We start from the raw sequence: 130,583 nt of genomic DNA, 5'->3' as shown, positions 1-130,583 counted from the left end.
CTCCGAGGAGCTGGGCTTGGCGTGGAGCGGAGCCACGTGGGAGGATTGCTCCTGCTCCTGGGCGCCTGCTTGCCGGACTGTAGCCTGGCGGAGAGGCTCCGTGCAGGGCGGGGTGCCTGACGACGACCTAGGCGCGGAGGAGCCTGGGGTCCCGTAGAAGGGACTGGAGGCTGGGGGAGGGGTTGGTCGTGAACCTGAATCATCTCTTCAGGGGCTGGGGGTGGGGAGAGTCTGCGGGGGAGTTCCACGGAGCGCTGGGGGTTGAGATAGACTGATTCGGGACACCGGAGAGGAGAGGGAAGAGGTCCTGGGGCAGGGGTGCTGGGGGCACACGTGGTGTGTGTGTGTGTGTGTGTGTGTGTGTGTGTGTCGGGGAGAGTGTGCGCGAGAGCACATGAACATGAACATGAATATGAATGAGTGGTCCCGGCTGGAGGGTTTGGGGCAGCTGCCCGCCATGGAATTGGGGCCGGGATTCAGAGCTGCCAGTTTGGGTAACTTTATCCCAAAGCACCTGTCTCAGAGAGAGCCCCGGGACTGGTTGGTATAAGGCCCCTGTGCGCCAGCCCCGTGTCCACCCATGTGCGTAGGGAGTGCACGTGCAGGTGCGTGTGGGGAGTTCTGTGGAGGTGTCTGTCCGCGGTCAGAGGGCTGCCAGGTAGCAGGCAGTGACATGTGTGTCTCCAAGCCAGAGAGGTGAGGTGTGGGTTTGCGCCAGGCTATGTGAGGCTGTGTGTCAGTGTGTGCATGTGTGGGATGCACTGTGACACGTGAGGTGTAGAGGGGCCTGTCGAATTCTGGGTCCCGGGTTGTTGCTCGTGCAGCAAATTGTCAGGGTGTGTGAACATTCTGGTGCGACTGCGAGAATTTTTCTGTACATGTCTGAGTGCAGGTTGTTGTGTGCAGGGTGTGTGTATGTGCATGAGTGCACACACTACTCTGAGTTTGCATGTTGGCATGCATGTTAACCTTATGCCATGTCCTGCAAAGCAGTGACTCAATATAGAGCATATTGTTTGATTCCATGTCCATGCCTGTGTGTGCATGTATGTGAGTGTGTGAGTTTTCGTGTTGATCTATGTGTGTGTGTTAGCGTATTTTTATGGAGCCGTGTGATCATGGTGCTCGTTGTAGGAGTGTATATATTGGTGCCTGTGAGGCTGGTGTCCCAGTGTGTGTGTCTTTGTGTGAGTATTCATTTAAGTGTGCGTGGGTAACTGTTTCCTTCCCCCGGTGGTGATTGAGGACGTAACAGGGACCCTGTGGCCTACTGAGGCAGGCAGGGGTGTCTGAATGTGTGAGCACCTCTGTGAGCCCAGGACAATTCATTCTACACCCTATGGGGAAATTTGGAAGAGAAATAGGAAATAATGGCTCTGCCCTCTGGGGCCTCCTAAGCTTGAGCCATAAAATAACTTGATAATAATTAAGCAGTAAGATCAAACCAAGGTAACAGGTGGGGGTGGAAGTGCCAACATCATCAGCAAAGGCCCTGGGTTGGGGTAGGGCATGCGTCAGGAGCAGTGAGGAGGCTAGAAGGGAAGGCATCCTGGAGGACTTTGAACTCCAGGCCTCTTGGGCTTTATCCCGAAGACCCTGGAGAGTCCAAGAAGGTTTTAAGCCATGGAGGGACATAATCAGTTTTGGGTTTTAGAAAGCTGCCTCAGTGTCGTTGTCAAGGTTGCACTGGACAAGAGAGATGGGAACATGGAGCCGCGCCAATGTGGACATCAGTGAAGTCTGGGGCAATGTGGGATGTTCAGGAGGGGAAAGCTTTTGGAAGACTAAAACAGCAAGGTAGTGGGAGAGACCCCTGTAGGGTTTCTAGCTGGGGTGCATGGGATGGAAGATTATAGAGCCACCTCTTCCCAGACTGGGACTGTGGTTTTGTCACCCTCCTCTGGCTGCAAGACTGGAGCAGAAGCGCCTCATCAGTCTCCTCCTTCAGACCCTGCACATACCTCTTGGTCGTCTGAACTGGGTTGGCTCAGTGAGGGTTAATTGCTTATGTGTTCCTTTGCACCCCCCAGTTCCACCTGCCCACCAAGCAGCTCTTGCCACTCTTCCTGCTTCCCACTCCAGCCTCCTGTCCCCAGGGACTGCTGATGGCTTGGCTGGGATCTAGCCAAATGGGGGAGGCAGAGCTCCCGGTATTCCCCCCCTTCAGTGTTAATGGACTGGGAGTCTCACTCTCAGCCATGCTGCTGTCAGGCCACAGGGACTGTTAGGTATGGGACCTGTCAGCCATACTTCCACTTTTTGGGTTCACAGTCTACCTACTCAGCATGCTTCCACTCATCCACCCACCCATCCATCCATCCATCCACCCAACGAGACACTCCCCAGTGCCTTCTTCTTGTCCCCTGGATTGGCCACTGGGGACACAGCGAGACCTTGCTCTCGGGAGTGCCAAAACTGATAAGAGAGATAGAAGTAGAAATTTCTAAGCCTGTAGTGTGAATAGTGCTGGCTGAGGGAAGCCCCAGGAACTGTGGGGAACTGGTCTAAGCTAGGGCTTCACAGGAAGAGACCTTTGAGCTGGATCTGGAAGGATGGATAGGAATTACGCAGGCAGGGAAGAGCAGAGGGAACAGCATGTAAATGTGGGCAAATGTGAGAATGCAGCATGTTCAAGGGACAGACAGAGTTTGCATTGGCTGGAGTGAGAAGATAATTGAAAAAAGAGCGAGAGGGCAGCAGGCGCCAGATTCTATAGGGTCTCAAATGCCAGGCGTCGGGGCTTTTCTTTATATGAGTAAGGATCTGGGAAAGGCTGCTTTTTAAAATAGGAATACTCCCTAGGAAAGTCTCCTTGGGTCCCCTTCCCTCTGACCCCATGTCCTCCCCTCAAATCTCTCTCCTTGATGGTACAGGATCAACAATGCTGTCCAGACTGCTTTCTCCTGTGATGAGCCTTGTGTGGGTTCCTTACCCCATCCGCCAAGGAGTTTCATAAAGGCAGGAGCCAATTCCTTGTGCTTCTGACCCCCACTCACAGCACAGGGCCTGTCACTGAGGTTCAGGCAGCCTCTGAGCAGGAGAGGGCAAGAGCGGCATCTGCTCCACCTTCTGAGAGTTGCTTCACTCTTCTCTGCAGCTTGCCTGCTGATCTCTCCAGCCCCTGCTTCCATACCCCCAGGGACACGAAGCTCATCCCTTCCCTCTTGGGCAGACCTTCTCTTGCAGTAATTCTGTTTGCCCTGGGTTCCTTTATAGGGCCCAGCTTCTCCAGGATGCCCAGTCTGACCTTGTATCCTTTCTCCATACTACAAGACTGTGCTTCCTCCTAAGCAGGACCAGGCTGGGGCATAACAGCTCAGGAGAGATGTGAACACATCCTCGATAGAAAACCTCTATTCCAACTACACATGGTAAAATAGACAGGCTGTCTTGACCTGTCTCCAAAAGTAGTGGTGAGTGAAGTCATCCAGTGGTGAGTGAAGTCATTCATTCATTCATTCATTCAGCAGCCATTTACTGTGTTGCTGCCCAACCAAACATGGCAGGCTTGACGGGAGATGGACAGAGCCAGCGATCACATGGAGGACAGCGCGTGGTCTTCCTGGCCTCTGCCTGTAGCAGGGGAAGGCATTTAAGAAGTGAGGCCATTGGGCCTGGCCTTACAAGGAAGCATCCCTTCTTCAGGCAGAATTGAGGGACAGATCCAGGAAGAAGCAATATCATGTGCAAAGGCCTTGAAGCAAGAGCAAGCATGGTTTTGCTTACATGAGGACTGCAGGAATTTAAATTGGCCTGTGCATGACGTGCAAGGGCTGGGGAAAGACAGGGCAGAAATGAAGCAGGAGAGGAGGGAGGGATTGAGGTTAGACTATAGGAAGCACTTTCTGTCACCAAAGTATCCAAGTCGATATGAGGTATCACTGAAAATTGACAACATTTTATTCTCTCCCACTGCCCCCAACAAGGGGGCCTGAAAATAGGGAGACCCTGAAAAGGGGGGAGGCAGTGGCTGAAGAATGTTGGCCCCTTCCAGAAAATAGCATGCAAATGAATGCAAAGTAATATGCAAATAAGCTGGCTGGGGCTTGACAGTTTTGGCTGGGAGGATGAGACATCACCTCAGTTCATGTCGGCTCCCCACCCTCTCTGCCCCAACTGCACCCCCTCTAATAGTCTTGTCTGCTGCCCTGAGTGCCTCAGCTTGTCTGAGCCACAAGATTGTGACCTCCAGGGCGGGGGCCATGGACTCCCTGTCAGCACCCCCATCCTCTCAGGAAGTGGGTATATTTAGTAACAGGGATGTTTTCAACACATTTATCTCCCATTGTTCCGCTGCCCGCTCCCTGGGAAAGGCCAGGTCCCCAGTGACGTGACCCACTTCTTGAAGTACCTGAAATCACCCTTCTCACTGCCCTCCCTAAAAAATAGGAGGCAACTGGGGCTCGGTGCAGCAGAAGGGATTTAAGTCAGTCATCTGGGAGGACTCCCCAGTAGTCGAATTGCTAAATATATGGACTCTTGAAGTTTCTCGGTTCTTACTCTGTGGATGGCTACCTTGGATTCAGGGGAGGCTCTGAAAAATAGAGAAGGTTACAGACAAGCGTAGATTCAAATTTTAGTCCCCTGCTCTGTAGCCATGTGGTCCTGGGACAGTTGCTTAACTTCTCTGAACCCCATGTGAATAGTGGAGTGAGAATAATAAGTTTTTCCTGGCAGACTGACTATGAAGAATCTGCATGCAGCAGGTGCTCATAAAGGTTAGTTGCTGCCATTACGAACCACCCACACTCACCTACGCTTTTAGAAAGATTCAGTGGGGGCCTGGAGGGGGAGAGCCCAGAGCTAGGAGCCCAGAAACTGTCTTTGTGTGGGAGAGACAAGGTCTGAAATGCAGCCTGGGTGGTGGGAATGGTGAGAAGTGTGGACACTCTGTGGGAGGGGTTGGGAGACCCTCAAAGACATGTGATCAACTCTCTGGGCTGCTCCTGTCAGTTCTGAGGCTGATCCCAAGAGAATACAATGGAGGCAAGGACTTGATAAGGAAGGGGTTAAACCTGTGGCTATGCCCAAGGCTGTCTGTGAGTTATTCTGGGAGTTGTAGTCTAGGATGAATTTGCAGTAAGTCACTTTGTACTGTCTCCTTGGGTCCAAATTCACTCACTGTTGCTGAAGCTTTCTAGGAGCAAACTCTGGTGGGTGCTAGGGCCGGGGTGGGGACGGAGCAGGGCGGGGGCCACAGGTGATCCCTTCCCTCAGGGATCCCCTACCCTGCTGTCCACTGGGGATGAGTATTGATGGGGGGGATAAAAGGATTGAGCCATAATGATGACTCTTCACACATCCACACAGAAATTACAGCTTCCGGAGCATTGTTTTTACATCTATGATCTCATTTAATCCTCTCTACAAACCCAAGAGACTGCTGTTTTCTGGATGAAGAAACAGAAGATTCAGAGGGGAAATAAGTTACCCAGAGGTATTCAGCCAATTGGTTTTGGAGTCAGGCCGGCCTGCTCCCAAAGCTCCTATTTTTTCCAGAGATTATTGTTCCAGATGACAAAGGCCAGGGCTTGAAGGACAGAAAAGATTTAGATAATTAAACTTGGGGGTGAGACATCTCATCAGGAGAGCTGAGCAAAGATAGGGCTCCATGGACAGAAGGCAAAGATAGGCTCCTTGGGATATGAGGTTTGAAGGTGGACAAGGCAGGCTCCAAAGGCCTGATTGTGGGCTGAGTTTGGGATTCTTGCCGTGGCCCACCAGGATCTACCCGAAGTTTTTGAGCAGGAGCGGGATTTGATTAGGCTTGGGCTTTGGGATGATTGATTTTACAGTCTGGGCTGAATGAATTGGAGCAGAGAAACTGGAAATAGCCAGAGGTTCTGAACCTCCTTCTTGGTGCTCTCTGCACTTTGCTTCTCTCCTTCCGCCACATTCTTCTCAACTTAGTTTCCTCCCTTTCCTCTTCCTCTTCTTTCTCTCCCCTTTAGCCTACTCCCCTCCACCCCAGACTGGAGAATGTGTAGCATAGAGCTATGCTGCAATGCCACATGTCTCCAGTAGGAGTTGCTGTCACGTATGGTGCATTCCAGCCTGGATTTTCCTCTTTTGAAGGGTTAGAGAGAAAGAAGAGGCTGGACAAGGAAGAGAGATTACGGGTAGGGAGAGGGAAACCCATTGTTCTCCACCTCTGCTGGGCCAGGGTTGAGAGTCCTGCAAAGTGAGGAAGGAATGCTGAGGAGAGGCAGGGCCTCACAGAGCAGGAACAGATCCACTAGAGGGATTAAGCCAGGGGACAAGAACTTTTCTTCTCACAGTCTGAGACAAGCTTAGATTTGGAAATTGATTTAAAATAACACTGCATTTGGGGTCTGTGTTCCTATTACATGGTGATTTTCACGATACTGAGATGGGGGAGTGAGGTTGGTTGGTTTGTGTTTCTTCGTGTCTGAGTGTGTGTGTGTGTGTGTGTGTGTGTGTGTGTGTGTGAATGAGAGCTTCCAGTTGTGCATACATATATATGGGTCTGAGACTGTGAGAGTGTGTGGATCATCATTTGTATAAGTGTGGACTTTCGTATGTGTGAACATGGAGGTGTCTTTATGTCTGATTTTTGGTAAATGGTACATGCATGAGAGTGTGGCATGTGTCTGACATCTCCCTGTATATATAGGTTCTAGTAGAACTGTGTGTGTGTGAGTGTTCAAGTGTGAGGGCATGGATGAGTGAGTGTGTGAAAGCACATACACCTGCTCTTACTGACCCAGCAAGGTCACATCCAGTACTTCCTGGCTCCCACCTGCCTGAAAGTAGAAAGCAATGTGTGGACTTGGGCTTGAGGGGCTGTCATATGTGGGGCTGGCTTCCTCAGAGGACTCTTGGGCCCTTCATAGTCAGTAAGGACCTTAGAGGAACAGTGTCTTTGTGTTGCGGCTCAGGTTGGGCCAGCTAGGGCCTAGGGCTATCAGATAGAGTTGTCCAACATGGCTAAGAGGTGTCCAGGTGTCATTCTGTCTGGGAACTCTTAATGGCCACACCTGCAGCTCACTGGAGAGTTGCTGGCACTCAGCCTGTCTCCCTATATACCTGCATATCCTGAAGCCCAGAGAGGTGTGGTGGTAAACTCAAGGTCACGCAGCAGAATCTAGGGGGAGACAGCAGGGCCTGGGTCCGAGAGGGATGTGTCTGGCCCGGAAGTTCTCCCTCCCTCCAGCCTCCAGCTCCAACCAGGTGGGGAGCTCAGAGTAGAGATCCAGAGTCTGTGGCTGAGGCTACCTCCTGCCCCTGGGCATTTCCACTTCCCCCAGACCTCAGATGCTGCCTTTGAAGTTTCTGCCAGAGCCTTCGCCTGCTGTGAGTCTTCTCCCAGGAACTTGTGAAGTCTGTTATTCTGTGGCGCATGGAGGCTCCATGGTGAGGAGCCCAGCGCCAGGGTGGGACCAGGGGGGAGACCTCCTCTGGACGCCTCAATTTCCTCATCTTTGAACCTGATGCTTTTTTTAGGTTTCTACTGTTCTAACATTCAAGATTTTCCCTGTAATCTCTCCCTGGGTTCTTAGTTCTGAGACAGCGCCTGGCTTGTGAAGAGTCCCAGAGATCAGGCAGTTCCACAGGGAAGGGGCTGCTCTGGGAGACAGGCAGGAGCTTCCTGTCCTGGGGGCAGGGCGGGGTGAGAAGGGCTGAGAAGCCTGGTCCGGGAGGCTGTGGAAGAAACTCGAGCTAGCAGGGAAGTTGGTTTCATGCTCTGCTGTTCCTTCAAACTGTAGCTGCCATGGAGGGGCAAGATGGTGAGGACAAGCTCTAACCATCTCAGCCCTCGAGCGTTGGCCCCAGTGCCCCTGGTGGCCTGGGCAGTGGGAAGGTGTGAGGTTAAACTGCCCAGCTGGAAGCTGGGGAGCTGCAGAAACATAGTCTTCCTGGAGGTTTGGGATTAGCGGCAGGGGGTTGACTGTGAGGACTCCCTGGTGGAAACAGGGTACAACTGGTATATGATGGGGGAATTTCGCTGGCTGCAGAGGTTAGGGAGCAGACAGGCAGACAGTTTCTTTGTGCTGAGTTGTGAGGAGCTCCGGGGGTAGGAAGCGCATGGCTGGGGATGCAGGTGTTGGCCGTGGGTGGAGGACCTTGATGCTGGGAACTGGGTGGGATTTGGGGTAGAAGAGAGACAGGCAAGCCTGCTTCAGAGTTCTTCGAACTCCAAGTGGGGTGGGACTTGTTGCCGAGGTGGAGAGAATTCATGTTTACAGAGCACACTTAATATTAAAAAACTTCTGTTGTAATCACCTAAACAATCCTTCAAGAGCTAGCCCTGTTTGGTAGAGGGGAAGCAGAGGACACGCACATATGGTTTAACTGAAGGCAGTTTGATAAAGCAACTGTTATGGTGGATTAAGGGCACCAAAGTCGTGTCGGGGCACACAGGACCAGCCTCTAAAGGCCTGAGGGGCGAGGAGAGTGCTGAGAGCTCTGCTTTCCTGCCCTCGTTGGCAAAACCTGACTGGGAGCCTGGGTAAAGCAGCAGTAGAAGGCAGCCCCTGGGCACAGAGCACGGCAGCGTGGCCATCTGAAGAGACCAGTGGATGAGGGGACACCCGGAGGTGGTGCCGATTTGCCCAAAGTCACACAGCTGGCTGATATCAGAGTTGGAGCCAGAACCATGATCAGCCTCTGAACACCCACTTATCACATTCAGTGAGCCCTGGGGGGTACCCAGGCCTCAGCAGTGCCTCCTGAGTGCACCCACACACCAGTCATCGCTACTGGGCCGAGCTACTTCCTGCCATGAAAGACTGGCTCCTCCCTGGGCAGCACTGGAGCTGCTGAAGAATGTTATCCTTGGGGTTCAGCTTGGCCTGGGGCCTGTGAGCTGCCTTCTCAGAACCCCGCCCTCTCAGGTGATGCCCCCATGCATCCTGCCCCCTGCTTGTCCCCGATAGAGCTGGACAGGGCAGCCCTGCCCTCCTCCTTGTTAGACAGGCACACCCAGACGTGGGCCATGAGCTGTGTGGGGGTGCGTGCAGGGGAGGAGGGAAGTCCTGGCTGAGATCGGGAACACTCCCTGAAGAAGTGATGCTGGTTCTTAGTCTTAAAAAAGTGAACTGGTCGGACCTCCCCTGGTGGTGCAGCGGTTGAGCGCTGGGCTGCGAGACTGCCTGCAGCCTCTGCAGCACGGGTTCGTTCCCCGCCGCAGGCGAGGGTCCCACAAAAAAAAAGTTAATTGGGGGGACCTCCCTGGCGGCGCAAGGGGTTAAGCACTGCACTATGGGGCAATCCGCAGCCTCTGCAGCACGAGTTCGATCCCAGGCTGGCCAGGGAGCTACCCACATGGCGCAGCAGACCTCTCCTGTCGCTCCTACTACTCCCCTCAGCAGTGTATTTCAGTCAGTCTGCCTGTTCTGCTCCCCACACTGTCTCTGGTGAGTCCTCTCACCCCCCCCTCCACATCTCTGGCCTGTACCCCAGCTCTTGTATGCATAAATACATAAATCTTTAAAAAAAAAAAGTGACGGGGCTATTGCAGAAAGGGTATTCACCACAGACATCTCAGCAGAGCAAAGGTGTGAAGAACAGCAGGGGTCAAGGGTGGAAGGACCAGGGTCTCTGGGCTGGAGGAAGTACCGGAGGTGAAAGGAAGGAGTGGAGGCCCCGGTCACACAGGGACATGGAAGAAGGTTTAAGCAGGGGTCGGTCATGATTAGCTTTGGATTTAAGACGTTTCAAGTGAAGGGTGAATTAGAGGGGCCGGTGGGGGGCTGCTGTGGAGACCAGGTGAGGGGCACTATGAACGCATGTGAGTTGTGAAGACAGGTCACCCATCAGAGCTGTGGCCCTAGTTCCCCAGTGTCCACCTGCCAGTGCAGGACTCCATGGGCCCCGCTCTCTGCCTTATCCTGCCAAGGCTTCCACACCCACCCATGGGTCCCATAAGCCACCCCCTCAAACCATGGCCCCCAAAGATCAAAGCTGTGTCATTGCCACCTCATCTCTTGATAGCACTTATGACCTTTCCACTGCCGAGTCTATTAAAAACCCTCCCTCTTGGGACCTTCATTCTGGAGTTTGATTTCAATCTTACTTGCTCTCCAGAGTCTGGGCCTTGGGCTTCCCCCGGAGATGAGTCAGTGAGATGGTCCCCTCCTGGTGATGGGGTCTAGGGGCCTTGGCCCAGTCAGCTCATCCGAGTGCACTGCGTGCGTTGGGGACCCAATTTCAGCCTCCCCCGGGCCTCAGGCCACTGACTCATTATCAGTGTTAATTAGCATCTCCAGTGCACCCTTCCACCCCAGTAAGTGCTCGACAACCATTAGGTGCTATTGTGCACAACTGGATTTCGCCTCTAGCACCCTCCCCCGACCCCACCCTGAGCTTCTGCTCTACCCCCAGCTGCCTGAGCTAAGGGACCGAGTATCCCGGCCACAGTCATCCAGCTCCAGGGATGGAAAACAAACACAAAAACCCAGAGAGAAAAACTCAATGGACCCAAAGCTCAACATGAAGCAGCAGAACACGGAATACAGACACGGTGGGGTGAGGGGCGGAGGGGGGATTCCCACCCTCCCCCCATCAACACGGACATCACTGTGCTCTGAGAAACAGACACAGGATTGAATCTAAAAAGTGACCTAGAAATAAAGAAATAAAATGAAGCATAACAGCTGTGCGCACAGTCCAGGTGTACCCCAGATGTGCAGCGCAGACTGGGATTAAGCACACACATGTCAAACACCCCCAGAAACACCCCCAGCACAGACTCCTCGCCATCAGATAGGCAGACTGAGGTATCTTTGCATCGCCCCCTGTGTGGCGTTCCTCATTCTGGGGGTCACACGGGGTGTTCTCTTTACTGGGAACACCTTGTAGGTCTGCCCCTCCCTTCACCTGGCTGGTGCCTCTAATTCCTCTGGTCCTTTCTGGCCTCCCGGCCTTGCAGCGCTCCTGGCCGGGCGGCACCTTGGGCTATTTTCCATCCACTCTGACGAGTTCGGGGAGGAAGGCTTTTGCCTGCGCCTGGTGGGGTGGTGACTGTGGATGTGAGTGGGCGATTAGGGCTGAGACACAGGACAGAGACAAATTTTGGAGGAAGTGAGTCAGGAAGAGCAGCGAGGAGCCCTGGGTGCTCCAGGCCTGAGCGGGCGTCTAACCCACAGGCTGGCAGAGCCAAATGCCCTCCGCCTCGTTTTTTTTCAGACTCTGCCTGACTTCTTTTGTGTTTCTTCCAGGCTGGCTGCCTGACCCAGTTCCCTCCTTCCTGAAGCCAGCCCTGCCTCTTGCCACCTCTGAGCTCACACGTTCTCACTTGCCCTCTTCGCTTGGGTGCACCCCGCCTTTACTTCTAAGGCTGTCCTTATTCAAGGCTCACCCCTCGGGCCTGCCTCCCTAACTCATGCTGTTTGGTGTGGCCAAGGAGGCGCTGGAGGTGAGTGAGGATGACCACAAGCCTTCCGAAGGGTCTCCTGATTCAAATCTCCGGCCCTCCGCTTAGCATCAACACCTGGGCCAGTTCTCCCACTTTGGGGCCTTCATCTATGAAAAGGGACAATGGAGTCACCTCACTAGAGCCGTTGTGAGGATTAAATGAAACAAGGTGTGTAATGCACCTGGTGCAGAGCTCACCCCCTCTGTGTGTGGGGGGGTGGGGTGGGGTGATGAGATAGAGGGTGTGCAAGTGCACCCAGGAGGTTCCACGCATGTCCCCCTCGTTGGAACTGAAGGAAGCAAACGTCTCCTGTGTGAGCACCTACTATGTGCCCTGAATAGCTGGTTCTTTGCAGCTCCTCTCCTCAGTTTCTGATGGTTGCCAGTTCTGCACAGCTGTCAGGCGATGGGGGCACAGAAGGTGGGGGCGTGACTTCTTTATAAAAATTTATTTTTATGTTTTTACATCTGCTTTGTTGAGGTATCATTTACAATAAAATCACCAATTTAAAGTGTGTCATTCAATGAGTTTTGGAAAATATATACAGTCACGTGACCACTGTTTCAATAAAGAAAAGAAGATTTTTACCATCCTCCTGACAAATTCTCTTATCTCCTTTGCAGTGATAGCTGCAAGAGGGGGTGACTTCTTACAGGGTCATGAAAGGTGATGGATTTTCCTTGGGCTGACAACCTGGGCACATGGAATGGGGCACCTCTGACTTACTGGGGATGCCCAGGAACTGGGTCTTGTTCCTGGGAATTGGCAGAGGCAGTGAGGCCAGAGAGGGGAATTGGTGCTCGGGCCACGGTCTCTGATGTTAGGCCCCGGGGCTGAGGGCCAGGTGAGCTGGGAGTGATGGCCTTAGGAATCCACAGAACAGGCCACAGAAGGGCGCGCTGGCATTTCCACACAGCTGCCTCTCCTAGGATCAGGTTTGCCCTGTGCGGTGCTGGAAATGGCCACATGCTGGTCCTTCAGGAGCAGAGTCCTGTCCAACATGACTCCAGTTCTCTGCCTTCCCTCTCCAGGGGCCATAAACCCCTCTGTAGATTAGCAATTCCCTGAAAAGAAGGGGGGTACTTTTGTTCCCCAGTTCTAGAACCAAATATTAAAGCAATTATGTAACTAGCAATAAATTACTTAAAGTAGTGACTCACTCAGCTTAATTAGAGCGCGAGCAGGGAGGGATTAAGGTATTTTTAGAGCACACACCTCACTCCCTCCTGTGGAGGGAGAACTCTGTGCAAGGTGGGGGTGGAGAAAGGGCTGGGAGCTCATGGAAACACCCCAGGTGTCTGCAAGGAGATGAAAGCTGATCTTGCGCCCCACTGAGGTCCCAACGAAGAGAAGCCAACTCAGAGCTGCAGCAGGAGGGATTCAGATCAGACTCAAGGAACACGTTCCAGTGGCGCTTACTGGAGAACTGCAACAGTAAACTAGATTATGAACCTTTGAGGACAGGACTAGGATTGTTACCCTCCCCAGCCCCCCAGAAATGGACCAAGAATGAGACTTGGGATCACATACATCTATTTGAATCCTGATTTTACTGGTTACTAGCTGTGTGTCCTTGGGAAGGTTCCTTTATCACCCCAAGTTTAAGTTTCCACCACTGTGCAGTGGGTGTAATAAATCTTATAGATTGTAAGGACCGAGAGGTTTAATGTGAGTAAAACAAGCCCCAGGGCTGACTTTACTGGAGCGAGTCTCCAACAGGAGAAGAATTAGGTATGTTTTGTTTACTATTATACCCCAAGCTCCAGTCACAGGGCCGCAGAGAGATGCTTGTTGACCGGATGCATGTTGGTTTCAATCCCATTCTCTGGCTCCAAATGTGTTCCTTATGTTGAGCTTCGGTGAATGAAGGGACTCGGGGAAGGGAGGGCAGGGGTGCTCGAGCCTTTCTCCCCCCAGAGTGAGAGCAGGTAACATCCAACAGATAAAAATGTTCCTCAAGGGAAAGGGCTGGGAGGGTTCAGGACTATGGACAGTTCCAGGCGCAGTTACCGGGCGTCTCTCCAGTCTCTGGGAGGGCTGGGGCCTGTGTGCTGTCTACTCCCTGCCTGGGGAGGCCCGGGCCCTCACCCACCGTCACCAGGAGCCTAGACTGGGGGGAATGAGTGTGGGGTGGAATGTGGGGATGGGGTTGGCAGGGAGGGTTTAGGCAGAGAGAACATTCATCTCGGCGCCTGTAAAACAGTCATTATTTTAACGCTGTAGGTTTTCTGGGAGGATTAAATGAGCCTATGAGCTCACCTCCTCCCTCCCGCTTCCCTCTACCCCTTCTCGGCCTTTTTGACTTTAAGAGGGACGTCCCCTTGCCCTGCTGCGGAGGGCAGATCCCGCCCATCTGCTCGCGGAGACTGAGGGGGGCTTCTCATCACAGCCTTCACTGACCCCCACCTCTGTACTCGCACTGAGCTGGACACACGGTAGGTGCACAGGGCAGACTGGGGGAGGTCTGTGCTTCTCCTTCCTCCCAGGACATTTGGGAGGATAAGCGGGGGGGGGGGGGGGGGGGGGGGGGGGGGGGGGGGGGGGGGGACATAGCAGGATTTGGGTGGAGTTTAATCAATGAGCCTCCCCCAGGCCCAGAGCCCCAAGACTCCTGCTCCCAGTGGCCACTCTGATCAGCAGCTTTCTTCGCACCTCCCTGACCTCCCAGGGCTCGGGCGATGAATTAGTGATGACAGCCTCGCAGCATTGCTATGACGACCAGGCGATGCTCTTAGCCTCTAGTCAGGGTGCAGCCGCAGAGGTCAGAGACCCCTCTGGTTCCGGGCCGCGTGGTGGTGTATGTGGCGAGGACCAAAGGGAGTTGGTGGGGGGAGAGCTGTGAGGGGGTGAGGCGGGAACTAGTCCACTCCTTTCCTCCTTTGCTTCCTTCCATTTCCTTGAAACCATCTCTGCTTTGGGTCTGAGCACCCACCTCTTCCCTCCACTGTGGGGATTAGACCCTGCCTGGCCTTCGGTGTGGGGAGCTGAGAGTGGGTCGGGAGCACAGACACAGCCTGGTGAGGGCCCCAGAGAAGGTGTGCAGGAGCCGCTGGTGGCTCTGCTAGAGGGTCTGACTTACCTGCCAGAGACTGTGCGGGCAGCACAGTGGGTGGGTGGTGCCTCCAGCCTAATGAAAGAGGAGGAGGTTTTGCAGTGGAGAGGCAGAGGTCCAGAGGTGGGTCACAAGGAGGGATGGGGAGTGAGAAAATTCCAGCGCAGCTAAGGTGTAGGATGTGGAGCAGGGAACACAGGGACAGTCAGGAAGGACGGGAAGGGAGTGCACGTAGCTTATTCCACAGGGAAAGAGGAGGCCCTGAAGATTTCTGTTGTTGTTTGTCTGCATTTAGAGATGGGAAAAGTGAGGCCCAGGGAAGCAAAGTGACTTGATCAGGCTCACTGAGGTCATCAGAGACAGCCAAAGGGTAGAGGTCTTGCTAGAGTCCCACTAGACCCCAGCCAGGACTTCTTGCCCCATGCTTATTGGCCAGAAATCTTCCAGGTAACCAACACCTCCAAACGGAGGGGAGGGCCCATGGGTGATGTTGCCCTGAGTGTGAATGTAAGCACGGGCATGTCTGTGCTTATGGCCCTCCCCGCCTCTGCCTGATGAACTGGCTGGTCGTGGGGGAGGGTACCTAGGGGGTGGCCTGGGGAGTCAGAGGCCTGGCTAAGGTCAGCAGGGGATTCAGATCAGAAGTGGATTCAAACTGGGGTCTTCAGGCTCCCAGGCCACTGTGCCACATCCCTAATTCTGCGCCCTCGGGGGTCCTTGGCGGAGCTGGGCATCAGGGGGTAAGGACATCTCTGAGCCCCGTATTCTTCCTAGAGCTCTTCCTGGTGCCGGGGGCTTCTATTGGGCCTGCTGTGACTGGAGCTTATCAGGGCAGAGAGAGACAATTAGCCCCATCGTCCTGATGAAGAAGCTGAAATTCCAGTGACTCATTCACACTCAGTTACTAGATGAGTCAGTGGCGGGGCTGGGCCTGGCTGCCAGGCCCTTAGCTGGTCTATGCTTCCCCACCTTGTACTAGCCCCTTGCCGCTCTCCTCACCCCACTGTGCAGCATCGCTGGGCTTGCAGGCTTTGATGGATGGTCCCTCAGCTCAGCTTCCACCCCATTCCTTTCCGGATGCTGAGTCGTTAGCCTTCTGCTCGCCATTCCTGCCTGGTGGCCACCTCGTCATCCATCTCTCCACACAGCCTCACCCAGCACAGGTGGTTCTTCTTGGGGGAGAGGGGGCGGGGAATAGCAGGTCCCTCTTCTCAGAGGTAGAGCTGAGAGTGTGGCTATAGCCCCCACTCTAGAGGAGTCAAGGGCTAGGGAGCAGGGTACACTGCATTGTGAGGGACCCCCCCCATGGGTACCTGAGGTGCACACATATACACACACTTACACACATCACACACACACTCAGAGCAACAGCAATACAAGGTTGCATGTACCAATAAAGAGTGTATGTCCAGCATAGCGCCGGAGCTCATTATCCCATCGCTCAGACACTACTGATGGGCTACTGGACACACAGGAAAGAGGCTCAGAGAGTTCTGGGGACTTACACAAGCTCCCATGGCCAGGAAAGGGAGGAGCTGGGATTTGAACCCAGGTCTGCATGACTCATATCTTGGAGTTTTAAGTCCTCTGCTTCATGTTCTCTTATGTGTGCACACACATGTGCATGCATGTGCATGCATCAACATGAACCTTCAACTTGGCCTTTGAAACACCCACCTACCTGGACCAGATTCCTAAGAAATTGGAAGAGTGTTGGGCTAAGGAAGCGATGAGGGGTCCCTGACCGTGGTTACCAGGCTGCCCCCAGATTTTTATCCAGGAAGTGACACTGATCAGCTGGGGGCCTGCATGGAGGAGGCAGCCTCCAGGCAGTAGAGAGAGGTGGCTGGGAGGCAGTTAATCAATCGATCATCCCTTCAGTCCTGCCTTCCAGGAACTGGGACCCAAGGGAGTGTGGGTCGATTTTCTGGGCTGTGGCTCAGGCTCAGCAAGCCATGCATGTGTGGAGGGGGGCTGGTGTGCATTCAGTCTGCCACCCCCTGCCTGCTCTTCTCTTCCATCCTCTTTCCCTCTGCTGTTGACCCTATCCCATCCTCCTGATCCCCACACTTCCTCTACCAGGGGCAATAAGAATCAAACTCCTGTTCCTAGGCACCTATGTGTGCCTACAGATATGAGGTCTCCCTGGTTGCTCCCAGAGCCAATGGGGTGGTTACTGTGAGGACTACCCTGAAGGGATGCTGGGCACCAGGAGCTGTGCAGATAAGGGAGAGTCCAGCCCTCAGAGACCCGAAGGACGATAAGAGACAATGGATGTAAAGTGCTTTGCACCACCAGGAACACATAGTAGGTGCTTAATTAGTCTTTGTTTTGTTCCTCCTTCAGGAGGCTGGAGAGAGTGAAGCTGATGGGGTGGATGAGGTGCCTCTGAGGGCATTTGCACTCCTAGAGACGGCTGTCAGGTGCCCCTGACAGTGTTAACGATCCCAGGAACAGGTAGTGCTGAGAGAAAGAGACTAGCACCTGGCATTCTAGCCAAGCTCAGTCATCCATTCTGACATGGGGTCGTGGGGTGCTGGGAAGAGTGGTAACCAGAGCAACATTTGGAACCCTCCCTCCTTAATCCTCCCTCCGGGAAGGACCCTTGAGCAGGCCTGGATTACCCCCTTCTGGGTTGGCTGCTTCCACTCTAGCAGCAGGGCCTCTGCTAGCTTGCATCGGCCCCAGGAGACTTGGGTTCAAGTCCTGGTCTAGGCAACTGCTGACTCTTGGTGGTTAAGACACCTCACTTTCCCTCAGGGAGCCTCAGTCTTCTCTCCTGTACCATGTTATGGAGAGGATTAAATGAAATATTGCCTGTCAAGTGCCTGCCACCTCCCTGCCCCAAGGGGCCAGGCCACTGTGGGTTTTGCAGAGCCTGCCTTCACATGCAAGGGAAATTGGGGGGCTGTTTCTTGACCAGATGCTGTCTGCTTCATCTCTGGGTCCCTGGTGCCCCGGCACAGGACGTGTTGAGGAAGAAAGAAGTAAAGGGGGGCCTCATTTTAAGCCCCATCACCTTGTCACTCTAGTAGGGGACAAGCCTGCCTCTCTGTACTTAATGGCGCATCCCTGGGTAGCCATGGGGTGTCTGGCTCTGACTCTGGGGTAAGTGTTGGGAGGGAGCACTGGACGGGGATTCCCATCCTGCTGCTTTAGATACTAGCTCATTGCATTATGTGGACAGAACCGGTCCTTGGAGGGCAACAGAGACACGGGACCTCCCACCACTCTCTTTTCTGTGCCTAGAGGATTCTCTGGTGCTGGTGCTGCCCACACCACAGATGGGCAGCCCTGGAAGCCAAGGCTGAGCACTAGGGCCGCTCAGAACTCCTGTGGCCTCAGTGCCTTTGCCAGCACCCCCTCACCCTTGCTTCTGTTCTCCCCTCTTCACACCCTCTTCTTCCCTGGCAGGTGGGCACGTCTAGGGCTCAGTCCCGCCCTGGTCTAGGTAGGTGGTTTCTTCCACCCTGACCGTTCTTACCTTCCTCCACCTTCCTCCCTCCCTCCCTCTCTCTCTCTCTCTGTCTTTCACTGTCTCTGGACTCCTTATTCTGTCTCTGCAAGTCTCCTTCTGCCCTGGCCTCTGTCTCTCAGAGCCTGCCTGGTCCTGCCCTCTTGGCTTCCTTCCCCTGCTTGCCCGCCAGCCAGGGCAGCAGGTCTGGCTCTCCAGCCTGGAGAAGCAAGAGTCCACCCTCCCTCTCTTGCTGGCTGCCTTGGAAGCCACTCTGCCTTAAGTGTTGCTAGGCCCGTGGCTGGGCGCACCTGGCTTCCATGGCAACGGGTGCTTAGAAACAGACGCCACACATCCCAGTTCCCGCATGAGTCTTCGTAGAGCTGCTGCCTTTCCCCTTCCGATCAATCAGAACAGGGCGCGGGGCTGGCACTAGGCTGGGGAGGTGAGAGAAGGGGCGAGAGGAGAGGGGACCACAGTCTCTGCCTTCTGGAGCTTGAGGGCCACTGGGGTTGAGGTGCTCCAGTGTGGCCCGGAAGCCAGGAGGGGTCAGGAGGGAGTGCACGGCACGGTTTGCAAAGGGCTGGGTTTGGATTGCTGCTCTAACAGTTCTAGCTTTGGGAATTTAGACAAATGACTTTATGTCCTGGGGCCTCAGTTTTATCAACTGTAAAATCGAGCTAATAACATGAAGATCAGATGAAAAACTCAGCTGTGGGTGGACAGGCACTTAGAAGGAAATCACTGATGTCATTCCCTTCCCTTCCCCTTTGATGTTATGGAAGATTAATTAGCAGAGAGGAGGGGACAGTAGCTCAGGCTCCGGGACTGGTATAAGGAAAAAGGTGGAGACTGGAAGGCATGTGCAGGGGGCTTTGACTGGGGGCCTGTCCCTTAGCTGCATTCACAGGCACTCAAGGCCACAGACCATCGACTCTGATGGGCGTGAAGACGCTGGTGCTGGAGTCCTGACGCCACAGCAGCTCGGGTTGTTAAAAAAAATAAGAGTGTACACTCTGGGGCTCTTAATGTCCTCAGGACTCCAGGCTCTAGCATTCTTAGAATGTAAGAAGCAGACTCTTCAAATAATGGGACATATATAGCAAGAGACTCTGAAGTTCTTAGAACACAAAGCTCTGGGAATTCTTAGAACCTTGACGTTACAGCCGGGGCCTCCCCGTGTGACGTTGCTGAGTTGGCAGGGAGTCTGCAGAGCATGGGGCCTTGGTTCTTGTTGCTTACACTTTCTTGCCTTGGTATCCCTCGTGGGTTCAGCTCCGAGCAGCTCGTCTGTGTGTGTGTGTGCATGCATGCATACACACATGCGTTGATACAGATATGTGTGTATGTGTGTTCATGTGTGTTCGTGTGTGTGTGTAGCTTCAGTCAGTGACGAAAGTAAACTGTGGCATCTCTGGAGCAAAAACAGCCCAAGAGTGGCTGGCAGAGGAAAGATGGGCAGTTTGTTGGCTGCAGCAGACTGGACTGCCACCTTCATCCCCCCAGCCTGGCACCAGGGGTCAGGAGGAAGCATCTCCATGTAGCCCTCCGAGGATATTCCCTCAATTCCTTCAGAATGAAGGGTGAGAAGCATCACTGAGGGATGGATTCGGGATAGGCAGGCAATGAGAGGAAAGGAAGAGCGGACTCAATGAGGCGATGGGGTTCAGTGAGGGGATGGGGTTCAGTGAGGGCTGGGGCTCAGCAGAGGCTGCTGAAGTGTGTGGCAGCATTGCACCTTCTCTGTACTGCCTAGGGATCCTGAGCTTGGTGACTGATTGGGGGAAGCTGCGCACAATCCAGTGCTTGTCTTTGGGCAGACTGAGAGATAAAGAGCTCCTTTTCCTACTATTTTTTTTTTGCATAGAAGATCTGGGGTACAGGCCAGAAGTGTGGGGGTGAGAGGATTCACCAGAGACACACCGGGGAGCAGAACAGGCAGACTGACTGAAATACACTGCTGAGGGGAGCAGGAGAGGTCTGCTGCGCCATGCGGGTAGCTCCCTGGCCAGCTGAGGATCGAACTCAGGCCATAGCGGTGACAGCGTTGAGGCTTAACCCCACCAGGGAAGACCTCTTTTTCCTACTTCTACCCAAAGCTGGAAGGGTTGGTAGCGCTCCTGAGAAAGCTGGGTCTGCCTCTCCTCTTGCCCTTCTTCCTGGTTTCCATGGGAATACTGGCTCAGGGTGATCTGGACTTGGCAGGGTCAGGTGGAGCCATCCCACGCAAGGAGGGCTTGACTTCAAAGAAAGTGAGATCCCTGTCCCTGGGGGTGCAAACAGGGACTGGATCTAGTGCCTTCAGAAAGGAACTTAGATGGCAGAAAGAGATTGAGAGGCCTCTTCCCTGAGAAAGGTGGGCTTAGGGTGATTGCCCAGGTGGCCCACCTTCCAGATACCCCTGGTCCTCATTGAAGAGGTCTCCATGCCTGGGCGCTGCCAAATCTGCCCCCACTCCTGCTCTCTGCTCTGGGTCCTGTGCTGGACATGGACACAGAGTAGAATCAGCCCCAGTCTCCTGGAGGGCAGCCTCTCCCTGATGGGGGAGGCACACAGGGGAACAAATACAATCCCCTTCAGCTCCACATAAGGGGCAGACCAGGCTGGAAGAAGGTTGTATCATTGATTCCCGTAGTCAATAGATGTCTTTGAGAGCAGTTCCTATGGGTCAAGCTTTGTTCTAGGTCCTGGGGTCTAACAGAAAGAGTCCTGTCCCTTAGAGCTGACCCACAGCAGAGCAGGCAGGCCGAGCACCTGGCCACGCGCAGAGGATCCAGAAGATGTGCTTCTTCTGAGATGGGTGGGTGTGAGGAGTGTGACTAGAAGGCAGAGTGTGGGCATAGCAGAGAGGAAGTTTTTCTTGGAGTTAAGGGCCATGAAGGCCAGAATCAGGCCTTTAATTTTACCCTGTGGGCAATGGAGAGTCATGTGTGCAGGTGAGGCAGGGTCAGACCTGGATGAAGAAAGGATTATTCCAGCAGGTATGGGTTTTGGGGGAAGGAGGCAACATGGTGCCAAAAGAGACACTGAGGCAGGTGTGCTCATTTGCCTTGCTGTGCATGTTTGCATAGGGGTGTGTGTCTGTGTGCAGGAAAGAAGGGAGTATGTGTGTGTAAGGACTGAGTGTGTGCAGGGTGTGTATGGCCTGGGGCAGCCTTGTGTGGAGGTAAGGATCCTGGGGTTTGTGGGTGATAAGGAGCCGAGCTATTTGTGGCAGAGATGAGCAGAGGGTCCAGGGGCTGGGAACATGGGACCCTCTGCCACTGCATTATTGGGGCCAAAAAGATAGGTTCTGGGAAAATCAGTTTTTCTCACTTTCTTTCCCTCAAGAAGTGAGGCACGAATTGGAGCCAGATGAGCAGGGTTTGAATTTTGACCACTACTTACTAGCTCTGTGACTATAGGCAAGTTGCTTAGTCTTGCTGAGCTTCAGTTTTCCTTATCTGTAAAATGTAGCTATTAAAGACCCTACCTTATACTGTGGTTGAGAAGATGAAATATGAGGCACAAGGTAAGTGCTCAGTAAATGTCAGACACAGAACCCTAGGCCCAGATGTACCCATGCCCTCTTAGGGGGCAGCCCCAGTCTTTGTTTCTGTGGGACTGAGGTCTGTCAGGGATGAGATGCACGTAATGCCGGTTCTCTAACCTTGTAACTAATTAGAATCACCTAGGTCATTTAAAAATATATGGGATGTGGGGGTCCCTGATACCAGCAGTTTTAGATGCTCCCTAGGTTATTTTTTAAAAAGATTTATTTATTTATGCATATAAGAGCTGGGATACAGGCCAGAGGTGTGGAGGAGGGTGGTGAGAGGATTCATCAGAGACTGAATGGGGGAATAGAACAGGCAGATTGACTGAAATACACTGCTGAGGGGAGCGCCGGGCAGCTGTGCCATGTGGGTAGATCCCTGGTCACTCTTGCTACAGTGGCTGCTGATAGCTTCATAGGTTGCATCTTAACCCCTTGTGCCACCAGGGAGGCCCTCCCTAGGTGATTCTAATGAGAGCCAGGGTGAGAACCCATCATAGAATCACAGGATGGGGAACTGGGGGTAGGGGCCTGTGGAGAGTGGGAGCCTTAGTCTTAAAGCAAGGATTACTTCCTGGTAAGAGCTGGGGTAATCTGCCCCCTCACTTTGTTTGCCTCTTCTGGGAGGGGACTGGTTAGAGAATTTAAAAGATTATATGAAGGGGTATTTCTGCACCCTACCAGGCTCCCCAAATAATAAGTTTACTGATTGAATCTAGTGAGGAGATTGAGGTCCAGAGACATGCAGTGGCCTGGCCAGAATCACACAGCAAATCTATGAGAGAGTTAGGACTCAGCCCTCTGGGGAATGCTTGAATCTGAAGGATTGACACAGTGAATTTCTCTGCATGGAGGGTGACACAGCCTGGGGCCTTGCCATTGAGATGCAGAATGAGAGACTTGAAGGAAAATTTAAGAAATAACTTCTGAGAGTTGAGTGCTCTCAGAGGTGGTCTGCCTAGAGTTGGGGGCCCAAGAGATGGCAGCTGTGCCAGGCCAGGGATGGCTCTTGACTGAAGGTAAAGATTGAGTATCTCTGCTCTGTGGCTGTAACAGATCCCCTGGGTATCTGTGTCCTACCCCCAGATCCCTCCCAGGCTGTCCAGAGTCTGGAACTGAGCTGGTGACAGGTGCTCAGGATTTACCAAGAGCCTTGTGCTCTGGCTTCAGACTTCTTACAATAGTCCTTACCTTGGTAACCCCCTTTTACAGAGCCAGAAACTAAGAACCTTCACCTATCTTAGCCCCTATTAATTTTTCCTACAGCATTAATAAGTAGGACAAATTGCTTCTAGTCTGAAAATGCAGTAAAACACATTGATTTGGCCAGGATCACTTGTGACAGACAAGCTCTCCCAAGCCCACCTTCCCCAAGCCCATCTGAAATGACTCACTGGAAAGATAAAAGTAGGGGGGCCCAGAGGACAAAGCAGCCTTCAGGGAAGGACTCCTGGAGGAGGTGGGTCTGCGACTGCCCTCTGAATGATAATCTGGCTGGCAGGATCAGGAAGGCATTGGGGGTGGGGAGGTGTGGGTAAGGCCTGAAGTGCAGATGAGTCAGTCTCTCTGTCCCTGTTTCTCCTGGTAGAGCAGGAAGTATAAATTGAAGGAGTGACAGCAAGGAGGTCAAAGCTGGCAAAACTAGCGGGCGTTAAGCTGGTTAAACTAGAGGGCCTGGCATGTCAGGCGGAGGGTTTGGGCTTCATGGTGCTGGTAGCAGGGAGTCACCCATGGTGTGTGAGCAGGGTAAAAGCACGTCCAAAGCTGTGGAGGGAGGAATCCTGGCATGGAAGGCTTCCGAGTTGGTGGCATCACCAGGCCTTGCCCAGCCTATGTACCAGGTGCCTGGACTGTGTCCAGGACTGGGCTCAGTGATTCAATGTTGAGGAAAGCAGTCCCCAGGAAGAAAGGGCCGGGATGAATCAGCCCAATGAGGTGGGGAGGTTGGGAGGCTGGGGGTTCACTGAGTCACTCTCCAAGAGGTTGGGGGGTGGACAGAGAGAAGAGCCCACAGTATGGTGGGAAGGATTCAGGTCAGACCACAGCAAGGGATCTCAAGAGACTCTGGCTGCCCTTCTACCATAATAGGGTTTGCTTTTCCTGGCAGTTCTGTGCAGGAGAAGGGAAAACTGAGGTCCAGAAACCGGAAAGAGGGTCCCGCCAAGGTCAAGGAGCAAATCGCTGGGAAAGACCTGGCCAGATCCAAGCGCATCCTCCAGTCCAGACACGGCCCACCCAGCCCCAGCCGAGGCCAGGAGTGGGTCTGTCGGGCAGGGAGCTTCTCCCAGCGACACCCCCTGCTCCCCTCCCTCCAAGGCCTGGCGGAGGCAGGTGGGGCCGAGTGCGCGGCGTGCTGGGACGGCAGGGGGCGCAGGAGCGTCGCGGCTGCCGCAGGAACCCCAGCTCTGCGGAGAGCTGCGCTCGGCGCGCGCGGGTGCTTTGGTGAAACTGTGGTCTGCGCCCCGGGGACTGCTCAGCGCCCGCGCCCGGTGCCGGGGGCCAACGCCCCGACCCCACTCCGCCTGGGGCGCCCTCCGCGTGTGGGCGCGAGTGTCTGTGCGCGCACGTGTCTCCCTCGCAGATTTGCCACATTTCCCTGGGCCTCCGGTGTCGCGGCGACCTCTAAAATTTCCCCGATTTCCCTCGCTCCCCCCCTTTTTTCCTGGAGGAGTAAGTTCGGGGCTCCTCGTATCATTTCGGTAGCCCCTTTCCCCTGCGGCCCGCTCTCCCTCGCCCTCCCCTGCGCTGGCTCCTGCCTCGGGCTCTGGCCCGGCCCAGGACCCCCTAATCGGTGCAGGGGGACGGATCAGACCCGAGAGGGGGTCTCTTGGCGACCCCTGCGAGGTAGCGAAGGGAGTGATGAAGGGGCAAAAGGGCGTGCAGGCTGAGAGCGGGCTCCCCGGCAGGGGACCCTGGTAGCGGACAGCTGGGCGAATCTGAGAGCGGATAAGGGGGGTGAGAGCTGGGGGGCGGGGGGAGGTCTGGCGGGGCCCGAAGATCCGACGGGGCGAGAGGGGCTGTCGGCGGCGGGGTGGGCGGGGCCTGGGCGGGCGAGGGGCGGGGCCGTGGCTGGGTGGGCGGGGCCTGGCGGGCGAGGGGCGGGGCCGGGGCGGGGCCGGGGCGGGCCCTCGCGCGGACCCGGCGAGGCTGTCGCGGACGCGCTGACCGAGCTCAGCGGCCGGGCCGGCGGGCGGGCGGCTGCGAGCATGGTCCTGGTGCTGCACCACATCCTCATCGCTGTTGTCCAATTCCTCAGGCGGGGCCAGCAGGTCTTCCTCAAGCCGGACGAGCCGCCGCCGCCGCAGCCATGCGCCGACAACCTGCAGGTAGGGGGGCCCCCCCGAACTGGGCACGAGGAGAACCGGGTGTCAGGCAAGCACCCAGCCGGGTCCCCTCCGGAGCGTTCAGTGGCCGGCTCCAAGAGCCCTCCCGCCTCGGAGCCATCCTCAGGGTGGGGACACCCCTCCCCAGCTCTGAATCCCACTCCTGTGCTGGGGTTGCAGCCCTCACCGAGCCCTTAAATGCCCTTAAAAGCCCAGGTCCCAACCTCACCCCAGGCTCCAGCCCGCTGTCGGATGGATCCAGGACTGCACCCCCAACACTGAACTCCCAATCCACATTGGGACCCCTCTCCTCAACAACAGTTCGCTCCAGCCTGGGGCCAGTGCCTCCCAGATTAGTGAAAGACCCTGGTCCAAGCTCCTGAACACCATGTATATACATATGAGGCCAGACACACCCTGAACACCTGATCCCCTAACCCCCCCCATCAGTCAGGGCCCCACCTCAGATCAGGGGACTTCCCTTAAGCTCCTGAACCTCTATTCCACAGCCTCAACTGCACCCCACTCAGATTCCCACAGAAACATCTGAACTGTAGTTCTCACCTGGGACTTCACCCCCAGGTCCAAAGGCCTGTTTCCATCATGGTTTCTCTCTCATTCTCTTCAGGACCCCTCCAGCCCTGTTCCTCCCTCCCCTCCCTTCCTCCTGTGTAGAAGGCCCCCTCATCTTTTTTGGTTGGTCTTACCCTCTCCAATCGTTTCTCTCCGGATGTGGTGGTCCCACTTGATTCTCTGGTTTCGCTGAGTCTTTCTAGGCTTCCTCTCTGCCCATTTCTCTCGTTTGGTCTCCTCTGCCCACTTCTTTCCATCTATTTGTCACTCCCCTCAATTCCTCTAGGTCTCTGTCTTTAATCTAGCGACTTTCCCTGGGGGCTTCCTTTCCCCATATATCTATACTCTGCTTTGGGGTGAGGAGGGGCAGACTGGGGCCAGGCCAGTGTCCCCAGGACCTTTGCCCTCCCCGTGATGTCAGGCATGGCATGGTGTGGGCGCTGATGGAAGGGGTTAAACATGGAGTTTGCAACCCTTGGGCGGTGCCCAGGGATGTCGGGCGGGTGGGAATCTGGCACAGTGGGATACTGGGGTTCATAATTTATAACCCCCTCTATCCTTGCTGTCCTGGCCTTGACTGGGGGTGCCTGGGGCTTGGGGTGGAGAAGGGGAAGAGTAACTGCAATCTGGTGCCAGTTACCTGTGGTGGAGATGTCCAGGGCTGGGTGAGTCTGGGGTGCATGTGCTTGTGCAGGATGGGCTCGGTTGGGTATGCCTTGTGTCTGGTCATATGTGTTGTCATGTAGTGTTGTATGTGTCATCACACGTGGGATTATTTGGGAGGAACTTGTGGGGCTTATGATGAGGATTGTGAGTGTATGGTGTTGCATCCTGTGTGGGACTAGGGAAGCTGTGGTGTGGGCATGGAGGAGCAGCTGTATGCATGATGGTTGTGTGTGCATGTGATTGTGTGTCAGTCATTCTGGAGTTGCTGGAGGGGCAGCCTGCATGGGGGATAGTGTGTGTAGTTGTATACATTATTGGCTGTCATGTTAGCAGGAAAAGCTATGTAGGGGGCCTGATGACAGGTTTCTTTGGGCATCTTGGAGAGGAGAAAGAGAAAGCTGTGTGTATCTGAGTGTTTACAGCCCTGGTGACTGACTTCGAGTACATTCTGGGCTTGCCTGGGAAATATTTTAGGACCTGTGTGTTGGTGTTTGAGTGTCGTATGTGTGTGTGTGTGCCTGTGTGTGTGTGTGTGTGTGTGTGTGTGTAGGAGGCGGTGTGCAGGCAGGCTTGTCTATGCTCAGGGACTGTGTGTGCCCACAAACGTGTGACATTTTGGTGTGACATTCAGTGTGCGTATTATCTATGCAGGGTATGTCTGCATGTGTCTGTGTCTGGGCGGTGTGTGTGTTGAATGTAATTGGATATGTGTGTCTGTGGCTGGGGGTGAGAGTGTGGGGTGTGTGGGGTGCCTGGTGGGAGGCTGAGTGTGAGTTTAGTGTGAAGTGTGGGTGTGTGAGCTGTGTGACTTTTCAGTGTGACATGTAGATTATGTGATCCTTTCTCCCTGTGAGTTGTTTATGTGTGTGGTGAGGAGTGAGGGGTCTGGTGAGTTAGGGGTACACATGTGGGATGAGTCTGTGTGGAAGCCTGGGGAATGTGCTGCAGGGGAAGGGAGTGTGCACATGAAGTATATGGGGTCAAGAATGAGCTATGTAATGTTTGGGGTGTGCAGAACACAGCAGGTGTCCCATAAATGCTTGTGGAGTGACATGTGCTGGGAGTGCTTGGCTGGTGTCCTGTCCTTGTTTCCCTCCCAAATGAGGTCCCTAGAGATGTCCAGTGACGTTCTTGCATGCCCCCCCAAGCCAGGCTGCCTCTACCCTTTGCCCTTCGTCCCCCTTGCGCTGACCAAGGCCTTTGTCTTGCGTTTCCGGCTGAGCAGGCGCTGGGCAGGCGGGCGGCGGTGATGGCGCAGTCCAGGAATCTTTGTTCTTTTCTCCTTCTCTGGTCTCGTGTTTGGGGGCTGGGGCTTGCAGGGGGCGGGGAGAGGATGCACGTGTCCCCAGGTCACTGTGTTTATTATCCCCTCACAGTGCTCACAGAGAAGTGAGGTCCAGGAGCTGGCAGTGAGGTCTGGGTGGTGTCCTCCTTGGGACACCACCTGGGGAGCCTCCTTGACGCGGGCGCAGCTTGGGCGCGTTTGCCAACCATGAGGTCTTCGTCCCGTGGGCGCCCGGCACCCTTCCTGACTCAGATCGGCTCAGGGGTGCCGAGCAGCCAAGTGCCCCCTTCTGCATGCAGGCCTGTCCCCCTCCCAACCCACCTCCACTTTTGTTGACCCCCATATCTGATGGAGAGTCACTGAGGCCCTTTCCTAAAAAATAGGCCTGGCCACATTTGGGGAACTCTCTAGGGAAAACTTTGGGAAAGCTTAGAGGGCAACCTCCTGATAGGTAACAAGAGCACGACAGGCCAGAACGGCTTAATGCTGGAAGCACGGAGACTATCAGCTTCAGTCAGGGAAAGTGTTGCTTCAGCGTCACATACCAGAAGGGTCTCTGAGGTGAGTGGACTTGAACTGGGCCCAGAAGGGGGCATTGGGTAGGCAGAGAAAGACGGCCTGCCGCTGAGGAAGATTCTGGCCCAGTTGAAAAATGGGATCTTGAAGGTAGCTGAGCTTTGCCAAGCAATAATATCTGGCTTCGGATGGCCATCCTGGGCCACAAGCCTTCTCACACTTCCCACCCCACCAGAATCAGTGTCACTGTCATCATCGTCATCATCATCACCCTTTAGTTAGCTCTTTGCAAATTCCAAGCTCCTTTCACCAATGTCTCATTAAGCAGATTAACTAATTCAATAGTCTAGGCGCGTTTAGCGAGCACCTGCCATGCACCAGGCAGCCAGAGTTTGAAGTGTGGGAGTATAGCAGTGACCAAATAGGCCTCAAGGGGCTTCCGCCTTCTGTGCCTTCCTGGCCCAGACACACTGTTGGCCCCTAGACCCTGGGCAGACGGGCTTCCCTTCTGTATTCCCCCAGCCTGCCGTGCACCTGGTTTATGAAGCTCCAGGTACGCAGCTTGTGCTGGTGGGGTTGGCTCCCGCCAGAATGCTAGCTCTTCGGAGACTGGACTGGGCTCCTCTCTCCCTGCTGGGGTGTTCTCAGCTGGGCCAGCATAGTCCAGATGCTCATATCGGACATCCATTGTCTACAACCCTGTGGGAGGTCGGCAGACCAGCTACCATCTAGGGAAACTGAGGCCCAGGATGGGAAAGGGATTTAAGGTAGAGTCTTCCTTAGACCTTCTTTTCACCAGCATTACCAGAGACCAAGAGAGGTCAAGCAATCTGTCCAGGTCTCGCAGCAAGGTGGCAGGACTGCTTCCAGGACACACTCTCTGGCCGCCAGGCTGGGCTCAGGCCCGAGCCCCATGCCGCTCCCTGGCTGGCCTCCATGATGCCTGTGGCGGGTAAAGGATTATTAATGACCCCCCTGGCAAGGAGACAGGAAACGTTTCCCAGCCACAGCTGGGGGCCTGCTCCCTGCCATACCCACCCTGGCCACGGTGTCAACACCAAGAGGATCTCCTTTCTGCCTTGGCCTTCTTAGCTCCTGCTACCCGTCTGCCTCCTGCTTCCCAATTCTCTCGGGGTAGAGGGACAAAACTTCCTCTTCCACATCTCTGTCTCTCACTGCTTTCTTCAGCCTGATTTCTCTCCATCTTCTTTCCTGCCCCAAACCAACTGGAAGTAGTGCCTCATCTAGGAAGTCTTTCCTGAATGCACTGCCAGCCCCTCCAGTAGGCTTATTTGGGTCTCTGAATCTCCCCCATTGGTCCCATTATGACGGTTTGCTCTGATGGCCCTAAGGCGCTCTGGGGACTTCCTGTGGCCTGTCCTTAATTGCTGTCCCAGGACTGACACATGGAAGATCCTCCCAGATGCCTCCTCCAGAAAGTCCCCAGTACCACACAGGGACTCTCACCTCCTCCAGGAATGGCATCCCAGCCCTGCTTTTCCATGCCACACATGGTGTACTGCCAGGCCTTTATAGGTGGGCATCTAGTATGTGCCCAACAGAGAGGTAGGTAGAGGTGACCATGAGGTGGGCTTTAACTTTCTGCCATAAATTCTACCTGTGGCAGGTAGACAGACCTCGGTACCAAACTGGCAGGTGAAGGGGTAGGAGAGGGCCACAGACAAAGGTTGGTGCTGGCAGTGTGTGATGAAGGCAATTATGGAGAGAAACTCAGGGGCCATGGTGAGGTAGGGCAGAGGCCCCTAATTCAGCCCAGAGTGGGAGGGAAGGAGAGTGGGGGAGATTCCAGGAGGGTTCAGAGATAAACCAGGAGAAAGCTCTAAACAGAGGAGGGAATGGTGAAAGTGCAGGTCTGCTGGTGACAGACAGAGGGAGGAAGTACGTAGCTCTGCGTCCACGCAACTGGATCCCAGATTCCAGGGTAGTTGGGTCAGTAGGACCTGGAGGTGGAGATGAAGCAAGAGACAAGCCTGGTAAGGCTGGTAGGGGCCAAACGGAGCAGGACTTACAAATCATGTCTTGACTATTTTCCAGAGGTGAGCTGGCACTAGGGGGAGGGTGAAAGCAAAGCAGGACTGCTCAGAACTGTGTCTCAAGCCCTCTGAACCACAGGGTGGAGAGGGCATAGGAGGGCAAAGGGAGGGTGGGCTGACAGGAAACACTGCGAATGGAAGGGAGGGGACTGAGGGGCAAGGGATGGAGGGGGAGCCAGCCAGTTGTAGACGTAAAGGGAGAGGGAAAATGCCATTTCGGTGTCTGGGTCGGCATGTGAGCGTTTGAGGGCAGAAGCCTGGGTCCGTGTCAGGCCCTTCAGAACTGAAATATCTCAGAATGGTCTTCCAAGGAGGTTACAAGCCTTGAGGTTCAACAGAGACCAGGAGCCCCAGACCCCACTGGGGCTGCTGCATCCTCATCTGCAGTATGGGGACTCGGGTTCTGCTCTGGGCAGTGCGTTCAAAATTCAACAATGAAAACAATCTGTAAAATGTAATATTTAATAAAATCCAAATTCAAAAATGTATGAGTACACCCCAGAATGAATTGAATTATAAATTCATGGAAATGCTAAATATTCATGATGGTCCCAATGTCAATTAGAAGCCTCCATCGCTTCCCTCCACTTTGGATCCAGCTTCCCCAAAGCTGCGGCCTCTACTTGAGTTAGAACCCCAGAGGCTCCAGCACCTTCAGCTTTCAGGGGCATCTCATCTGGGGAGCCTGACTCTGGCTGGTGGCTTCAGATGTCAGACCTTTTCCTGTCCAAATCCTGAGGGAGCTGGCCCCACGCATTCCCTGCCCCCATCTATGGTTGCCATTACTGGGGGGGTCTATGAACAGACCTAGGGGAGGAAATTGCTGAGAGATGAGGTACCCATCATAGGGATGAAGGAGGCCAGGAAGCAGAAGGTGTGGGGAGCAAAGTGGAAAGAGCACTATTACCCCAACATAAGTACCAGTATTGCAGAATGTGAAGTTGCTCCATTTCCGGAACACAGGATTGCAGAGGGCCCATCTTGCAATCTAGGGTCAGGCATGGCTTGGTCCTGCTCTCAGACAATCTCACACAAGGCCATTTTCTGGGCTACATTTTCTTACCTGTAAAAGGGGGAAGTTGGAATCTTATCTCCAAGGGGTAGATGAGCGCTAGCTCTCGGGGTTTGTTCCTGAGTATCTGGAATTGTCTGAAATAGTTTATGGGGTTCTAACCTTCCACAGCACAACTCCCTGTGTGGATGTGTGGTTGTGATTCCGGCATTCTGTGACTTTAAGATGCTGAGACTCCAGGAGCTGAAGACATGGACATTCTGTGAATCCAGGATTCTAGGATTTGATGAGTTGATGATTCAATGATTCTAAATGGGGCTGCTGGGAAGAGCTGCAACCACCTGCCTTGTTAATGTCAGTGTTCAGTTATTAAAAACATAACAAGAAGCAATGGAGATAGATAGCTCGGGATGCAGGCCCCACCCCATGTGGTGGGGAGGAGGGGCTGGGCTGGCGTTGGAGGGGAATAGAGTGGTCGCATGGACTGTCTCTCTCGCCACAGCAGAACTGGTGCGTGTGCAAGTGTCAGATCTGCCAGTCTCTAAGCTTACGGGGTATGGGGTCATTTCCTCCATCCCCCTGCCTCCATTCCTCTACCATTTCAGATTAAGGCACAGGGAGGAGTGCCCTTTCCTCCCAGCCCCTAAAGTCTCTGGGCCTAAGTGGAGGAAGGAGAGGCCTGTTCACCCTCCTACCCCGGCAGCCCTGGCCTGAGGGGGAAAACAGGACATAAACACTTCCTGGACATGGACACGGAAACACACGAACCCCTGGCTGTGAGGGCCCAAAATACAAAGGACATCTGGCTAGGGCAGGAGCCAGGAGGATGGTGTGGGCATTGGGTAGTGTCCCTGTTACAGGACAGAGAGTAGGGCACCCCAGAGCCCCCCAAGCCTGTCCGTTCTAAATAGGTTCTGCCATCTGCTGGATCAAGACAAAACATACTGTAATGTGTAAGACCTTTCATGGAAAGGAAATTTAATACCATTAAATGTGTGCAATACAGAAAAGGGAAAGAATAAAGTTTCCAAATCAGCACCCAAAGTTACCTTTCCCCTCATGGGTAAATGTCCAGCCAAACAGGCTTGGCCCAAAGCAGGGCCTCTGAGGCCCACAAGCCTGCCACAAGTCTAAAGCACCTTCCTGCAGGGACCCATGTAAAAGGGTTAGAAACAAAAGGGTTAGAAACAGCCAGACAAGTCTGGAAGGAAAAGAGCAAAAGCAAAATCAAGATCAACGCTGCCATATTGACCTCCCCCGGGTCTCTCACTCACGTCTGTTTCATCCAGTCCAAGACCTAAAAGCAAGTGCAACTTCTTCACATGCCTCCCTGCTCCATGTGCCTCCTCCAGGTCTCCTTCTCGCTCTCCATCCTGCTTCCTCCCTTCTTGCAGTCTCCTCTCTAGCTGCTGCTTCTCTCTGCTCAGCTCTACCCTCCCTTGGGTAGAGCAGGGAACCTGGACCTCCCCTTTTCCTGGGGACCACCCTCTTACATCCCATCAATACCCCTTACGTGCAGGCCCAGGGGGAGGACTGCAGGTGCCCTGGGAGGCTGGCTGTGAAGGGCCTAAAGAAGGGAGGTCCCAGGCCAGGGGCCCTAGAGAGCCCATGACTGATGGGTGCTCCCAGAGGCAGGACCCACGGCCCAGCCGGACACAAGGCCAGACTGTCTTTCTAGAGGCTTGCTGCCTCTTGGGTTGTACCCAGGCCAGATGTGGGGGGGGGTGGGGGTGGAAATCCCAGGTCAGAGAGGGAGCATCCAGCCCTGTAAAGAGCCTCTTCTGCCTGGATCCCTCACAGCCTGTACTGCTGCACGAGTCCCGGCCTGGGGAGGGGGAGGGGAGGTGTCCACAGACCAGGTGATGGAGGCTAGGAGCCTGATTCCCAGTTCTGGGTGTTCCTATTACCTGAAGCTCCCCCATTTCTCTTGGGCCACCTGGAGGGCAGGTCTTAGGTTGGGAAGGCAGAGCCCTGGTCTGTCCCTTTTCCATTTTTCTCCTTCCACAGACTGGAAGGCTGGTGGGGTGCCCACTGCTGAGCCCCATCATTCACAATGCTCCATTGTCTTCCACATCCTGTCTTAGCTCTGAGGATGGAGTCCCCAGCAGGGAACCCCTCCCCAGCAGCCCAGCCCGCAGTGTGCCTCCTCAGGATTCTCCTCTCTCTTCACTGGCCAGTCTCTTCTTTCTGCTCTTATATCCCTCCCTCTTAATCTCCTTCCCCTCAGCCCCTCTCCTTAGCCTTGTGAGCCTCCAACCCTGGCAGTCTTTGTGAGTCTTTCTCAAAAAATGGTTCGACTAGGAAGGGCGCTGGGAAATCCAACCCCTTTATTCTTCAGAAAGGCAAAATAGCTCAGAGAGGGAAAGGTGTTGTCTAAGGTTGCACAGCAGGTGGGGGCAGAGCCTGGGTCATGGGAGCACACTTAGGGTTTGAGAACTGCCAGTGTGATGCCCAAACCCAGTGCCGAGCGCAGAGAAACCCAGCAGGCTTCTCTCCTGAGCCCAGCACTCTCTATTCCTCTTTCTTGCCCAGACTCCTCTCTTCTCTGTCATTGTGTCTGCTGCTTGGCTGACCCCTATCTCAGGCAGACCCGATCCTTGGGACACAGACCAGGGCTCAGGACTGTGACTGGGATGGGCACCCATGCCCACATGGACACAGACATGGGCGAGGACACACACAAGTACTTACAAGTCCCAGGTGAAAACCTGTCTCGCCATGGAGACTGCGCTGGAACAGAGAGGTGCCAGTGCCCCTTCCAGGAAGCCCAGGGCCTCTCTGCTCACTGTCTCTGTCCCACCAGCCCTTTTGTGATAGCTGAGTTTTATGAGCCTAGTTTCCCCCTCTGGAACCCCAAGAGCATAGCGGAGTCTCCCCCTAGTCCCGGAGTACCACTGTCAGTGTTCCTTCCTCAGTCTCCAGGAGGGACTCACAGCTTCCTATGACTGGGTGGGGAAGTCCTGCGGTCCCAGGGGACTGTGGGACAATAGGGAGGCGATAATACATGAGACATTTCGTCTTCCCCGGCAGGCTCCACCCTACTCTGACCTCCTGACCCTGTCCTGGAGGCCCATTAAGACTGGGGTCTCAGTCTGACCCCCATGCCTGCGCCCTCTCAGAACCTGAGACACCCACTCTAGTTCTCTAACTGGAAGCTGTGAGGGTGTCAGCATCACATAAACAGGGTGGTAGAGATTCCTGGGGTCTCAGGGATAAGCGAGCTGTACTGACTTTGGGGGGGCCAGGAGGGCAGTTAACACCAGGCTGGGGTGGGATTACTGAGGAGCTGGGAATCCCTAGCCGAGCCTCCTCACTCTCCCCTTGAAGTCGTGAAGTCAGTGCTGGGGAACCTCTCCAGGGAGCAGTAGAGAGGCTGGAGGGACAATTGGAGAGTCAAGTGTAACTAGCTAGCTCGGCCTTTGGCCTTCAAGGGGAAGGGGAAGCACTGCCTCAGGCAATGAAGTGGGTGGCCCTTCAGAGACTGGGGTGGAAAAGACTCCGGCCTGTGGACAAAAGGGAAGGGCCCTGGGGTCAGGTACTTATCTCTACCTTCGTCATTTCCTGTGCAGGACTTGGCCAGGTCAGTGGGGTCATGGCACAGAGGGAAGGAACAGGCCGGAGCCAATGTACACCAGGCCTTACAGTAGACTCAGGCACGCGGGCCACCTCGTCACGCCCTGGACTGCAATCAGTCCCCCACAGTCACCCTGGGAGATGATCACATCCAGACCATTGTGCCCCGTACAGGCCCAGTCATCCCAGGCAACACTCAGGCGCAGCTGCAGGAAGACCGCACAGGACACACGGGGACACATGGGACAACCAGACACCCTGCCACAGCCACACCACAAGCATTCACACGCCAGGTGCAGCTACTGTCACCCCTGGAGAGCCACAGATTCCAGCAGTCACGGGCAGGCGGCCAGGGCCTGGGTGCAAAGAGGGGGCACGAGGCAGGGAACCCAGCAGTGTCTCCCCCATGCCAGACTGCTCTCCCCCTGGCTCTCTGAGTGCCTGAGGCTGTTTATTTCCTAGCAGGGATGGGTGTCTCTCCCCCTCCCCCTCCCGGTCCCCACCACACGCTTCCGAAGCTGCCAAATCAAATCAGCCAGCCCCTGCGCCCGCGCCAGGCTGGCATGGCGGCCAGCAGCTGACGGGAACGGAGCCAGGCTCAGAATATCCCACCGCCTGTGCCTGTCCGATGCCCGGGTGCGCTTGTTGGGTGGGGGTGGGGAGGAGTGGCCAGCCCCTGGGCAGTGCTTCTCAGAGATGATGGGGTTTCTGGACGCCACCTGGGTGGTAGGCTCCCAGAGAAAAAGTGATGGGTCCGTGATGCACCTGCCAGCATCTGAGGAGCTGTGGATGTGGTGCTGATGGGACTCAAGTTGGGGGGTCCAATCAGTCCAGATGACTAGACAAGCTGGATTGGGGGCTCACACAGGGGATCATGTTTACAGAACCTGGCTGGGAACACAGCCTCGTGATTGTGAGAGCTGGCCATTACAAGCCCGTTTTAAAGGTGGGGAAACTGAGATTTAGGAGAGGATAGTGACATTCCCTAGAGAGAAGCCGAAGTGGAAGACGAGGCCTCAGAAGGAGTAAAAATGTGGTCATTTCCACTTCTTAGGAGCTCTAATCTGAGTGTGGCTCTGAGTTGAGGGGCAGGAACACACCAGAGCCAGAGGTACCCGTGGGAAACAAGGAGCAGAAAGGGAGTGTCAGGAGAGAGCAGGGTGCAATCAGGCCAGGCTTCCTGGAGGAGGCCCCCCCTGGGAGACAGCAGGACGGGGACTGCCGGGGCAGAGGTGAAGGCAGATTGGGAAGAAGGGGAGAAGGCCTGGCAGGCCTCAGCTCCTGGCCTTCTTGTCTCTACAGCTGGCCCGGACCTCTTTGCGAGAGAGCCAGTGCACCCAGGGAGTAGAGACGCCGGACTGGAGGTGAGAGCTCAGTGGAGGGAGGAGTGGGTGGGCTTGGGTGTGGGGGCACAGGCTGGGGGGTCAGTCTGGGCATTGCCCCCCACCCCTGGGAGGACTGGGAGGCTGGAGCCGAATCCCAACCCCACCCCTTTCCACCTTAGGGCCTCCCCACACCAAGACCATTCCCACCGACCCTTGTCTGTTCTTGGTAGCGGGGTTCCCTCTGACTGAGGATTCATCCTCCTCCCAAGTCATCTGGGCATCATTTCCGATGCCTCCCTCATCCTGCCCACCCTCGCCCAACAATTCCGTTTTGGTTTTCTGCCCTTAGTATTTCCTCAGTTCCTTCCCTTCTCTCCATTCCCGCGGCCGGCCTGAGTCTCTGACTGGTCCTCTTTCCCCGGGATGCTCACTGGCTGTTGCTTTCCATGGCCCCATCCTCCACGCAGTGGCCAGAGGCCCTTTCTAACATACACTTGCTAGAACTGGTCAATTTTCTGCTCAAAAATTCTCTGTGCTTCCCATGGCCCTACGCCCTCTGCAGTCCCAGCCAGGAAGGCCACAGACTCCTCTTCATCCATTTCTGCCCCCTAGAAGTGCTCTTGCTGGCCTCTTCCCCCCTCAGCTACCCAAACCCTTCTGGGCTCAGCTCTAGCCTCCCTCCTCTGGGAAGCCCTCCCTGCCCTCACACGCCCTCCTCTGAGCTCTCCTGCCCTGGCGCTCAGATGCCGGGGACTTGCTGCTGGCTGTGCCGAGTGCCCTCTTTTCTCCATTATGTGGTCTGTGTCTGTCTGGCTTGTCTTCACCTCTAAACTGCAGCTCATGAGCCCTAGTTGTGTGCCAGGTGCAGGGTTCAGTGAGGGCACTGCCTTTGATATCTGAGGTGTCATCCCTCGGCCCTGACATGCATTTGGGGTGCCTCATAGGAATCTTCAGCGCTCAGATGGGCCTTGAGCAATATGAAATGCGGTGAAAGTTGTGTGTGTGTGAGAAACGGGATTGAGTGGTGAGACCAGCATGCGCCCACTCGCAAGCCCAGGGCCTGGATCCATCCCTCCTCTGTGCCAGAGCTTTAGCCAAGCTTCCCTATTTAATCCTACAACCTCCTTGTGAAGCAGTGCTGGTATTCTTCTCCCTTTACATTTGGGGAAACCGAGGCCCAGTGGGTTCACACAGTGAATGAATGAGGGGGCAGAGCCAAGAATGACACCCAGATGAGCCTCCTTCTGTCCCTGCCCTCTGGTAAGATGGGGAAGAAGATACCAACATGGCCTGGTGCTCAGCATGGGCTCAACTGCCCCGATGTGGGGCTCGACCCTGGAGAATGTCCCTGCTCCTGGTTGCTGGAGAAAGAGGGAGAGGGGAGGGCCCAGGAATTCATTATTAATTTATTGATTGCCATGGCATTCCCCAGGGGCGGGGCTCCCCCCAGAGCCAGGACAGATGGTGTTCCTGGGAGCCAGCAGCGTCTCAGCAGCCACTGCCACCCGCTCGGGAAGACTGGATCTGTCATCCTCCCGGGAAGTCATGGGGGAGAGGGCTTTGGAGAAACTGAGCCCTCCTGGGTGGTGGAAGCTGGGCCCAGAGGGAAGGAGCTAGGCCCCAGGCTCCCTGTTTGCACTTGTGTGAACACCCCACTTCGCCTGGGAGGGGGCCCTGCCTCTCCTCCTGAGCCCTGCTGAGCCTCACTCCCGCTGTCAGGCTTCCCTGGATGCTCCTCATTTTCCCCCTTTGCTTGTCTTCTCTCTCCCCTCGCCTTTGTCTGGGTAATGCTCCCCACTCAGGCTGAGGATTTTGGGCCACAAGTCACCAGCTTTCAGCGCTATGCTGCTCGGTGACCCCACGCCCGCATCTAGGAGTCTACCTGGCCTCTAGGCAGAGCTCTATTTTAGGGTCCTGTGACACCCCATCCTGAGTACCTGGGCACACACTCAGTCCTGCTGGGGAGATACAGGTTGCCCCCTTGGCAGCAATTCCCCAACATAGGAAGATAGGACTAAAGAAGATCGGAACCCTGGAGTGTTGCTCAGGCTATAGGAAGAGCCGGAGGGAAAGAGGGAAGAGGGAGCCTGGTGCTGAGCCCCCCTTTCAGGGAAGACGAGTTGGCCTCATCTGGTGAACAGACGGTTCAGCTGGGTGGGCATGCGTTCAAGTCCCAGCACCACCGCTTCCTAGGTGTGTGACCTTGGGCCAGTCCCCACCAGCCTGCACATCAGTTTCCTCCCCTGTCAGAGCAGATCTGAAGCTCCTTCACTGTTGGACCCGACTGCTGCTGTTGGACACAGCGCGGCAGAGCCGTGGGGGAGGTTACACAGGCAGCGTGTGTGAGACGTCTGGCTCTGGCCTGGCAGGTGTCGGGGGAGCTGGTGCCCTCCCGCTTCCCTCCAGGGTGAGGTGCTTGAAGCCAGGACTCGGCTGTGCTCCCAAGGGGCAGGTTGCCTGGCCAGGGTAAACGGAGGTCTGTGGGCACCGAACACTGGCAGAGGCAGGACGAGAGCCAAGAGAGCAGGGCTGCCGGGCCCATTCCCAGCTCTGGGCATCTGTCATACACCCTCTTGGGGTGGCGCCCTGGTCCCTGTGCCAGCCTGCTGGCTTGGGGGAGGGGCCCTTCAGGCTCAGCCTGGAATCTTTTTTCAGGGTCAGAGCCATTACTCTCTGGATGTGAAGTCAGTGAGCTGAGCGCACTGGATCCAGGCACTCTTTGTGCTGGTGTAGGCCCAGATGGGGGTAGGGCATGGGGAAATGAGAGGTGGGAACCCAAGGTGGTGCAGGGCTGGGGGAGAAGCAGACATGGCCAAGGGCACAGGTATCCCCAGGTAGACACCCACCTGTGCTGCCCACACTGGCTCCTCTATTGCTGCCCATGGGATAAAGACTATGCTCCTTGGCATGGCCTTGCGAGTCCTACCCACTGGGCCCCTCATTCCACCTCCTGCCCCCGGCCTGGCAATCCTCACTCCCCAGGATACCAGCTCTTCCCAGCCTTCCTGACTTTGCTCTCACTGACTCCTCTCTGGAGTGCCTTCTCTTTTTCCTCTGCCTACCCCTCTCCACACCCCAGATTAGATATCATCTCCCCTGTGAAGTCTCCTCAGGCTGCTCCTTCCACCCCATGTCAAGTCAGTCTCTCTCCTTTTCCTGGGCAGCCGTAGCCCCCAAACTTCTCTTAGCTTACAGTCTGGTAACTTGCTATTCTCTGTGATTCTTCACCCTTCCTCTTGTAGTTGTAAACAGCTGGGGTGCGGAGACCAAGGCTGTGTGTCCTTTGTCTCTCCTGGACCCGCATGAGGTTGGCATAGGACTAGTACATAGTAGGTGCTTGTCAAACACATCCTGATATAATGAGAGTAAGTATGAGGGGGTTGGAATAGTTCCAAGAAGAGGCCAATTGCTGGATTAGAGGCTGTCGTGGAGGCTTCCTGGAGGAGGTTGCCTTGGAACTTTGAAGGATGAGGAGGGTCAAGGCCACTGACTGATGAGGTCAGAGATCAGTAGATAGTCCATAAGATGCCTGTAGTTGATTATGGATAAAACCACTTGAGAACAACTAGCATGGAGCAGGGACCGAGCAGATGGAGGAGCCTGGAACAAGGACCGCAGCCCAGAGTGGGTGGCAGAAGGCTGGCTCTGTGCTGATCACCCAGCGCCAAAAACCTCTCTGTCCCTGGGCCCTGGGCTGAGGAAGACTTGTTCTCAGAGTCTGAGGTCACCAATGGGAAATAAGAGGGTCTAGTGTGGTGGGATAGAGCAGGACGGGGCAGGAGTGAGGGTGGTCCAGGAAGTAGGATTGCCATGAGGGGATTGAGCAAGCCCCGCATCTGAAGGGAGCAGCTTGCACAGGGCATGCTCAGCTCTCCTAGGAGAAGACCCAGCATAAACCAGTCAAGTCAAGGTTACTGAACAAGGAGCGCTGGGGTGAGGCTGGCAGGGCTGCTGCAGGCAACACTGTGTTTAAACTTCTTCGGTGAGTGCTGCTACTTAGCAGATGTGCCAATCTCCTCCCGGTTTCTGCACATCAGGAGCAAGTGGCCTTGATGATGCCCTGGATGCCCCGTAGCCCAGAGGAACTGCTGCCAACAACTTGACCATGGCATCTGGCATCTGTGGGGGCCCTGAGGCCTTGCCATCTGTCTGTGCCCACCTGTCGGGTCACACAAGCCTGGGGTGTGCAGGGACTGGGACCAGGGAGAAGGTCTCAGCTGCCACCCCAGGCTTTCTCTCCCCCTGTCTGTCCATCCATACTGTCTGACAGAAGACAAGGCAGAGACAGGCAGACACAGATTCTGCCAAGAAGAGGCACAGGGGGCTGATACCTAGAGAAGACAGAAGTTGAAAACATGTCTCTGGCTTGTGGGTAGGGCCAGACCAGGGGGTCCAGCCTCCCCGAGTGTTTGGAAAGGAGGCGCAGAGAGAGGCAGGACCGGTGGAGGTGCACAGCAGATCCTGAGGCAACATTGGCTTAGATGATGTTCCTGGGAGGAGGCTCCTTGGCTGGCCCCTCCCCCACGGCCCTGCCTGGCCCTTGGCTGTAAACACAGAGAGAACAAGTTCCGTTTCCCGGGAAATATTTATCTCGGGCGTGTTGGGAGCGTGTGCTGGCCTCCGCGTGTCCTTCCTGCGGGCTGCCAGGGGCAGGAGGTGAGGGGACTTGGCAGCTGTTGGGGGCAATCTGTGGGGTCCCAAGTAGGGCCAGGAAGGGAGCGCCCTGAGGCCCCTGTTTGGAGCCAGAATCTAAGTGCTGGAATAGAGGAAGGGAGAGAGTAGCTAGGAGAAAAATCTGTTTTTCTTTCTACCACACAATATGACGTCTCCCTTGCTCATGCCCCTGTGTTCATCCCTGTCAGCCTGTCTCTTCCTGGTTCCTGTCTCCCAGCTTATGTTCCTATCTGGTGCCCCTCCCAGGGATACCTTGTCTTTCTCTTCCTCTGTATTTCCCAGTTCTCACTTGACTCCTTGGGGCCAGCCTGGTCTGGTCTCAAGCTGTGCAGGCAGTGTAGACACTTCTTCCAGGCTACCCAGGCCCTCTCCTGGAAAGCACAGGCCTGGGCCCCAGGGAGCAGGGCAGGGCCCCGCAGGCCCCTCCTCTGCTCTTCCTCCCAATGGAGCAGCACAGGCCCTGGCGCAGGGGGATTCAGGCCTATTGAATGGGGGGAAATCCCACAGGCTCAACCAGAATAAGGAGGGGCAGAGGAGCCCGGGGTTCCTGCCGGCTGACTCTTGGGCTTTGGGCTGTGTGTCTCAGGCCGGGCCAGGTCCGTCTGGGGCCCTGACAACAGGAAATCCTTGAAGGAACAAGCAGTGGCTGAGGACTCTGAGCACAACAACAGGAAACAGCCTTGACATGGGGCAGCAACTCTGGTGACTGTGCCCAGTGAGGTGGGGGTGGGGAGGGGCTTGAGCGACCAAGGTGATGCTAAGGGGCCACCTGGACAGTGGGGCAGCGTGTGTTCTGCTGAGTGTGTGACACTGTGCGTGTGATGTTATATGGTATCAGCATGTGACCTCAATCGGGGGCTACTGCGTGGAGAGTGGGTGAGTGAATGGGTGTGCCCCCGGGGTGCTGTGTGCTGTTGAATGTGATGCTAAGTGGTACTAAGTGTGTGACATGGAGGGCATGACATTATGAGGATCAAATATGTGAACATAAGCAGATGATACTGTGCACTAACAGGTGTGTCCCAAGTTTGTGGCTTCAGCGCCGACACTGAATTGTGAAACCGAGTGTGTGCCCCAAGGTATACAATCTAGTGAGGTGTGCAGCCAAGGGTGTCACACAGAGTGGCACACAGATTGTGATGCTGAGTGACCCAACCTGGCATTGAATCTGGGGTGCTATTTTGGTTGTGACAGTGTGGCATGTGAGCACATGACACTGTCTGACGGCCTCATGGGAAGACCCCACTGGGCTCAGGCAGCTAAGTGGCATGGTCCAATTTGTTTTCGAAAGATTGTTCTGGCTGCAGAGTGTATGTGGGGTGAAGTGGAGGCGCCAGGAGGATTCAGGCAGACAGGCTAGAGGCTACTGCAGTCACCCAGGCAGAGGGAGGTGATGCCTGGGCTAAGGGGATGGCAAATGGACAAATTTGGAGATAGTTGGGAGGTAGAAATGACAGAACTTGCTGACAAATGAGAGGAAAAGAGGGATAACCCAGATTCTTGGAGAACCAAGTGATGGGTGCTGGAACTTACTGAGGACGAAGACTGGAGCAAGGGCAGGATTAGTGGGACAGGAGAGGGCAGGGAGACAGAAATTGAGTCTTGTTTTGGACATAAGTCAAGGATCCAGGTGAAGATGCCCAGAGGGCCGTGGAGGCCGGGCTAGGAGTATACTAGGAGTTGTATGGGTGCTTCATTAAATCTAGCTGGGGTGACTGGGCGAGAACACAGCAAGAGAAGAGGTGAAGACTGAGAACTGAGCCCCAAACCCTGCACATTCGGTCCTCTGGAGGTCAGAGAGGTGGGAGGAGCAGCAAAGAGACAGAGGAGGAGCGGCCAGGGAGGGGAGGAGACCAGGAGAGTGATATTGGGAGCCAGGGGCGTCAGGAAGGAGACTGTGCTGGATGGGCCCCAGGGACCAGTCAGCCAGACAAGAACCATGCCGTAACCAGTGGGGCCAGAACCCACCTGACCTGGACGGTGGTGAGTGGGATGTGAAGACAGAGTGTAGTCAGCCCTTTGGAGATGTTTACGTGTGAAGGGATGCAGAGAATTCTGTAGTCACTGGAAAGAGGTGTGAGGTCAAGGGAGATTAAATTTTTTTTATTATGGAATAGGGAATATTTTAAACACACCTACGGATAGAGAGTTACCAAGTTTTGGCCATGTTTAGTTCTGCTGTCTCCTTTTATACCCTCCTTTTTCATTTTTTGTCCTTCAAGTAGTTTGTTTTTATTTAAAAATTTTTCAGTTTTATTGAAAATTAATTGACATATCACTGTATACATTTAAAGCACATCTAGCCTGATGGCTTGATTTATGTAATTGCAAAATAATCACCACAGCTAACATCCATCTCCTCACAGAGGTGCAATAAAAATAAATGAAAGAAGAGAAAGGGGGGGAAATCTTAACAACTTTCCTGTGTGCCTGTAGCAATGTTAGCTACAGTCATCGTGCTATGCTTTATATCCCTAGCACTTATTTATTCCTTTGGACCACCTTCCTCTAATCCCCACTCCCCACCCTCTGCCTCTAGTAACCACAAGTCTGATTTTTTTTCTATAAGTTTTTTTTTAGATTTTCCATACAGCATTTTTCTCTTACTATCTTACTTACTTCACTTAGCATGACACCTTCAAGGTCCATCCATGTTGTCATAAATGGTAGGATTTCCTTTTTTATGGCCGAATAATGCTCCAGTGTATGGAATATACATATATATGTGTACACACACACACACACATACATACATATATATGATCAGTTTTAGAAGTGTGTTTTCTTACTTCTATAAAAAATGCCATTGAAATCTTGGTAGGGGTTGCAGTGACTCTATATATGATTTTTGGTAGTATACTTTAACAACATTAATTCTTCCAATTCATAAACATTGGACACCTTTCCATTTATTTATGGCTTTTTTAAATTTTTTTCATCATGGCTTATAATTTTCAGCATACAAATCTTTCACCATTTTAATTAATTTTTCTCCTAAGTTTTTAATACTATTATAAATGCAATTGATTTCTCTGTTTCATTTTCAGAATGTTATTAGTGTACAGCAATACTACAGATTTTTTGTTTGTTAGTTTATCTTGCAACCTTGCTGAATTCATTGATTATATCTAACAGCTTTTTGGTTGAGTCGTTAGAATTTTCTGAATATAAAATCATGTCGTATTCAAATAAAAACAAATTTACTTCTTCTTTTTATATTATGACAGCTTTTATTTCTTTTCCTGACCTTGTTGCTCTAGTTAGGACTCCAGGAATGTGTTGAATAGGAGTTGTGAGAGTGGTCACACTTGTCTTGTTCCTGATCTTAGAGGAAAAGCTTTCAAACATTACCATTGAGTATGATGTTAGCTGTAGACTTAATTCTATATGGCCTTTATTATGTTGAGATACATTCCTTCTATGCCTTGTTTGTTAAGAGTCTAAATTGATGTTGAATTTTGTCAAGTGCTTTTCCTGTTTCTATTGAGATGATCATATGATTCTTTTCTTTCGCTTGATTAATGTGCTACATCACGGTGATTGGTTTGCATCTGTTCACCCATCCTTGTATCCTAGGGATAAATCCCACTCGATCATGGTTGAATCATCTCATTCTTTTATTGTTGAGAATTTTTTCATTCATATTCACCAGGAATGTTAGTCTGTAGTTTTCATTTCTGGCAGTATCCTTTTCTGGTTTTCGTGTTAGGATAAAGCCAGCCTTATAAAATGAGTTTGGGAGTGTTCCCTCTTCTTCATACTTTTGGGAAGCATTTGAGAAGGATTCGTATTAATTCAACTAAGTGTTTGGTAAAATTCACCAGTGAAGCCATCTGGTTCTGGACTTTACTTCATTGGGAGATTTTTTTATTATAGAGTCAATTTTCTTACTAGTAATTGGTCTATTCACATTTTTTATTTCCTCCTAATTTAGTTTTGGTGATTGTTTCAAAGAATTTTTATTTATTTATTTATTTAATTGAACTAACATTGCATTTTAACATTATGTAAGTTTTAGGTATGCATCATTAAGAATGTAAGAATTTTTCTATTTGTTTGTGTGTTGTCTAGGTTGTTGGTGTGTATTTGTTTGTAGTATCCTCTTATGATGCTTTGAGTTTCTGTGCTAACATTTGCAATGTCTCCTTTTTCATTTGTAATTTTGTCGATTTGGATCCTTTCTGGTTTCTCCTTGGCTAGTTTAGCTAAGGGCTTGTCAATTATGTTTACCTTTTAAAGAACCATCTCTTAATTTGGTTACTTTTGTCCATTTTCTGTTCTTGATTTTTGTTCTAATCTTATTTCCTTTCTTCACTAATTTCATTCTTGTCTTTATAGTTTGTTCTTCTTTTTCTAATTCCTTAAGATGTAGAGTTAGATTGTTTATTTTGGGATTTTCCTTTCTTCTTAATATAGGCATTTATTGTTATAAATTTCCCTCTTAGAAATGTTTTGCTCCACCCCTGCTTTATGTTGTGTTTCCATTTTTGTCTCAAGAAAGTTATTTTCCCATATTTTTAATTATGGTAAAATAAATATAAAATAAAATTTACCATTTTCACCATTTTAAGTGTGTTTTTTCAATAGTTAGTTACATTCATATTGATGTATAACCAGTCTCCAGAACTTTTCCATCTTGCAAAACTGAACATTAAACAATATTCCACCCTTGCCCTCGGACCCTAGCAGCCATCATTCTGCTTTCTGTTACTGTGATTTGGAACACTCTAGGAATCACATCTAAGTGGACTCATACAGTATTTGTCTTTTTGTTTGTTTGTTTCCCTTAACAGAATGTCCTTAAGGTTCAACCGTATCGTAACATGTGCCAGAATTTCCTTCCTTTTAGGGGCTGAATAATATTCCATGGTTTGCTGTCTCAGTGACTGACCACATTTTGTTCATTCATCTCAGTGGACATTTGGGTTCTTCTACCTTTGGGCCATTATGAATAATATTGGCAGATATCTCTTCAAGATCCTGCTTTCTTTTTGGGTATGTACCCAGAAATGGAATTGCTGGAATTAATGTTAATTTTATTTTAATTTTTGGAGAAGCCACCATATTGTTTTCCAGACCAGTTGTATCATTTTATATCTCCATCAACAGTGTACTAGAGTTCCAATTTCTCCATACCCTCACCAACACTTTTTTCTGTTTTTTTTTTTTTTCTTTCTCATAGTAGCCATCCTAATGGGTAGGAGATGGGATCTCATATTGGTTTTTATTTGTATTTCCCTGATGGTCAGTGATGGTGAGCATCTTTTCATGCGCTTGTTGGCTGTTTGTGTATCTTTTTTGGAGAAATGACTTCAAGTCCTTTGCCCATTTTAAAACCAGGTTGTTTGGTTTTTTCTGTTTGAGTTGTAGGAGTTCTTTTTATATTCTGAGTGGACATCAGGATATGATGTGTGACACCCTCCTCAGTGAGGGGGATAGTGATAATTTCACTTCATGTAACCATGTGACATCATGGACATTGTCAATGATTGTGGCTCAGTATGTGGGACATGCTTGTGTTCCTATGTGTCATCCTGGGGTGGTGAGTATGACAGAGAGGGAAGCTGTGTAGAATGAGAGGAGCACAGGTGTGCTGTGGGTGATGGGCATGTGTGTGTGTGTGTGTGTGTGTGTGTGTGTGTGAGATTCATATTGGCTCAACCCCTGTTTCAGTCTCATCAGAAGGATGGATATCATAGAGTAGATAGGGAGAAACACCCACTAGCACCAGAGATGTGTGGACACAGTATGAGCTAGATGAAGTCTAGGGAGGTGTTGGAGGCAGGAAAGGAGCATTTCTGTGGGGGGCGGTGGGTACCGGGGAAGAGCAAGGGTTATAGTGCCAGACAGCCCTGTCTAGGTGCTGACATTTAACAAGTCATTTTATCTCTTGAGCTTCAATTCCCTCAAATATAAAGTGAGCTTTGGGAGGGTTACATGAAACTTCCTGTGACATGAACGCAGTGCCTGGCACTTGACAAAGCCTCCGTGGTCTCTTGGGGATAGCCTTCCGCCTGTGCCCCTGCCCAGGCACCGAGTGGGAGCAAGAGTGGGTGTGCAGAGAGGGTGTACTGAGTGACTGATGTCATCTTCTCCTGTCTCCCTCTCTCCGCTGCTCAGCATTGTTGGTACCCACTCCCAACTTAATCCCACATCCTCCTCGCCCCTCCTCTTGCTGTCCTCACCCGCTGTCAGCCTCCATCCCAGATTCCTGCAGCCTCATTCAATTAGGCCGATGCAATTTGCTCAAGAGAAAAAACCCGTAATTTGGTTAATCACACCAGTAGGGGATCTGGCCTGGGTGGGGAGAGTGGAGATGGGTATGAGGCCCATACCAGCTGCTGATGGCACAGGTCTCCAAGTGGTGTTTTTTTTGGAATCTCTCCCCCTCCCCTCACCCCACATCATTGCCTTAGGCTTTATTCAGGAACCACCAGAATCCAAATCTTGGTCTAGGTCTAACTTAAGCTCCCCAGCTCCAACTCCAGAGGCTTTGTGATGGGAGCCTGAACTGACCAAGTCCACTTTTATCCTTGGGAGTGTCCCTGGCCCTCTGCACATAGCAATCTCCCTATCTGACAATGAGGGGTGGGCTGGAGTTGGGGTTTCTCTGAGCCTCTGTTTTCGGCATCCCGAGTCTTCTCAGTACCTCTCATGGCTACCACAGGGCCTTCACTTGGGCTTTGTGGAGGGAGACCTGGGAGGTGGGTCAAAGAGACAGAGCCCCTGGGGAAGCTGGGGATGTTTACCTTTGAGCCTCATCTGGAACTTGTGAGTCCAAGTTCCAGAATCTGAGACCCTCTAGTTTCTGGCTAGTGGAGGTGGGAGCAAGAAGATAGGAAGCTGCCATTTCTTGCTCACCTGCAGAACACTGGCTTTGACCTCATAGGTGTGCCTGGTACAGGGGTTCCAACATGGGTGGAGGCTACTGAGACCCAGCCCACCCTCCCCTGCATCAGCTCAGAAGGTTGGGAATCACCCCTTTCCAACTTGCACTGATATGGCCTGGCCTCCTTCCAGGAGCTAGCTCAGATGTAACTGGTGTGGCTCCAGTTCAGTCTTAGCAGCTCTGGGAGAAGACACCATTTTACTATTTCAAAATTTTTGTTCAAATATTATTGGTTCATCAATTGTTTACATAAATATATAATATTGGGGGTACAATTTCACACCTCCCTCTGTGCACTTGCCTCTCTCACCTTCCATCAAGCTCAGTGCAAGTACTTTGTCACCTTCCCTCCTGATCCTCTCCTCCCTGCCCCCATTCTCTCTGGTAATAAGTATATTTTTCAGCGTCTAAGAATTAGACCCTGACGTGTTTTGCCAGTTTGTTTTCTCTGGTTATTTATATCCACAAATAAGTGCAACCATCCAGTAACTGTCTTTCACTTTCTGACTTATTTCACTTAGTATAATCACCTCAAGATTCATCCTTTTTGTCTCAAAAGACATTATTCCATCTTTTTAAATAGCTGAATAGTTGTCTATTGAGTATCTCCTCCATGATTTCCTTGCCCAGTCATCAGTTGATAGGCATTTAGGTTTGTTCTAGGACTTGGCTGTTGTGAATGATGCTGTTGTGAACACAGGAGTGCATAAATCTTTTCATGTGAGTGTTTTCATATTCTTTGGGTAAATATCTAGCAGAAATATTGCTGGGTCATATGGGATTTCCATTTTTATTTTCTTGAAGAATCTCCGTAGAAGCTGCACGGGTATCTGGGGATTCCTTTCTCCACATCTTCACCAGCATTTGTTGTTTCCATTCTTTTTGACATCAGCCATTGTCATGGGGTGAGGTGGTAATTCATTGAGGTTTTGATTTGCATTTCCCTTATAACAAGTGACACTGAGTATCTTTTCATGTGCCAGGAGGCCACTTGAATGTCTTCTATGGAGAAGTGTCTATTTAGGCCTTTTGCCCATTTTTCAATTGGGTTTCTTTTCATTTTGTTGAGCCGTGTGAGTTCTTTGTATATTTTCAAAATTAACCCCCCGTTGGATGTGTGATATGCAAATATCTTCTGGGAGGAGGCACCATTTTATAGATGAGCAAACTGAGCCCAGGAAGGTTAAAAGCTTTTCCAGGGGCACACAGGTGATAGTGAGGTGTCAACCCAGGTCTGGCAGAGTTGATGGAGGAGGCGATGGGGGATGAGAATCACAACTTCCCCAGATACAGATGCCAAAACTCTCAGTCACACTCATTCACTTATTCGAAGACAAAAACAGCGTCAGGGGCGCTCACAGCCCCTCAGACAGGCAGCCACATGCTCACTGCACACGCCCAGGCTCATCCACACCAATGACCCAAGCCACACCCTGGATGACGCAGGTCACAGGGGTCGCCTGCTCATGCGGTGCTCCTGCAGGGAAGTGGAACAGGGTGCACAGGCACACTCCCTCGCACATTCTCCCACAGAATCCCAGCCCTACATGCTTTCACACAGACATTCCCCCCCTGACCCAAGGGACATATTCTGCTGTAGTCACACAGTGGTCCCTAGGGTCGTGCCTTACGGATGACTAATGGCAGGCCACAAGCATGTTCATGTCACTAGCAAGAGGGAGCGTCCTACAACGTGAGGGAGAAGGTCCACTTCAGTGAGAATATCCAGAAGTTTGCAGAAAACCCACTCAAAAGTGATTTTTATTTTCATTTCCAAGACAAAATTTAGATAGGGTCTTGGCAGGATGGGGGACGGTTGGCAGCAGCATCATCTTTTTAGGGTTCGGGGTCTAAAGAACCTGCCCAGGTTCTCAGGCAGAGCAATCTTATGTGATCTCCAGGGATCACTTGTTTACCCGGCCCCGGGCTGTGTGTCTATGTGGGGGTGTGTCTGTGTGTGGGGGTGTGTGCGTGGACACAAGCAGGCTGTGCGCTCAGTGGCTCCCTGATCCTTGGGATATGAGCAGGGAGAGTAGGAGAAGTTCCAGAGTCTCCGGATGTTTGTTTTCTGGCTTCCTGGGCCCTCCAAAGGCAAATAACATAGGAAGCCAACCTGCTTGCCCAGGCCGGGGGGTGGGTTGTGTGAGGATCCTGCCCTTGCTGGGGGCCTCAGTGACGGGAACCCCGCATAATGATGCGGCACCACGGAGGCCCATGGCCAGCCTCCTGTGGGCTCATGAGCCCATCATGTCCCCTCTTTGGGGCTCGGTTCCCTGATCTGAAAAGTAGAGGTGAGGCTGGATGCAAACTGAAAACAGGAATGTTCCAAGCCTGGGGTGCAGAAGAGAAAACCACACCTGGGGAGGGAAGATGAAACGGGTCAGTAGGGTCCAGAATTTAGGGGAAGGCACTGGCCCCAGAGCCCGCAGCGTCTCCCCACACTTCACCCCTTTCCTGGAGAAGGCAGCACATCCATGCCTACATCTTCTGGGAGCCCCTTGGCCCAGCCCTTGCTGATCTGCTGAGTGGAGCCAGTGGAGAACAGGACCAGGGCAGGAGAAGAGCACGGGGTGGGGACAGGGTGCTGGAGCAGGCCAGGAGGGAGGTCTGGAAGGACAGGAGGGAAGAAGAGAGGACCTTGGGGTACAGGAGATGGAATGGAGGAGCCAAGGCCCAGGAAGTGGGAGGGTTAATGTAAGGAGAGAGAATTGGGAAAAGGCTGGAGCCTGGAGCCTGGATCAAGGAGTTGGAGCAACAGCAGGGGCCATGGTGAGGTAAACCTGTGTTTTGTGCCAGGTTCTGTGCCAAGCACTTTATAGTTGCAAATGGGCTGGGAGCTCAGAGCCAATTTGGGGGCCCAAGGAGGCATGAGAGTCTTATGCGAGGGAGGGGGACAAGCCGACTCACATTTGAACAAAGCTCTGCAGGTAGAGGCTGGCAGCTCAGTGGTTCCCCTCTGGGGGCCATAATGGAGGGAGCCCAGAGGCAGGGGCATGCCTGACATGAACCCTGCCCGGAAGAGTCCTCACCCCAACTCCCAATACAGAATGGCTATTCTTAGGAACAATAAAAGTGTTCACACATTCCTGCAGGGGCAGGGAGAAGGAAGGGGGGCCAGGAGTCAGCTCAGCGGCGAAGGATGGACCCTGTTCCTCTCCCCAGCTCTGACTTTGTCTCCAGGGTCTTCCCCTCAGAGTCTGAGAGGCTCGATGACCCTGCCTGACCCTGCCTAACCCTGCCTCCCAGCCCCAGCCCCAGGATCCCCTCCTGGGGCTGGTCTGTCCTGGACTCAGTCATTGTCTCTTTCTCATACTCTTATCCCCTCCCCCCCGGGATTTGGGGAACAGCTGGGATGGGCCAGGCCCCGAAGATAGAGCCAAATACAGTCATGGGACCCAGCAGAGTGAGACTGTGGGAGAGACACATACCAGAGAAGACAGCGAGAGGCACAGAACCCGGGGAAGCTGTGAGATGAGACTGAGAGCTCAGGACAGGGTCCCAGGGAGGATCCTGGGGCAGTGGCTGCCCCTCCATGTCCTGCTCTGTTCCCACTGACTCCACCAAGCCCTTCCTCCACCTTGGCCCCCTCCCCAGCCTGGCCTGCCCCCCACCCCTCAGGCCCACATTAACCCTGTTCCAGGCCCTGTGATTTAGCATTTACCTCCCTCTCCAAGCGCTGTGTTTGGCACAGAGGGGAGAGGCAAGCAGTCCTATTTCTGGCCTCAATGAAGACACTCAGCCCGACATCACATCTTAGAGGGGCTCATCCCATCTCTGGCCAAGGCAAGGTCTTGGTAGGACCCCAAAGACAAGTGGTGCTGGGGTCAGGGGGAACCTAGTGTGTTCCAAAGGACTCTGGATTAGGGCATGGTCATCCTGACTCTAGAAGAGACCATGGCAAGTCCTTTCCTGTCTCCCTGGTCTCAGCCTACCTGCACCAAGTTGGGGTTCCATGATGCCTGAGACTGTAGAATTCTCAGGTCCTGTGGGAATTCTCAGGAAAATAAATGACCTACCCAGGAAGGCTGCCTGGAGGAGGTGACTGGATTCATGAAAGAGGATGATGGTGAGAGTGGGCCTTTCAGAGGAAGCCACTCCCTCCTGCATGCTGTCCCTGATGCACTGGGAGATAATCTTGAAGCAGGAAAGGCAGCCTAGCCTGCAGAGGTGTCATGGAAAGGTTGCTGGAAACTCTCAGCACAAGGCACCCTCATGCCTCATGCCCCTCTAAGATAGCCACTGTGCCAGACTTAGGACACTTGGAGAGATGTCAGGTGTCTTCCCTGCCTGGGAGTCTCCAGGTCATGGGGTCCACTCGTCTGCTTGGTGATGACATGTACCCCTCACAGCCCAACCCTGGAGGCCACATGATCATTTTCTAACTCAGCAGACATCTCCTGACACCTGTGATGGACTGGGTCACGCTGGTGACTTAGAGAGGAACAGGGCATAACCTCTGTCCTCTAAAATCTCCCAGTCCAATAGGGGAGCCGGGTGAGAAATAATTGCATCGTGTTACACATGCCAGGCCATGATGAGGGAGCACAGGGCTAAGAGCCCCTGATGGGAAGGTCAGATTTGCCCAAGAGAGGAAGGAACGACCAAATAAATATTCCTGGAAGGAGCCCCAGAGAAGGGAAGTCTATTATTCATTCATTTATTCAGTCAGTCAGTCAAGCATCCCGTTGTTCCCTTGGCCATCGTTTCTTGAGACAAACTCTTTTTTGACACTGGCCTAGTTGGTAACTCAGCTCCATTCTTCTCTCCTGCTTGGGCCCCTGTGCGTGCCTGGGAGGCTCTTGGGCTTGTTTTGTTGGCTCTCAGCCCATCATAAAGTCTGCGGGAGGAGGTGACTGAGGAGGATGAAAGAATCAAGGGTCATGGATCCCAGAGCGGGAGGCCAAGCTGGCCCAGCCCTTTCCCCAGGTCACAGACGCCCAGCAGGGCCCCAGTCCATGCTCATACACCCTTGGGGACAGCGCGCTCACTCCTCCCCTTGCCCAGCTTCTCTTGCGTGGCACGACCTGCTCCCAGCGTGCTCTCATCTGCCTCCCATGACCGCCCCCTGCGCTAGGAGTGGACGCGAGAGGCTCCAGGTGGCTAAGATGATGGAGGTGGTGATGATGAGGGGGCCGCTAGTGTTGAGCTTGGGAGGAGAGTGTGGCTGATGGGGATGGAGGTGACAATTGGCTCTGCCAGGTGGTGGAGGAAGCACCTCAAGGTGGGGAGGGGATGAGAGAGGCCTTGAGCCTGTCCGGCCCCCCTTGATCTTAGGCCTGCCACCTATATCCTCATCCCCATGCTCGGCTCTTGTGTCCTTCCTGGGCCTCCCCCAGCTGTTCCACATCCCCTCCTCTCCTGAGGGCAGACCCTATGCTAGGGACCGAGGGACCCCCGCAAGTCAGGCCCCCACAGAATTGATTTTTCACTCAGTGCCTGCCTTCCCTCTCCAGCTCTTCCATTCTCACCCTTCATCCACCCCCAAATCTGGGGAAGGGGTTCCCTATCTGGGATGATCAGGAGGGCATTCTAGAGGAGGCGGGAGCTGGAGTAGATGGTGAGACTGATTAGCAAGGGTGAGGGCCCAGGAGGAGCTGGTTGTGAATATTGAGGGGAAGAGCCAGCTCTGTGGGGGCCAAGCTTGCTGGGAGGTGGGAGGCACCCGTGGGGGTGGGGGTGGGGGGCGCCAGGACTGGGCTCAGGTGTATTCTACAGTGCACGTGTCTCCAGTGTGGCTCAGAGGCTGGAGACGCGGCCCTGTTGGAGTAACAACTGAAGCCGGAGTCTGCAGAGGGCCAGGAGGGAGAGGGGGGAGGGCACTGAGGAGGGGGAGAGGGAGCGAAAGGCAAGAAGGAAGGGGAAAGGGAGGCCTTCCTTTAGGCTGGACTTCTGAGTTCCTAGGGGCCCCTCTCATAGGCCCTGGTCCCCAGTCACCTGCTGTACCACCTCACTCTCCTCCCCAAGCCGCACCTCTCCCCTCTTGGGGACCTCCCTGAGGAGTCTCCCTCATGTGGTAGAAGGGCCAGGCCTTTCTGTCAGAGGATGGGCCCTTCACACCTTAGCAATACCCCTCTGATCCTTACTCTCCTCACCCCTAAAACGGGGGATCAAGTCAGGGCCCTCCAGGCCTGGAGGAGGATTGGCAACAGCGTTTGTCCCTGTGTCTCCTGCGTGTAGCTCCTGGGCCAGCAGAACCAGCAGCATCTAGGAATGTGTTGGAAATGCAAATTCTTGGGCCTTCTCCCAGACCCACTGTATCAGGAACTGCAGGGGGCAGCCTGGCAATCTGTATGTTAACAAGCCCCCCAGGAGATTCAGGGGCACTCTTGAGACTGAGAACCACCAGCGGACACTTCCAGCACACAGTAGGTATGTGAGAAAGGTGTCTTCCCTTCCCCAAAGCCCGATGCCCTCCCCGCTCAGGCAGGGCATGGACCCAATGAGACTGGGGTCTCTCTCCCCAGGTTCCTTCATACCAGGTCTCCCAAGGGTCATTAAGCCTCTTTCCTTTCCTGACTCTGATCCAGCTCAATCTTGTTGGGGGGAGGCCTGGGGGTACAGATCTTAGCACTCAGGGCAGCTCTGCTCTGAATATTTCAGGCAGAGTCTGTGAGAGGCGGCTCCTTGGCAGGTGGCAGGCGCGGGCGGGAGGCAGGAGGGGCCGCCTCCTCCTGCTTCCTTCCTTGTTGTCTCCTAACTGCAGGGCTGGGCATGCTGTGAGGGCTGTGAGGAGTCACAGAGTAAGCTTGGGGTGCTTGGGCTTAGGCTGGGATCCATGCTCTGCCAGAGCGGGCTTCTTTGGTCTGAGTCCCTGGGAAAGCTCCTTTTGGGGGAGTTCTGCCAATCACTGCCACAGAGCAGCTGGGCTTGCTAGTGCCAGGAGCGTGCTGGGCCCAGAGACAGATAAGTTTTCCCTTGTCCTTGAAGGGCCTGTTCTCTGGGAAGATAAAATCATGTATATTGCCCACCAGAACAGGAGGCGGGAAACAAAGGGGTGTAGATGGCATCTGCCCTGACACCCCCAATTTCTCCATCATGGGTAACTTCCTGGGTTCCCCCATTTTGTGGGTTCCCATCTTGGGTTTCTGCAAGTTGTCAATGTGACTGCTTGGGGGTTTGGGGGAGGAGTGGGCAGGAGAGACAGGAGTGTGTGGGAACAGGACTGTGCAAGAGAGATGACGGGGAAGCCGCGTGAGAAGAGAGAGGACTGGACGTGGGAGAGACTCCCGGAGATGGGCGAGCAGCCGGAGACAGAGGTGGACACGGAGGGAGCTTGGGGACAGGGAGAGGGCCTCTCTGGAGATCAGGAGAGAGAGTGCCTGAGAGAGAGACAGAGCCCCAGAGGAAGGAGCGAGGGATGGAGAGGCACCAGGGCTCCAGGGTCCTGGAGGATCTTGAATCTCCCCCTTTAGGAGAAGGGGACACCAAAGCCCCAAGAGAGAGTGCCTCACCCCCAGGCCACACAGGAGATCTAGCACAAGCAGAGTTGGATGAATCAGTATGCATGACCAGGCCCAGGGACACGGCTGGAGTCTTGGAGGTACTGGGCTCTTAGGTTTGATCTCTCCTTCTTCTAAGCCATGATGAGGGGCACCATGAGAGGGAGGGGTGTGGTCTAAATTCTGGGCATCAGGAGAGCAATAGGAGGGTTTATGGATATGGGAAAAGACAGTGACTTGTGGAAACATGACAGGACAACAGCGCGTGGCAGTGACCCTGACCCTCAAGAAGGACGTCAGTGCCTGCACAGGTGCCACCAGAAAAAAGAAGGCCAAGGTCTCTGGCTTCCTATACTCCTAAGCATTAAGGAGTCAGGAGTAACTTAGTCCACACCCTCTCCCTTACCCAAATGAGTGCCAGCCCCAATTCTGGCTCCCGAGGAGCCCTGACTCAGAATAGGACCCTCTTTCTTGATGCCAGGGTGAGAGGCCAGTGCCTGGGGACCATGCTGGTGCCCTGTCTCCAGCCCCAGAGCTGCAGGTGAGAGCTGAAAAAAGCAGAAAAAGCAAAAAGGCTCCACCCACTTGCCCAACCATCCATCCATCCATCCATTCATTTCCCCCACAGGCCCCCCACCCCATCCAGCCACCCATCTGTCTATTCTTTCATCCTCTCACGTATCCATCCAACCACAGTTGTTGAATTAGACCAGAAATCATATGCTGCAGAGACAGGGGAAGTCATTTTTACTAGTGAGTACACTGAGGCCCAGAAGAGGAAAGTGAGCCTGATGAAGACCACCCAGAGGCTCTGTGGTCAGCCGGGGACAAGACTGGGGCTCCTTGATCTGGTGGTCTATAGACAACAAATTTTCTCCTGGGTCTGGGACATTGCCTGTTGTATAATATGCCAGATTATATGGATGTTTGTTTAAAAAGCTGCAAGGGCAAGAAACCTGACTTTACCTCACTCTGAGCCTGGGCTGTGTGCACGTGTGTCCATGTGTGCACACATGTCTAAGTGCATATTTGTGTGTACATTGTATATATGGTTGTATTTTTTATCTGTGTGTGTGCATGTGTGAGGGTGTGTGCATATATGTTGGGCAGAGGGGTGCACCTGGCCATATGCATAAGTGTGATGTGTACAGAGGTGCTTTCGAGCAGGCATGGCCATTCTTTCCCTCTTTTGAAGATTGCTCGGGCCCTAGCCCACGACTTGAGCTCCCCTTCGGTGCCTGTAATTCAGGAATTTTCTCACTGCCCATTCTCAGCTGCTTCCCAATGACTCTCTCCTCCCTTCACCCTCTGCCCTCTGAGCCCTCATATCTTGGGCTTTGGAATGGGAGCTGTTTCCTTCCCAAAGTTGAGGTGAGGATGCGCTGAGATCTGGGAAAGATTCAGGGAGGAGGTGGTATTTGAGCAAACCTTGGAGGCCCCTTTGAGAGCCATGAATGAGGTGACCCTTCCCAGCCACAGTTCCTGCACTCAACACCCCCATTCCTGGGGTGGGCAGGGCAGGACCAGGGGGTATTTGGACAGAAGAATGCCAGACAGAGAGCCACAAACTTCATTGGCAATATCTGCATCCAGCTCACTCTGGTCAAGAATGTGAAATGCCCTCCCTGTTGCTCTCCCAACTCTCCCCAAGTTTCCCTTTCCCATCTCCTTCACCTCCATCATCCTGCCCGTAGCCTGAAGAGTCACAGAAAACACACCAATCAGAACAAAGGCCAGACAGGCACCCACCAATTCTGGTAAAGGACAGTTCAGAGCATCCCCCAATCCAAGTAAAGGGCATGTCAGAGAGCCCACCATTCAGAACAAAGGACAGACTATTCTCTCTGAGCCCCCTGGGGAGGGAGCTGGGGGTCTGGTGCTGAGCAGGAGCCAGACAGGAACTGGAGATCTAGAGACTCGGGTTCTGTACCTGTTCTCTGCTGACTGACTGGCCGACCCCAGATAGGACATTGAGCCTCAGTTTCCTCATCTGTCAAATGGGGAGACTTAGCCTCCCAAGCCTGTGACTTTGAAAAATTTCTTCCCCCACATTAGAGCTCAATCCATCTCCTCTCCCCTCCACAGTACACATACATCAAACTCCACTGGGGTGCAGGACCTCTCAGGGGTCAGCTTGTCCAACCCCGGCCTCCAGGTAGGAATGTACTGTGAAGCCAGTAACACTTCCTGGGAGCCTGCCCTGGGAGCCCCAGTCTAAGGAACTTGGATTGGCAGATTCTATCTTGGGATTATCGGGAGCACTAGCTTATCCTCTCCTCTTTAGTCTTCATGTTTGACCTTGAAAGGACGCAGTAACCTTGGTGTATACTCTGTGTGCAGGCTGTAACCGTGTGAACCCATGTGTGTCCCTGGAGGGTGTCTGAAGGCGTGCTGGGGTGCTTCTGGGAGGATGTGAGGGTCCATGGCTGTGTGGCCAGGTTGGTGTGGTTGAGGATGTGTGAGCTCTGATGAGGAGCCCCTAAGAGTTAAAGGGCAATCCATCCAGTCGGAGGATTTTAGCGTTTAGAATAAATGGCTTCTGGTGTCCGGGAGCAGAGACATGTCTGTATGACCAAAATGTGTCCTCATCCTTGAGCAGTGGGAGGGATCAAAGGGAGCCTGGGGGTTGGGGAAAGCAGAGCCAAGTGAGCCTTAGGAGACACAGCCCACTGCTGGGAACACAGGACTTCGTGGGAGTGGGGGCAGAGGAAGAGACTGAAACCAAGGAGATGCACAGGTGAAATCTGGAGCCAAACCTGGAGTCCAGTTTTTATCTGGACCGTGACGCAGGGCTCCCCTAGGCAGCGTCTCTGAAAAAATGGGCATTTATCCCTTTCTGGCACAGAGGGGTAGGGAACACACTTCCTCCTGAGTTCCTAGTGGCCTCTGCCTTTGCAGCATCGTTCTGCCTAGAAGGTCCTTCACCCCACTGGGCCAAAGCTGGTCTCTTGTGAAATCCTCTGGGTCCCCAGGCTATCCCTGGGGCCACAGAGTCCAGTGCCTCTGCCTAGGAGAGTCTCAGCAAGTGGAGTTGGGTCTGCCTTGCTTTAGGTTAAGCACCCTCAGAGTCTTCAGTCTTAGTCACATGGGTCACGTGGTTGCTTCTTCTGGATGGCTCATCTTGTCCTCACCCAGGACACAGTGCACTGAGGTTGGTCTAATCAGTCTATCGAGCAGGGAACTGTCATTGATCCTATTTGAATCAACAGCTCTTTATTAACAAGGCCTGCGTTTTCAGCATTTTAATTTTTGACTAGCCACACTTATACTCTGGGTTCATGCTGAGTTTGCCGTCAGGAAACACGCTCAACCTCATGTCATTTTCACCTGATTGGGGGGCCAAGCCATGTCTCCTTCATGCTAGTGTTAATTGCTTTGCTTTTTGAGCAAAGACCGGGCTATCCGCAGGGAAGACATCAGAAAGGACTTACAAGGGCTAGCGGGGAGGGCATGGCTCAGCAGACACTATGAGTCACAGTCCTGCCTTGGCCTTGGATCCCCTGTTCCATTACCTTTCTCTTTGATCCCCGTGGTTCTGGCCAAGTTAATAAAGCGAGGAGCAGGGACCTTTGTTGTCTCTGTTCCGGTTCTCCAAGGACGAGGCCTATTCCCGGGACGGGAAGGCTGGGAGGCAGTCAAGGCTGCCTTCTTCCCCGCCTGTCTTGCCAGGGGCTGGTTCCCTTGTGTGTCTCCCACCTTGTGGGCTCATGTGCCCTTTGGACTCTTGCTGCTCCTGGGCTAAGTCTTCCCTAAGATGAAAAAAATGAGACGGGGTGAGACCACCTCCTTCAGGGAAAGCGAGTGAGGCCCAGCTTCAGCAGGTATTCTGCGCAACATCTTTTTGGTTCTGGGCACTCAGTGAGATGCATTTAGTGCTCAGTTTCATTTTATCTTCATATCCACCTGCAGGGGAGATGGCCACAGTGTCCTCAGTTTACAGAGAAACACGGGAGCATGGCAACTACACCAAGGCACACACTGCTAGGAAGGCCTGGAGCTAAGATCCAAATTCGGGGCTTTGTTTGACATGGAGGCTTGTGCTTTCCCTACTATGCCAGACTGGGGTCTAATCTAGATCTCTCGACTGACTATGAGTTTTTTGCTAAGTCCCTGGGCCTTCTTTGAGCCTCAGTCTCCTCAAGTGTCTGAGAGCCTAGGGCTCTGGTCTAAGTGGGGAGTGGGTGCTCACAGCACAGTAGACAGAAGGACGGCCCTGGCCTGCCCAGCAGAGGTTCTCATAGTCCTTTCCTGTCTTCCAGGATGCTCTGCTGAGCCTGGGCTCCGTCATCGACATCACTGGCCTGCAACAGGCTGTCAAGGAGGCCCTTTCTGCTGTGCTCCCCAAAGTGGTAAGTACCATACCCTCTACCCCCCAAACCTTGATCTGGCTCTGTTTTGAGGAGGAAGGAATAGGTAGGGTTTCTTCCCAGAGGACTCTCATGGAGAAGAGAAGGATTTGGAGAGTATTCTGAGAAGGGCTTCTTGGAAGAGGAGGGCTGAAGCTAAATCCCGGAGAATGAATTTACATAGGATCCTGGAATATCTGATCAGAAGGAGACTTAGAACTTAACTGGAAAGATCATGTATCATAGTAGAGACATAGTAGGGGTTCATCTAGGATAACAGGAGATTGTGGAGTCAGGTGTACAGCAGTGGGGGTTGAGGGTAGCTACGCTTAACTTTTTTAACAATATATTTATTTTTATTTATTTATACATACAAGAACTGGGGTTTAGGCCAGAGGTGCGGGTGGGAAGATTCACCAGAGACAGAGTGGGGGCAGAACAGGCAGATCTACTGAAATACACTGCTGAGGGGAGCAGTGGGTTCGACAGAAGAGGTCTGCTGTGCTATGTGGGTTAGCTCCCTGGCTGGGGATCGAACTCATGCTGCAGTAGCTGGTGATAGCTTGATAGCACTGAGACTCAAATCCCTGTGCCGCCAGGGAGACCCCAGAACTTTCTTGATACCAGATTTGAGAGGTGTGGACATAGGATTCAGCCTTGATAAATGAAACATGCCAAGTTGAAGTGTCCCTCTGGAGACAGGAGGTTGGACAAGGTGACCTCTAGAAACTTTTAAGCTTCCTTCTGACCCTTCCCAATGCCATGTATGAGGTTGCAGATCGGGGACAGATGGAGGGTGGTTGCCTCAGCCCATAGTCACCTGGTCAGCATGGTTGCCTGGGCCCAGAGTACCTTTGTAGGGGAACTGTGCCCCAGGTACTCCCCAACCTAGTTCTGTTGGCTACTACCCATCCCTTACTCAGTAGGATGGATTTACTAGCCCTCAAGGCAGATAGTTGTGCCACATAGAGGGAAACAGGACTGTCAGAGTCTGGGGAGTGGACCTGGGCCAGGCTAAGGAGCACTGAAGATTTCCTGGAGAAGATGCCAAAAATGGAGTCCTAGAATGTCTTCTTTCCTACGCTAGACACCAACCCAGGGCAGTCTCTACTCCAGGAAATCTGGCTAATTCAGAATGTGACACTCCATCTACCAGAATCCTTTGTGTCTGAAGCTGCTTGATGGATGAGCTGCTGGAGGCCCAGAGAGGGAGGGTGCTCCCCCCAAGGTCATACAGTGTGACAGGGACAAATGGGGTTTGGCCTCTAAGCACCCCCATTCCTTTTCTTCAGTTCTGCCTTCTCAAAAACCTCCTAGAAGTTCAGAGCCCAGGAGGAGGGCTAATGAGTGAGCTTTATTGAGCATGAAATTGGTAGGAAGTGGGTGGTGTGTTGGTACCCAAAAATAAAACCTCCTGGAGAAGGATGGGACTGAGGCAACATCTGGCCTGGGTTAGAGGCACATCTGGAAAGGGGAGGTAAGGAAGTTGGCAGAACAGCATCTGCGAGGCTTCCCTGGGTCCTTTGTGGCCATTGAGGCTATCCGGGGAGAGGGGAGGGCAAGTCTTCGTGGGCAGGGTGCCCTGGTGGGTGTGCCAGCGTAGATGCCGTGCATTGGATGAATTATATCCCCAAAACTGGGGGCTCGGAAGACAGCTGTGGTCCAGGCAACTAGGTTCCTGAGAAAGTGGAAAATGTCTACCCGGGCCTACTGAGGAGAGACACCCTGACTCTGGGGAGCTCCTACTTGATTGTGCAGAGGAGCTCAACCCCCAAAGAGGGTTGGGGTAATGGGGGGAATCTTCTCTGTCCCCAGGGAGTTGGGGGAGATGGGAGGTCTTCTCTGCCCCTAAGAAGGGAGAGGAGATGGGGGAGGGGTCTCCCCCAACGCAGGGAGGAGAGCCACTGGCACCTGGCTCCCTCATCAGCACCCATTGTGGCAGGCAGCCCCGAATGCAGATGGTGCTGATGTGTCTGAAATGAGTCCCTCCTTCTCTTCAATAAACTCAGCTAATTTTAACCCAGAGGGCTGAGAGTGAGGGGGTGGGAGACAGACGGACATCCGGAAGTGAAGTGAGGCTCTGTCTTCCCTGCCTCCCCACCCCCAGATTAGCCTCCCCTCTCTCTGCCAAGGCAGGACTATCAGTGTGATCCTGGGTGCTGGTGGGTCTCTTAACCATTTTAGGCCAAACCCCTCAGGCCCCTTCTATGCTGCTGAAGGTGTCAGATGACAAGGAGACTGGATATAGACGAGGAGGGGAGTGGGTGCCCCTCTTTCCTCTGATTTCTTTACCCCGAGCCCACCACCTAGACTCTTACCCCAGAGGACAGTGTGGCTCCATTCCGAAATACAAATCTGCTGCCTTACCTGTGTCTGCCACTCCCTCCCCTCAGGCCCTGTGCCTTCAGGGAGCCTAGCTCAGCTCCGCAGGAAGTAGAGTTGGGGCATTCCCTGGGGGGAGGGAAGGGATGGGGCCTGGCTGGGGCAGCCAGGGCAAAAGGGTGGCTGGCAGGACTGTGGCTTGTCAGTCAGGAAAGGCAACTACTGCTAAGAAAGATTTCACACTTGCTGAGAAATACCCACTCTTACATCAATACCCACTTCAATACCCACTCTTATATCATCTCCTCCAGAAGCCCTCCCTGATACCCTCAGCAAAGAGAGGGTATCAGGGATGAGCCCTCCAAGCTCCCGCTGATACTTGGCTGGCCATGTGGGTGCCTCCTTGCTGGGGCCTGGACTCCTCTGGGCAGGACTGGCCTCTGCGTCTCCCTCATCACACACAGCGTGTGTCCTCTGTGGCCATTGAGACTATCCTGGGAGAGGGGAGGGCAAGTCTTCATGGGCAAGGTGCCCTGGTGGGTGTGCCAGCCTAGATGCCCTGGGGATGAGCCTTGAGGCTGGACCGACCAGCTGTGCATTCCTAAGGGTAGCAAGCCCAGTTTGGATAAAATGTGGTTTCCCTGTGGGTCACTGAGGGCAAGTACTTCTGCCAAGATATGGCCTGGAATTGAGGCAGAGACTGCTCTGGGCCCTTGGGGCAGGCCAATGGATGGAGGAAAAAACTGGAAAAGCTTTGAGAGGGAATTTGATCTCATTCTCTGGAGGGATCATTCCAAAATACAAATCTGCTCCTGTCTCTCAGGGTACCCTGCTCTCCTACTGTCCAGCAGAGTCCCCATCATCCTCTCCAGCTCCAGCTCTGCCCCTGCTAACCCCAAGCCCACCTCCTGTACCCCTGACTCCACAGTCAGTTCCATAAATGTTCCATGTACTTTACACTTACATACCTGCTACTCACAAGACATTCTTCTATGCACTGCCTGCTCCCTGAATGCATCTAAATGCCATTATAGTTACAAGCTTTAAGAGCACTTCCTCCAGGAAGACCTCCTGGCTTGGATCTCAGTGTGTGATTTCTTATTGAACTGTCTATGTTGCTGAGGTGGGAGGGAAACTTCTCAGGCATTCTGAGCCCCTTCTAGATATGGTCCTGAGTGAACACTTCATTGTTGGCTGAGGCTGGAGTCATGGTGGAGAGTATCCTGAGGTGGGGGGTGGTCTGATTTGTCTGCACCTTCCAACTCTCTCCCTTGCCCCTTGAATTTGGGATGATAGGTAAGGAAATCTGGCAGGCTCATGGATCACTGCCCAGAACCCCTTCTAAGAGGAGAAGTGAGGTGCTAAGTTCACAAGGGAGTTTTTCCAGCCTGGCTGCGTGTCTGAATCACCTGGGGAATATGAATAGATGCCTGAGCCCACCACCCCCAGAGGATCTATTGACCTTGCCGTCCTGACCTGTGCACAGGCCAGAAGCAGGCAACTGGAGGGCCTCTCCGCAGGGTCTCATGAGTATCTTCTCTCCTAGGAGACTGTCTACACCTACCTGCTGGACAGGGAGTCCCGACTGGTCTGTGAGGACCCCCCGCACGAGCTGCCCCAGGAAGGGAAAGTCCGGTGAGCCATTCTCCACACCCTTGCTCTCTCACACCCTCAAGGATCTCAGGGCTGGGCATCTTCCAAAGTCATCTGGTCTGACCCGCCCTGTCCAGCCTTGACCTCCCTGCCAGGTGGGGTTCCTGGCCAGGCACAGCAGAGAGATGGCGTGTTCTCTTGTTTTGGAGAAGCTGACGGTGCTGGGAAAGTGCCAGTGGGTATATTTTCTCCTGATGGCTCCTCTAAATTGCTGCGGCCTTCTCACAGCACTCTCAGATCTAGGCTACAGTTTATCAGTTACAGTTAGAACCCCAGCAGGTGTGAGAACTGCCGGGGGTTCTTACAGAGCCATGAAATCACAGACTTCCCATCACAGAGTGCTGACCTGTGGAATGCTGGAGTCACCCCCATGGCTCAGAGCAATGAGATCAGAGGCTGCGGCCTGCTGTGGTTCTGGTCTCACTGCTGGCCTCAGATATTAGATCCTGGCTTAGCCATATAACCTTGGGCCATGCACTGGCCCTTTCTGGGCCTCAGTTTTCTTGTTTGTAAAATGGAAGTAATAATAGTACTTATAGGGTCCTTGGGAGGATTATATGAGTAAATGTAAAGCTCTTGAAACTATATCCATACGTAGTGTTAAGTGTCCGGTTTTCTGTTCATGTGACAGGATGTTGGAATCACTGGCTTTAGGCGCAGGGGCGCAGTACACTATGGTCACAGCCTGTCATGAGGCAGAAGCTGGCCTCAGGTGTCCTTGTTCTGGATCATTCAGGGGACAGTGACGGGAGAGGGATTTGTCAGAAGGGAAACTGTTGAAGGGCAGGAGTGCTGGCCCAGGGGAGGGCAGGTTATACCTTCTAAGAATCCCAGGGCCATCCTGGGACCAGGGCAGTGTGGTCAGAAGCCAAGAGTGGGTGGGCAGCCATAATGGGGATGTTAGCAGAGGCAGTGCCCCCTGCCTGGTCCTGAAATCCATTGTCCCCCTCCTGGCACTGGGAACGCTGACTTCCCGGCTACTAGTATTCTGCTGGCCCTGCCACCATGGCCTAGGCTGGTGCCTCTGCAGTAGCCCAGAGCCTTCCCCCCTCCCATTCTCCCATTCTGTTCCCCATGGGGTGGGTGCTGAGTGACACTCTCCGCTTCAGCATCTCCTGACCACTTCTCCCTTCAAGGACAGTGTGAAACAAGAAGTCCCCACTCTGCTTCTCCTCCTGTTTGTAAGATGGCAGGAGAAGGCTGAAGGTCTTTGGAATCTTAAGGGGAAAAATCCTATAATGGCCCCTTTCTCCTCTGAGCCAGTGTCCCCACCCCTGCTTTTGAAACTTTGCTTAATATGAGCTCACCTCATGCAGTAGTTTCCCCCAAGTGGCGTAGAAAGGCCTTCCTGCACCTCTGAGCTCACAAATATTCCTGTGGGGCTTTCCTGCCCCTGCAGGAAGTCCTGGATGCTGGCAGGGCTGGCAAACAGCAGCAGGTGTGAAGTGGAGTCAGACCATAAAGGCAGATAAAAGCCAAAAGGAAGGGGCTGGGAGTGGGTAAGGAGGGTGTGGGGAGCTAGGGTGAAGAAGGCCCAAGGGAGGAGTGAGGAGGCCCTTCTTGCCACTGTCCCCCACCCCTCAATGGGCTCACAGATACCCAGTTTTATCCCCCAAATGTGTTTTGGCTTTCCTGTCTTCTTGTGCTTGCTCCTGCGCTGCAAATTCCTTCCTCTGCCATAGCCATCTTGACCAACCCATACTTCACTTACCTCCCATGGATGGCAGAGGCCTTCTAGGAGGCCTGCGCCGTAGCTCCTCGGCACTGAGGAGGACCCAGATTTCAGAAAAGGTGCTGGGCTCTTGTGACCACCCCTAGTGACATGTCTGTCCACAAAAGGACCCAGGGCTGGAGACCTGGGATCCAGGAGCACACGGCTGCGGTTGTGATCTCTCTGGGCCTCTGTGTATTTCTGTGAGATGACTGGATGGGCACTGGTGTCTGAGTTCTGGTCCAACTCTGCATCCTGGAGGCAGTGAAGGGGCCTCAGGACAGAAGAGAATCCTGGAAGACTGCCTGGGCGAGGGGCTTCCTGGAAGGCTTTGCCTCCTTCCTGTGGGTGCTGCATGGCCCCCCTCCACTTGATCTCCCAGCCTATTTGTGTCCCAGTCCTGACGCCTTCCTCTTGCTGTGTCTCCTGCCATCGTAAAGCCTCTGATTACCCACTGCTGAGTGCAGCGAAATCGGGCCTTTCAGCTGCACAGAGGCACCACCCACATCAGCCTGAGCTGGCTGTCTCCCTCTGTTACCATTTGGGGGGCTGGGCCCCAACCTAGAGCAATTTTTTTCCTTAGAGCTGACCTAGTCCCCATTCACTGCAGAATCTATCTATCTCTCTTATTTGTCCGGGGTGGGAGGGCCCAGAAGAGTCTGTTCCCATCTCCAGAGTCTCCCCGGAGGGAGAGGGAGGGCCCAGGACCTGGCCTGAATCACAATTTTTCTCCAGAGAGATGAAAGGGTCACAGCACAGTTGCAGTTCTGGGGAGGAAGGATCAGCAATGGGGGACTCCTCAAAGAGGGGGCTTAGAAAAGTGGAAGGGGGCCTGGATACTCAGTTCTTTCCAGGTCATTGAATCCACTGACAGAGAGCCTTTCCCCCTACAATTTCTACTAAACAAATAGTTGTTAAAGGGACGGGACCGTCATAAAGCCCACACCCGTTCCTCTCCCCAGACTGTGCCCATCTGTCTTTATCTCCCCTGGGCAGACCATGACCACCCAGGCACCCGGCTGAGTCACGAGCCTTCCCCCGGACACGTGGCCCAGGGTGTGGAGTCTCTTCACCCACCAACATCAGCCTGGCAGGTGGTGCAGGGATGCAAGGGGCCCAGGAGAGTAGAGGAGGCAGGGTGGGGCCTGAGTTGTGGGAGAGCCACCAGGGGTATGCACAGTAGACAAAGCAGACCCCGATCTGGGTGGGGGACACTCACCAGTGGTGTCTCCCCTCCAGTCTGCGGGTGTCTTTGGAACTTCCAGGGGGCCTGAATTCTGGGAAGGGCTACTCCCAAGGGGTGGGTGGAGGTGAGCCTGGCCTGACATGCCCCTGCCTGGGCCAGGGAGACCAGGGTGCAGATCAAGGAGTTCAGGTACTAGGACTCCTGAAGATTGAGGCTTCCCACCCCCACCCCAAGACACAGAGAGGCCCAGTCAAGGTTGACCTGCCTCAGCCTAGCTTCTTGTGCTGTCCAGGGACCACCGTGGCCCTCCCTGAGATGGAATTTCCCGCCTCAGATTCTCCCTCTCCAGTGAGAGTTTTACCAGATAGCCATCGGGTGTGATCAGCCTGAAATCAAATCTGACTTTACCTTCCCCTGCTCAGAGCCCCCCCAGGGCTCCACTGCTCTAGACCAAGCCCTGTCCTCAGGACGCTGGCACCACCTCAGCCTTGCTCTCTGCATCCAGCCTCCTCGTTGGACCTTCCAGCAGACACGTTCTTTCTGTTATCTGAGTCTTTGTACATGGAGTTCCCTCTGCCTGCACATCCTTCTGATAACCTCTGCATGTTCTTCAGGACTCGCCACAGTCATCTCCGTCTCCAGGAAGCCTTCTCTGACCCCATTTTATCCTGCTCCTGGACAGGCGGAGCCTGCTCTTGCTCCCTTTTCCAGAACCCTCACCCCACACTCAGGCTCAGGACTCCACACCACCATTCCTGTCTCCTTGGCCTGGCATGTGTCACTCCCAGTCTCGTCTCAGTCTGACTGAAAAGACCCCGGATAAATATTCGAGGAGTGACAGCCTTTTGGTAGAATGTTCCCATAAATATTTCAGTTGAGAAAACCTGTGACTCTGGTACAGAGCATAAGTTTAAGGGACGAGACAGCAGCCTGGGGAAGAGGCTGTTGCAGGCCCGGGGGAGGGTGTCACACTGGAGTTGGGCAGTGGTTTAGGAGTGGAGAGGACAGTTGTGAGATTCATGGGGTGACTCACCAACTGGATGGGGAGATAAGGAAGAGGGAGGAGCTAGAGTTGTTTGTGGACCAGTTGCAAGGGACCTGCTGGCTGCTTGTGCCACTCTGGGGGAAATGAGGGAGGGGATAATGTAGATTGGGGTGGGCACCCTTCAGCGACATCCAGGGAAGGCCTCCAGGCAGCCTTTGGGGACCTGGGGTCTGGGACTCTTGGGAGGGAAGGGGTGAGGCCTTGGAGAGTCATGAGGCCTTGAGCACAGGGGAGGGATATATCAAGGTGGGGTGAGGCCAAGCTCCTTCTGGGGCCCCTCAGGGGGCAGTAGGATGAAACCTGAGTTCTCTGACCAGCAACCCAGGAACCAGTGCCACCTTGTGGCTACCCATTCACCAGATTGTCTGAAGCCAAGTGGCTAGGTGGGATTCACATGAAGGCATTTTGGCTAAAGATCACCTGGGTCAGCCCCGGCCGTCATCAGTTTAGTCTTCAGGAAATGTGGTAGCTGTGGCCCTCCTAACCACCCCAGATCACTATTCCATTCTGGGATGACTAGCACCATTGGACAGCTCAAAACTGGAGGCCAGCCCTCCAGGAATCTAAAGGCCCAGGGTATGAGGACAAGAAGGTAGAAGACACCACAGTTTCTTGTAGATTCTGAAGTTGTCAAAGGGGCCAGGAGTGAACTGGTCAGGTTTGGAATACCAAGTGACCTTGACAGGCCTCTTTGGTCCTCAAATTCCCTTGCCACTGTGACCTCCTGATCTGGAGACTTGCCAGCCACCACCTCTCTTTTCTTCATTTGACCTTTGCTGGGGTTCCCTTGGAGACCCTGCAGGCACACATAGGAGTCCCAGCCCCCCAAGCTTCTCTTCTATGCAGGCCAGACAGTTCTTATGAACACAATTAAGTGGAGGCAGGATGAGAGATGAGGAACCCAGGACAATTAATCATCAGGGAGTGACATTTGGTGAAAAATCAGGCGCTTAATTAAGCAGGAAGAGAGAGAGATGGGGAGGGGTGGTGCGTGTGGTGAGGGCAGAGAGAAACTCAGCCTTCCTGCACCATCCTCCCTCGGCTCACGCCTCTCCTTCCCTCCATCACATCTCAGCCCTCTTCTTCCTCTACTTCATGCCAACACCTTGTTCAAGATTCGCACCCCCTCAGGTCTTCAGGAAAGTTCCGGTATTGTGGTTAAGCTGCTCTGGTGCCTACTGCTTAGTTCAAGTCCTGCTTCACTGTTTGTTAATTGAGGTACCTTGGAGAAGTTACATAACCTCTTGATGCTTTTAAAATACCTCTTTGTGTTTAACAGAAGCTGCACTGTCCCTTCCTGCCCCTCTATATGGGGGTGGGGTCGGGGATGGGGGGCGTGGAGGGTATCAGAGTCCCCAACTTTTTCATTTTTGCCCTCCTTGTGTCCACTTTATAGCAGTTCGGCTTATCCCGCGCTTGCAGATGCACCGTCTGATGTGTGTCCCCAGGTCAGGGTCTGACCCGTTTTGATTTAGGGGCTGAAAGGTGGGTCATGTCCTCTTTTCAGAGACGCTGTGACCTCCCAGAAGCGGTTGGGCTGCAATGGATTGGGCCCCTCAGACCTGCCGGGGAAACCCTTGGCCAAGTTGGTGGCCCCGCTGGCTCCTGACACCCAAGGTAAGGGCTGGGGACTGGCCGGGGCGGGGAGGGACCATGCCCCGGCTCCCCCGAGCACGTGTCCTCCGCCCTGTCTTGATCTCTCTGTCTTTTTCTTTCTCTTGCTCTGTGTCTCCAGCAATCCCTCCATCTAATTCTCTCTCTTTTGTGCCACTAATCTCTCCGAGCCTTGATTTCCTATCTGTAAAATGGGGGTAACAGAAGCTACCATGAAGGGGTGTTTTGAGGAAGCGCAAATGAGATAAGAGGTTAAGGGCCTGGCTCATTCCAGGGCTCAGGGGCCAGTGGCCGTAGTGAGATGTGCTGGGCTCTGGTGACTCGGGCTGTTGTCGTCATACTCTCTCTGTCATTCTCTGTTTTTCTTTCTCTTCCTCTCCGTGCCCCCTGTCCGCCATGTCTCTCTGCCTCGTCTCAGTCTCTCTAGGTCTCTGTCCTCTGTCTCGATGTGGAAAATGCACAAGACTGGGAGTCAGGAGACCTGACTTGCTGTGTGATCTTGGGCAAGTCACTTCCCCTTTCTGGACCTCAGTTCCCCAATCTGTAAAATAGGGGTGCTCAGCCTTCCCTGCCTCCCTCCCTCCCAGGGACCATGAGAAATCCTCCAGCGAGGGTCTCCATCTAAGCAGGGTCATCTATGTTGTGGTTTTTGTTGCTGCCTCAGGACCCTTCTCTTCCTCTCTGGGTCTCTGGGCCTCTTCGTGTCTCTGTCCTGGCCTCTCTGTGTCTGCGTCTTTGTCTCCCTCCGCGGGTCCCAGCTCAGTGTTTCTGAGCCTCACTGGCCCCGCAGGACCACCTCATTGCCCTCTCCCCCTCAGTGCTGGTCATACCGCTGGTGGACAAGGAGGCTGGTGCCGTGGCAGCTGTCATCTTGGTAAGAGCCTACCCAGGAGGTTGTGGTGGGATGTGGGGAGGGGAGCAGAGGAGAGTGGTGGGTAGAGTCTGATTGGGTGTGTGTGTGTGTGTGTGTGTGTGAGAGAGAGAGAGAGAGAGAGAGAGAGACTCAAACTGGGCTGGCATTGGGGGAAAATGGGGATCCTGGAGGAACCTGGACTTCTCCCATAACTCAACCCACCCCCCAACCTAATGAGCTGGATCAAGTCACTGGTGCCTGAGGGGTGTTCAAGCCCCATCTGCAGTCCCCACGGCATTCTTGGCGAGGGACCCTGAGTGTGAGTCCTCATTGGCTTCCTCCTGGGTGGGTGGGACAGTGTCCAGAGAGGACACGAAGGCACAGAGTATGGGAATGCCAGTCAGAATTGGGGTGACTGGAGCTAGGAGGCTTGAGGACAGGAGGTACACAGGAGGTGCTGCTTGGGAAGGCAGCCAGCCCAATGGCTGAGTCTGCAACAGGGCAGGCTTTCTGGTTGGGGGGCCCATGCTCAGTGGAGGGGTACCTCACCACCTGGAGGAGTCCAGCGGCAACCCAGGGTAGAGCTTCCCCCTTTACCCTCTTCTGCCCCAGGGTTTGACAGAGCCCCACCCGCCAAGCCGGCGTGTGCCCCTTCTCCATAAGGAGGTGGGCGTTCAAAATATTTGTCCTGTCCTAGGAACCGAGGGATTAGAGCCTGAAAATCACCTTTACTGGGGATCTGGGTCCACTGAGGCAGCCGCCACCTCAGTAAAAGGCCAACTAGGGGGAGGGTGCAGACAGATAAATGAGAGGGTCTGGGTGCGCCCCAGGACTCCTCCTGAGCTCATTAAAATGGAATTAAAGGTTCCTGAGGCGCCTGACCTTTCTGGAGTGCTGGCCAGGGAGTGTGGAGGGGGTGGGGGTGGCGGCCGGTCCATGGGGAAAGGAGAGGAAGGAAGGGGCACTTAGCTTGCTCTCCTCATCGTCCCATCTGCCAGACTGAGGGAGATGCACCCCTACTTGGTTTCTCCCACAAGCTGCTCCCCGCCCCCCAACTTCTGTTCCCGCAGGGAACGGATCTGCTGTTGGCACAGAGTTCTCAGCGCGCTCCCCCCTCCCTTGGCCCCAATCTGTGGCAGAGCCAGTTGCTTTGAAGAAGGCCAGGGCTAGGGCCCTGCACAGGGGTGAGCTGTGAGCTGTGTGGGGGTGATTGCTCGGTCCACCCACCTCTGTTGCGGGAAAAAGGCGTGTGTAGGAGGGGTGTGTGTGCCAGGTTCCCGAGAAGGACTTCCTTGTGTTGGGGCTGTGAGGGCTGGGGAGGGAAGCAGCTCGTACGGGGGAAGATGTTTGGACAGTTATTTATCTCGTGGGTAGGATGGTTGCCATGACCACTGTTCACCTGGACTCAGGTTGAGCCAGGAGTCCAGACTATTCTGGAAGAGGAAAGGCCTCTGTGACTGGGGGTGGGGGTGGGGGGAAGGGGCATGGGGTGAGGTCACTTACATTTAATTCACCCTAGCGAAACACTCTCATGGAACAGAGAGTGGTCGGACCCATTTATGCCTTCTGGAAGCTCAGTAGGGGGGAAGGCAGGGAGGTCCTTGGGGCATTACAGCTCAAATGAAATGATGTTGCCAGCAGGTGCTCTGGCATCAGAGGCTGGAGCTGTGAGGGGGAGGCTGGAGGGGGAGGCTGGAGTAGCCTCACTGTGGAGACACCATCTGAGTGGAACTGGGGGGTATGGCTAGGCGGTCCAGGGCAGAGAAGAAGGGAGAGGATATTTAGGCAGAGAAAACAACAAGAGCAAAGGTGAGGTGGGGGAGGAAGGTGGTGGGAGTCGGGGGAAGAGTGTGATGGTGCTGAGGTGAGGCCAGGGGGTACCTGTGGCTTTGGCAACCAAGAGAAGTTCCTGACAACCGTCCCCTCTCCTCCTAAAATACCCACACACTGAAGAGCTCTTGAAAGCTATTTGGGTTGTTCATGTCCAGCCTTTCTTCCAAGCCTGCGCCGTCCTCTCCGGGACACCCCTCTCCCCAGTGCAGGCTCATGTGACAGATCCCAGCCCACTGCTCCTCCCCGGGGCGCCCAGAGGCAGCACAGGCACCAGCACCTCCCAGCTGCTACCAGATCCTGAGGGCAGAGGGTGCAGAGGGTAAAGGTGTCACAGGGCAGATCTCTGGAGAGAACTGATGTAGCAGCTCCTTCCTCAACCTGCCCCATGCCCCTCTCTGAGTTTCAGCTCTTGGCATTCATCCTTCCTCCCTCCAAGCACCCCCCCCCCAACCAATTGAAGACATCTTTGTTGAACACTGCCGGGCTCTGTGTGCTGGGTGCTGGGAACACAGCAGCGACAGGGACAGACAAGAGAGGCCAGGCTTTCGCACTGTCCAGTCTGCAGGGGTGAGAGAGACAGACATTAAACAATTGAACAACACAATACAGAGCTGCAAATGATGGCAAGCACCAGCAAGGAAACCAGGACATTCTGCAAGGAACTGGGGTCTGGTGGAGACCTGGTCTGAGGAGGACTCTCTGAGGAATGTGCCTGCTGGAGCAGGGCTGCCTGGGTGAATTCTGGGCTTCTGTGGCTCAGAGCCTGTAGCACCTTGATTGCAGAATCTTTGTGTGAAAAGACTCTTTGGTGCCGTTCTTCAGTTCTGGGATAATAAGTCCCTTTGAGGAATGGGCGGCCCTTGGTCTCTGGCATTTGATGCGTGATTTGTGCCCACTCTTCCCCCCAGCTGTGCCAGCCACACCAGCTCCTTACATGGGGATGGAGTATTCGTGCAATTAGCCACGTTGAACTTGGTGAGAGTGAGGGGTGAAGGGCTTTGCTGGGCCTTCAACCCTGTCTAGAGCACCAGTGCCCACTACTGAATGCTGCCTCTGTGCCCGACACGCCCCCTGATTAGCCAGGGTTGGTGCAAGTGTGTGCTCCTGTTGTGAGCAGAAGTCGTGTGTGTGTGTGTGTGTGTGTGTGTGTGTTGTGCGTTTGCACACGGGAGAAGCCAGAGGTGTGTGCTTGGCTCCTGTGTACGTGAGCTCAAGTATCCTGCATATGGAAGTGCACGTGGATGGTGTAGACACTGTGTGTGTGTCTGTGTGTGCACATGTGTGTGCATGTGAATGCATGTGCATCTCCATGGGAGAGCAGCACATGTGGGAGCGCTGAGGGGCTTCCTGAGCATGTGTAGGTGTGTTTGTGCACATGCTGGTGGGGATGAGCTGAGGCAGTTCAGGAGTGCGTGGTAGGGTGCAGGCATCTAGTGGGTGGAGGAGGACTCCTTACTTTGCCCCAGTCTTTTGGGGCTCTCATGCAGTCCCCCAGCTTTGTGCTGTGACCAGGCTGTCCTGGCAGCCCAGGAACTTGTTACAGTCATAACCCTAAAGGAGTCTCTCTTTTTCTCTAAGAGAAGGGTCCAGGTGGAGAAACAAAAAGGATGTTCTTCCCATCTGCTAACTAACTGTAAAATATTTATGGAAAGCTCATGGGGATGGTTCATCTTTCAAATCCCTGCTCATCCAGAGCTGAACCTTCAGCACTCTCCTTGCTGGCCCAGGCTTCCAACGTGCTTCCTGCTCTCTCCAGTTCACCCTCCACCACATGGTCCACAGATGCTTAAGTCGGCCAGGTTACTGCCCCAGGTTGCTGTCAAGTGAAAGTCTAATTCCTTAGCCTTGTACACAAGGCCCTTGCCTCCTGATGCCCCACCCCTGCCTGGGCCCTCCTCACCCCATCCCACCAACCAGCCAGTCTGGCCAGGACAGTCACCTGCCTGCGGTGCCCCCTCTTCAGGAATTATTCATCCTTCTCGTGCAGTGCGTGGAAGCCTCCCTGAGGCCACCCACTCTGTCTTCCCATAGCCTTTAGGTCCCCACCCACCTGGCCTGCCTTCCCCTTCTTCCTCAGGTATGAAATTCTGCACCCCCTAATCCTGTTCCCCCACTCCATCCTCCAACAACCAGACTGTGAGCTTCCAGAGAGCCTGCTGGTCTCCCCCTCTCCATCTGCTCCTGGCAGGGGACTTAGAGTAGAGGCAGGCAGGGGCTGCTGAGTGGGAAGGGGAGATGAAGGAGGGACTCCAGCTCAGGCCCTGTGGGGAGCCCCACAGGTGGCAAATAGCTCTGAGTAGGCTCCGGAAACTGGTGGGGAGACTTGCTGGCAGGGCCTGCAGAAGGTCCCAGACTGCACCCTTTCCTCTCTCATTTTCCTCCCCAAGTACTCACATAGAGTGGGAGAGGGGACATCACAGGGTACGGAGGATGGGCTGAGGGGAATCCTGGTAACTGACACAGGGAACTTGGAGAGGGATAGGATGGTGGGGGTGGGAGGTGGTGAGAATGGATCTGGAGAGGGGAGGGAGTAGGCAGAGAAGGGGAGGGAGTGGTGGTGCATTACCAACTCTGCCACTCTCTGCTCTGTGACTTTGGACAAATCACTCAAACTTTCTGGGCTCTAGTTCATCTGCTTGGTAGAAGCTTGCCCTATATGGTGAAAAGAATCCCATGGAAGGGAAAGTACTTCATCACTCCATCCACCCATCCATCCTTCTAAGTTTTTTAAGCACAGCAGTTGCATCCTAAATGTCAGAACTTTTCCCTTACCCCAGACTTAGGGGCAATTCAAACCCCAACTCAGAAAAGATGAGCTAAAAGGTTGCGACAAATACCACTGATTCCATAATCAGGAAGGGTTCCATGGGCTGGGTGGTGAAGGGAGTCTGAGGGTACCCTGTTCTCCCACTACACACCAGCATTGTGCTGTTGAGGGACAATGACTGAAAAAGCAGAAATCAGAAAAGTTCCACTTCTTTGAATTAGCCCTAGAAGTCTTCCTGGAGGAGGGGATTTTCTTGGAGGCATCTGCTTGGTCAGAAAGATGGGCTTATCGTTGAGACCCACAGACTGGAGGATGTATGTGTTGTGGGGACAGTTGAGTGCTGGGTATGGGGAAGGCACTCTGGCAGGGACAAGAAGCTAGAAGGCACAGGTGGTTCTCCTCCCATGTTCCTCCAGGTACACTGTGGCCAGCTGAATGACAGTGAGGAGTGGAGCCTGCAAGCTGTGGAGAAGCATGTGAGTGGGGGTAGGGCTGGGGGGTGGAGAGGTGAGGCTACTGAAGACTGACAGGGGAACTGGGCACAACAGTCTACCACCTTTGGGCGAGTCATCTAACCTCTCTGAGCTTTGGTTTCACATCTGAAAATAAGGATAGTGGTAGGATCAGTGCAAACACCTGTCAGTAAGCAGGAAGTACTAGCTTCATAACCATCTAGAGGCTTTTTCCCTTCCCGAGATTTATGATTTTGTGCCTGTGGGTGTGGAAACAGAAGTTTGACCCAGTCCTGTCCTAGAAAAGTCTGGGGCCTAGAGGTGGAGACAAACTCTGCACTTGGGCTCATGGACCAAGGACACTCTAGGCCAGTGGGTCCTACAGGAGAGTGATTTGCTGAGTTTGGTACTGGACTGGGGCCGATGGGCACAGAATCAGAGGGGACAACTTGAGCAAAGGCGAGTAATTGTCGGGGTGTGAGCTTGGTAACTAGGTGGGCTCAGTGGCTCACCCACCTTTCGTCCTGCCCCAGACCCTGGTAGCCCTGCGGAGGGTGCAGGCCCTGCAGCAGCGCGGGCCCCCTGCGGCCCCAGAAGAGGCCCAGAATCCCCAGGAGGGAGCGCCTGGAGACCAGAAAGGCGGGGTTGCGTACACTGACCAGGACCGAAAGATCCTGCAACTGTGCGGTGAGGGTCTGGCCCCAGGGAGGGCAGAGGGCGGGGCAGGGTTGAACGGAGAGGGGCGGGGCCTCGAGTGGGCGGGGCCGACTGTTGAATGGGCGGGGCCCTAAAGCAGGTGGGCTGGGCTGGGCTGGCAGGTGGATCCCCACGCGCTGCAGGCTTAGGGGCTCTGGGTCGTCTCTGACCCGCGCCCCACCATTGTAGGGGAACTCTACGAACTGGATGCCTCGTCCCTGCAGTTCAAAATCCTCCAATACGTGAGTCCCTGTCCCCTTCCCACCCTACTCCCCAACCCATCTTCTTCCAGCACCCAGGTCCCGTGAGCCCTTTCTCATCGTTCAGATTTCGATGCCCCGGTCCCTCCAGTCTCCTCCACTAAGCCCAGGAGGCTCAGAGAAGCCAGAGGGTGGGAAGTGAAGGTGCCCGGGCTCCACGGTCAGCCCCTCGCTCTGTCCCTGTCTCAGGTGCAGCAGGAGACCCAGGCATCCCGCTGCTGCCTCCTGCTGGTGTCCGAGGACAATCTCCAGCTTTCCTGTAAGGTGAGGACCCAGGTCCACTGGGTGGGGTGAGGCGAGTGGCTGTCCTGGGACCAGTCGCTAAGGGGGAAAATCTTGCTTTTCCCAACCTGTCCTCCTCAGGTCATGGGAGAAAAAGTGCTGGAGGAAGAGATCAGCTTTCCGGTAAGTCCTGGGTTCCTCCCTTGTGTTGGAATCTTCAGAAGCAGCTAAGGCCAGCCAAGCGTGACTGGCTCTGCCCTGAGGGACTGAGAGGAGTAGAATCTCTTGGAATCTGATGAAATTATCTGGATCTTGGGATCTACTTAGAAATGTTACAAGAGAGCACAACCGTCCATGATCAGGACCCGTGAGAAGAAATGTTCAATCTAGAGAAAGCCTCCCTGGGGCCAGCTCACTCCTGTTGGAGCAATTCTGGATGTGGCTGTCTTAGAATCAGTTGCGACTGATGAGAACCGTGGGTTCTGCTTTCCCTCTCTCCGGGTTAGGGAAGACCCCCGAGTCTTCCGTAGGGGGTTCCGGTGAGCTCCTGCTCTGCTCCTCAGTGCTGACTGCACCATTTGGACTAACTAAAGAGGTTGTCAAAACTTCCACAATTAGCGGGGAGAGTCTGAGGCTCCTTGACCTGGAGAAAGCTGGGCCCTGACTCAGCCTCTCTTCACTCCCCAGTTGACCACAGGACGCCTGGGCCAGGTGGTGGAAGACAAGAAGTCTATCCAGCTGAAGGACCTCACCTCAGTAAGCTGTGGACTGGCTGGAACAGGGGAGCAAGCAAGGGGAACTTGCTGTCCAGCCCCCAGAGCCAGGGTTTCTGGGACAGGGCAGCCAAGGCATGAAGGAGACAAAACCTGGGGATTTGGTACCAATCCACCCCCGTGTTAGCGTTCCCCCACCCTGCGTGGGTCCCTTAGAATGACCTGTTCCAGAGTGTGGGGGAGGGAAGAGTGTTCTGACCCTGTTCTGACTCGACTCTCCCTTACCACCCCCACTTTGCAGGAGGATGTACAACAGCTGCAAAGCATGTTGGGCTGCGAGCTGCAGTCTATGCTCTGTGTCCCTGTCATAAGTCGGGCCACTGACCATGTGGTGGCCTTGGCCTGTGCCTTCAACAAGCTTGGAGGAGATTTGTGAGTCTGGGTTGGGCCACAGGGATCAAGAGACGGAGCTGAGAGACTGAGTGGTGCTCTGCTGGGGTAACAGTGTGGGAAGGGTGCTAGGCAGGAAGTACTGTTCCAGCCCTAGTGGGCAGGCTAGTTTGTCAGTGCACCCATGGGATTGAAAAACCCTCGCAGCTAACGGAGGCATGGGTAATTTTTGGCTCTCCATGACCCATTTGGCTTATTTAAAGTCATGTTGAGGTCCAACCCAGTTTCCTTCTTTTTCCCCCACTTCCTGCAATCTGGATTATCCACTATTAGGATATTGACTCCACCCCCCACCCCACTTGCCATGCCCTGTTTTGGCATTGCTGCTGGGAGCTGCCTGATGGAAGGTGGTGTGCTCTGGGGTGGTGAACTCTCTGGGACTCTCAGAGCATCATCAACACAGTGGACAGTGGCTAAAGGAAACAGGTCTGTGCTAAGCTGAAGGGCTTTAGAGGTACTGACAGGGCAGCTGTAAGAATCATGTGGAACCTCTGGTCCAGAGTGGATAGGACAGAGTCAGGTAAATAGGCCTATCAGGAATCATAGCTCAAGAACTGAGGTCAGATTTGGGGGACTAGAAGTGTTACCATAAATAGATTTTATGTCCTATACCAGCTCATTCATTGGTAGTAGCTGGTGTTGAGAATGGATCTTAGTTTAATGAGAAACAGTGCTGTGATTGATTGGCCTTGTCTGCCCTGGGTGCGGGTGCAGGACACAAATACCATACTTGGTCCAGTAGGCCTAGGAGTTTGTGCTGAGTCATACAGGCAGGGAGGAGCAGGCAAGTGAGGGGTCGATCTCAGTAATGGATGTGAACAGCTACTGACATGATGTTTGGCCCCTGGGCCCAAGCAACAGGCTGGGCTTGAGGGCCAGCTCCTACAGGAAGTGTGGGGACTAGAGATGTTGGGACTTGAGAAGCCCATGCCCAGGGATGGGGCAGTGATCTGGCAGGGACCGGTCTGGCAGCAGGACTCACTAGCACAGAACTCTGTGTTAGAGGACCCCAGGGAAATGAAGGCAGGGCCTGCGGAGGCAGGGGGGGATGCAGGATCTCTGTCATTGGTTACTGGCGGGCATCCTCGTGGTAGAAACAACACCTAATGTGTCCAGCTCTATGCTGGTCAGATGGCCTTGGGAAGGGCCTTGGGGAGGACAGTGCAGAGTGAGTGGGGGTCCAGGCAGGGCTCTGGCATGTGTAGGACTGGGTTCTGAAATGGCCTGGACCTGGAGCTGGAAGAGAGGTGGTATCAGAAAGGAAACAAGATGGGGTATTGGTGACAGCCCTGAGGCCTAGGGCGGAAGCAAGGCGGTGTCTGGTCCTATATATCTCAGGGAGAGTGCAAAGTGACTGCAGGAGCCAAGGTAGGGCTCAGTTCAAAGCAGTGACTGCAGAGAAGCTGCCTAGAACCCAAAAACCAGGGATCCAGAATCACTTCAGTTGGGAGGGCGAGAGGGCAGAGGTAGGGCACACTTGAGACATTTAGCAAATACCTTCCTTGCTGCCTGTACCAGGTTCTGTACTGGGCATGCAGTGATATGGCATGATTCTGCCTTCAAGACTGGAAGTGTATTTTCAGGGCACAGAGGAAGGAAGATGGGAAAGGTATTCTAGGCAGAGCAAACAGTGTGGGAAAAAGCACGACAGTATGAAAGAGCTGAGGGCCTCTCAGGAGGATGAGGATCTTAGTGTAACTGAAGCTGAGTGATGCTCATAGATGAGAGGAGAAAGGTGGGCAGGACCAGACTGAGGGCCTCAAATGCCATGGTAAGGAAGGTGGGCTGAGACACAAGATGGTGGGATTGGGAACTTAGACCTGAGTCTCTGGATAGCCAGAATGACAGGAACACTGAGGCCAGTCAAAAAATAGGGAAGGGCCTAAGCAGGGAAATCTGGGGGCAGAGAAAAGGCCAAGATGCTCTCCAACTGGAAGGACCTACCCAAATCCTCAGCCCAGGTCTCCCCCCCCCCAGTTTGATCCATCCAGCCCTAAAAGCAACCTGGTGACAAGTCATTTTGTGGCCCTATTGAATGACCTCAATAGTATTTGGGGTTGATCTTGTCAGACAAGAGCTAGCTCTGTGAGTAGGATGGACGCAGCCCTCCCCTCAACCACCTTAGGATTTGTGGAGGCACCAAATTAGGGTCCCAAGTGTCCGGGGGAGAGTAGGACAATGACAGGAAGTCTAATCTGAAGTCCGGGAGGGGAGGAACTGGGTGGGGGAAGTGTTGTGTCGGGGACAGAGACCAGAGACATGGCTCTGGCTTCACGAAGCAATAGTCTGAAGAGAAAAACACATTTTTGTCAGAGGAGGATTACAGTCCTTCCCTTTGGAACTCCCAGCTTGAGGGGGACCTCACCCCAGCCATTTGAGGGTGAGCGGTCCCAGTGCAGGACAGTGGCGGCTGTGGTGGCTTCCTGAGGGCAATGGAAGTGAGGACACCTGGTGAGAGGAGTCTGTCGGCTGCCCCCTGTGTGACCCCGGCGCCCTCCCCCAGGTTCACAGAGCAGGACGAGTCCCTGGTCCAGCACTGCTTCCACTACACTAGCACTGTGCTCACCAACACCCTGGCCTTCCAGAAGGAACAGAAGCTCAAGCGTGAGTGCCAGGTGAGTGACCCGCTTGTGCCTCTACCTCAGGGACAAAGTTACCCAGCTTTCAGCTCCAGAGAGTCATTCACAAGGGACAGCCCATCTCTTTCGGAAAGGTAGGCAGGCAGGTAACTTGGCGCCCTGGAGCCCTCCCAAACCCAGCAGGCCCTGTGTGCGATCCCCCTCTAGTGGTCAATGTGGGTACTGCAGACACCTCCGCTGCCTAGAGCCAGCGGGGAATGCGCACCTGAAACTCCGGACATTCCCAGCACCTTCACTGGGCTCCTCCCACTTCTGGACTTAGTAGCTGAATGATATAATTCAGCTATGCTGGTCTCCAGCCTGCCCAGAGAGCCTTAGGGCTGTCGGATGTGGCGGAGGGGTGGTGTTGAGAGGGTGATCCCCTGCAACCTGAACCCCTATGATCTCCATTTCCCCCCTTCCAGGCTCTTCTCCAAGTGGCAAAGAACCTCTTCACCCATCTGGGTGAGTGCAATAAACTCTTCCACACCTGGCTGTAGGTGGGGGAGTGGGGCTGGTGTCTTGGGGAGGAGAGGAGGGGGTGTCTGACCTTGCCATATGGGCCTGATCTCACCACTGCCTCCCCACGTCCCTCCCACCCCGTCCACAGATGATGTCTCTGTCCTGCTCCAGGAGATCATCACAGAGGCCAGGAACCTCAGCAATGCAGAGATGTGAGTGGATTTATCCCGGGGTGGGGCAAGAGACTGCTCTGCCTCTCCGTTCTCATCCCTCCGCTCTCCCTTCATCCCCCTTCCCTGCCTTCCTATGGGACTCGTCGACTTTTATGTGCTTCTCTATTTCATGCCTGCCTCCCTCACTAGACTAACCTCCAATGACAGCAGAGCGGGGCTCGCTTTGCTGGCCATGGGTCCTCAGTTCCTAACACAGTGCCTGGCACATAGTAAGTGCTACCACAAAAAAAAAAAAAAAAAAACTTCTTTGGGATGGACTAATGCCTGGATTCAGCGGTGCCATGGATCCCCCCTTCCAGGCTTCAGAAATCTGGGCTTAGCTTCAAGTCCTGAGAAGTGGGGGGTGGTCAGAGAGAGGTGTCTGGGCCCTGTGAACCAAGCCCATCTCCCCACAGCTGCTCTGTGTTCCTGCTGGATCAGAACGAGTTGGTGGCTAAGGTGTTCGATGGAGGTGTGGTGGATGATGAGGTGAGGCTGGGCAGTGCAGTGTGGGGGGTGTGTGTGTGTGTTCCTTATTCTGGGGGCCCGGAGCCCCCAGAGGGCTCTGGGAACAGGGACAAGGACAGTCGACGATTTCTCTGTGGCCAGACTAACTTCTCCCCTCCTGCTCCCTGCCCCGGCAGAGCTACGAGATCCGCATCCCCGCGGACCAGGGCATCGCGGGCCTCGTGGCGACCACCGGCCAGATCCTGAACATCCCGGACGCTTATGCGCACCCACTTTTCTACCGCGGCGTGGACGACAGCACCGGCTTCCGCACGCGCAACATCCTCTGCTTCCCCATCAAGAACGAGAACCAGGGTGAGAGTCCCCGTGGTCTGGACCCAAGGGCCTTGCAGAGGGAATGGGCGGAGCCCAGTGGAGGGGCTTCCTCACAGCCCCAGTGCCCTGGAGGGCCCTGGGCTTGGGACGTCCCCTGTGACCACACACCGGCCAGTCCTAAGCCCTCTCTGGCCCCCAGAGGTCATCGGCGTGGCGGAGCTGGTGAACAAGATCAACGGGCCGTGGTTCAGCAAGTTTGACGAGGACCTGGCCACGGCCTTCTCCATCTACTGCGGCATCAGCATCGCCCATGTGAGCAGGGCCAGAGGCCCGGGAGCAGGACCCTTTGTTCCCCTGGCACTGGCTCTCCTTGTTCTGTCCAAACAGTGGGTTCCCTGGCCTGATGATAGGTTGTCATGCAACCTTACGTGGCCTAAAAATTGGGGAAATTGGGCAGACTGGCTGTCCTGTACAGTTAGCTTCCCAGGATCATAGGAAATCCCAGTTGTCATTATTAATCCCCTTTTCTGGAAGCAGTCTAACCCAAGCCCCTGACAGCTTTGTTTTGTGAAATGTTGGATCAGGAGTCGAATCCCTAGATCCCTGATGCTACCCTAACCCTGGCCCTAACGCTAACCCTAACCCTAACCCTAACCTCCCTCCTTAGTTCTCATTCTCTGCTGTTGCCCTCAGGCCCCATCACTGAAGACTGGGTGAGGCTCAGGAGGGGGGTGTCCTCTTAGCATTAGATAAATGCTAATGAGCAAGAGGAATCTGGATGAAAGCTGGAGGGGGCTCCCTACTCCAGGCTGGGGCTCAAAGGGTCAGCATGAGACAAGAAGGGGACTTCTTTGTGACCCCCTTTGTCCTAACCCTGGACACTCTGAGATTTCACAGCCACCTTGTTGTGCCCCATCTTCCCTCTCTTTTCCCCCAGTCCCTCCTCTACAAGAAAGTGAATGAGGCCCAGTACCGCAGCCATCTGGCCAATGAGATGATGATGTACCACATGAAGGTGAGGCCCCCATAGCACTTCTGCCCTGCCCAGAGCCCCAGGGTCCCCACAGTCTTCCTGGTCCTCTCCATCCCTTCCCAGCCCCCTCAAATCCTCAGGGGCGCAGGACCAGGTTGGGCTTTCTGATTATTCTGTTCAATAAGATAGATTCAGAGCAGTTCCAGCCTCCTGCTCCCCTTTGGGGCAGCCTCTTTTCCAAGCAGTTTCTGATTGAACCCCAAGGGCCCAGGACCCAGCCTAGGGAAGAACTTGGTCAGCCAGATAGCCTCCATTTCTGGGAATAATTCCCACCCTGGGAATTATTAAAGGTTGGGAAGCCCCCTTAGGGCCCTGCCCACAGCACCCTTAGCTACCATGGTCAGGGGGCCCTGAGTGACTGCTGACTTTCCATTCCATTCCAGGCCTTGTGCCGGAAAAGCAGTGCTTGACTCTAGTGCAGAGTGTGTGGTGGTCATTGTTCATTTGAATGTTTCCTCTTAACTGTCCAAACCGAAGTATCTTAGGCTTTGTGGGTAGGGGCACAACTTCAATAGAAAGGATTGAGGTGAGATCTTGGGATGCTTCTCCCCAAAGAACTAATACTCGAGTTAGTGTCTATAAAGGCTGCCAAGGTTTGGGTGTGTCATGAAGGGTGTTCTCTGTCTTGACCAAGGATAGGCTAGTATAGATGGGGGTGGCACAAGGAGGTACAGTGGGTGGGTCACAGGGCATGAGGGGGAATTTGAAGGTGAGGACACTGGATGAGGTGGAGGTCATCTTCTAATGCCCTTGCTGACCCCCTCTAGGTCTCAGATGATGAGTACACCAAACTTCTCCATGATGGGATCCAGCCTGTGGCTGCCATTGACTCCAACTTTGCCAGTTTCACCTACACCCCTAGATCTCTCCCCGAGGATGACACTTCCATGGTGAGCGGGCCTCTCCCACTTGACTGTGGAGACAGAGATGTGCAACTGAAGATTTAAGTTAGATGTGCATGGGGGGCTCCTGGCAAGACAGAGACATCAAGGAAGGTTCTAGAGTCTCCCTCAGAGATGAAGTGGGTTTGCAATCTGTCATCATGGGCCGTAGGTGTGTCTGTCCAGGGGCCCAGGACCTATACTGAATGATCTTCAAGAGGTTCTGGGAACCCCGTATTTCTAAAAAATTCATGGTTCTGAGAATGCTTGACTATTTGATGGCTCTGTACTTAACATTTAAATATCTAAGACTCCAAAATTTCGAGTGTGGGACTTGAAGAAGGACCGAGGCAGGGGTCCCATCCTCAAATTGACGGTGTCTCTGATCCCCTGCCCCCACCTCTCCAGGCCATCCTGAGCATGCTGCAGGATATGAATTTCATCAATAACTACAAAATCGACTGCCCAACACTGGCCCGGTAGGTGCCCCCAGGCCCCCACCTCCGCGGGCAGGCAGCTCTGTCTCTGCCTCCCCTGGTCCTGTCATCTCACCTCTATCGCCCCCAGAGTTTTGGGAAAGAGTCTCTTTGAGGATGACTTGGGAGGCCCAGAGTTGAGGGATGGGGAGGATCTGTGTGTGAGAGGCAAGTCCCAGACATGGGACCACGAGGAAAGGAAAGAATGGGTAGAGCCTGAAGCGTTTCGGGGCGGGGCAGGGTGGAGAGCCTGAGGCCCATCTTCTCCCCCATCCTCTCCTCCAGGTTCTGTTTGATGGTGAAGAAGGGTTACCGGGATCCCCCCTACCACAACTGGATGCACGCCTTTTCTGTCTCCCACTTCTGCTACCTGCTCTATAAGAACCTGGAGCTCACCAACTACCTCGAGTGAGTAGCTGCTCTTCCCTCCCATCTGCAGCCCCTGGGGCTCAAGCGTTTCCCATGTGGATGACATTTTACCTGACCCAGCACGTGGGACTTTCTTAACAGCCATAAGGAAGGCTGCGTAGCCCCAGTTTCCAGGGTGGACTTGCTCAGGATCACATACCCAGGAGCCGTGAGCCTGGCAGACTCACACCACTGCTTCCTTCCAGGAAGGGGACCCAGGAGTCCCCTGCTCCTGCCTGGTGGCTTCTGGATCTCACCCAGCTGTCGCTCCCCTCTCTCCTCTGTCTCCCAACCAGGGACATCGAGATCTTTGCCTTGTTTGTTTCCTGCATGTGTCACGACTTGGACCACAGAGGCACCAACAACTCCTTCCAGGTGGCCTCGGTGAGACCCCGCCCGCCTCACAGTGGGCACACTCCCTGGGGTGTCTGGGAGCATTGCCCCTCCAGCTGACAAATGGTGGGAGCTGGTGACCCCAGGAACCAGTTTAGAGACAGCAGGATGCTCCCCCAGAGTTTGCACTGAGCTCTGAGGTGGGAGTGGGGGAGGGAGGGGGAGGGATGGACAAGGCTTAGCTTCACATAGGGGATACTTGGATCTGGATTGGTGATGGGGTTTTCCTGGATTTTTCTAGAAATCTGTGCTGGCTGCACTCTACAGCTCCGAGGGCTCTGTCATGGAGGTACCTTCCCCCTCCCACATCTCTACCCCTCCTCCTCCCAGCAACTCCTGTTCCCAAGCCCTGCTCTGCAGACAGGCTGTGAAGCTGTGCTCACCCCCAGGGCATGTCTAGCTCATTTTCCTGGGTAGGCCAGCCTGAAGGGGGGGGCCCAGTGTGGATGGGGGTGCAATTCGGGCTGCAGCTACTGCTGCAGCCCAGGTCTGCAAAGGAATTTGTATTGAACACAGTTCCTCATGTGCCTGGGAATGCCCTGGCAGCCCTTTCACCACCGAGCCTAGGACAGGCTCTACTCCCATCACACTCAGCTTTGCCTTCAACTGTTTGGCTGGGTCTCCCTGCCCTCAGGTAGGGGTTCCCTGGGTTGGAACAAAATGGAGACACCTCTGAGTTCCCTGCACTTGGCCCAGAGCTTGGCACAGAGTGGCAGCCAGACTTCCAAGGTCATTTCACCCCATGCTGTCTCCCACAACACCCCTTCAGAGACCAACTCTGCCTGCACACCCCCAGAGATAAGGGACTCCTGCCCTCGTGGGAGGCCTGCCTTTGCCCTCCGCACCCTGCAAGTGACAGCTCTTCAGCGTCAGGAGACAGGAGCTCTGCCCTCGCCTCATCATCACCTCTCCTTGTCAGCAAACAAATGTTTGCTGCATGAATTAGTGTCTAGGACTCTGAGGGATCATTTGAGAATCACTCCAATTTGAGAGGCTCTCAGAGCATACCCTGCCACATCCCTCCATGTGACAGCTAAGGAACTGGAGGCTCAGAGCCGGGAGGGAACTTGCCTGGGTCAGACAGAGGGTCAAATCAGAACCCAGAAAGGGAACTGGGACTTCTGACTCCCACCTTGGCTGTTCTGCTCACCTTGGGGGTTGAGGCTGGACCAGTCCTGCTCTTCTCTTGGCATCAGTGATAAAGTGGGTCCCTGTCATTCTTTTCCCCTCACCCTTCAGAGGCACCACTTCGCTCAGGCCATTGCCATTCTCAACACCCACGGCTGCAACATCTTCGACCACTTCTCCCGGAAGGTGATGGCATGGGGGGTGGGAGTGGGTAGTTGGGGGTGGGGTAGTGGCTGGAAACAGGAGGAGCCAATGGTTGGATGGGTGGAGGCTTCTCAGGGCTGGGGTAGCGGGAGGGAGTGTCTGGCAGGAGGCCATGTTACCACCCCTTCCCCCACCCTGCCTTGGCCCAGGACTATCAGCGCATGCTGGACCTGATGAGGGACATCATCCTGGCCACGGACCTGGCCCACCACCTTCGCATCTTCAAAGACCTCCAGAAGATGGCTGAAGGTGCCTACCTGTAGCCCTAGCCTTGGTGATGGGAAGGACTAAGAGGGGGATTGGCCTGGAGAACATCTCCAGGGGTTCAGCCTATCCCCTTCCAGCATCAACCCACTAGGCAGACCCAGCACCCACCCCATGGTTCCCATACAGGGAGTGGAACCCCCCGCACCACTTGGAGATAGACCCTGGGGGCCTTGCCCTCAGAAAAAGGGGCCTGGAAAGCTGGGTCTCTCTCCTTGACCCCATCCTCTCCCCCTCAGTGGGCTATGACCGAACCAACAAGCAGCACCACAGTCTCCTCCTCTGCCTCCTCATGACCTCCTGTGACCTCTCTGACCAGACCAAGGGCTGGAAGACCACGAGAAAGATAGCCGTAAGTGCCCCCGCCTCGGAGGCTGCCCCACTCTGTGTGGCTCCCTGTGGCCTGAGCACCCTCTCTGTGCTGACTTCAGCCTGACTGTATGAGGAGATAGAAAGCTAGATTATGTCATGGTGACAGATAAGGTTCTGAGAGGGATATGGACTCTGCTGGAGTCAGAGCAAAGGGGAGATTGGTGGAAGGTGGAGCAGAACCCAACCACTCTTCCCTATCGGGGCTCATCCCTGTCAGGCTAGGGTTGGTGAGGACAGGCCCTCTTGGGAATAAGTTATGGGAGGAGCATGCATGGATGGATACCACTCACAGGATGTGATGAGAGTGTTGGTTTTATAGGAGCTGATCTACAAGGAATTCTTCTCCCAGGGAGACCTGGTATGTGGGGAGTGACCTCAGGTGTCCAGGTTGGGAGAGGGTTTTTGGCCTGGGGCTGGAGGGGGATCTCCATTACCTGGTGATGTGGGGAGGGGGCTGCTAATGGGATCGCCATCACCTGGTGGAGGAAAAGGGCCAGGCTGACTACTTGTGCCCACAGGAGAAGGCCATGGGCAACAGGCCAATGGAGATGATGGACCGCGAGAAGGCCTACATCCCCGAGCTGCAAATCAGCTTCATGGAACATATCGCAATGCCCATCTACAAGTGAGTGAGCTCACGGGGATGGCAGGGGCCCCTCACAGAGAGGTTGGGTGGGGTGGGGCCAGCTCTGGTCATCACAGCAGCCTGGTCCAGCTCCAGCTGATCCACCCCTCTGCTTCTGGGCACAAGCTTGCCCCTAAAAGGACCCTTCACTTCATCCTTGATTCTCTCCAGAGAGACTGTTATGGTCTCCTTGGGGGCCTAGTCATATGCCTGCTCCCTTGTGGAAGTTTGACATGTGCCATAACCCTGATCTTTCTTGAGGTCCTTTCTTGAGGTCCGAGCTCTGGCCTCTAACCCTGCCCCCACACACCCACAGGCTGCTGCAGGACCTGTTCCCTAAGGCATCAGAGCTGTATGAACGCGTGGCTTCTAACCGTGAGCACTGGACCAAGGTGTCGCATAAGTTCACCATCCGCGGCCTCCCGAGCAACAACTCGCTGGACTTCCTGGACGAGGAGTATGAGGTGCCTGAACTGGATGGCACTGGGACCCCCATCAATGGGTGTTGCAGCCTTGATGCTGAGTGAGCCCCTCCTGGGTCCCTTCCCTGCCCAGGCCACCTCCCACAGCCCTCCACTGGCCTGGCCAGAAGCGCTAGGACCAGAGCCATGTGTTCTGGTTCGAGACCAGGACTTCCCATGTGACCCTGGGCAATCACTGACCTTCCCGGGCCTCAGCTTCTCTTCTCTATAATGAACACAAGACTTTTACCCTCACCAAGACTTTAATTTGTCCTCTGCGAGCACAGGGTGACCAGTGGGCAGTGGGTCTTGCTCTGGCCTCTGACCTTGGCAAGTCCTGCTTAAGTCACTGCCTCTCTGAGACATCCTGAATGGATTCTCCTGGGCCTCCTTCCTGCCCCACCAAACCTGTGCCCTTTTCCCCTCCCCAGGGTCTCATGCAAGGAGGTGGATCATCTGTGATCTTATAAACAGTCGTTAGCTCTGCTGGAGGACTATCAACAGCCACCGGGGCCGAAGGTGCCCCCGAGGACTGCCACTGTACTTATGTTGGGGATCGGGACCCGGGGAGATGCAAGGGACCCACAAGGAGGCAGCTCAGTGCTCTGAGGAGAAGAGGCTCAGGGAGAAAGTGGGATGGGATTGGTGGCAGGAAAGACCCCTAGGCTCAGAGACAGGCCCAGGCTGAGCCAGCCTCCTGGCTGTGTGACCCTGAGCAAGTCCCTTCCCCTATCTGGGCAAAGTCCCCTCCCCTATCTGGGCAGAGCAGGAGGGGAGACAATTCTTTCTCTAAGACCCCATTTAGATCAAAGTCCTCATAGCTCTGTGGAGAGGACATGGGATGTCCCTGCCACCCTAGAGCAGAGAGCCGACCCTGAGTCCCCCAGTGGCCCCTTGAGAGTACCCCTTTAGCCAGAGCCACGCCCCCATTCCTGCAGCCAGAGAGGGACCCGGCCTCAGTCCCAGAGGGCTCATCTCCCCTTCAAGGCCATATCCACCCGTGCCCCGGGGCTTGGGAGACCCCATTGGGCCGGGCCTCTTGGGTCATCCTGGACTCTGGCTTCTCCCTTCTCTGTTTTGTTCTGTATGTGCTGTGGGGTGGGGGAGGGGGCCACCTGCCTTACCTATTCTGAGTTGCCTTTAGAGAGATGCATTTTTCTAGGACTCTGTGCAACTGTTGTATATGGTCCCGTGGGCTGACCGCTTTGTACATGAGAATAAATCTATTTCTTTCTACCAACCCTCCCCCTTGGGGCTGTTGGCAGACTTTGTGTGCGGGGTTGGGGGAAACAGACTGGGGAAGGCAAATGCCCTTTAGAATTTCCTGGCTACTGGAGCTCCCACCCGTGCTGCCCAACCCCTCTTCTGAGAGAGTCATCGACCTGTTGGGGTGCTCCTGGGCCAGACAATGGGGGTTTAAGGGTGGAAAGCTATTGAGGAGACCTGGGCATGGAACAGACAGAGGATGTGTTGGCTGGTGAAGACTGTGCTGGGAAAGGAGGAACAAGAGGCAGAAACAGACAGGCTGCCCAAAGGAGAGAGCCTGGAGCTTCTCTGAGACACTCTGCTGGCCTTGTCCTGAGTGCTCATACAGCCAGAGTCTGGGCCTCTGAACCCTTCTTGGCCAGAGTTGTCCACTTGGATTCCCCTAAATCCCATATCCCAGTTTTTCTGGGTCCTGCCAAAGGGGTACTCTGAATGTAACTCTGCAGCAATTGCAGCCCAGACTTGTGTCTGCAGGGTTAGACTTGTGTCTGCTCTCCTGACTGTGAGCCTTGCCTCTGCACAGGTGGAGAAGGCAGACTCCAGACTGGGGGCCGTGTGGAGACTGACTGGCAGTCTCCAGCCCTGTCCTCTCACTGGCCTGCACCCCACCTTGTCTACATCAGTAACCATTGATTATTGCAGGCTGGGCATCAGAATTTCCTTCGCAGGTGGAGGGAGGAGGGAGGCCTGGGGGCAGATGAACAGTGCCGTCCTACCACACCCGCAGCGCTCCCGGGGCCGTCCTTGCCTTTGGGACCACAGAGGCTTTCTGCTTCTCCTACCCCACTGCTTGTCCTGGTTTGAGGTCTTCTCTTCAGAGCTGAAGGGTCTCACGGCTGATAGCTATCTCTTGGGGACCTGGGGCTCCAGGCCCCACCTTTGCCCAGACCCTGTCTTGGGGTCCCCCAAGAGGACTTTGTCCTCTTACAACTGAGCAGTAGGCCCCAGGTAGGGTGGTGGTCAGTTTCTGGTGCAAGGCTGACTGGGAATGGTTATTGTGAAGATGCCCCACTGACACCAGTGTCCTGTGGGCTGAGTCAGGTGCTCATCTGCCCTGTGATCCCTGACCCTGAATGTGTGTGCCATTCCCTCTTCCATAAGCTTTGGGGCTAAGGGGAAGCACCACCTGGGTCCTCAGCCCAGAAGCATCTGCTGTCTGTCTCCTCCCAACCCTCCCTTGATGCCATTCCATCCCGTGAGGCCCTTGCTGTGACTTAGCTCCCCTTGCCACCAAATTGAGTGGACAACTCACAGATATTTCCTTGTGCACATGTGACACTGAGCTGAGGTTTGTCCTTTTCCCTCCTCTGTCCTGTCTATTGTTTCTCCCACCTGTCCAGTCTGGCAGAAGAAACTCAGATGTGGGCCATGACAACATAACCAACTCCCAACTGAGTGGTTTCCTTTTACACAGGATTCCATTCTCTCATTCTGTAGCTAAGGAGCCTAGGATTGGGAGGTTAAGGCATCGACCCAGGTCAGGAATAAGCCCTGTTTGCCTGACTCCCCTTCAAGGAAGAAGACAGGAGAGCAGGCTCTTTGTCTCGGTCTTGGCAGAGCTGTCAGGGCTGGAGACGAAGGTAACGAAGGTGGGAAAGTGGGCTGGGGCCTCCAAGAAGGATCTGGGCTCAGTCCTGTGTGCCTGAGTTGCAGAGGGAGTGGGGAATGAGAAGGGGCTGTGGGGAGTGAGAAAAGAGATAGAGGAGGCTGGTGCTGCTGGTCATGGCCACCAGGTGGCAACCAACCCCTACTGTCCACTCCTGCCCACAGGTTGGAGAGGGCTAAATGTGGGGGGACATGATGGAAGGACTAACCCACTCTGTTCTACTCACTCACAGCCCCTCTCATCCAGGGAGGTATTCTTACACAGACACACACAGATGCCCACACTCATTCTCTTATACACATACTCTTCACCAGATTTTATAGTCTACATGGGATACACCCCATGTAGGATCCACAGGGAAAATAGGAAATGTCTCTTGGGGTTTTCTGGCACCTTTAGATGCTCCCTGAATAGGACTGAAGTCCATAAGTTCTATCTGAGTGAGCCATTGTCCCTTGGGGGCTACTGCCTGTTGAGTGGCCCCCTCTGCAGAAGGCTCCCAGGGAAGGCAACACCAGCCTTGTGATGGGCATGGGCAGAACCCCTCCTCTGGGCGCAGGTAACTACAGAGAGCACTGCAGGCTTCTTTGTGTGCCATCAAGCAGGAGGGTCAGAGTAGGGAGGAGCTGGGGTATGAAGAGGCATCAGGAGGAGGTTAGGGTTCCTGGGGGGTCTTGGAGTTTGGATGGGGAGGACTGGGTGTAATAAGGAAGTTTGGCTCTCAAAAGTGCTAACTTCCACCTGGGCAGAGAGGTTTCTCTTAGGAATCAAACCAATCTCATGTAATCACATTATGATTTTATGGGGGGAAGGACCCAACATCACAACATGAGCATACAATTCGGTGGACAGCAGAGAGAGGAGGGGATTGAGTCACTAAGAAGAGTCCCCGAAACCAGCTGGAGAGTGACCAGGTGAGGGGTCAGGAACTCCCCTGCGGCATCAGCTTGCCTGGGCGGGAGTGCTGCTTCTCCAGGCAGAGCTTCCTGAGCAGATGCCAAATCTGCAGAAGGCTTCACAGACCTCAGGGCATCGAGTCCAAAGGTCTGAGATTGACTTCATGTGGTTCCTATATATATACAGCTCTCAGCAGAGTATTAGCAGGACCACCTGTTAATTTTAATTTGGACTTGGCCTTTCAGCACAGCCCAGGCTTTTATCCCTCCTTGCCTCTCTTGTGCCTGCTTATCAATGTTTTGTGAACAAGTAGTTGCTTTTTAATTGATAAGTCACTCCATCTCCATTGCCCCCACCTCCCCATCAGCAGAGATTACTCTATCAATACATACAACACTGGGCTAGGAGGTGAAGCCATTGCAAATAGCCCAGGATAGCTTTTGCAGGGTGGGGGGAGGTGAGGAGGTGTGGGAGCTGTGCCCAAAGCCTCAGCCCGCCCTCACTGCTTGGTTGCCCAGTCTCCAGCCTGCACTGGGGAGGGAAGCACAGCAGGGGTGGCAGGGGTGACTCAATGGGGTGAGGTGTTCCAGGAGAGGATACGGAAGAGTTACTGCCTCAAATGCCATCTCCTGGGAGGAGCCAGCTGCAGGGAGGTGAAGGGCTGGAGGTCAGCTCTGAGCAGGAGCTGCGCCCTTGTCTCTGGATAGGATCTGAAGAAAGGAGGGAAAGTTGGGGTTAAGGAGGAAGTGAGGGAAGAAAGAGGCAGGATGACTGGTGTGGGAGGATCAAGAATGTCTGGGAGGCCTCCTGCCTGAGAGAGGTTTGCCCTGCTGGGTCCTTCCTCCAGAAACACAAAGAGTTGTCACTATGTCACCAGCCTGGTAACCATGAATTCCTTGTCCTTACCCTGTTGATCCTCACTCTGGTTGTTTATCTTTTCTTTCAGACAAAACCAAAAGTCAAGCAAAACAAGCTAAAACCAAAATGGAGGTAAAACTAAATCAAGGGTAAAGCCACAACCTCATTATGGTAAAAAAAAAAGCACCCCCACCACCCCAGGCTGTAACAAATCCTTTCAAAACCAAATTTGGAAGCAAAGGGTATATAAATGCTGTTCCTAAAAAATTTCAGCCTATTTCTCTAAAATCCTGCTAATGCAGGCCTCTGTGGCAGTGAAGTGCTTAAGTCTCAGCACTACCAAGCTATCACCAGCCACTATGGCCTGAGTTTGATCACCTGCCAGCCAGGGAGCTACCCACATGATGCAGCAGACCTTTCCTGTCTTGCCTACTGCTCCCCTCAGCAGTGTATTTCATCTGCCTGTTCTGCTCCCCATTCAGTCTCTGGTGAATCCTCTCACCCCCTTGCATTTCTGGCCTGCACCCCAGTTCTTGTATGCATTAAAAAAAAAAAAAAAAAAAAAAGATCCTGCTAATGCAAACCTTTTAGCCTTTCCCCGTCCTTAGTACTCCCATCATAAATCCCTGCTTCCCCCCAGGCCGGGGAGATGGCCATGGTGACAGTAATCCTCTATGTCCTCAGGTTTGCCAGCACCTAATTAAGCCTAATTTCTTTTTAACAACTCTTGTATCTCAAGTGTTAACTTATAAGTGGCAAATAATAAGCCTCCACCCAAATACCTGTCAATTGGCAACCAAAAAGGGACATGTTCACTCCAAGCAATGCAGCCCTCTCTGCTTCCCACCCGTGGAATGGTTGGCCAAGGTAGTGTGCCAGGGCCGACCTTTTCAGCTGCTGGGAGGAGCAGCAGTTGCTTGTAAGACTCAGCTGCCCACGGCAAGCTAACCCACAACTGGGAGTATTGGGACTTCCCTGTAGTGAAGAAGTCATTATCTTGGGATCTTCCCTTTTTCCCACTCATGGCATTAACTGCCTATGAATACTCTCTATTCATGAAAGGACATATTTTCTAGCAGGGAATCAACAGATTCCATCCCCTGGGTATGTCTCACTCCAGATTCTCTGTCACCCATCATCTGGTTACTTTGGTGACAATCTGTATCCTTCAAAAATAAAAAGCAAAATATAAACAAACAAAAATTATCACCACCCTAATAACCATAAATTCCTTGTCCTTACCTTGTTCATCCTTGCTCTGCTATTTATCTTTTCTTGCAAACAAAACTGAAAAAAAAAAAAAAAAACCCAACAGCTAAAACCAAGATAAAAGTAAGACTAAAACAATTAATAGAGACTAAATGAACAAGTGAGTCAGTGAACGAATGGACCATTGAATGAATGAATGAGTATAAGTAAGACAGACTGAATAAAGACGTTAATGAGTGACTGGGTAGATAAGTAAATTGATGAGTGAATTGATGAGGAATGAATGAGGGAGGTTGGGTCTACGAGGATATAGGTGGATATTAGGGATGCACGGTCTTAACATCCTCGCTTGGCTCAGTGTCCTGGGGGAGGGGAGTCTCAGGCATATGTATGGGGGAGGTGTCCCAGCCCATGGAGGTATTGAGGGGTTAAATCCTGCCCCTGGTTTCCATTGGCCTCCATCTGACAGTTGAAGTACCTGCAGGGCCAGTTGGTGCTGCAAAAGGTCACCAGGGTGACTGCCCATCCCAATGTGGGAGAAGCTGGTGACCATGAACCTTCATGGGGATGGATTAGAATCTCTCCTTCCTTGGGGAAACCAGTAGGACATGGATGGGAGCTTGCTAGAGAAGAATGTGGCATTCTCAAGCCTGGGGGGCTCCCCTGGTCCAGGCAATGGGAGTAAACGAGGTGGTCAGAGTCCATCCCCCTCCTGAACTTTAGGTGAAGGCAGTTCATGTCCTAGGACACCACCTCCCAGCTCTCGTGCCACAGCCCCATGTCCCAGAGCAGTGGCAGTGTTCAGAGCAAGTGGAAACACCAGTCCCTGAAGGGCATGAAGGGCTGCCAGGAGCTACCTCCCCATCTCAGCGAGATGAGACCCCCACCTTGCTCATTCAGGGCGCTGACCCTGCGGGTGTGGGACAGGATGCACTCCATGCTGGGCTTGGAAGCCGGGGAGGGATGGGGCTACAAAATGGATGGAGATATATTCTGTTCTTTGTTTTTGTTTTTGTTTGCTTTTCTCCTCCATTTGTGTGGTACATTTTTTAATGGAATTTATTTTGAAAAGTTCTTTGTAAGATGATACCTAATTACAGTCTTGTCATATAGTCATTATTTTAGTGTGTCGTTCCAATTGTCTGTACTGTATGCAGCAACATTCACAGGGTTCTGCAGAAGGTCGGGTGCCTGGGAGTTTTCCTTTTAATTCGTCCTGTGGCCCTTTTGTATGCACCTTCTCCTTAGCTGTTTGCCTTAATCGCTACCGTCTTGCTCTCCAGAGCAGTGAGTAAAACACAACCTTTGGAATTTATGATGTTAAAAAACAGTATTTTATTGATAATAAAATTTGAACTGTTATGATCCTTAATAAAACCCAAACAAGGAAGAACAGGAGAGGGGAGGGCAGGGTGAGCTTCCCCAGAACCAGCACTCCTGGGCCTTCTAGGCCATCTCCCGGGGCTCCACAAAGATGTTGAGACATCCTGGACCAGCCAAGGGCCATGACAGTGGGACCTCAAATCTGGGATGGAGGGATCGATGGTGTGAGTTGAACCAAGCTTGTAGGCCTGTTCTGGCTCTTTTCTGTGTTTATCTCAGCCATGACAGGCAACTCCCTCCTACATAAAGGGAAGAGGAAGCTCAAACAGGTCATGTGACCTCCTGGGGCCACTCAGCCAGGAGGTGGGGAGGTTGGATTTCAACTCCAGAATTCAACTGTGAATCCATCCCCCACCCTGAAACCTATGCTATTCCCAGCCCAAAGGCCCCTGAGGCCAGGTGGGGTGGGAAGGGGGTACCTGTGACTAGCAACAGGTGAGGATCTGGGAGGCACCACAGAAATGGCCAGAGGCTTCTTCATCTCTTCTTGGGAAAGAAACAGTTGAGGAAATGGGCTATTTCTTAACTGGGAATCTCTCCCAAGGGGGCAGGGACTCTTGTTCCCTTCATAGGTAAAAGGAACTCAGGCCAGAAGCTCAACTGGCAGGAACCTCCTTCAGGTTCCTTTAAGCTCCTCTAAGCAAAAGGAGTTTAGATGAAGAAACCGAGGCCCGGAAGGGGCAGGGAGCTCTAAGATCACACACGATCCAGACCAGGGCAGGGATGGGTACCAGCAACTTTTCCTGGTCTCCCTCATCCCAGATGCTGCCATCTTTGCTTCTTCCCATCACCACCTCAGGCCCCACCTAGGACTCTTCCTACAGCAGGGGGAGCTAGTTTGTTTCTCCCACATCACAATGCATCTGGAGCTGGGAAGGGGAAGGGAAGGTGAGGGTTAGAGCTGCTAACTTCACCTCTGCCTCTGAGCCATCCATCTGGCTCTCATTACCCAGACAGTGTGCGCCTCTTAGAAGCTATGGGTGCCTGTGGTTTCTCTCTTCATTTAGACTGGCAGCTCCATAAGGATGGAGCAGATCTGCCTCAGTGCTACTCATGTCCTTACTCAGAGTTTGGTGCATAATAGATGCTCAAACCAGGTATGCTGATTGGTAGAAAGTGGCAGAGTCAGCACTCCAGAGCAGCAGCGATCAAAAATCAATGGAATCTTTGAAGGAGACCTCTGAAATTCTCCAGAATTCCTCACAAGGCAACACTTTCATTCCCGGCATTCTGCCCTGTAAGTTCTAGCTAAAGAGGCTTCATCAGACTCACAATTTCACTTCTGCAACTCAGGGAGACTTTGGGGCTCTATCTGGGTTCCCCCTCCCTGCACTTTGGCCCAGAAACTCTCCCCAGGCATATGGGCAATGGTGGCACGTGTGTTTCCTGCCTCCTAGGACCTCATTCATTGCCTGATATCCAAAGTCCTGAAAACCTTTGTTTCATCTGGTTTTGGCCATTTTTGTTGCTTCAGGCAGGAGGGTAGATCTAGTCTTTATTACTCCGTCTTGGATGGGAATGTAAGTCTATTTTATTAAGTTTTATTGCAATATAGTGCTCCAGGTATGCATGAGGATAGCTATTTGGATGTTACTGTTTTGACTGTTACAAGCAATGTTCCCATAAACATTCTTGTATATGTTTTGAGTATTCAATTGTATGGCTATACTTATTTATCTATCACGATTGTTGGTGTCAAACTTCATTTAGGACTATTCCTTTCTACCTGAAAACACCCTTTTAATATTTCCTTTAGTGCAGATCTGCTGTTGCTGAATTCTCTTGTTTTTATTAGTTTGAAAATGTCTTTGTTTCTCCTTTATTCTTAAAAGAAAATTTTAGAGCTATTGAATTCTAGGTTAGGAAGTATTTTCTTTGAGATTTTCAAGATAACATTCTATTCTCTTTTGATTTCCACTGTTTCTGATGAGAAGTCAGCTATCAGTCTTATTATTACCCCTTTGAAAAGTAATGCATCTCTTGCTTGAGCTGCTTTTAAGATTTTATCTTTGTTTTTGATTTTCAGCACTTTTATTGCCTTGTGCTTAGGTATGGTTTTCATTGTATTTATACTGCTTGAGTTTCATAGTGTGCCTGGAATCTCTAATGATTTTCCCTTTCATCTTCAGTCTTCATCAAGTACAGATCAGTGGGTTTCTTATATTCCCAGAGCATGCAAGAAAGTTCTATAAAATTTAATGAAATGTTTGTAATCCTGAGATAACAAGAGTAATATTGATGCAGATGGGGAAATATTTTATTTTATTTTAAAGATTTATTTTTATTTATTTATACAAGCACTGGGTATAGTCAGAAGCGCGGGAGGGTGAGAGAATTCACCAGAGCCAGAGCGGGGAGCAGAGTAGGCAGAAGGAGCGAAGTACACTGCTGAGGGGAGCAGCGGGCGGCAGGAGAGGTCTGCGTGCCATGTGGGACCCTCCTCCGGTGGCCGGGGAGCAGCTGGGGATCGAACCGGCGCTGCAGAGGCTGCGGGCAGCTTCGCAACCCAGCGTTCACCCTCTGCACCACCAGGGAGGCCCTGGGGAAATATTTTAAATCAACCACTAGATTCTTGTTGGGTTTAAACTCACACCCCTTCCTGGGAGAGAAGAACCCAGTGGTGTCTCTCTCTTTAGCTCCTGAACTGAGGATCTGTCCCTGACCAGACATCCTTACCTAGAATCAGGGCTTTCCACCCTCTATTTTGTGGCTGGTGCTGTCTCTCTAGTTTATTTTGTCTTTCAGTCAATACACTATAATGCAGAATAGTTTAGCATTTCATTGTCTAGAATGTCTCCATATCAGAATAGGATATCAGATTTACCATTGAAGAAATTCCCTTCATGACAGTAAGTAGATCTGGAGTATTGAGTCCTAACCCCACAGAATAAAGAGTAACCAGTGGACAGCCAGGCTTTCCCTGGCCCGGTGGATTTCTTTCTTTCTTTTTTTTTTAAAGATTTATTTATTTATTCATACAAGAACTGGGGTACGGCCAGAGGTGGAGGGGTATGTGAGAGGATTCACCAGAGACAGAGTGGGGAACAGAACAGGTGGATTGACTGATATACACTGCTGAGGGGAGCAGTGGGCGAGTCAGGAGAGGTCTGCCGCGCCATGTGGGTAGCTATCCGGCCGGGGATCAAACTCGTGCTGCAGTGGCTGCAGACAGCTCCATAGGTTGTGTCCCAACCCCTGCACCACCAGGGAGGGCCCCTCTCCCCGGTGGATTTCTTATTCTTTACTTTGACCATTAGGTCCTAGTGCACCTGTACGAGGAATTGAAAAGGCATCAGGCAGCTGCCTTCACACATGTGTCTCTCGCTCTACCAGGTTATTTGTAGTTTTAACAGGGCACCAAAGTGGAAGTACCCTTGTGGTTGAGCTGCATCACTATTCTCTCCAGTCAGCACCCAGGTAAACTCTGTGATCTGAACCAGTCCACAGGTCCATATATCTTTCCTGAATTCTAGATACAAACATCAAATTACCCATTCCCTTCTACAGTGCCTACCTGTGTTATAGAGGCTGGGAAATGAAAGTGACATTTCCACTGCAGCTTGGGCTTTATGTGTGACCTGGGTTCCATCAAGGAGGTGTCCTTGGGCCTCCCTGGTGGGGCAAGGGGTTAAGCACCACACTATGAAGCAATCCGCAGCCTCTGAAGCACAAGTTCAATCCCCGGCCAGCCAGAGAGCTACGCACATGTTGCAGCAGACCTCTCCTGTCTCACTCACTGCTCCCCTCAGCAGTGTATTTCAGTCAGTCTGTCTGTTCTGTTCCCAACTCTGTCTCTGGTGAATCCTCTCACCCTCTGCATCTCTGTCCTATACCCCAGCTCTTGTATGCATAAATAAATAAATCTTTTTTTAAAAAAAGGTGTCCTTGATGATAAGATATGGATCAGGAAGTACATGAGGCCACTGATGACAGCACTCAGATAAAATCACTGGAAAGCAGCTGTGATGGGGGTGTCAGGGCATTCTGGGGGCACCCATGGAGGAGTTCGTAATATCTAGCCCCTCATATAGGTGCCAAGCAAAGGTGGCAGGTGGTGAGTTTTTCACTAGAAAATTTCCATGGTGTATTGGGCATTGTGGCTGACTGCCTTGTCCCTGACCTTCAACTCCGTCTACTTAGACCTGTGTGGATTATGGCATGTACAGCTAAGAACCTCAACTGAAAGTTCTCTCGAAGCATTGATCCCATTGATTGTAAGTGGCTGTCTCCCCAAATTAAATTTGAGCTTCCTGAGGGGACAAAGTCTGGCTTATTCTATATCCTTGGTACCCAACACAGAGTCCCAGACAGAATAGGTATTCAGCAAAAATGTATTGAATGTTTAAATGAAATATTAGTTATTATAAATCCAACCCCAGTGACTGCATCCACTGAGCAGTCTGGGCTGGCCTGCCTGGCTCCAGGAGTATCCCAGTAGTGATTGGGGACATGCAAGAGTCACCTCATTCACTTGAAGAAAATAGTCTCCTCTGCGTAACAAGGCCTGCATGACAAACAGCCAGACCTCCTATCTGAGATCATGTTCATGGAAGAATCGTGCTTGTGTGACCAGGACTGAACATCCAAGCTAGCTGTCTTCCAGAACACAAGCAGGCTCCAGGAGGCAAAACAGTATTCCCCATGAGTGGGGCATATAAAAGTGCTGCAGAGAAAAAGACCTAAATTTATATGGTATCATCATCAAACCAATTTTAAAACCTTATCAATGGAAAGGTCCTCCCTAAAGACGTGTCACCCCAAACTGCCCTCGGCATCCTTTTTATGTTTCTTCATGTGATCTGTGACCCCTTATTCCGGGGTCCTCTTGGAGACCAAATGCAGCCCCCATCCATTTTGTGTTCTTTCTTATTCTCTTAGCATTTTTTTTTTGCTTGACACCCTTTTAATCTATTTACCAGGAGCCCCTTGAATGCCAGCAAATATTCCACCTGGAAAGCGCTCAGTGAGTTCAGGGGGTTGGGCAGACAGGGATCCAGTCTCTGCTCACAAAGCCATTTCCTGCTGTGTGACTTGGTATAAGGCACTTACTTTCCCTGAATCTCAATTTCCTCGTCCATGAAGTGGGGATGATAATAAACCTCCCTGAGGTAGCTGTGAGGATTAATGAGAAAAGTCATGAGATCCTGTGGCCCCTCTCACAGCTGCCAACTGTCTGCCCACAGGTTTTCTTCAGGGAATGAGCAGCATGGAACACCTTGGGGCGAACCCTGATGGGCCGGAAGGGAGATCCCGGGAAGAATGCTTTGGCCTGAGACACAGAAACACAGCTTCGAAAGAGTACAAAGTGGCAGCAGTGGCATTCTGGGTTATTGTATTCAATTGTGCCCCCGCAAGGCATGTCCAAGTCCCAAGCTCTGTTGCCTGTGAATACGGCCTTATTTGGTAATAGGGTCTTTGCATTAAGATGAGCGCCTTATAAGAAGAGGGCAACCTGGACACAGAGAGACCCAGTAGAAGGCCATGTGGAGACAGGCAGAGATCAGAACGCGCTGCCACCAGCCCCACATGTCAAGAGATGCCAGTAACCCCTGGAAGTGAGAAGAAAGTGTAGGAAAGATTCTTCTCTAGAAGCTTCAGAGAGAGCACAGCCCTGCCAACACTATGATTCCAGACTTCTGGTCTTCAGAACTGTGAGACAATACTTTTCTGTTGTTTGCAGCCACCCAGTTTGTGCAACTTAGTTACAGCAGCCTGAGAAAGCTAGGTGAGGCAGAGGAGCGTCCCTCAGGTCTCAGGAGACAGCTAGATTGGGGGGAGGAGGGACAGAGATGACCATCATTTAGTGTCTCAGGTCCAGTTGGCAGGACAGCCCAATCACTGAGCCTCTGGGACGCACTCACGAAAGCCTGGCCCCTGACCTCCAGCTGGGACAACCCCTCAGTGCCATGTACAGGTTGTGGTCTAGACTGTCCTTCCCCGTCAGGCACAGGGCTAGGGTTTCCTCCATCCTCAGCTCTATCCACTTTCTGGTACAGCTTGCCTCACTCCCTTACAGGCGGTCTCTGACGGTGCGCCCATCGCTGCCAACCAGGGGGGTGCTAGCCTCTCAGGGTGTCCATTCCACACTTGCCCAGGCCTGCCCAGTGCTGGCTGCTGGGGCTGCTGGTGGTGCAAAAGCAGGAAGGCAAGAGTCCAGCCCCGAGGGAGCTCAGATGAACCTAGTTAATTAATTAACCAGTTGATGAATCAATTAAGATTTCACTCTTAAATATCCAGTTAATTAATCAGTTAATTTAAGTTTCACCTGTAATTGATTGATTCATCATCTAGTTAATTAATTAGTAAATTAATTAATTAAACACATTTATTGAAAATGTATGTGCCAGGCGTTGGAAAGGCTGCAGAGAAATCAACAAAACCAGATGCCAAGAATACAGGTTAGTTAAAGGACAGACGCTCATTAAACTGATAAGCAAATCTAAAACCACCTGCACCAACTGGGCCATCAAGGAAAAGTACCCGGTGTCACAAGAGTCTCTGATGGGGGAGCTGACCTGGCCACGGAGTGGGAGTTAACGAGGCAAAGGGAGGGGACAGCTGTGCGAAGATCTCGAGGCAGGAGTCAGCACACCTGGCAGGAAGGACTCCAGGAAGGTTGAGGGCGGGGTGCGAAGAGAGGCTGTGTGTCAGCTGAGGCAGAGGGCAGGCTGAAGCCAGGCTCTGTTAGGGTGTTTGGGCTCTGTCCCAAATATCCCAAAGGAAATGGACATTAAGGGGTTTTCAGCAGCCGAGTGACCTAGTCAGAGGCAGAGACAGGGGTCCCTGCGACGGGCAGACAAGTTGGGGAACTCTTGAAACCGTCCAGGTAAGAACGGGTCAGTGCCACGCCCCGGGTACTGGAGGAGGGAGAACTGCGCACCTCGGAGGGCGAGCCTTGGGGACGCGTGGGAAGAGAGAGGGGTTGACGGTGACTCTGGGTCTTCTGGCTTGTGCAGCGGGGTAGACGTCGATGCCATCTGCTGGGAGAAGGATCGCTGGGAGAGGACCAGATTTGGGGGAGAAAAATGCTAATTTCAGGCAAAAGTTCTTTGTAAACCATGTAAACCGTGCGGTCGCAGGAATGTCAGCTGTTACCATTTACTCATTCAAAAAATATTTAGTAAATGCTTGCTATTTGATGGCCCCTGTGCCAAGAGCTGGAGAGTAAAGATAATCAGTATTTATCGTCTTGGTTTGCCCGTGTCTCACATGATTAGTGAGAGCAGTGGCCCCTTGCCCTCTTCAGAGCGTCCCAGTTTGGGATGATCCTCTCTGCGATGCCTTGGGCCCTAGCGGAGGAGGAGGCCTGACGGGCAGAAGAGGAAGCAAGGGACTTGGAGAGAGAGAGAGCAGTGCCCTGGCCTGGAAGCGGAGCGGAGGGTGTGGCCAGTGTGTCGGCCGGGCAGACTGCTCAACAGAGAGAACCCGGGCAAGAGAGAGAAGTTGTGGCACACGCTGTGCTATGTGTGATGTGGCAAGGGGGGGTGAGCGTGTGGGGTGCTAAGCCTGGGCGGGCAGAAAGGAATGGCAGAGGTTTGCAGGCTGCAAAGACACAGGGGTAGCCATGTGCGGGGACTTCCCTGGCCACTCCTTCCTGCTCCTCCCAGAAGCTGGGTTGCCCCTGAGTCTCTGGGCAACAGAGCCCCAGTGTGTAGCCAACCTGGGGAGGCGGGCTTTGACTCGCCCAGTGCTGAGCTTGGTCACCCTGTCCCCGACAGCCCTGAGTTTTTCTTTGTCATCTGTCTCCCTCATGGGAACGCAAGCTCTCTGAGGTCAGGTACTGTGCGTGTTGTGCTCTCAGTGGTGCTCACAGCCCCCTGCAGCATTTCCGCCTTCACAGTAAAGCCTCTATAAATATGTGTTGGATACATGAATCTGAGAGAGAGAACATTTTTCTACACCGCTGTGTGTGGCGGCTCCAAGGACACACATCCTTAATGAGCCTCTACTGTGTGGTGGGGATTTGCCAGCCGTTTTCCTGCTTTATCTCACTTATCTCTCCAGGCAGGGATCGTGGATGGGATGATCAGGAACCACAAATCCCATTCATCTTCTGAGGCCCTCTCCATGCACCTCTTCCTCCAAGAAACCTTCCCCCTGGGAGCCACTTCCCCTTTGCTGAGCTCCTCTCCTGTGAGCTTCAGAAAAGCCAGCTCTCGACAGCATGCTGTTCAGTGTGGGCTTTCAACAGACCACCTCCCACTTGACTAAACACTTTAAGAACAGAGGCTACTTCTCTTGTTTCCAAGTCTCCCCCACAGAACCAACAGCTGAATTGAGAAAATCAAGCCTGCGGATTCGTTAATTCACAGGTTTATCTTGAACATGATTTCCTGGGTGACCTCGACTCCGGCTCTTGCGGCAGGTAACTGCTGCTGCTGTCTTTTGTCTTAGGAAGGCTTTCTGCTCTGGGACAGAACACCTGGCAAGCAGCGTCGTCCGTGGGCAGGTCACCTAGCTATCTCGTCCCGGGCGAGGCCTGCAGGCGGGAAGCCCGAGTCTGGAGCGGCGCGTCTAGGATGCCGCCATGGGCTCAGACGCAGCGGCCCTCTGCTGAGCAGTCTGGCTCGTTGCCTCGCGCACAAGGTGGCTGATGAAGGGCTAGACTTCACATCCAGACTCCAGGCAAGAAGATGGTTAGCGGGCAAACGGAGGGGCAACCCGGGACTTTCAAGTCTGTACGCTCTGAAGGGGTTTCACCATCCGCATAAAGACAAAGCATACTCGGAGCATGTAAGAGCTTTAATAGAAGGATTGTGCACAGAAAGGGAAAAAGAGAAAGGATATAGTTTCCCCATGAAATACCCAAAGTGACGCACCTCCTCGTGGGTAAATGCCCAACCAAACAGGGTTGGTCCAAAGCAGGGCCACTGAGGCCCAAACACTTGCCATAGTCTAAATCGAGGGGAACCTCAGGACAGGGACAAGAGGGACCAGGCACATTTGGGACAAAAGGAGCAAAATTAAAGTAAAATACAATGGCTGCCATCATCAATTTACCCAAGGGTCTCTTTCAAGTGTCTCTATGTGTCTCAACCCCCCCTCCCCGCCCCGTCTCCTCCAAGTCCCCCAAGACCCTGGTGCAAGTCCAAAGCCGAGATGCAAGTGAGCACTTTGCCTTCACAGTCTCCTCCTGTGCCCCTCCTCCTCTCCCTGTGTCTCTTTCGAGTTCTCCTCCCGGGCCCACCTGCCTCTGTGTTGAACAGCCTCACCTGGCCGCTTAGCCCCCCCACCTCACAGAGCCTCCCCTTTCCGTGGAGATGTCTCTGTTACAATGGGAGGAAGAGGTGAGGCCAGTGCAAATGTCCTTTGGATCAGAAAAGCAAAAGCTTCCTCAGAAGCCTCTACAGACTTCAGCTTCACCTCATTAGCCACACCTGACTATAAGGGAACCTGAGAAAACAGTGATTTCCGTTTTACAGCCTAGTTAAGGGGACAAGGGAAAAGTAGTTTGAGAATGAGTTTTGCATCAGCTCATCAATGGTGACCGCCTCATACCCTACAGGAGGAAGAGAGCAAAATAATCAGACTTGTCATTTACTTAGACTGGCTATTCTGAACTTGCCCCATTCCAAGATGGACCCCACTTGGACTTATTTATTCTGAGTTTTCTCTTCTAAATTCTTGATTATACATGAACCCAGATGTTTGTAGACATAAAAGGTGGTATCCATGCTCTTCTGTGTCACACAGTCAGCTGGGAAGGATGTGAGAGGATGGCAGAGAGAAAGCAATCATCTCCGTGATGTGAGCCGTGAGGGTCTGTGCATAGAAAAATATGGAAGGAGGACACTGACTTTGGGAGGGTGGGGTGTCAGGTAAGCAAGGAGCAACAACAGATTGAAAGGGCAGTTAAATATACAAAGGGGCTGGGAAGGGTATTCCGGATAGAAGAGAGTGCATGGTGGTAAGAAGAGAGCACAGCACATTTTAGGGCCCTCAGGAAGTTCTATTTTGCTGGCGTGCAGGCTGCCTGAAGGAGAGAGGTGAGGCTGGCAGGAAGGGCTCATGAAAAGCACGAGCTAAAGATCTCCAGGCCCGGGTGCCTGGGCAGAGGGTCTTACTACTTTCTGAGAAAGGAAGCATTGAACTTACTGCAGTGATGTAGAGCTCAGAGGCCTCAAGCTGTTCTCAGCAACACTCCCCCTGACTTTCCAGGGCAGCTCATCACTCCCTTGACTTCAGATGCCATTTCATAATCCCTAAGCCAACACACCCTGTTCAGATGGCTCTCCTGTTATATATTGCCAGGCTATATAGCCAGTGCAACTTTTGCTACATGACAGCCATACCCAAAATGTAGCTTGGAACTAAAATCATCTATTTACTTCCTGAATCTGTAGGTTGGCAATCTGTTTGGGCTGAGGAATTAATGCTTCCCTGAAAGTCTTTTTTCCCTCCAGATTTCAATGCTTAGACCCTTATATCTCTGACATTTAACTATAGTCTTCTAAACAATTTTTAGACTGAGGCTTGATATACATACTGTTTTTTATTTTTTTAAAGATTTATGTATGCATATAAGAACTGGGGTACAGGTCAGATGTGTTGGGGGGGTGAAAGGATTCAACGGAGACTGGGGAGCAGAACAGGCAGATCTACTGAAATACACTGCTGAGGGGAGCAGCGGCCAAACAGAAGAGGTCTGCTGCACCATGTGGGTCACCTCCCTCGCCAGGGATTGAACTAGTGCTGCAGTGGCTGTGGATAGCTTCATAGAGCTGAGATTTAACCCCTTGTGCCACCAGGGGTTATATCATTATAGTCTCCACAGTTCTCCCACCACCATACCACCCGTGATAGTTTTGACCTTTTGTTTGGTTTCTCTATATCCCACATGCAAGTGCGACCATCTGATATTTCTCTTTTTCCTTCTGATTTATTTTGGCTAGCATAATCACTTCCAGCTCCACCCATGTTGCTGCAAATGGCATGAGTTTGTCTTTTTTTTTGAATGCTGAGTAAATTCCATTGTGTAAATATAACAAATTTTGATCCATTTGTCTATTTGGGGGCATTTGGGTTGTTTCCATGTCATAGCTATTGTAAATAGTGCTGCAATAAATGTAGGCGGGCAGGTTTCCTTTTGAATTAGTGTTTTTGTGTTCTTTGGGTAGATTCCTAGGAGAGGAATCACTGAATCATATGGTAGATCCATTTTGGTTGTCTGTGGAGCCTCCACACAGCTTTCCATAGTGGCTGGACCATAAACTATTACATACTCTTAATAGCAAACATGATTCCCCTTTTTCGTCTCTGGTAACATTAATTTAATTTAATTTAATTTAAATTTTATTTTATCATTTTGAACACAGACCTCCATAGCTCCCTGTTCAGCCAAATCCTCTTCTCTTTCTCTTCTGAATTTTACCCAAGTTTTATTAGATTCATATGATATATTTGGAAAAGGAATTTTGTTTATTTTTTCCCTGCCACCATTCCTTATATTCCCTTGTCTCTTTTCCCTACTTTCTCCCTCTTTACCTCAGAACCCCCTACTCAGTGATCTTATCTCCATGGGTACCTCTAAGACTGTAGCCAAGGGGCAGAACAAAATGACTGCAGCTTGGTCCTACTGCAGAGTCCTCTCTCTGGGCCTCATTTAGACTTCCATCCAATAGATGGATTGGAATGGTATTCTTAGTGTAGCATAAGCTGTCTCCAAAATCCAAAAGCCTCATCAAACATGTGAGTTACCTGACAAGAAGACAGAAGGAAAAAAATGCAAAACTGTCTTCCCATTGATTCGGGGGAAGAACAAAAGCATTAAATTTATAGGCAAGGAGTGGGCTAAAGGCAAAGGAATGTAGACTTGGCTTAACGATCCAATTAGATATTTACAAATCAGCCAATATGAGAAGATGCCTTTTTCAAATGACCACACCTTCTTGGTGGATGGATCTCTTGCCTCTGAATGTGGTTGGGTGGTCCTGTATCAGAGATCTCTTGGTTCTGGAAGTTTAATGGACTCTGCATGCACAGTTACTTTTGTGCATGCAGGCTGTATGACTCAGAGCTGAGCATCACACTCTGTTGCTTCTGTGAAGGCAAGTTCAAAAGATAGTTAACCAAAAAAACACACACCCCCGCAAAAAAACCAAAAAAACAAAAAATATACAACAAAAGAGTTAACCATACCCAACTGCTCTTGCAGACCATAGATTGGGCACAGTTTTAGCTTCTCTGGTGAATATCAGCAGCCTCTGTCCTTGGCCACTCCAGGGCTTGAACAGTGAGCCCCTGCAGGAAGCGGTCATAGGGGCAGGGATGGAGGCTCTCCGCCAACCCAACAGCATAGACTCCCACTCACCATGGCAGATCTAGCTACTGCCTCTGCTGATCACCTAACTTGTCCACTATGACTCTCTCCCTGAGAAGATCACACAAATTGATTATATCAGATCCCTTCTAACCTGGAGGAGGAAATGATCCTTATAGGAGGGTGTGGTTTGCCTTTCTAGCTTACAGGGCCTCTGTCGACACTGGTGTGGAACTGATGTGTGCCTGACATAGCACTCAGTCTCAGATGGCCTCCGCCTAATGGTTTCACCGTAGGGCAACAAAGGTGTGACAATGAGCATGGTCTCACAGGATGCCCTGATCCTCCTATAGACTGTATCTCCTGGAAGTAGCTGGCCTGAAAAACTTAATGAGGGTGTCAGTTTGGGGATGTTTGGGTGCTGTTATGGAGGACATAAAATATGTATTGAACCAATTGTGATTGTGTGGCACTCCACCTCCATCAACTGAAATGCACAGTCCAGGAACCAAAGAACAGAGGGAGTGACCCCTCTCATCATTGCTTTTAGTGAGCTACTTGCAGAAGTTTTGCTTTGTTGCTGCAACTTGAGACTTTGCTGGAAAGAAACCCTGTTTCCCAAGGAGAGATAAGTTCTTCCACCATTGGACATGAGAGCGTTCCACTTAATCTGAAGCTACAGGTACCAATGGTCACTTTTGTTTTTGTTTTGTTTTGTTTTAATAATCACCTGGTCACTTTTGGATCTCCATATCAGTGGTTCCGAAGGCAAGTAGATTTACAATGGTGGCAGAATATAATCAGCCTGATCTTCATGAAGAAGAGACATTGCTGACATAGTGGTAGAGAAAGGGGGGATGCCCTTTCTGGAGTGGAGGGGATACCCTAGGACTCTGCATTAGGACCATAGGTCCTAAGAATACAACCCTAGTGTGCATCTAGTGTTTCTGTGCTCAGTGATAACACTGTATGGACAACTGAAGCATCCTTGGCTTGACAAAGGCAAGGCCACCAAAGGCTCAGACTCCTCAGGGGCAACAGAAAGATCATCCTCCTCAAAATTTGGATAACTTCCCCAAATATCTAGAACAGGTTTTTCCAATATTTGTTACCTTGGAAATTTGAGCTAAGGTCAATCAAAGCCCTTCAGTCTCCAAAAGAACTTTTATCACTCCCTTAACTACCTAGAAGAATGGAGATGACCCAGATTTAGGGTCATCTCCAGAAGCCCATCTATACAACAAGGCAAACGTACATATAGAGCATCTGGCTTTTATGAGTCACTCTCTTCATCATGTGAGTTCTCCCCCTCTGTCCTTGACACCCCAGCCCCTATCCCATTTCTTAGCTCAAAGATAAAAACCTGCAGTCTATCCTATTTATTCTAAAATTTATTTATTTATTTATTTTTTGTGGGACACTCGCAGGAGGCCGGAGAACGAACCGGCGCTGCAGAGGCTGCGGTCAGCCTCACAGCCCAGCGCTCAACCGCTGCGCCGCCAGGGGAGGCCCCATTCTAAAATTTACAGTCATGTAAATTCTCCATATTTTATGTAATTATATTTGTCCTTTTTCTTCTACTAATTATTTTTCTGGTGCTAATTTGTGTGCCAAATCAGTCCAAGAAGAACCTAAGGGGTGAGGAAAATTTCCCTTGCATCCCTACAAAGGCTAGGTCATCTCTTTGGCAAGCAGTTAGACCAGCTGAAGTCTGGCTGAGGGTGAGGGAAATTAAAGATGGGCAGTGGCAGAGGGAAAGGACAAATATCTGTTAGAAATAGAACCTCAAAGTACACTGAGAGATTTTACATCTCACCCATTAGATGAATATAAATTCCACAGTTGGACAATTTCTTTTGATGAGGCTATGAGGAAAAGGCATGCTTACACATTACTGGGGAGGGGGCTAAATGGAATGACCCCTAAGGAGGGGACATGTCCATATCTAGCAAAACAATATATGGAAATGCTTTCCCATTTCTAGGAATCTATGCTAAATATACACTGGCAAAAGCCTGAATTGACATTGGCAGAGGACTGCTCACTGCAGCACTATTTGTATTTGCAAAGGACCTAGAGGAACATATCAAGAGAGCTGCAGTTCTTTGTGGCAGCTGTTGGAAAGTGGTTGGAAACCAGACAAAATGCTGGATGATTTATTTGTTTCTAACTACTGTGTACTGAGTGCCTGCTATGTGTTTGGTAGTTTGCATATATTACTCCATTTAAGCTCTTCAACAGTCTTGCCCACTTACTGGAAACAATTTTTATCTGAAATTTCCAACACAGAAAATCTAAGAATACATCACGCAAGTGTAACCTAAAATGGCAATCATTCTTTAGAACAAAAGATATTTACTGCAGTATTATTTTTCAAAATTACTTTTTATTTTATCAAAGTTGTGTAGGCACATGCTTAAAGAAAAAAAAAAAGCCAAGCAGTACAGAAGAGCTTAGAATGGCATCAACACTCTCTAGCTCCAGTTTCAAGCCCTAGTTTGGTCTCCAGGGGCAACCCCTTTTGAGGCATTTCTGGTGCTATATCTTTGAGGGCTTGCTTCTGTATCTTTAAATAATGTGTTTGTGTGACTCTGCATTTATCAAGTTTGGCTTTTTTTTTTTATTGGATTCCTGCTACAGATTAAGCTAAGACTCCTTCAAGAGTGAACACTCTTTATATTTCTTTCAGAGCCCGAGTCCCAACCTTGGGATTGGCAGGAATTATTAAATACAGTAATCCCCCCTTAAATTGGATGATATGTCCCAAGACCCTCAATGCATGCCTGAAATTATGGGTAGTACCAAACTCTACATAGACTTTTTTCCCCCTGTACATTCATACCTACTTATGATAGAGTTTAATTGAGAAATGAAGAGATTTACCACAATAGTTAATAGTGGAATAATTATAACAATATACTATAGTAAAAGTTATGTGAATGTAGTTTCTCTTTCAAAATCCCTCATTGTGTATAACATTTGTGGACTGTGGTTTACTGCTGGCAACTGAAACTGTTGGAGGAAAACTGAATCCTGAGTGATCTCCACCCACTGATGTTTTACAGTCTATAAAACTCCTTCATGCCAAAAAGATCTCAGGCATCAAGAATTACAACTCCCATCATGCCATGGATCTGCCATGACTCTTGACTTCCTGAAGGGGGCATTACTGGGAACTAAGGGTAGAGTTAAACAGCCAAGCTAGGTATAAAACAAAGCACTGGTTGCCTGCGGCTATTTTGTCTTTTCCTGCTTTCAGAGTGCAGTCTGTGTCTCAGCTCAGGCAACTTACAGGTAGAACATATTGACCAATTAATCTCTCTCTGTATCCTCCCTCTTCTCATTTCCCTTGTAAATATGCCTTTTATTAATTTTTCCAAGTACCTGCTCTTGAGTCTTGCCCTGAGTTCTTAAGCACGCAGGTGAGTGCTCATACTGGGTCACCCTGTTTCCTCTTGGGGTTGCCCGGTAGCAAAATCACAGAGAATGAAACTATGGATAAGATGGAACTGCTGTAAATATTTATTAAATAAAGCAAACCTGGGTGGTCAATGGAGACGAAGGCATTTAAGAGAGAAAAGCGTGGACGAAAGGGCAAAGGCTCCTTCTTCCTCACTGCTGGAGGCATGGGTCTTGTTCAGGTTGGCTGTGTCCCCAGAGATGGCTGGTAATCCTACCAGTTCTTCACTATTGTGCTCTGGATCACTACCCATATAAATCCTCTCCAGGCAAGTCCTTGGCCCAGGCCTATTTTCAGAGGGAACCTGGGCAGCAGTGACCCCACTTGGGTGTTGCTTGACCACCCACCTATCTCTGTGATCCATTTATGACCAGTTCAAAGGCAAGGACTTCAATGTTGCAACTGGCCAAAAACATCTATGGAGTGTAGGGAGGTGAAACCCTGAGAGAGGAAGGGTAAGGAGCACATTCCCAGCCAACAAATGATGTCCTGAATGCATGCCACCTCCATCTCCACAGGGGGGAAATCTCAGGCACTGAGGATTACAACTCCCAGCAAACCATGGTCAGAACTTTCTGAAACAGAGAGTGAGGATCAATAGAAGAGAGGGGTGGCTTAAGCACTCATGCTGGGTTTAAAACTGAACACATCAGCTCTCTTGCTTGCTTTTCTAAAAGCTTTGACTTGCACCCTGGTGCCTCAGCTCAGATGGTGTTGCTGGTAGGGCAAATCAGTCAATTAATCTTTTCAAATTCTCTCTGTGTGTCTGCTTTTGGGTCTTGTCCCAAGTGGACTCACAGCCCAGGTCACCCCCATTTCCTCCTGGGTTGCCCTGTCAGAACACTGTAGTTGCTGTTCCCAACTGTGGATTATTGTCTTATGGCTTTTGTCAGATGTTTGTGCGTATAAATCCAGGGAATACAGATAGAATCTTCTCTGTGAGCCTGCCAGTAGTCAGAGCAATTAGAAGTGCTCCTGTGTTTCTGTCTCTTGGAATGAATGTCTTTAGCTTCTGGGCTAGAATTTTATCAGATTCGAAGCTGGAGTTTTCTCTTTCTGTTTGAATTAAGGCCCATTTAAGTGAATTTTCCCTACAGACTCCAAGAGACAGCATTCTGGACCAGAAGGCTGTTTATCTGATAAACAGGGAACTACCACCCCCTAGAGGATGAATATGTGAATGGCTGTTCAGAGAAGCACAGGACAGTGTGTTTTCTGAAGTATGCCTAGTTTCTTCTCCTTAGAGAAACAGTGCTGCTACTTAGATTGTCTAATTATATAATAATTTCTTCTGCTGTTTGAGTGAGAGATTTGCTCCCCTTATAAAAACGCAGCTGTGTTTTTTTTTTTTTTAAAGATTTATTTACTTATTTAGACAAGCACTGGGTACAGTCAGAAGCGCGGGAGGGTGAGAGAATTCACCAGAGCCAGAGCGGGGAGCAGAGCAGGCAGAAGGACCAACGTACACTGCTGAGGGGAGCAGCGGGCAGCAGGAGAGGTCTGCGCGCCATGTGGGACCCTAGCCCGGTGGCTGGGGATCGAACCGGCGCTGCAGAGGCTACGGGCAGCTTTGCAACCCAGCGCTCAACCGCTGCGCCACCAAGGAGGCCCCAGCTGTGTTTTGTTTAACTTGGTATGAATTGAGAGGCCAAGAGTGGAGAACCCAAGTAATTGGAACCCCAATAGATATTTCTGCTTATTTGGAAGATAGATCTGGGCTCACCAGGGATGAGACAGAAATGAGTTTGATATTGTTAAAAAGGAAATAGTAGGTCTCAAATGGAACAATTTATGCCAGCCTCCACCAAGACTTAATAGCTAACATAATTACAGTTTTATCCTCTCCCAAAAGTGGAATTTTAAACAAGTCATTCTGGAATTTCTTGGTTAACACTAGTGAGGTAATATACACAAGACTCCCCCTGTCTTCCCCTAAAGGAAGTTGACTCTGTCTAAATAATCTTTCTTTTCCTTTGCTAGTAACCTTATCCCATTCTCTTTCTGACTATAAAAATCTTGCATTTTGTATAACTCCAGGTGTTACCTGTTGGATGGGGTGCCATCCTATTCATGAGTCACTTAATAAAGTCAATTATCTCTCTAAATTTATTTGAATGAATTTTGTTTTTAGCAATATCAATGTTGCTTTTGAATTAATTAGGCCTCCTCTGTAGATTTTTAGATAATAATATTATGTCTTTAGACTTCAGTGGATTTCTCATTTGTGTTGGTTTCAAGAGACCACTTACATAAATCTAAGACAAAGGGTTTCAGGTGGAGGGGGAGATTAAGAAATCAAGCCACAACTTCAATATTTTAAATGTGCTAGCCCTTTATGAAAGCACTCTAGGCTGAGAAAAAAAGTATAAGAAAACCTTCCAAGTCACAGAACAGCATGTTTACAAGGAGACTTGAGCTGTAAATTGCACTTTGTAATTTATGTTAATACATTTAAATAGGTTAAAGAAATTAGTCTTCAAAAGGATGAATCTTTAAATGGTTTTTTTACTTAGAGAAAATGACTTTCAAGTTAAAAAAAAAAGAAATCCCTCAATATTAAAATCCTTGTGTAAAAGGTAACGTTTTACATTCTTACAAGAATAAAATAAAATATGTATAAATATCCTTGGGCGGGGGAACTGAGTTGTTAATACAAATATAAATACTATTCCTGTTTTCACATCTAAGCTCCTTCTTCTAAATGTTTTTTGGGTGGGAAAAGGGAAAATCTACTGGTTTAATGGCTTCCTGGTTTCTACTGAGTTACAAAATAAATATGCAAATCAGGCCCAATGATATGCAAATTTTACCAGGCCAAAAATTAGTAGTCAGGAAGGTTTTAAGAAATCTTTCAGTACTAAGAATTCTAATCAAGATTCAGAGGATTCCATTACTCTGTAAAAGAAATATAAGGAAAACTCTTGATCCCACTGCCAAGTGGCCTGTGTACAGCCACTACACAGGTGCTTCCTCTCAGGGCCAGTGAATTATGGGACTTCCTTTCACTGCTCTTGCACATGACTCTACCACCCAGCTCACATTTTATTGAAAACAAGAAGATTCAGCATGATTTTCATTTGCACTCTCCTCTTGGCAAACCCTCATGCTCCCCCATTTCCTCTCTCCAACTCCATTCTCTACTTTGTTGTATATTTCAATATGTGGAGAATATTATAAGTGGCAAAGTAGACACACGTCACGTCTGTTGTTCTTTAGCTTCTTAGTTTCAGTCTTTTTGTTATAGAGCAACCCCGATATTAAACGGGTTCCTGGCTGTGGGTCCTCACCCGCGCGCTTTAAAGGGACTTATGAATACTCTACTACAGACACACACAAAAGGGTTAATAAAAGATTTATTTACAAGAGAAAAAGAAATAAGGAAAATGTACAACTCAGGGAGAAAATAGGGAAATAAAGTCTTTAATGCGTCCTACCCGATCCGACGACCTGGAAACCCAAAGTCACTCTCAGAGCTGGCCAGACGCTCCGAGCTGGCCGAGAGCCCAAAAATGGAGAGCCCCCAAAGCCCACGTGTCTGCCTTTTGTATCCACCTGGCTGCTTAACCCCACCCTCAGGTCCCAGCCACCTTCCCTTTGGTGGTGATGGGATTTGGAGTTCCCAGTGTCTTTGGCTTTGACCTGGGGTGGGGGTGGAGTCCACAAAGCCTATATGGAATTTGCTTTGGGACATCCTTTTTCCCCCTAATATTTTCAGTGGTGTTCCCCATTAGTTTATGTTGATGATGTATGTCTTTCCCAAGTCAGAGGAAACAAGTATTGACCTCAAAAAAAAAAAAAATCCATTATTTCACCGACAAAATGGGTTTACTCAGAAATAATAACAACAAAAGGAGGCATCTTTACCCTCTTTAATCTTCAGCACCCTCTTCAAAGGATATATAAGGGAGGGTCAGCCTTGGCAGTGCATGAGATTGCATTTACCAAACTGCCCTCTGTACTGATATGATTTCTGAAACAAGCTGGGGGAAAACTCTCACACTGGAATTGAAAGGCAGTAAAGGTGGAGGTTCTGCTTGTGTTTTGTTTACTAAGGACCATGGGGGTAGGGAGGGACCATGGTAAGGGTGTGACCAATGGGGAGAAGCAAGACAGCCTGTTTATATTCCCAGAAGCTAGTCTTGTAATATTCTGACTTCAGGTGACCATCTGGGGGGTTCCAGCCATTCCAGGGGTAAAGGAATGAAACCTCGATGATAATTGAATAAAAATCAAACAACTGTTTTCACCTTGATCCCAGATCTAGAAGATGTGTTATAGGGCAGTCCCGATATTGAACGGGTTGCCTGGCTGTGGGTCCTCACCCGCGCGCTTACAAGGGACTTATGAATACTCCACTACAGGCACACACAAAAGGTTAATAAAAGGTTTATTTACAAGGGAAAAGGAAAGAAGGAAAATGTACAACTCAGGGAGAAAATAGGGAAATAAAGTCTTTAATGCATCCTACCCGATCCGTCAACCTGGAAACACAAAGGCACTCTCAGAGCTGGCTGGACGCTGTGAGGTGGCAGAGAGCCAAAAATGGGGGACCCCTCCAAGGCCCACGTGTCTGGCTTTATACCAACCTGGCTGCTTAACCCCACCCTCAGGTCCCAGCCACCTTCCCTTTGGTGGTGATGGGATTTGGAGATCCCAGTGTCTTTGGCTTTGGCCTGGGGTGGGGGTGGAGTCCACAAAGCCTGTATGGAATTAGCTTTAGGACATCCTTTTCCCCCTAACAGATCCACATCAATCTTGAATGTTTATGTACCCCCTTTTACTTTTACAATAAATAAACAAACAAAAACCCCAAACAAACATATAGCTCCGTTTCTACACAATACAAAGCAAAACCTGGGTTTTCTTGTTGCAATAGTCTCATGTGTGATCATCAGAAAATAAAAGTTTCCTCACGCCAGCATAGGAGGAGAACCTTGGTTTAAGGTGTAGCAGCTCATCCTGCTGTTTATTTTTTTTTTTTTAATACGGGCATGTTTTATTTATTTATTTATTTGTTTGTTTGTTTTGTTTATACAAGCACTGGGTACAGTCAGAAGTGCGGGAGGGTGAGAGAATTCACCAGAGCCAGAGCGGGGAGCAGAGCAGGCAGAAGGACCGAAGTACACTGCTGAGGGGAGCAGCGGGCAGCAGGAGAGGTCTGCGCTCCATGTGGGACCCTCCTCCGGTGGCCGGGGAGCAGCCAGGGATCAAACCGGCGCCGCAGAGGCCTCGGGCAGCTTCGCAACCCAGCGCTCAACCTCTGCACCACCGGGGAGGCCCCTGCTGTGTATTTTAGAGCCCCTCCCCTGACTTACTGTTTCGTGCAGTGGCAGGCCTCTTGAACATGTCAGAGGACGTCTTTCACTGTTTGATTTCTGAATCATACTCTAGTGGCTCGACCCTGTCACTTACATCCAGGACTCATTTTGAGCATAATTATATTAATTTTCTTCCCAGGCATGATATGCAATAAAAGATAAAAATAAAACCGGCAAATGAAGCTATGGTGTTGGAAGTTACAATAGTGGTGACCTTTGAGGAAGTAAAGACTTGGGGAGTAGGTGGTGTGTGTGGACCTTCTAGAATGCTGGTAATGTTCTGTTTCTTGACAAGGATGCTGATTACACAGGTGTGATCATTTTGTGATAATTCATCAAACTGCCTGTATGGATTTCTATGTTTTTCTGTATTCATGCTGTTTATGAGATCTGAGAAATATGTGGGTTGTTTTTTTTTTTTTTTACTTCTCCAACTTCTCCAAATGTGAGGAGAATAATGAGGAGGGGGATTGATTGAGAAAGACTACTGAACTACAGCAGAATCACTGAAATGAACCTGCTGAGAAATAGTGGTAGCTTAGAACAAGGGGACAGTGGTGCAGTGGGGCAGAAAATCGGCTAGACTGTATTCCATATATCATCTGAGGGTAGCAACAAAACAGCAGGTTTTGCTCATGGATCAGATGTGGGTGAGAGGAGAGAAGAATCAAGAATAACTCCAAATTTCTTAGTTGGAGCAACTGGGTGAATAAATTTGCAATGATCTCATGAGAGAGCATGCATTGGTTCCAGCAAGAAAGACAAGGGAACATCTAAGGAGAGGTCGAGGGTATGAGCTCTTTTACTAGTGATTGACTGTGACTACTGGGAGGCAGAATGTGGGGTATAGGCTTAGAGACAGGAATGTCTGGAGCCTCATGTGGATCACCATACAAGTCTTCATAATGAAGCCTTATGATGCCTCGACTTCATAAACAAGGGTCAAATGCAAAATGAGATTGGTTCTTATCATCCCAAAGTTAAAAATGGTGGTGAGGCAGTGAATATTGTTGGTGTGAGGGAGAGCTCTAGACACCAGTTGTCTAGAGCTCCCCTTGATCCTTGCTGATGGAATCAGGATCTGTTACCAGTACCCTCAGACATCTGAAAAAGGAGACCCTTGTGGAATATAATACCACTTTTTTCCTAAGCCAGTAACAAGACTTTGTGCCACATGCTCCCAGCATACAGTGGCAGCAGGAGGTATACAAGGTATCTCTAAATTCTCCCTCCTGCCTCTACAGGTGGTGTTAGGGAACACTTGCAGCCAGATACCCACAAACATACCCAACCGGATTTCCTCCCCAAACCTTGACTACTCTTTCCCTTTGCCACTTTATTTTCCTTCTATTTCTCCTTTTCCCCCTTAAGCTTTCAGCACACAATCTCTAAACATTTTTTGGCTTTCCAATCAATTGCAACACTCCCTCAAAAGATACACATATATCTCAAAACCTTTCCCGAATCCTCTTGATGCTGGACATCATGTTGCTTAAATATCAGCTTGATAAAGCCTGGTGACTAATCTCATAGATGAAGTAATATCTCATTTCAATTTGCATTTCCATTTCAAATTTGCAATAAAATGAACATTTGTAAATGTTTTTCTAAATGGTGAATGGCCAGTTCACACTTTCCAGTTTTTTCTATTCTTTTTTATTGGTTTGTAGATGCTCTTTACTCCTGGCAAAGAGTCTTTCATCACTGCTTCTACATTTTACATTGGTTGCGGTGTCTTTTCCTTCAGAAGTTTAAATGTTTCATCTTGAATTCAGGATGTGTAAAGGGAAAAATTTGACTTAAAGAAACATTTGTGGGAGATAACAAAAAATGGATGCTTTAGTTCATTACAAATGGCACTTTTTGGGAGAAGCTGATAAATAACAACTTTCAGTAACTCCCTTAACCAGAGCCTAACTGAAGACTGCGCCCTTAGAAAAGAACAATGGGATTTAGTGTAGCCAGTTGTGTGCAGACCTCTGGACTCAATCCATCACATCTGGAGTGTGCTGGTTTTCACTGTTTAATTCGCATGACCCCTCTTAACACTTAAAACCCCTGACCTCACCCTGACACAGCCCCTTCTCTTCTGTTTTATTCCTTGACAGTCGATTACATAGTCTCTGAGTTCCTTAATTGGCAAATAATAGAAGTTACCTCATCCATGAGTATGAGGCTTAAAAGAGTAAACATGTAAAGTACTTAGAACAATGTGTGTCTGATAGACAAGAAACACCCAGTAAATTTTAACCATAATGTTACTATTATGTCAAATTTACTTTTTCCTTTATTTGTGGTTTTTGGTCTCATTTAAGAAAGACTTCCCCAATCATTAGGGGTTATCACAAATAGTCCTCCTTTCTCCTCCTCCCAGACACCTTGTAGACTCCCTTTGAAATTAGAGGTGGCCATGTGGCTTCATTTGATGGATGAAATGTGAGCAAAAGTTGTAATATCCAGGGGTGACACCACCCATTCCCAATCCCTTTCCAGCCTTGCTTATTATGAAAATACATTCTGCGATGGAGCCTCCAGCATCCTGCTTCCCCAAGCGACTATGAGCAGAGCCCCATGTGGCCTGAATTGGTCATGAACACAAAATCAGGTTTTTTTTTTTTCTTTTTGTAAGAAATATTTTCCTGCTCTGAGGTTGTAAACATATTCTTCTACACTTTTGGTAGTCATTTTAGAGGTTTATTTTTCACATTTAGGCCTTCTGTTTCTTTGGGGTTACCTTTATATATGGTGTGAAACAATGCATTCTTTTTTTCATGTGAAAAGTTGATAGTCCCAATACCATTCTTTGACCTGTCCTTTTTCCCACCGGTGTGTGAGGTCGCCCTTGTCATATCTGGAGTGCCTGAGTTCACGTGGGTCTTTCTCTTTACTCTTTATTCACTTGGTGATCTTTTTGTGACTTATGGTACCTTTTGTACTGTGTGGTTTTACTTACCTTCACTTTTCATTTGTCTCAATAGCTGGTAGGACAAGGGTATGAAGAATGGGGAAAGAAGCGTGAGTCTAGCTCTGCGCCTCTTAGACAAACCTTAGTGAGTAGAACACCAGGCTCTGGTCTAGAGTTCCTGGCTATCTCTACCGCAGAACCTGCCAGTTCATTTCCTCAGAGATAATCAGAGCAAGTTAGAAGCAAGGAATAGATATGGAGCTTGGAGCTATTATTAAAGTAATTGGCAGGGTATGGTAACTGCTTCGATTTCTGGTGGGGATAGTAGAGGAAGAGGAATTTACCTAAGACCGTTCTGGCACAGTTCTAAGACAGTCAGGACTCCAAAGATTTTCTGTGAGAAGTGTAGGACATGAACCTTCTCAACTGTGAGATGCCAACATCAAGTATAATGCCTTGGGAGAATTTCTTGAGCAAAGAACACAACCTGTAGAAATATCTAGTCACAGAGAAGCAAGGTGCGATTATAAATGCTTTATTTCTTTTAATTATAATATCCATCATGATTAAATTCTATTTTTAAGACTGTTACTGCTGATGGTATTTAAAAACATTGCTTTTTACTCATCGCAGAATATCAAGACGACAAGACTTATCTCAGGTAAATTTGAAGGCAGAGAACATGCTTTCGTATTAACCTGAGCCACACAAAAGTCCCACCATTCCTAATGCTGCCAACTTTGACAAGCCAGTGCACCCCCACCCCATTGCCTTCCTCCCACACCCCTCTTCAAAACTCCATGCAGAACCAGGTACTAGCAGGGAGGGTCATAGCTCAGCATGGATGAGCAGCAGCATGAGGAGGCCAGGCAACAGCAGAAGGAATACGGAAATTTCTCTCATTCCTGCAGATGGGAAAAGAGAAGGAAAGGTTTCTCTGTGGGGTTTCTTGATATGTGGGTCTCACAAACTTTTTGAGATTTACTCTAGGGTCAAAAACCCAAGATGATGGGCAATAGGCGCTCCCTGTAGCTGGCCCGCAGTTAGATTCTCCTCCTGTCTTTCAGGGATTCCTGAGCTCAGGTCACTCTGAGTTGATTGAGTTCTCAAGGCCTAATGTGCCCCTCATCTCCTTCCAGAGCTACTTCTAGGCCCTTTGTCTTCCAAGTACAGCTGTAGCAATGTTAAGGCCTTCCCTGCCTGGGACCTGCAGCTCCCTGCACAATCAGGAGCCACTATAGGCTTGTCTTGCTCTGTCTACAATGTTTCCAGGTCTGGACCAAAAGGAAATTCATCTTTTGCAGCAACATGTATACTCCTTTCTCCACCAGCTAGCATTAATGGGGGTTATGACTCTTGATGGGGCCACCTGAGGTTCTCTGTCTCACTAAATCTGAATATCAACCGCTGGGCCTGAGATGGTAGGCAGCTGCTTTCCTCTGCCGAATACTTGGCTGTTTCTACTAGTCTTGACCCAAATTCAAAATTACTCCACCGAAAAGCACAGAGTTGCCCTGTGATCACTCTTCGTTGTTCCCTTTCTACCCTCAAACATTTCTCTAATTTCCAGCCCCCTAGCAGGGCATAAACACTAATTTAGTTGAAGTTTTCTAGATACTCAGTCTCTCTGCAGCTCAGATCCACTTCTGGATGGACCCTGGCATCTCTGCAACTTAACTAAGTTCAACAACATGTACTGGAGCCCTGGTCAGGAATGAATGACAGGCCATAAGTGCCGGTGAAATAGGAGTATCTCTAGCATCAAAGAGATGGCCAGGTGCTACATAGAAGGTTGTCAATTCTCACAGAAATACTACTACAATATTTGTTATCTGTATCCTTATTTTATAAATGAGACAATTAAGGTACAGATCACTTAGGTAACTTGCCCAAAGTCACAGAGCTAGTAGGGGTTGAGCCTGGATTACTATTGGTGTGGCTGGACCCCAAATCTGCAAGGAGCACAGTGTGAGGTTTAATTTTTCCTGAAAGTATGGAGCAAGGCTTACCACTGAAGTGATATCAGAGCTAGGTCTTAAAAAAAGAACTACTATATCAAATTAATAGTGTCTTGGATTGGTTGAATACTACATAAGATCTGAGAGACTTCAGGCCATAAGGAACAATGGATGGAAAGTGCATGGAAACCCAAAAGCCAGGGCATCTTGGGATGGTTGGGTCTCACTCACCACATGTCTGGAAAGGTAATAGCCTTTCTCACTCTCCACTACTATTTCTGGCCATTGCTGTTATGTCTTCACTAAGCTCTGTGTCTCTTGGTTTTACCACATCTAACCTTTGTCAGGTAGGCATCATCCCTGTAATGTAGGCTACTAGGTGGCCCACCCATGCAGAAATGTTTCAGTTCTTTTTCTCTGACTCTATTCACTTGCTCTTTATTCCAGCCAACTTCTATGTAAATGGTTGGACATAACCTGCTCAGAACCTGCAAACCATCCACACTGTCGTGTTTTCTGAGTTCATCCAGCTAAGTTCATCCAGCTTTCCTCTCTTCCTCTCAGCATGTCTCTTAGAGAACGCCAGTTCCCTGACCTCCCTCCATTGCCACGTCCACCTCTTCAGTTTAGGCATCCATATCTCCCGGCAGGATAGCTGCATAGTTGCACTATTCCAGCTGGAGCCAGGGCTGCTAACTCCCCTGCCCTTTCCTAGGTGTCCTGGCAACTAGTGGTTTCCATGACTCGTGTTCCCTGGTGCACAACAGACCTTCCTAACCTTTCTGCACAACAGACATTTTGGGAGCTTGACTGGACTGGACACCGCCTGAGCTGCTCTCCACTCCAGGAGATCAGTCCTGTCGTTTTAGGAACCTAATACTTAGCAACAGTCAGGTGAAGACCCCATTGTTCGCTGTCCTGGGGGCTTCTGGTAGCAGAGCACCCCCTTCTATTTCATGGTGGCCCCAACTCTCCCACCTGAAACATGGACCCAGACTCACCTGAGCTGTTGTAACAGTTGAAAAAACTTTTCGATTTTTGGGGGTTTTTAAGTGAAAATTCATTGAATTTTCCAGTGCTTGGCTGTGCAGTGATGTCTTGATATTCCTCATACCCTGGAATTAGCACTTCCTGTTGTTGTGGTATCAAAGAGAGTTTTGAAATATCAACACCTAAGGTGGTTTGGATGGTCAATAGTGTCCCCTCTTTATTTTTAATAAATTCAATAGCTTGCTCACGAGACAGAGATGATGAGGCAAATTGCCCAAAACGTACATTCCCTTTCCCAGGGTAATTACACCGGGCCTGGGAACCTCTAAAAACTGTGTACTCCTTCTTTTCATGGAGAAGCTGAAGAGCTGTGGTCAAATAGTAATGGAAGGCTTTGAACCGAAACTTTTTTGACTTGAATTCTCTTATAGCTTTGGTAAAGTCTGTTCCAATGGGCCCAGTGTAGGCCACTACAGCTGTTGCTTGGAATGCATTTAATTTTTCCAAATTCTTTATACTACCCTTTATTTTATCCTTTATTTCATCCCAATGTTTTGCTGCCTCTTCCCATGCGGATTTAACCGTTTTATTTGCTTCCAGTTCTTCTGTTAATAGCTGATGTGCCTTTGCCTCCATTTGTTCAGTACAGCCCTCATACTGATCATCAAAAAAAGTTTCAGCCATGTCTAACTGACATGACTCGCCTTCCCATGCCAGGCCGGTCACCTGCAAAGAAGGAGCAATGTTCCTTGACACATATGTTGAAAAGCCCGCATATACTAGATGCTACCCAGAGCCCACAGCAGGGACTCCGCTCAGCATGGAACCTGACATGGTCCAGTCAGAGGACTCCTGCCTGGTACGTATATAAAGACAGTCTGACATTATGAGTAGTGAAGAAAGGTACAACTAGGCTTTGTGGCTCTGGTTTGTTTCCTGATTTTTTTTAAACTCTTCAGATTCATGCTTTCTAACTAGTTTTAGCACAGATTCAAGTGTGAATATATAGATATATATACACACACACTACCTGTTGTGTTAGGATATATTACCTGGGTTAGGATCAAAAAGTGAACTGCTGTGGCCAGAAGAGATGTCATCTCCAAGTTCAAAAATAACTGAAAATAAGAAAAACAAACTTATTTTCTAATACCACCCAATCACTGTAAGTTATTGTCAAGTTATATCATTTTGACTCTTTTTTAAAGATTTATTTATTTATGCATAAAAGAACTGGGGGTGTATGCAATGGAATATTACTCAGCCTTCAAAAAAGATAAACACATGCAATTTCCAGCAACATGGATGGAGCTGGAAGGGATCATGCTCAGCAAAATAAGCCAGAAAGAAAAAAATGGTCTCACTCATAGCAGGAATCTAGAAAACCCAAATAAGAGACCAGGAAAAAGAATAACTATAAGAAAGAAAAAATCAACAAACAGCTATGAACTGGAGACACACTATGGGGGGGGGCAGCGGGAAAAGAAGAGATTGGGGTCAAAATAAGGGGGTTGCAATTGTATGGGGAATATAAAAATAAAATTTAAATAAATAAATGAATTAATAAATAAATAAATAAGAAAGACAAAAAAAAGAACTGGGGTGTAGGCCAGAGGTGTGGGGAGTAAAAGGATTCACCAGAGACAGAGTGGGGAGCAGGACAGACAGATTGACTGAAATACACTGCTGAGGGGAGCAGTGGGCAAGACAGGAAAGGTCTGCTGCACCATGTGGGTCAGCTCCTTGGCCAGGGATCAAACTCAGGCAATAGCAGTGATAGCACCGAGAGACTTAACCCCTAGGCCACCAGGGAATTCCCCTCATTTAAACTCTTATATGGTGTAAATTAGCAAATATGCCCGCAGTATCATTCACCCAAACTTCATTCCCAAACAATAGCAATTTATTTAAATGCTATCTCTCAGATTTCAAAAGTAACAATATATAAAAAAAAATTCACATGACCAAAAAAAAAAAAAAAACAAAACACCACACAACCTGCAAATAAATATAAGGTAATGAAAATGAGGTGTGACCACTGTGAATATACTAACATGTCAGTTACTGAATCCCTTCTTTAAATATAGAAGTCCGGATCCTGTCTGTATTGTTTCTTGACTAGCTAACCCAGATTTTTGGTGAAACTCTGCCTGACTCCTGCATGCAGGGACCAGGTGAATCTGCCTTACGGGTCCCAGTAGGAAACTGATAGAGAAAATGATCCTTGCTGGTATTAGGCAAGGCTGCCTATCACATAGATGGCCATTGAGAAAAACAGATGACATTTTAGCAGACACTTCACAGGCCCTAATATTGTACTCCCCCTTAAAAAAAATACTATCACTTCGATCAAAAATGTTTTAAAATAATTTTCTTCAAAGTTTTGACTTGAAGCTCAAACTTCAGTCAATACTTCTGAATAACTTGACATTGTCAACTTTTCATCAGGAGAGCTAATATTCACGAAAGCTTTTGGGATTTCTTGGCTGAAAAGGAGAGGTAGAAGTTGGCATGTGCATGGAGTTGGGAGGGAGGTGTTGATGAGAAAATATAATATTGAGCAAATGAATATAATAAAGATTCCAACAGCCCAGGTGCAATGAACACTCCAATGCAGGCATAATTGACAAGTTTGCTTACTTAGAGCTCTTTCCCTTTCAAGATTCATGGCCAGGGCCTCAGCCCTCCTATCTAAACAAAGTTTCATTTCAGAAGGGTCCAGTAGCCAGTCAAAGCTGGTCTGTCTCTCCAAGGCCATCTCCAGGTGTTGGCCTCTTTTCCCCTTTGCCTGTCCTTCCCCCACTTGTCTGGGGACTTTGCAGCAAATGGTTGTGCCTGCTGAAAAGCGATGCTATCAATGTAACAAATATGAAGACAGTTATGTATAAAAGGAACTCTGTCTTTAAACAGGGGCTCAGCCCTTACAGGGCTACCTAGGTCTGGGACCTCATGCATGAGTAATAAAGCTTTTCCTGACCTCATCATTCCTGAAGTACCGCTTATTCTTCCTCTGCCTGGGTAAAAGGCCAGAATTTCTACAACAGGGGAAGTTCAAAGAGAGAGCTCAGTCTTCTTATTTGCCTCAGGCTGGATCTGGACATAGAACTATCCCTGCTAAGGGTGCGTTGTGGTCTCTCCTAAGCTAACCCCAGGTTGGCTAGTGGTGGATTGTACTTGTTGGACCTGCATCTGCCCAGGACTGGAGTGTGGAATTACTATGACAGAATGAGGGAGAAGAACCTGTTCCTAGTGGTCCCATGAGACCTGAGACCAGGTGATGGCTTTGAGGAGAAATATTTGGTTTGTTAGGTACCATCTATGGAGTCTGTGGATGTTTTCAAAAAAGATTGTAAGTGCTTTGGGAGATGGGAGAAAACTTGGAATAAGCACAGGGTAGAGGGTGAATGGAACAGCTTTCCACCCACGCTGATTATTCTCTGGGAGGAGATGAAGGTGGGTCCTAAACACCTGGTGAGTATAGAGCAAGTGGCTCCCGTAGCACTCAAAAAGTATACATTCTTACCATGCCATCCAGGGTTACCCAAGTTTAGCCATAGAGATGGTAAAATGGGGAGCTGGTTGCACCTTTGGGGTCCATCATTCCTCATCCTGAATCAGACTGGAAACTGGGAAGGGCCCCTCTAGCCTTTGGAGAAAGGGAACAGTCCCTTTTCCAGTGTCCATACTATTTGCATTAGGAACAAGAGCCAGGTGGGCATCATGATTGAGGGCAGTTTCTGCTCTAGTGCCCAACCTGCCGCATTGATAGCTTAGAGCCGCTAAGGGGTCCTCAACTCTTCAAGGCAGGTCAGGTGTCTGGCCCTTTGAGCCTGCTAAGCCTGAGTCTACGGGGCACCATCAAGGACAGTGCCTGTGAAGTGAGTCTGTCTCTTTTCCCTCACCCTAGCCTTCTTTTCCATTCACTCTGGAGTGGTGGGGTCTGTGGCCCCATCACTTTCAAAAAAGTGCTTTGAATATTTTTCAAAACCTCCCACTCTACTTCCTAACATGTAACTATTCCAGGCCCGTTGGATGGCCCAAGCACATCCTACCCACTTGCTTTTGGAACTTTATGCAAATGTTTGGGGCACACTTGTTGATGAAGCAGGTTCCCAAAATTACTTTTCCCTCTCTTAAGTTTGGATGGAAATTTATAGATGACTTCAGTTGCCCTTGAAACAGGGCAGGGTTCTCATTGGGTTCCTGGATGGCTTCCTGGACCTTTTCATGGTTTACAAGCTTGGATATACATTTTTTCATTCCCTCTACGAGTCTGGTGATCATATGATCTCAGTGGGCTAAATCTGGTCATCCTATCTGGTGGTTCCTGTTGGATCATTAACAGGGACAGCAATATTCCCAACCTCATATTTGTTGGGTTGCCCGGCAGCTAAGTCATTTACGTATCTCTGACTTCAGCCCAAATATGTTGTTTTCCTCCTCCATAGCTTAGGTGAAAAGGACAATGTAAGCATCCTGCCAAATTAAATCAAAGACCAGGACAAGGGCCTGAGACTCATCAGTGAACTTTCCAGAATCAGAAAACCTTCCCAATTTTTGCTTAGAGTGGATTAGATCAGTCACAGAAAAGGGCACATGGACCCAGATGGTCCCCCATCCCCATTGGCTACTTCAAGGAGGGGGCATTTTGGGGAAAGCTGACAAATGATGCCTCACTTGAAGTATAACCTGCTGGCCTTGATCCTGGCAAGGGGAAGTGGACAGACCTGTATGTAGGAGGTGCTGTTGGGGGGTCAGTGGGTACCTCTGTTTCTGGGCTAACTAGAGGTCCCAGGGCCCTAAGGAGATAGCCTACCTGGTAAGGGGTCAAATACCAACAGGTTCCTCCTTTTTAGGTGGTGAAAGGAAGGTCCAGCAAGACACATTCGATAGGACTTGCTTAACTTTGGATCATGTTGCAGGGCCATGAAAGCCTTCATATAGGGGGACTTCTGTCCACTTGCCTTACCTCCTACACAACCTGTCTAACTGTAAAATGGTATTGAAGATTACAGTCCTGATGTAGTTACAAATGATTAGTCTCTCAGATAAGAATTAACAAGTTTGTCTTCCCCCCATCTCTTGCAATTTTCCCCTTATTTGACAAGTTTGTCTTTTTTATGACTGGTCTCTCAGATAGGCATTAACAAGTTTGTCTTTTTCATATTTTTTGCAATTACCCCTTTGTTTGACAGGTTTGTCTTTTTGCATTCTAAGGAAAAGGAAGGGTATCCTTAAGAGGATAATAAAGAAGCTAAACATTTAAGGAAGTTAAACATCAGATGTTAACAAAGCAAGCTGACGCCCACCTGAAATTTCAGTATGCCTGCATCAAAAGGATATGCTGACCCTTTTTATTTCCCTTTTGTTTTACTCCTTTGTATGAATAACCCTGCCCTCTGCCAAAGAGCAGGACTGTGGTCTTTCAGACATGAGTTTGCTGCCCTCCTCATTTGTCGACAAATTAAACACTTTCCTTTTCCTCAAACTTTGTTTCCTTTTATTGGCTGAGGGAAACTGAGGCCAGCGGTTCGGTATCAGGCCCATCAAAAGGCCAGGCTGCCTGATCCTCTAGTTTATAAAGGGGCCAGACTGAATTATATGACTTACAGTATTGGATCAGCAGGGTTTTTTTTTGTTTGATTTTTTTTTAGGACCATTAGCTCTAACCCTTTGTAGTTCTTCAGAAGGCAGCCCAGAGGAGAGAGTGTGGCGTGGAGTGAGCAGATCCCATCCTGGATGGGAGTCTGAGGAAAGAAGAAAGAGTGAGTCTGTCATGGACAGATATCAACAGACAGACGAGGAGATGCAGCCCCAGGCAGGCCTGCAGGAGGAAGTCCTTTCTTCACAGATGCCCCACCCGAGGAATGGTCCCCTCAGCCTGGGTGTCCCCAAGCTGAAGCCTGTTTTCTGCTCTATCTTCTCTCCTCTGTGGCTAGAGAACGTATTATTAAAACTTGGGATCCCAGTAAGGCCTCTGCCCTGGAGGAAGAAGGCACTGAAATTCAAAGGCTCTGACTAGGCATTGCATAAGAGTGATGCCAGAATTGTCAGGCCTAGTCTCCCAGCCAGGAACGGATTCCAGGCTGCAGGGCAGTGCTGGCCCCAGCCGCTAGACCCCCACGGGTTGGTGTCTCACGAAGCCACAGCAGGAACTTCGCAGACGCTCAGGCAAGCAAGCGAGAAGAGGCAGTTTGTTTAGAAAAAGAAAAAGTTTATTGAGGAGAAAAAGAACAGAAATAAAGTGGGACTCCCAGGCCAGGGAACCAGGCCTGGGAGGGGCAAGGAAGCCAAAGTGGAATTGTGTTTCAGGGAATATATACCTTTTTTCCCTCATTATTCTAAAACTTCACCAGTCTCTCTGTGATTGGTTAGTTTTCGGCTGTCTCACTTAATTTGCTACTGAGTGGGGATCTTCACATTCCTTATCTAACAGCTTTCTCTTTCCCCATTTGTTGCATCTTTAAATTTATGGCCCAGTCCTCTGGGTGGGCATCCCTGCATTGAAGTTAAACAGCTGCCCTTCTAATGTGACCATAAATTAAACCACTCTCCATTTCTCCAATCTCCGCCTCCCTTTACCACCTGAAGGAAACCAGGACCAGCATTAACAATGTTGTCCTTGGTCCTGGCATGTTTGTTTTTCCTAATGGAATTGGTTATATTTCTTTGGTTGTCCTTATCTCTGAAGCCTCCCTAAATTCTTCAGAGGTCCCCTCCTGCACTGTCCCTAAAACTGCCTAATAACCCTAGCTTGCCTGTCTCAAGAGCACCCAATTCAGGCCTCTGGGATCCCTGTCTGTCCCTCGAAGGGGGTCTGGAGATTCGATGTCCCTTAATAGTCCCCCAAAGGCCCTGGGACTGGGTGATGTTATGGAGGTGATTCCTATGAGCACCCCAAATTGCCCCAGTGACTAAACATGTGGGTTAGTTTTTTGCATGTCAAGAACATTAAGGGGGCACTCTCTGAAGGTATGCTTTTTCTCTATGTTCCAGGTATTCCTTTACCAAGTCAAATTTACATTTGGCCCATGGTGATCAATCCTGGCTTTCATAGAGGTTTTGTTCATTTGGACAAGAGGGGTCATGATACCAAAGACCCAGCTCAGAAAGTTCAATATTTACAGCAGCAGCCAAAAGTTGTTTCTGCTCTTAAAGATCTCAAGACGAAGGCTGATGTAACTAGGAGCCCCAAGCCTTGAATTAAAGACCCGTGCCCATCTGTCAATCAGGGAGAGGAATTCAGGTCCCCACCAGTGGAAAAGAAGGGAAAAGAAATGGTGATGGTGGAGAGGAGCCGTGAGGAGACTTGGAAACAGAGCAAAGCAGCCCTTGAGGAGGAGTGGTAATCAAGCTCAGCAAAGGCAAGAGAGGCTTGTGCCAGGAAAGGGGTGGGGCCACATTCAGCAAGACAAAGGCAAGAGCAAGATTGAAAAAGAGGACAAAGAGGAAAGCAATTCACACAATGGAGGAAAGAGAACCAATTCCAGGTCCCAGGTAAAACCTAAGTGGAAATTGCCCCGCGGGGAGTGGGTTATGGAGGTGTTTGCAGTGTGGTCCTAAGACACACACCCTTTAGCTTCCCAGTGGCAGGACCAAACTAAGCTGGGGGCATGAGCTACTTTGTCCCGCCACAGGCGTCTTCTTGAATGCAGGGGCCACTCTTGAGCTCTTAACTGGCTGCCCATGCTCATGATTTTGAGCCACAGTAGGATCTTGTCTCAGAGAGAACAAGAGAAAAAGGAAGTGAGGGAGAGCCTGCACCGTCCCCAGATATCTGGGAAGGCTGACTCAGCTACAAGGAAAAAGGAGGAAGGGAAAACTGAGTTAGAAAAACAAAAACTTACCAGGGCTGGCGAATCTCCCCACTCTGGGCACCAGATAATGGCGGCTCGTGCACTGAGCGGGTCCTTGGATCCCTCCAGGAATGAACTCAGCAAGTGTCTTCAGAGTAAATGGAACACCCCGAATTTATTAAGCGAAGGAAAAAGGTGTTTGCAAAGTCAGGAATGGGTGGGCTGTCTTGCTTAGAAGTGGGGGGTTGGTTTTCAGGTTTGGATTTTTTTTTTTTTTTAATTTTTTTTCCTTTGCTCTTTTTCACTTTTTTTCTCTCTACTTCCGCTTTAGCACTTTTGCAGTCAATTCTGCTAGCTGCTTACTTGCTATCTACTGCCCATCTCCAGTCTGTGGTTTGGTGAGCCTACCAGCTCCCTTTTCTGTTTGGAGGTACCATCAGATAGACTGAAGGTCCTTCAATGTTTTCCCTTTGCCAGTTCTGATCTCTCCTCCCCACCTGGAGTATTTCTTTTCATTTATTTTCTTATGATGTTGTTCATTTTTGCACAATATTTGATTTCTTCCCTAGGGTGTAGTCCCTGTAGTTCCCCCACCACTATAGCACCTGTGATCCATCGCCACAGGCCCTTGTGCTCTTCCCTCCCCTGTTCTGACCCTTCTCCTTCTCCTTCCCCTGCTGTCTGCCTCAGATCTATGGTCAGCTTGCAAGTTTTGTCTTTATCCTGACCCTTTACTTGATTTCCCTACCTTCTTCCTATAAGTGAAACCATCTGATATTTCTTTTTCCTTCTGACTTATTTCACTTGGCATAATCCCTTCCAGTTCCACCCATGTTGGCTGCAAATTGCATGAGTTTATCCTTTCTGATCTCTGAGTAGTATCCTATTGTGCCTATACACCACATCTTCTTGATCCAGTCATCTGTTTATTATTTGGACTATTTCTTACACTTTGTCACTTTTACCTTTTGACTGCCACATGCAATCTTTAGGTCTTCATCCAGTTGTCTGCTAACACTTACCTCTTCTTAGGGGACCTTCCTGTTTCCCTCACTTTTAGAGATACTTCCCCTTCAGAAAACAGTTCAGAGTTGTTGGGTACTGATGAGGTTAAATTAAACTTTAAATTAATTTAAACTGTGTCCTGGGCTGGCCCTCCCACTAGCTCCCAACCACTGGCAATATTTCCTGTACTCCAGCTGCCCATCAGCACCATCATACCTACCTACCTTCAGAGAGTAGGATATAACCAGCACTTGCCAGTCCAGCACTTACCTAATGAACAAAAAAACTACAAGGCAACAGAAAATACAATATAAAAGCTACATTCCACCTGCTAGCTTTCGCAGACAGTCACTAATCTTTGCAAAAAGCCACTGACTTCTGCCCTTTTCTCCCTTGGAAAGTACTTTCAAAAAATTTTGCTTTATTTCTAACCTCTCAATTTCTGTGGATTCTTCCACAACCCACAATGAGCTAACCCAGAAC

At 51.4% G+C, this 130,583-nt stretch overlaps 2 protein-coding genes across 8 annotated transcripts; one reads left to right on the top strand and one right to left on the bottom strand.

Annotated features, from left to right (window-relative positions):
• The first annotated feature begins 21,381 nt into the window (after window positions 1–21,381).
• On the top strand, window positions 21,382–103,541 carry PDE2A (phosphodiesterase 2A). Of its 7 annotated transcripts, none has more exons than XM_054699514.1 (33): window positions 21,382–21,394; window positions 24,675–24,744; window positions 35,723–35,784; window positions 59,007–59,096; window positions 62,962–63,050; window positions 68,518–68,627; window positions 69,443–69,498; window positions 74,494–74,553; window positions 75,063–75,216; window positions 75,415–75,467; window positions 75,675–75,749; window positions 75,849–75,890; window positions 76,395–76,463; window positions 76,722–76,852; window positions 79,374–79,485; window positions 79,914–79,953; window positions 80,099–80,162; window positions 80,579–80,651; window positions 80,807–80,984; window positions 81,145–81,257; window positions 81,883–81,960; window positions 82,746–82,868; window positions 83,268–83,338; window positions 83,621–83,743; window positions 84,040–84,127; window positions 84,378–84,425; window positions 85,376–85,450; window positions 85,618–85,717; window positions 85,972–86,084; window positions 86,424–86,462; window positions 86,623–86,729; window positions 87,046–87,193; window positions 99,593–103,541. In XM_054699514.1, exons 1-33 carry the CDS (start codon window positions 21,383–21,385, stop codon window positions 99,608–99,610), a joined length of 2,784 nt encoding a protein of 927 aa, XP_054555489.1. In that variant the 5' UTR covers window position 21,382; the 3' UTR covers window positions 99,611–103,541. The 7 variants fall into 7 exon arrangements, with proteins under 7 accessions (XP_054555489.1, XP_054555488.1, XP_037378811.2 ...); XM_054699513.1 differs by lacking the exon at window positions 99,593–103,541 and adding an exon at window positions 87,622–88,430; XM_037522914.2 differs by lacking the exon at window positions 99,593–103,541 and having other exon boundaries at window positions 87,046–87,664.
• Window positions 103,542–118,852: 15,311 nt separating this feature from the next.
• Window positions 118,853–130,135, bottom strand: LOC129146605 (T-cell ecto-ADP-ribosyltransferase 1-like). Its single transcript, XM_054699516.1, has 5 exons — window positions 130,118–130,135; window positions 129,147–129,243; window positions 122,352–122,417; window positions 121,311–122,025; window positions 118,853–119,256 (listed from the first exon to the last, which is right to left on the bottom strand). Exons 3-5 carry the CDS (start codon window positions 122,397–122,399, stop codon window positions 119,180–119,182), a joined length of 840 nt encoding a protein of 279 aa, XP_054555491.1. The 5' UTR covers window positions 122,400–122,417; window positions 129,147–129,243; window positions 130,118–130,135; the 3' UTR covers window positions 118,853–119,179.
• Between the last annotated feature and the right edge of the window lie 448 nt (window positions 130,136–130,583).

The sequence above is a fragment of the Talpa occidentalis genome, unplaced genomic scaffold (genome assembly GCF_014898055.3).
Source record: "Talpa occidentalis isolate TD23 unplaced genomic scaffold, MPIMG_talOcc4v2.1 talOcc4.3, whole genome shotgun sequence".
Classification (NCBI taxonomy): Eukaryota; Metazoa; Chordata; class Mammalia; order Eulipotyphla; family Talpidae; genus Talpa; species Talpa occidentalis.
Note: the sequence above shows the minus strand (reverse complement) of the source record. Positions and strands in the feature narration are given on the sequence as shown.

Excerpts from the sequence above, each read along its gene's own strand:
- PDE2A (XM_037522914.2), top strand. Across the intron at positions 79,486-79,913 it reads AGCTCAAGCGTGAGTGCCAG|GCTCTTCTCCAAGTGGCAAA; the intron begins GTGAGTGACCCG and ends CCCCCCTTCCAG. Across the intron at positions 85,451-85,617 it reads TCGACCACTTCTCCCGGAAG|GACTATCAGCGCATGCTGGA; the intron begins GTGATGGCATGG and ends GCCTTGGCCCAG.
- LOC129146605 (XM_054699516.1), bottom strand. The coding sequence starts at position 122,399 with ATGACATCTCTTCTGGCCACAGCAGTTCACTTTTTGATCCTAACCCAG. Across the intron at positions 122,026-122,351 it reads ACTTTTTGATCCTAACCCAG|GTGACCGGCCTGGCATGGGA; the intron begins GTAATATATCCT and ends CCTTCTTTGCAG. Across the intron at positions 119,257-121,310 it reads CAACTGTTACAACAGCTCAG|GAATGAGAGAAATTTCCGTA; the intron begins GTGAGTCTGGGT and ends TCCCATCTGCAG.